Consider the following 144,179-nt stretch of genomic DNA (forward strand, 5'->3'; position numbering starts at 1 on the left):
TAAGAATACCAGTCACTAGGAACTGGGAGTTGGGCCTAGAGTGCTTGTACAATTCCTCTGTACCACATACATAGAAAAAGAAAGAATACCAATCACACAAGATAAACCTCTTGTTTCAAAATCCTTGAGTTCATTTCCTTTATTCTCATCCTATATGACCTTATGTACATAGGTTTTGAGCTGTTGTACTCCTCTGCTATGAGAGTCCCAGATCTGTACTAATTATTACCAATGAGGGAAATCATTGAGCCAATGTTCCTTTGGGTTTAGCTTACCTAATATAATTTTTTCCAAGTCTTTCCATTTCCTTATGAATGGGGTGATGTCATTCTTTCTGAAGGCAGCATAGAATTACATTCTGTATCAGTACCACATCTTGAGCCATTCATCTACTGAGGGGCATCTGGGTTAGTTCCATATCTTAGCCACGGTACATAATGCTGTAATGAACATTGTTGTACTAGTGGCTTTAGTTGTCCTTGTCTCAGGATATTTGGGTAGATGCCAAGGAGTGGGATTACTGAATCATAGGGGAGCTCTATGTTTAGTCTATTGGGGAACCATCATACTGCTTTTCCAGAGTAGTTGAACGGTGTAGTATCTATCCCTCCTGGCCAAATCTCCTCCAGCATCTGTTGTTATTAGATTTCTTGATAATGGCCATTCTAACTGGAGTAAGGTGGAATCTCAAAGTTGTTTTGATTTGCATTTCTTTTATGGCCAGAGATGTTGAGCATTTCTTCATGAGTCTATAGGCCATTCTTATTTCATCTTCAGAGAAGTCTCTTTTTAAGTCTTTAGCCCACCTTTCAATGAAACAGTTGCTTCTTTGAGGATTTGTTTTTGAGAGATTTAATTTTTTAAGCTGTAGGCATATTCTCGATGTATGGTCCTTGTCTGTTGTATGGCTAGTGATCATGTCCCAGTCTGTGGGCTTTCTATTTAACTTGCTAGCTATTTCCTTTGCCATACAGAAGCTCTGCAGTTTAATGCAGTCCCATTTGTCCAAACTTTCTTTATTTTGTTGTGTTTCTGGACCTTTTTAAGAAAGTTTTGACCTGTGCCAAGGAGACTTAGTGTATCTCCTATTCCTTCTTGTAAAGTTTTCAGAGTATCTTCTGTTACCTCAAGGTTTTTGATCCATTGGAAATAATTCTGGTGCAGGATAACATAGAAGGATCCAACTTTAGTTATCTACAGGTGCTTAACTTATTCTGCCTCTGTTAAAGAGGCTTTCTCCATGCTATTTTTTTGGCTCTCTTATCAAAGATTAGGTGGCCAGAGGTCTATGGGCTGATTTCTGGGTCTTCAGTTCTATTCCAGGCCTGTTCTTGTTCTGGTTTCAAGCTATTTTTGGTCACGATAGCCTTTAATAAAGTCTAAAATTTGGTATTGATATTCCTCCAGCATTGTTCTTTCTGCTAAGGATTGTTTTTGCTATATGAGGTCTTCTTTTATTCCATATGAAATTTTGTATTGCTTCCTCTATTTCCTTAAAGAATGACATTGGGATATTGATGGGTTTTGCATTGACTTTGTAGATAGCCCTTGGCAGGATTGCCATTTTCATGATGCTAATTCTTCCAATCCAGGAGCATGGGAAGTTTTTTCCATTTCTTCAGTTCTGCTTTAATTTCCTTCTTCAGGATTTTATAGTTTTCATCATAAAGGTTCTTTACATTCTTAGTTAATTTGTCAGTATTTTTATTTTCTTTGAGGCTATTGCAAAAGGAGTTGCTTTCCTGATTTTTACCTCTCTCATCTCATTGTTGGCATACAAGAAAGCAGTTGATTTTTTAGGGTTAATTTTATACCCTGATACTTTGTGAAAGTTTCAAATCAGGTGAAGCAACTTGGGAGTGGAGTCTATAGGGTTCTTTAAATACAGAATTATGTTATTTGCAAAGAGGGAAAGTTTCTTGATAGGAAAGTTTCTGATAGAGGTCTGGCCAGAATTTTTTGATCTTAAACTCAAACTCCTAATCATCATTACTATATTCCCAATCACCTACAATAAAGGTTGAGGAACATTTCTGTACAGTACTTTCAGCGAGATAATCAGCTGGCTATTGCACTAGCACTGGCCGGAATTTCAAAGTGCGATCTAAAAGGAACAAAGAAGAGAAAATATGGTTTTTGGACAAATGGAGGAGATGGAAGGATAGGCTTGAAACTAACTGGGTACAGGGAACAAATGCTGTTGAAAGGCTTTGAGGTAGGCGGTCATGGTGACTAGATTGGAAATGTGCCATTCACAGGCAGAGAGGATAATTAGACCTGGAAGTGTTCAGATGTAGGAAGTTTGGGGACATGTAGCACATGAGGAGTTTGATATATAGGATTAAAACCCAATAGAGTATTTGATCTAGAGGACAACTATCTGGAAAGTGGCCAAAGCATTCCAGGTGACTACAGCTAAGGGTTTAGTGTGGGACTTTTGGTACCTCCACATTTAATAGAAGGGAAAATTATCAACAGTGTCTGAAAAGAGAAGAGGACAAACAGTAAAAATTATGTGCAGATGATGAGGAAGATCGATCCCAAATGATAGCTTTCGGTAGTGCAAAATATCACAACAAGGACAAATAATATTAACACCAGAAATAAGGCATTTTGGGGGAATAATTACAGGGCCAGTGTTCAATTGCCCTTTAGAAGTCTATTTAGTGAGAAGGATGCTGGACTCACTTTGGCAGATAAGAGATGTAGGTCAGAAATGAGAGGTTAGAGTGGCCAAGGCAGAAGTGAAGGGAAATGACATAGAATGGTCTGAGCAGATAGAGCTTCTGGAAGAATTCGGGGGAGGAATCTATGAAAGTGATATGCAATGTGAAAAGGTAGTAGTAGGAATATTATACTTTTAAAATTATCTTTACATAGTTGTATAAAGGAATTTCAAGTCAAGCCAGTTTATAAGTGCAATAACTCTTGATCAATTTTGCCTCTCAAATAAGATTTTTTTTTTAGATACATTAGAGAGACTGTTTCAAACAGATGTGGCAGCTAAGGATGGAAAGATGCTAGTTATATCCTTTTGATCTTGCTCTGATTTGTTTGATTGTAACCCGGATAAGAACTATTATCTTTTTAAATTTAATTTTATGGTAAAGGTGTTGAAGAGAGGGGGTACAATACATAAGTAAGGTAATGAGTACATTTTTCATTAAACATTGCTATCCTCTCCCTTATTTTCTCCCTCTTCCCCTCCCCCACGTCCTCCCCTCACAAACTGTAAAGTTTATTTGAAACATATTGTCTTTTGAGTATTGTTGTTGCATTGGCTCATCCTTTGTCTCACCATTTTGTTGTTCCCCTTCCTTTTCCCAATTCTCATAAACATATATACAAAAAACAGAGTACCACAATAATAAACAGTAACAACAGGGGATAAACCAAAGAAAAAAATGAAAGAAAAAAGTAATAATTTCCATATCTTCAAGTTCACTTCAATTAGTATCAATCTATACATTAATTATTGCAAATAAGGAAAATCATGGAGCCTATGTTTCTTTGGGTCTGTCTTCACTTAATATAATTTCTTTCAAGGCTTTCTATTTCCTTATGAATGGGGGGATGTCATTCTTTCTAATGAAAACATAGAATTCCATAGTATATACATGCACCATACCTCTTTAAGTATAAAATAGGGCTTTAGTTTTTTCTTTCTTTCTTTCCTTCCATCCTTACTTCTATCTTTTCCTTTTTATTAACTAAAAGAAAGCTACCTTGGAAGACAGAAATACTGTTCTTAATTCCCCATCAGTATTTTTTTTCTCCACTGCAGTTAATTTCTTGTAAGTTAGTATTGACAGTCTTTGCCACAATGCTTCCAGGAAAAGATTTTGAGCTGGGTTAGGTTGCTCCTTTGATAGTGATGAATCCAGAGTTATCAACAGTGTCAAACTGACTTTTTATTTCCATAAGCCTTTGCTCAGAAAAAGGCTGAATGCTTTATTCTGACTTTAGTTCCTTTTGATTGAAAGACTAAACCAGTGTTGTGATACTTTAGCTGTTTCATCACAAAACAAGAAATTAGCTTTTTCCTTTCTTACCTAGAGCAGACGCAAAGCCATTTATAATCATTCTCTTTATTGTTCTATTCAAAAGCAAAATCCTCAAGTAAGTTGAAGCTCACTGATTTCAGAAACAATTGATTGCATTGAGGGCAGGCAGACAAAGGTGTAAAGACAGTGGAGAAGATGACCAGGAAACTTCTTTAGACTGAGTTACTTCTTTCTCTATCAGGGAGACTAAGAATACTGGAAGATGCAGAATCCCAGGTTGGTTCTTCAATTTGGATCTTATAGGTAGATTCTACCGTTTATTGAGTTTGAGAAAGTTCTGAATGCCAGTGATTTCATTCATCAGTAAATGGCCCAGGACCAACAGCATTTGTTCTGCTGGTGGATATGTGATGCCCCTCCCACAACACTCTGTGGTCATTATAAGGAGGATTTGGACCAGCTTCTTATGGGAAAAGACAGGCACAACAGAATCTCTGATGCTGTTGATGTGTCTTTAGTCACAAGTTGCTACCAACTCTGCTGTAATCTGTTGCCAGTCATTCAATAAGCAGTGTCTGGAGGCCTAGCTTGACTGGACAATTGTGGAAATGGCAATTGTTTATTGCCAGTTAGAATTAAGATTTTCCCAAGAAACCTAGGCATTGAAGTCATTAGTTATTTTCATAATTGTACCACCTTTAATAATTAATAACATAACAATTTATATTTACCTTCTGTGTATAAATTATTTCCCTATGTATTTTTAGAATCATGGGCATGATGGGAAAACAGGTCCTAGAATGCTGTAGCACCACAAGTAAAGTTACAGAGCCAGTTAAAAAAAAAGAAAACAATTGGAGTTTTTTTTCTTCCTCCTATGTCTCTGGATTAATATTCATGTTAGGGTACACACTCAGTGATGTGTTGATTAGGTTGCAGGGCACACAACAGTGTAGTGGGTTTAGCAATACAAAAAGAGTATTGAGGATTTCAACCAATGGTGTTAGAGAAACTTACCCCTCAAAGTAATAAAATTGAACCATTCCCTATTATATATCATGTACCCCAATCAACACCAAACATACCAAAAATTTGAATGAAAGACCTAAAACTATTAAGCTCTTGAAAGGAAACGCAGAAGAAGAGCTTAATGGAATTGCATCTGACAATGTCTTGGCTATAACTCCATCAATAAAGGTTACAAAGATAAAAACAGATAAATTGGGCTATATCCAAATTAAAATTTTATGCTCTGAAGTGCACATCAGCAGAATGAAAAGGCATCCTTGAAACGAGAGGGAATTTTTAAAACACATGTTTTATAAATGGCTAAAAGCCAATATATATTTTGTGTATAACACTAGGACAGAATATCAAACAAATCAAGCATAGGTAAATAACTTGAATAGATGTTCATCCAAAGAAGATAAACAAATGGCCAACAAGCATAGGAAAGCTGAGCAATGCTACTAATAAATAAATATAGAAATGAAAATCAGGAGCTAGCATCTCACATTCACTAGGATGTCTTCTATTTTAAAAAAATCAAATAATCAGTTGTCAGGATGAAGTGATATTGAGACCTGGATGCACCATGAATGATAATGTAAAATGGTAGAGTTATGATAGAAATCAGTGCAGCAAAATCTTAGAAGTTTAGAGGCAAAATTACTGTGTAATCAAAGACTGCTGGGTGTATATCCCACAGAACTGAAAATAGGGCCACAGAGAGATTTGTATACAGGTATTCATAGAATGCTAGGCATAATAACCCAAAGTTAGAAGCCAGTCAAATATCTGATGAAGGGATTTTCTTTGAATGTTCAACAAGGAATGTACTCACTACCTCACATATGTAACTGTAATCCCCCTGTGCATCACCTTGGCATTGAAATTAATTTTTTAAAACAGAAATTTTTAAAAATTAAAAAAACCTTTTTACTAAAGAAATTTTGATACATGCTAGCATATGGATAGATTTTTTAGTGCATTGATCTAAATGCATAAAAGGAAAAATATTTATGTTTTTTGCCTAAATATATGATGCTGTTTACATGACGCAGAGTAGTCAGATAACAAAGAAAGCATAACAGTAGCTTTCAGGAGCTGGAGAAGGAAACATAGAATTATTTAATAAATACTGAGTTTTAGTTGTATATAACTAAAAGGTTTTGGACATTGGTTGTGCAAATATGTGAATATATTTGCCTGAGGACAGAAGGGCAAATGTCTGCAATCCTAGCTACTTGTGAGTCTTACATCAGGAGGATTGCAGGTCAAGAATAGTCCAGTTAGGAAAGGACAAGACTACTCTCAACACAGAATGTGTTATCACATGTCTATCATGTTAGCTTCACCTGAGCTGAGATCTAGAGGAAGGCTGACTCTCCATCTCCATGGAAGAAGCTGGACGTGGTAGCATCCAATCTACAAAAGGAAGCCTAAAATATTGAGAGTACAGTCCAGATACATGTATGGACAGGAAGAAAGAAGCTATCTCAAAAACAACTGGTAGATAAAATAGATAGAAGCATGACTCTGCAATAGAGTCCCACACAAAAAATAAGTATGTGAATATGCTTAGCACATATTTTGGAATGTGTACTTGATCACCATATAAATATAAAAGATTATTGAGGAGTCATACACATAAAAGAAAATGGGAGGAAAAAGGATGGGGTACAGGAAATGAATAGACTGTGATTCTGACCTAATAGTACCTCCTAGGCCAATAGGTGCTTGAGAGCAGGCAGGCTGTTAGAAGCAGTTGAATTTGGCAGATGGGGTTTTGCATCATTTTGTTGACTTTGGCAGCATGTTCTTGCTCAGTGGCTGATGGGGAGTGGTTGTATATGAATAGGATGTCTGTCTGAAAGCTGAGGCAGATGCTGAATAGGTGAACAGCTGCAGACTTAATCAAGCATGTCTCTCGCAGCTAGGCAGCAGGTTTCCTTTGGAGAAGGAGCCGAATGATACACATCTTTGTCTGCCACATGGGAGTAAGAGGGAGTCTTATATTCCTTTGGTTGATTTTTTTCCTGTATATTCCACATCTCTGACATTACAGAAGAGTATCTTTTTAATTAAAAAAATCTGGAAAAAATATTATTATAACATATGGTAACCAGTAACTATTGAACAATTAGTTGTATATTAAATATCCTCTTGGGATTATTATGTGTAGACCTCTCCAAAGTAAACACATTCCATCAACATAAATCATGTCCTCTTATGAAGGTGATAGAAGATGATTGGCTTATAGTATCAATTGATACTGTCCATTTGATGACATATAAAATGGACATTGACTTTTGATTTTGATGATGTTAACTTTATCCTGTATTTATCTCTACCTGGGTGTAAAAAGCATTTAAATGGATCATTGCAAGATAATAACTTAAGTGCAACATATAAAATTAGAAAGCATCATTTATCACTTGTCTAAACAGACTTAGGGCTGTGGCAGATGCCTCCAAAGCAGGCTGGGGTGGAAGCAGGAAGACAGTTTTGTAGTATCATCCAACACTGAGTAAGAGAGCTATCCAAGCCCCCCATCAAAGCTACCACCTAAGACCAAGACACAAACAAAGGGATCTGAGTGGTAACTTTTCAAGTTGTAAATTCTTTTTTTTTTTTTTGTGGGTCATGGGGCTTGAAGTAGGACTGGACGCTGTCCCTGAGCTCTTCAGCTCAAGGTTGCCACTTACCCTCCCTCCCCTCGCCAACCTGGTAATGGTCCCTGAGCTTTTCAGCTCAAGGCTACTTCCTTATCCTTGAGCCAAGCCTCATTTCCCATTTTCTAGAGGTTAGAGATAAGAGTCTCATGTCCTTTTGTGCCAGGGCTGGCTTTGAACCTCGATCCTCAGATCTCAGCCTTCTGAGTATCTAGGATTACAGGCGTGAGTCACCATATCCAGCTACGCTATAAATTATTTATGGGTTCTATACCAGGATCTTGTTTATGTTGGTGCCAAGTGGGCTTCCTTTACAAAAGAGTTTCAACTTTCTAAATTTCAGCGAAGAAAAGAAAAACTAAAGGCGCAAGGAGGATGAGAGACTGAGTTGTAGACCCATAGGTTGAGAAATATATGGAGATATTGGCTTTTCTATATTAGTTAGGAATCATTGCACTGAAATATTGGGAATTCATCCATGCAAAATTACTAGTGGAAAAAAATGGCTTTCTCCTGCAGACTCACAAAATAGAGGATCAATAAACTGCCAGGAGATAGAAAACACTGAGTGATCCCATACATCAGACTGAAGCTGTTGGTGTTATGTTCTTTTGAGACCTGGCTCTGTACTTAATTAAGTGACTAAAATGATTTATGGACTGCCACACGTACTTTAAGAGTGGATTTGGAAGGGTTTTACCTGTTTTGATAGGAATCCAGAGTTCCAGGTAGTGAGAATAGTCTCTTGACTGACTCACCTGAGTTTGATCAAGACAAAATTAATCACAGAATCACTTATCAAAACTTGTAAGATCTTCAGACCCTTGAAGTGACTTGGGTGGGCTTTTGGGGGAGTATATTCCTTTTTTTGTATTAGTTAAAAAATCACTTATTCTGTGCTGACCTCCGGCAGCTAGGGAGTTTGGCTTGCAGTGGGGATAGACAAGTAATAAATCAAACATTTAGGTAAACATGGTTTTACTCTTTTTTTCTTTTTGGCTGATTTTGGGCTTGAACTCAGGGTCTGAGGACTTTACCTGAGCCTCTTTGTGCCTAAGGCTAGCAGTCTGTCGCCTGAGCCACAGCACCATTTCCTGCTTTTTCTGAATAGTTTATTGGAGATAAGCATCTCATAGACTTTTCTATCCAGGCTGGCTTCAAACCACAATTCTCAGATCTCAGCCTCTCAAGTAACTAGGATTACAGGCATGAGCCACTGGCACCTGGTTATTTTTTGGTTTTGTTTTTAAATAATGTTAGGTATTGAACTAGTTGGCAGTTGCTTTACAACTGGGCACATATACAAGGAAGCAGGAGAAAAGAAGTGAGATTTCTACTTGGTGAAAGAGTAAAGACCTCTGTGAGAAGGTGACATTTGAAAGAGGCAGAGAGTGCTACACAGTGGTTATAGTTAAGATGACTGGACTCTGAGGCAAAAAATGTACAAAATTCTGTCTGAAAAATAAAGCAAAAAAGAGCTGTTTGGTCCAAGTGGTAAAGCACTTGCCTAGCAAATGCAAGGCTCTGGGTACAAACACCAATGTCGTAAGTACATGTTTTTGAAGAGAGTTGAGAAGCATATCTTTAAAAAAAATATAGAGATGGTCCAAGAGTTTGATCAAGTAGTAGAGTACTAGCCTAGCATGCCTGAAGACCTGGGTTTGATTCCTCATACCACACATAGAAAGCCAGAAGTATGCTGTGGTTCAAGTCACAGGGCACTAGCCTTGAAGAAAATGCTCAAAGACAGTGCTCAGGCCCTGAATTCAAGTCCCAGGACTGGCAAAAGTAAATAAAGATGTGAACAGGTTGTAGGGAAATTATAAGAGCTAATACAGTTTTCAAAAGGCAGAAAAAGTGGGTTGTTATAGTCTCAGATCTTGAGTAAATGACAGCCAGCCCTAGCTGTGTTGAGAGCTTGCTGGCAGGAATGTGATTCTGCATAGATGGCTGAAGTACTAGCACAGACGCTGAAGAAGAAACACACTGGAGTGAAGGCTTCTATTTCTCCTAGGATCTCCAGGGGCAGAAACCACCAGATGCACACTGGCTGAGAGGCCAGTATCAGAGCTCATAGAGTTCATGTTTTCCAGGATACAGTAGAGTTGGGAAGGGAGGAGGGTTTAAGATTAGAGGAGCAAACAAACCATCTGGCACAGACTCTGGTGGGTGAAGAAATGGCCAGAATGTTACTGTGATTACTGCTGGGGAACAGAATCTCTGAAAGGTGAAGTCAGACAAATAGCAGACTAGAATTCAAGGGTCCTGTCAGGCATTGCCAAGTCCCGACTATGAGTGAAACAGGAGGTCACCTGTGTGAGAAGATGCTATCTGGGTTCGTGTATCTTAACAGCATCTCTAGCCATGAGGGTTGCAAAAACACCTGTAATCTCACCACTTGAAGGTATGAGGCTCTCAAGTTTGAAGCCACTCTGAGCTACATATCATGACCCTACCTCAATAACAAAAAACATAGCCCAAACAACTCTACCCCCAACAAAATAGCACAAGACAAGAAACACCTAATATCTTAATATCTTTCTGAATGGGACAAGAGTATGATTTTAAGACCAGTAACAATGTCATTGTCTAATTCAGAATTACGGCAAATGCAAATTCAGAGGAGGTTGGGAGAAATGGTGTGTTTCCGGGGTGAATTTTAAAAGTAGAGGTCTAGAATAAAGCTTAGAGATAGAATGATTGCCTAGGGTACATGTATCTCTGTTTTGGATCTTCAATACTGGATTAAATATGAAAATAGAACTGACAGGATCTTTTGACAGATTGAATTGAAGAGAGGTATGAGGAAAGAGAGGAGTAGAAGGTCTGAAGACAACTCCAAGTTGGGAGGAAGAGTTTGTGCTAATTGATTTGGGAGGATGAGGAAGGAGCATGTCTCTGCAGGGAGGCTCATCTATCAGGTTTTGAGTGAGAAGGTGGTGCCTCTTGGAACCATGTAAGTAGATTTCATGAGTCTTGAATGACAGGGTTTCCATTCTCCTCTTCCTCCCAACACTTTGATGTCATGAATCCAGATGTATTTTGTACAGCCTTGTTCTGTTATCTGTCCCCCTGTGAAACACCTAGACAAAGCATTCTCCACTCGACGTGTTGGGAAGCCACACTTGGCGTGAATGGTGTATGCATGCTTAAAGAACTACCTCTCTCATGATGAGATCCCATGTACCTCATGCTTATTTGCTATAAATCTACATTTAGAACTTGCCATAGGATACCAATGCCAGTAAAGGCTTTGGCTCCCATTTCATCTCACCCACAGATCCAGGATGTGTGTTCTCCAGGTGACACACTGGAGTGTGTCTGGTCTGCAGACATATTCTTCTTCTCTCTCTGAATCTTCATGTAGTGTCTGCACATTAAGGCGGATATACATTTTTTTTCTGTATGACCAGGAATGGTTTATGACAGTGGGAGTTTGCGAATGAGGAAGTGGTGAGATCAAGATTACAGAAGAGAGAAGTTTAATGGGGCTGAAAGTTCAAGGTGCTGGGAAAAATCACTTAGACGATTATTGAAACTAACATGGGAGAGAAAAAGTGATTTGGGAAGAGAAAGTCAGCTGAGTGGGTGATAAGAATTTTGAAAAGCAAAAGAAATTTAAAGTTGTTTCTGTGTTTGTTTGTGTTTGTATTTTTAGAACTGAGAGATCAGGAGTTTGGAATTGGGGTTTTAGAATTGGGCTCGAAGTGGAAATAAGAAACAGGAATGAATCTTCCATATCTTCCATCAGGTCTGGGGGTTATAAGAGAAGCCCTTTGGAAAGGATGATGAGTATTTTGTAGCTTGACTAAAGTCAGTCAAGCCCAAGAGTAAAGACTGGAATGGATGAATATTTTTAATTTTTGCTAATTCCAAAGGTCACAAAAGAAGGTTCCAGAAGTGAGGAGAAGGTGGGGATTGGGATAAAGCAGAAATATGGAGAATTGTGGAAAGTAGGGTAAACAAAGATCACTTGAAAATCAACTTTTCCTGACTTTAGCCATAGGGAAGGCCATAATTTGATGAATCCTAGTGGCTCCACAGCATAGAATGATGCTAAGGCTTTGAATAGTGATATGTGACAAGAAGTGGGGTTTAGGCACCACAACACCACTGGTTTTGAGTGGGTTTGTAGGCTGGGCTGAGAGGAGGATAAAACTACTCTGAGGACATGGATCTCTCTTTAGTCTCTAGGAGATGGGGAGAATTAGATGTCAGAGATGGAATGTCGAGCCTGGAGTGTACAGACAAAATTATTTTAATTAGAGGAAATGATCTTGCAAATGCTGGCAGACTGAGAAAAAAAGATTTTCAAACAAGTACATGTAAATGAATGGATGCAGTGTTTTGGAGAAAACTCAATATTTCTAATGTGTAAAGCATAAAATGCAAATGTAGAGGAATTCACATTGCTTAGATATCTCATAGTTGGCAAATTGTTTCCGTTTTATGTGTTTCTTATCCAGTTGCTAGTATAGTGGTTTTACCTTTATACCAATCTACAGATAGGTTCATTGGAAGTTTTCAGTGGCAGGATCCTGGTGTACAGGTAACACTAGACATTTTGATTTAGTGTTCCTTTATGGCCTACTTTCCCTGGATTTGGTGTATTAATTTGAATCTGATTTGTATTTATTTAATGATGTTCACATTAATTGATTATGCCCTCCAGAAGATGCAGAAGAACTGTAGAATGCTTGATAGTTCTAATGAAACAAAATTATTCTTAGCATTCGTTCCCAAATGAACATTTTCAGAGCACTTCAAACATGCATTCTGAGCTGAAATTTCCTTTTTTTTAAATTAAGGCCATTAAAAAAATTAACATTTGTAACACAAGTCCGCAAGTTTAAGAATTCTCATTTGGGAATATTGCATGTGTTTCTTTTTTCTCCCCAGTGTTCTCCATTTTAGTAAATGACATCGTCACTTGCCTGGTTGGTGGTTCCGTACTTCACACCCAAGTGACATTAATAAAAGATTTATCTCCACCTCTGAAGTATATCCCAAATTCTAAGTACCTTATCATTATTGCCCTTGTCAAAGCTGTCACCTAAACTGCCACAAAAGCCTTCCAGCTTGTCTTCTACCCTTGTTCTACAGTCTAATTTACATATAGAAAACAAAATGACCTTTTAAAAATGCCAATCAGATTATGTCCCTTCTTATCTCAGAAACTTCCAGATTTTCTTTCTCATTTACTATAAAATACCAAAAAAGGCCTAGGATTTCTAACTTATTGTCAATCATGCCTCTACCATTCCTTCCTCTCATCCCTCCACCATACTAACCTCCTTTGTGTTCCTTGCGCATGCTAAATATTGTGTTCCTACCTGCTCTTTGCTTTTTTCATGTCATTTGACTACCCCAATATACACAATTGTTTTCTAATTTTGTTTAGGATTTTTGGGAGCATCTTATTTAAACAGCAGCTCCCTGTCCTTTATCATTTACTCTCTACCCTGTCTTCCTGTTCTTCCATACTTTCTCATATTGTATTGTATACTTACATGTTTATATTTGAGTCTCTCAATGGAATAAGGCCAGGGACTCATAGAATTTTTCTGTTGCATCTGAGCATCTGGAATATCTAGAATCTAGGGTATCTAGGACTAGAAAACATTATTACTGGAGAAGTAAACCAAAGTTGCATCTCTCTCCAGGTAACATATTCATAATAGCATATATTGAATAACTAGCTTGAAGTTATTATTTTGTTTTAAGAGTTACTATGGTTTAGTCAGGCACTGATGAGATCCTAGCTGAGATCCAGAGTACTGAGCTTTGAAGCCAGTCCAAGCCAGCTGGAAAAGTCTTGTGGACTCATCTCCGAACTAACTAGAAAAAACCCAACAACCAGGACTTAATGTGAGGCTCAAGTGATAGAGCATCAGATCAGCAAGGAAGACTTCAGTTCAAATCCATTAAAATTATTATGGCCTAAATGAGTGTTTCTAAGTAAATAAAAAGGAAAATGTGAGATTTTATATTTATTTTTCAAACTTTATAGTATATGATAAGCCTGGTCTCATAAATTCTATATAAATTTTATTTTTTTAATGAATGAATTAATAAAACTACAAATACAAGTATGTCTCTACATGATATTAAGATTATTGGAACTTCTGATAATTCATTTTATCCCACAAACTGGGATTTTTCTTATTTCTTTTTTATACTGAGGTTTGAACTCAGGACTTTAGCTTGTTAGGCTGGCACTCTACCCCTTTAGCCACACATCCAGCTCTCTCTGCTTTAGTTATTTTTCTAATAAGGCCTTGCATTATTGTCTGGGCCCTCATGGACCATCGTCCTCCTATTTTTGATTCTTGAATAGCTGGGATAATAGATACATGACCTAAACTCAGCTTTATTTTATTGGTTGAGATGAGTGTCCTTAACTTTTTGCCAGATCTGCTCTTGACATATAATTCACCTAATTTCTACTTCCTGATAGCTAGGATTACAGACACAAGCCATTGTGCTTAGCATTCTAAAATGCCTTTTTTCTTTGGCAGTAGTGAGGTTTGAACTTAGGTCCTTGAACTTTCTGGGCACTACTCTGGCACTTTATCCACATCCTAGTTGCTTCCTCCTCCTCCTCCTCCTCCTCCTCCTCCTCCTCCTCCTCGTCGTCGTCTTCTTCTTCTTCTTCTTCTCCTTCTCCTTCTCCTTCTCCTTCTCCTTCTCCTTCTTCTTCCTCTCCTCTTCTTCCTCTTCTTCCTCTTCTTCCTCTTCTTCCTCTTCTTCCTCTTCTTCTTCTTCTTCTTCTTCTTCTTCTTCTTCTTCTTCTTCTTCTTCTTCTCCTTCTCCTTCTCCTTCTCCTTCTCCTTCATCTTCAGTCAGTCAGAAGAGCATGAGAGCTGTTCCTGAGCTCTTCAGCTCAAGGGTACTGAGCTACCACTTGAGCCAGAGTGCCTCTTCCCCTATTTGCTTTTGTTGTTAAACATGGATGTAAATGAGGCAAGTAAGATATATGTCACTTTTCCTTTGCCTACGTAAAAAAATCTGACATTTTTTTTACTAGGGAACCTCTAAACTCACAAGCAGGGATTTTTTAAAAAAAGTAATTCAAAGCAGAAATGATACATTTTAATTAACTAGAACTATGTATACTTACAGATGTTCTTCAGATTTGCTTTGAGAATTATTTTAAAACAAAAGTCATCTGTGCTTTTGAAGCTTTCACACAAGTGCATAAAACATAAGATTTTTGAAAAAAGGAGCTAACTCCAAATACAAGTGATAGAATTTACTTGGTTTTGAGGTAGTGTGTTATTCCAATTTTGCATGAAGAAATACACTTGACATTGCTGGATGTGAGATTCTGTCCTGCCTGTTTTCAAGTCTGCCTCTGTTCTCTGCATAACAAGAGGATATATAACAAGGGGAACTGAATGTGAAGGTGAGTAGCATCTTATGATATCATGGGCCGAGTTGTCAGGAAATGTGGCCCCATTTTATTCCTTTAGCCATGTGACTGGAACAAAGAATCTGACTTCTCCACCTCTCTGAAAAGATGCTTTTACTTGCTGGCCTTTAAGATGTTTTATTGCTCTACAAGTTGCTAGATTTATGAAGTTCCTAGCCATTCATCCAAGAAAAGATTTTTTTCTTTCTTTCCAGCATTGCACTTGTCTGATGAGGCCAAAGTAAAGTGGTTAGCAATAATGTGGAATCATAGATTGTGACTTCTCTTTTCATTACCTCATGGCAGTACATGATCTTAACTGTATTTACATTCTGATGTTACCAAAAAAGGAAGTTCTTAACAGGAAATTACTTGGCAACTTTTAGCTAGGGCTGGTTCATTCTATGCCTGACAATGGAAGGAACAAACAGTGTTGTTTTGTTGAATTTAATGTGCAGGACTTGATTGAATTAGGAAGCATACAGGGCAAAATAGTTTGTCTTTATAGCTCTTCTCAAAGAAGAGCATATTAAGTTCTATTTTTATATTACTACACATTGTACAGATGTTTAACTTTTCTAAAATGAACTTGAAGTTTAACTTATAAGCAATAAAACATAGATATAAGTATAGAGTTCTGTGAGTTGTGATAACTGTGTAATCAGATTTTATGGGTTGAATTATATGCTTCCAGGGAGGTATATTGGAGTTCAGAATGTGACCTTATTTGTAGATAAGGTCTTTACCATAGTAATCAACTTAAGAGGAAGTCACTAAAGTAGGCATTGATCTAATATGTATGTTGACCTCATAATAAGGTCTAGTTTAGAGGCAGAGATGTGCACACAGGAAGAATTTGAGGACCAGAGTTTTATGTTTCTACCAGGCAGTTACCAGCGCTAGGAGAGAAGGCTGAATCAGATCATTATCTAGAACTTTCAGAATCAGCATGGCTCTGAGAACATATCAATTTTGGACATGCAGCCCGAAAAGTGCGACACAATATATTTTTGTTCTTCAGCTTATTCTCTTCATGGAACTGTGTTGTATCGGTCTCAGTATGCTGACCTCATGGTGCTACCACTCTGTAAGTAAGAAATAGAATGTTTTTATCATCCCAGAATATTTTGGTTGCTTTCTAGTACCTTTGGGAAAGAAACATAACCTGACCTCTCAGATTGTGACCATTCTCATGTTTTATATAAATAAGTCCATGGAACTAATTAAGGGCATAATTCTTTAGACTCCAAATTCTTTTTTTCCCCCCTCACTGATTTTTCTTTTTTTACCAGAGAGTCTTTTTTCCTTAGCAGGAGGCATACCACATACAGGTGACCTGTGTTTTTAAAGTTAGATTCATCAGGTTAGTTGTTTGTTTTTTAAGATATTAATTTTCTCTAGAAAGATATACTGAGATCCATTATAGAGGAACAATAAGGAAAATTGCAGTGCATCTGTGTTAATTATTGATACGTGAATAATAATAGCATTACTCTTTCTATATTATGGGAGGAATATTCAATGATGTTTATTTCAACCTCTTGTCAGTGGGTTGGAGTGAAAAACAACTCATGAATTCTCGGAGCCAACCAACACTTCTTGACTCCTATGTCCCCACTGTAAATCTCTGAGATGGAAGCTTAGCTCTGGAGTCAGGCAATTTATGCCTTCCTACCTGTTGTCATTTTGGTTACTGACTAGGCTGTAAGTCACACTCAGGGCATGCATCCCTGTAGGAAGAAAAGAAATAAGATACTGCACAGTGACCAAAGCTTCGACCCTGAAAACTGTTAGAAGTGAATTCCATACTGCAGACTAAGTGAAAATGACAAATAACTCTTTAAGCTTCAAAGTTTAAAGGAACAGATCGATTTCCACTGGAGGGTCTGCTTGTCATTTTTCATTCCACATATTGTCAGGTCTGCGATGTCTAACAGGCCCACAGTAACTCCTGGGGGATTGTCTGCTGCCGAGAGTCACGAAAAGACGAATGTTTTCAACAAGTCTACAGACAAAACGTGTTCATATTTTAGTGCTACTTCTGGTCAGTAGTGAAAGAAAAATAACATTCCAGATTAGTCTCTCCTTAAAATTTATACTAGAGTACTATCCTTGAAGGAGTTCCTTGGTATTTCATCTGGATTCCTTTGGCATTGAAATGACAATGAATTTGATCTGGTTAAAAGTTAAGAATAATAAACATATATTTTAGAATCAGAACCTATAAAATCACCAAAAAATAGGCTAAAATTGTAAATGTTATAACCCATCATAAAACCTCACCTCTAATTTGTTTCCATTGGCTGATATTTTCACTTCGTACAATGCTTGGGCTATATAGGAGTTGAGTAGACATTCACCTTCACCAAGAACTTTCCTACTGTTTTTAGGATTGTTGTGGAGTTTTTTTAGAGTGGTGAAGGAAGAAAATGCTTGTCACCAGAAGCCAGAAACTACATAGCTGTAGGTAAAATATATTCTCATATTCTAGTGTCAAGTCACAGAAAGGAAATCTGATACTTGAAAATTAAGCTGTTTAACCCTACAATTCTGGGTTATATCTATCTATCTATCTATCTATCTATCTATCTATCTATCTATCTATCATCTATCTAAATATATATATATATATAAAGTGGAGAAATACACACACACACACACACACAGACACACACACACACACACGTATATCTGCTGCTTCCTTTGGTGTAGCAAATCTCTGGGAAATTCTAAAATAAATCTTGGAAATAAGCAGATATTTCTCATGGGGAATTTCTTTTTGAAAATATTTGGATACTTTCACTTCTATCATAATCTTATATAAGCATCAAGTTCCAAGTTATTTAAGTGGTAATAACTAAGAATCAGATTCGGTAAATAACAGGCTTATTATATTTGTTTTGGTTACTTAACAAGCTTAAAATAGTTACCCTATTTTTCTTTCTGGTATAAATAATCTTTCATGTACTTATTAAAGAAAATTAAAATTTGGCTTCAGGAAAAGATCACATTTAGACAGTTAATAAACTCACGTTGAGAACTAGGAGGCTGTTGTATATTTCCAGGCAGAGTAAGACTATAATATATGGTTTTCAATAAAGAATAAGTTCCTAAATTAACTACTCAAATATTCATTACAAAGGGAAAACCTAATAAAGTGTATCTTCTCAGATTAAGAGGCTTCAGCATCAGCCTTCAGAGAACAGAGTTGGGATGGGGGATAGGATACATGGATGGTCTTGTGCAGGGTCCTGTCTTCTAGAAACCTTATTTATGCTTTTTCTGTGGTACATGATAATCTTTTCTGTGAAAAACTGAAGGCACAGCAATGGTCCATTTTATGAAGTAGATAAATTGTACGATGGGTTTTTCTTCATGCTTTACTGAAGATTGCCTAATTTTGTCAATTCTTTAAATGGATCCAAGTCAAAATCTGTTTTGTAACTTCGAGCAGGCATGAATCCATATATAATAATTAAAACATAGGAAGTAACATATGAAAATATATCTCATGGTTTGATCACATGCAAATAAGCCTGTGGATACAATGGAGATTGAAAACCCTTCTTTCCTTGTATTGTTCCTGTATGACAGAAAAGAGTTATACTCGCCTTGTAGTCTATTTTCCTAAATGTAAATATGGAAAAACATGCTGTCAATAGTACTTTACAAGGATATTGAAAAGAAGTAAGAAAAATGTCCAGCACAGTATCGTATATTATATCAACGTTTTATATACAAGAAAATCCCTGCATGTTTGCATTGCACATCGAGAGTATGATGAAGAGAAAGTTCACTAACCAAATAGTTCACTAACTGAGCTATTTGAAATTTCATCAGTTAATCCTCCCAATAAAACAGACTTTTCATATCTCATGTTTGCTTTGTCGTCAATGAAGTGGGCTGCTACATGTGTAGCAGACTTAGTGAGCATATTGCATTTACATACTTTGCCTTTGGTTTGGTCTATATCCTAAATGACCAGAGCTCACCAATAGCCAAGAGATTGTGAAAAGACTAATCTAATCATGAGTCTGTGAAAACCCTGTTTTCTTCTGTCTGAAAGTAGAAGTGGGTGTCAGCAGAATGAGAAGCCTAATGGAGATTCGTGATATGATTGCTGCTTTGGAGAGTGAGAGCTCCATATGCAAAGATGGGAGAGATACCTGGAAGAGCAGAGAGTGATCTTTGGCCTGACAGTCAAGGCAATGACACCTTATCCTATGGTTACCATGGATAAGTATGTTTTTCAATCATGTGGATAAAGCTATTTTTTTCCCCCAAAGCCTCTAGCTAAGGGTCAATCCCAGTTTTTAGTCATGCAATTGAGTCCATCAGTGAGCTAATGAACAGATATGGTATTAAGCTGGTATATTTGTGATAATTTATTAACACAATGAGGACAGTTCTAATTTGAGCAATATTGTGTTGAACAAAACACTGGAATGAAAGCTCTGCTTTTAGGAGAATTTTGGAAAGTTGCCTTGTGTCTCCTAGATAAAATAATCTTTTTGCAATTCCAAGACTGATGGGATGGTTGTTTTGAATCATTGTTGCAATAGCAGCTGAGCAGTACTGACCTTCATTCTTAAGCATGGACTGTGTATGACAACGAATGAATAATCTAGCTAGTCTTGTTGGAACAGGTCTCTAAATTTCCTGTCAAGGTCATCTGTAGTGACTGACATGTGCTCTTTATTTCATTTGATTTTAGGGGACCATTACAATTCTGGTAAATTTCCTATCTGCAAACTGCTAATATTCAAAAAGAAGAAAAATTACACTCAAAACATAATTCCACACAGTACAAATTCTAATAACAGCTGACTAAATGAGAATATTATAGTCAAAATTTGATATGGTGCTAGAAGCATAGTGAGGGTGTGGTGTGCATTTTTGAAATCTAGCCAAATCCATAAATAGTTTTTCTGCTCTGATCACACAAATCTACCTGTCCTACCTAAATAAGCTTTGAGACTAAGGGTTATGCTTACAATCTCATAGTAAAATAAAATGCCTTTGTCAATCAGTTTGGTAAGTTGGTATATGCTATACATTTCCTACTAATTTAGGTAAATAATCAACCCGAGGGCATTACAAATAGCTTATAATCAGTAGTTCCATATTCTGACACTTATAATGTATAATATCTAAAATGTAACCTTTTATGGGTAGATAATCTCTGTGTGACAAGCTTGACTTTCTTAGGTATTTTCTTAAAGTGACAAACGTGTCATATCTAACTTAATTTTCCCCCTTAATATATATGAGTATAATCAGTCTGAATATTTACGTTTTCTCAAATCAAATATAAAAAGCTCTCATTTAATTCTTGACAGTTTTGTTTCTTGTTCTAATTTTACTTATCCTAAAAGATAAATTTATCTTAAAAGGTTATTATCTTTATTTCTCTTAAGAGATAAATAAAAGACAAGCAATATATTCACATAGTTTAAAGTTTATTCTTCCAGTTTAATTTAAGTTTAACTTCCCAGAAAACACTTGTGTGCTTTGAATATCCTTCCAGTGTTATTCTATGCCCTGAATGCAAGAAGGCACAATGCTCACTGTGGAAGAAAACATGGCACACATTTTCAACTTTTGCTTTACTTTTTTCTCTATATAGATCTCAATGCATAAAAATCATAGTAGATGGAGGATAATTGGATGATGCATTAGCATAGCTGTTCTTGAATGAGCTCTTTATGATGGGCTACACCAGCTTCAGATTGTATTGATCCTAGACTGGCAGGGATAACCTGTGTCTTTTGATTATCAGAGGCTTAGAAACAGAGATGCCTTTTTACCTTTAATGAGTATACATTGGCTGGTGCAGACACTTTTTTTTCTTTTAAACTCACAGTTTCTTAAAATATTCAAGGAAGACACCAAGACAGTTTCCAATAATAGCTATTTCTTATGACATGTATACTGAATACCAGAAAATGAAATCCGAAGACTGGAAAGACATTGCCCCCTCAGGAACTGTTACATCCTTCCTCTGTTTAGGACAGATGGAAGCATTTTTCTGTGCACATTTTCACAGTGCACATTTGCAAGCTCATACTCCAGCAACAACAAATCTGTGATTGTCATGTATATATGCATGCATACATATTTACACATTCACTTCCTTCTTCCATCCCCACTCACCAGAATTTTACATATGACATACATTTCCATTCACACATTTACGTTAGTAGTCTACCTCTGGAGAAATTAATATCTGCCTTGTTTTGTGAACATGAAATGTTTTTTCTTTGTTTGGTGGTGCTGGGGTTTGAACTCAAGGCATTGCATTTGTTGGGCTGGAGCTCTTATTACTGGAGCTTGAAGTCTTCGTTAGCAAATACCTATGTGCCATTTTTTATTTTGTAAATGGAATATAACTGTTATTGCTTAATCTCTCTGGCATGTGTGTGTTAATCTCAAGTTATTAAGTCTGAACTTTCCTGTGTTTTAAACAAAGAACCAGAGAAATACAATTATGATGAACACATACTAGCTCTAGCTTACAAGCTTACAAGTTATTTCTTCTGTACGGTGTCCTATTAGATTAGAATCATTATTTTGCTCATTGAAATATCAGTTAATTCAGACAAGGAAAAATGTAAAAGAACTTACATAATCTATATACAATGTTAAAGGCAGTGTTTCTCAATTTTGCCCTACTGAGAATATGGCCCAGGTAGTTGATATGTGAGCCTTAGGACTTTAAGCAGGATTCTAGTATGAGTAGTAACACTGGCCTGAGCCATGGCAAGTAAAAACATCTTCCAGATATTGCTACATGTCCTTTGTGAGGCAAAGCACAATTATTCTCAAACTTGTGGCCTAAGAGAAAAACACTGATAAGGGTGTGAATCTCAGAACTACCTACACAATTCAAAGGTATTCTGTGGGTATGTGGAACTCTACTATAATTAAAATATGAAAATAATTTTACATCATCTGCTAAATTTTAGCTATTCTAAATCTTCCACATTCTTCTTTCATTCTGTTCTGGTTCTTTTCCAAGATGTATTACCACCTCCTAATCCCACAGACATGCCAGAACTAAAGGTTTCCAGGATCTGACTTATCCTCTGCCAAATTCTGCTATCTTAATATATATCACATGTATATGTAATTTAATCACCTTTTTCTTTTATCATAACTGCTTTACATAACCCAGAAGGAATTATACTCATACTTTTTCTTCACAGCTGGGTTCTTGATCATCGTCTCTCTTCTAAAATTCCTCAGCTGTCTTCACCACTGAACGCATGACAAAACATATCTAGACTGACTCTCGTTTGTAGAAGGACCTGTTTTGAAAATCAATGAAAACATATTCAGAGAGAAAATGCTACATAGACTTCCAAGATGAAAAATAGCTCAAGCTGCAATGTTAACAAAAGTTTTGTCCAACTGCATCCATGGAGTTAATGGCACCCCATGTTCCGCCTCAGTCCTCCCCGTGGGTAAATGGCTCATTGGTAAACTGCTCGTGTGCCTGCACAGATTTAGAGACAGGGACAAACACAGTGGTAGTTTGGGAGATTTCATCCTATATGTTATAGGCAGAATTATTTGAATATTTTCTTGTGGGCTCTCTAGATTGCAGAGAATTCTGTTTTGTTTGAATGAAAAGAAACGGCACCCCTGTGTATAACTTCCATTAAGAATTATAAATCACTTTTCTGAAACTCTGAAAATGAAATTTCCCCTTAAAACACATGACAATAAATGGTTGTCACTGGTTTAGAGTTCGAATTTTACATATCAATTGTTTCCTGGTTAGAAAAAATACCAATGATTTATCCAATATTAATTTATATAGAGTTAGGTTTTAAATACCTATAGTTTCCTTACTGTGAAAAAAATAAATGGATTATTTATACAGAAAAGAATACCCATTTAAAAAATAGATAATAAAAACTTTTATCTACTACCATACAGAAAAATCCACTCTTTTGTAAATATTTTTCTGGACTTTCTATATGTTTGTGTATAGTTTTCTAGATTCTATACATTTGTTATAAACAAAATGGATAGACATTATGCATTTTTTTCTCTGCTCCACATAATATGAAGATAAAATAGTTTTGTGTGATTCACTTGTGATACTAGAGTATTTTGTTGTATGCTCAATTGTTTTGCATAATTACATTGATTATATGTTATATGCAACATTGTAAATTTGGTTCACATGCATATATCTTGGCATATTTATTGGATTTTTTTGTATTTTCCTTAATGTGGAATCATGGAGTTAAAAGACGATGTGTATTTTGTCCCTTAACTTTGTTTTTCAAGTCTGGTTGTCTACCAGTTGTACATAAGAGTCTCATAGACTTTCCTGCCCAGATTGGCTTTGAACTATGTTTGTCAGATCTCAGCCTCCTTAATAGTGAAAAATTGTAAGTGTGAGCCACTAGTACTTGGTTTAAAAGCTGCTTTTTTCTAAGTAAATCCTGAGTGGAATAGCTTCCTATTCTTTCATTATATGCATTTTTTTAAATAATAGGTTTTCTGTACATTAAGAGGGCCATTAAAAGTGTGAAGTTTTGAATTGGTTTACTTTGACTGTGGAAATTTGAGATAAAATTTGGTATTTCCTGTTTAACCTACAACAGAAGGTTGTTTGAGTGTGAAGAGAGAGATGAATGAATTAAATTCTAGTTATTGAGAGTGAATATTGCATCAATTTGTCTTGTGAGGAAAATGTCAGCTTTTTAACTGAACAGGCTTTGCTTTAAGTATCTTCTTTGGAAATTCTGATGGAATGTAAGTCATTATCTTTTTTTATTTCTTAGCACATGCAGTAACAAAGGAAAACCTTATCTTTGCTTTGTCATGTTTCTTTTGGAATCCTACCCTACTTTTCAGATGTGACAGCCCAGGGGAGGCACAGTTTGGTCCCGAGTTTGATGTGTGAGGTTTTCCAGAAACTGGGCCAATAACTCTCACTTAAAATAGAATGATTGCCACCAGACATATGGGCCTGCCTTCTAGTGGTATGAGAGACCCTGTATAGAGTCGCATCTGTTCCAAATACAGCCAATGACACACTGGATTTCCATTTCTTTTCATTCATTGACAGCTACTGTGAATAAATTGTGCTGAGGGATAGATCAACAGCCACAGTTATTTCCTCATGGGAGACTCTAATCCTGATGACTTTCTCTGCCTGTACATCTTTCCTTGATTATCTTGCAAAGACAATGTGCTAGTAAAATTCTGTGTAATATTTTTTCATGTGGGGGGTATTGTAATACCTTTTGGTATTCTTGAATCATACAGAACATCATTCCAAACAACCTGATAATAGTGTATTCTAGAAAAAAATCGTGAGTATTTTTGTGCACACATGTCTGTGTGTACTTCACAAAATTTGCCTCTATCTTTTGGGAGGTGATGTGTAGAAGGTCTATAATTTGTAATGTAAGGAAGCTAAAAAACTCATGCAGTATTTCTATGTTGAAAACTGAATTAGAATTATTTCTTCCTTGGTCTTTGCTCTTAAGCATCATATAGCCAGGCATGATAACTCATGCCTATAATCCCAGCACTCTAGAGTTGAGGGAGGAGAAATATGAGTTCAAGACAAGCCTGAAACTTTTCTTGTCTTTAAAATATATCACATCTCTTTAAAGTATAGGTACAGCAATAGCTCATACAAAGTGTTTAAAACATACAGGTGAAGAAACCCTGTAAGTTCATCATGGTCCTATAGATTGTAAACCATGGGACCAGAATTCAAGTCCATCTCTGACCAATGCCAAACTCTACAGTGAATTAAAGTTGTCCACAAAAAGACTTGCATGTACCTACATGTCTGCACAAATCAACCTCCTTTATCAGCTCCTAGAAAATCTATGTCAGAGTAGGGGGGGAAATGATCCCAGACCACCTTTGATCAGCACTGGAAGGTGAAGATGCATCATAGCATGTAGGAAAACTAAGTGTGGGAAATGTAGCCAAAATTCAATGCATGGCCTACAAAATTAAGAAGAGTGAGGGGAAGAGGGAGCTGGAAGTGATGGGTGAGAATATTAAAGAGGAGGGCATGGATCAAGAGGCATTGTATTCACAAGTTGTTGAATGGCAACTGCTGTATAAAGATACATAAAGATAATGAAAAGATAATAAAACACCTTTTACTTAAGATAATAAAAGTACCTTTTAATAAAGGAAGGAAAATTGTTATCATGGGTACCAAATCTAACCTCTACATTTTGTTTGGACCATAGATACATTTTCCACCCCTGGCAATGCTGAGTTTGAACTCAAGGCCTCACCTTTGGTAGATGGTGCACTACCACTTGAATCACTGCTCTATCTCTGTTTGTGGACCATTATTTCTTGAATAGGGCCATGTGTTCTGTCTACATGCATGTCTAAAACTATGATCCAACCACTTTGGGGCTTTTTGTCATTGCTGAAGTCACAGGCTCACACTATTGTACTCAGTTTCCCTCTGTGGAGACAGAGGCTCAAGAACTTTTCTAACAGGGCTGACCTGGAACTGTCATCCTCTCCACCTCAGCCTATCATATCCCTGGGATGATTAGTATATAACACGATGCCAAACGATGGATTGGGAAAGGGGTCTTGTGAAGTATTTCACTCAGGCTGACATGGAATTAAAATCTTTCCAATCTTAGCCTCCTAAATAGTCAGAATCGTACAGATGAGCTATTGGTGCCCAATTGTCATATCTGCAAAAATATGACCCACTGAGTTTAGAAAAAAATAAAGATTATTTAGAGGGTCTGTTGCTGAGACTGAATCTTACATGCACAGTCTTTCAGAGAAAAATTATGAACCATGTCAACTTGCCCCGACTCTTCAAAAATATATATGTAGCTATGGATTTTATAGTTGCATAAACTTCTTTTTCTTCCCTGCATTCTTTTTAGAGAAATTGGAATATTTTATTTTCCATGGGCTTGGATGGCTTGATAATTAGGTTCAGTAAATTCTCATCCTGTATATGTACTAGAGTTTTGTGTTCCTGTCATTCAGAGTTGTGAAATAAAAAAGTTAAGTTAGAAAATCCTGGCATTGCTTGATTAGAATATATTCAACCCAGAACTCTACGATTCAATGTTAGAAACTTTATTATTCCAGACAAAAGTCTAAATGTAAATAAAGTTTGCTTTAAAATGCCTATCTTCATCTTATTTCCTTTGATGGATCATTAGAGAGAAAGTTTGCAGAGAGAGCTGAAAACACCATGAACTACTGACTGAAGAAAAATGCTAATTTTACAATGAAAACACTAGTAAGTTTCAAATTTAAAGTTCTCTTTACAGTCTTCTGGGCATGAGGGATTAAAATCTGGGAAAACATTTAATTGGCTTGTAAATTTTACTTTGTAATTGACAATTTGGGAAGGAACAATCATGCTTGTTCATACTCCATGGCAGAGTATCTAGATTGTTTCAACTCTTCCAGAACCATCTTTTATGCAGGCCTGGACGAGAATTGGATACACACAGTAAATTACTCATCCTTAAAAATGCAGACAGCATTGGAAATTCATGGAGATGAACTAAAATTTTCTGCATTTTTGGAAGTGAAGGCATTCCTGAAATTCTTTTATGAGGAAGTTGATGGGATGGGGGACCATTGGCTGGGTGGCCTTGGCATGACACAGCTCTTCCCCTTTCTCACTTGTAGTTCTTAATAATCTTGTAAATGTGCTGGGAAACAACATCTTGAGATAAAGAGAAACTGGCTAGGTGAGACCAGCCTCATTGCCCCAACAAAACAGGATGCTTTAGCTTGGTGAGTCACATAACCCAGAGGCATAAAAATCAACCCAGTCACAGTGCAAATGGGGCACACCCAGTCCAGTCTCCCTCTGCCCCTGGAAGCTTTCCTAACCCCAAGGAGACAGAATTAGGAAATCCTAGCCTTTGGTTTTCCTTTGCAGCCTGTTTGTATGGAATAAGTCCACTTCCTGTAACTTGTTGTGTAGGAGTGACTTTTGCCTCCCTGGACTCAGAACAACTGGTAACAAGTGCCCAGTGAACCTGTTTCACATGGTGAAACAGAATTTATCATTTTTATTTTGCACCTGCCCAAGGGTATACAGAAAGGATATAAAATAGCTCACAAATCACAATACCTGTAGGAAACCAAGAGGTCTGTGTCACACATCACTGCCAGTATAGAAGTGGTGGAAGGATTCCACAAAAGTAGTCATAAAACCCAAGAAATTACCTGTCCTCACTTTTATGGTACCTGACACAAACTTTATTATTGCTCTCTAGTGTCCATAAAATGAGTGGAATCAGCTGTGTCCCTTTGTGTAGCATTATGTAGATCATAAACATTCAGAAGACTGGATGGATCCAGTCTACTTCATCCACTATCAGTGGTGCAGCCTTTGAGAAGCTTCTTAGCCTCTTTGTGAAATAGTTTCCTGACCCATAATTATATAGGAGTACACATGTGGAATATATATATATATACGTATATGCATAATATATGTAAGGAACATTTGTAAAGAATTTAATATAGTGCTGGGTACACATTAAGAGCTGTGTATGTGCTAATTACAAAGAAAATGAGTGAAGTCGGAAGAAGAGTCAAGGCACTGAGCCCTATATAGTAATATAAATGTTAGAAATATATAAAATACTGGAGTAACAATTATGTAACTATAGTATCTCTGTCATTTTCATATGGTTTTATATAAGGGAAGCATTTTACATCTTGTCTTTGGCACATCCAAATACCAATACTCCTGTGCTTGACCCCAGCACAAGTACCTCAGTGTTGCAACAGTCAATGGTACATTTGCTAAAAAAAATTTTTTCTATACAATGCCTAATGGGGGAATGAGGGAAGCAGAGTATGGATATTCTGCCTAGTGGCGTGACTCACAGCCACGAAGGGTGGCGCAGGGGAGGCGAATTCAGCCTGTTTCTCACAATGTTATGAGGTTGAAACCTCATGAGCTATTTATGTCTAAAATGCTCTAGTTCACATTTTTAGACCATGGTTGACTGTAGGTCAACTGTCATCTGTGGAAAGAAAACCACACATACAGGGGATTCTCAATGAGAGGCAACATGGAGAATCCTGGGAAATTCATAGTGGTTTCTAATGGCTAGATGTAAGCTGGCCTGTGAGATAGTCCGGTGATTGTCTGAGAGGGCAGGTGCTGCTGTAAGAGTCTTCCTCCGGTAGCTTGTTCATCCTGAATGTATAGATTGGAGCTGATGGGGACTAAGTTCTATGATGACTCCTCAGATTGCCATGAAAGTGATTTTACAAGTGGACATCTATTTCTCGGCAGCCTTTCATTTATCCTTTCCTAGTGATATACTTTTTTTTGGGGGGAATAGCAAATGAAATATTTATAGCTTTTGACTGAGGAAAATGAAGATAATGATGGTAACTAAGACACCAAGTTGGGAAGGTATCAAGCACAAATTGAATGTAAAGTGCCTTAGACAGGTAGGGCACACACACACACACACACACACACACACACACACATGCACACACACATATACATACACACACAGAATTCTTATTATTTAAGACAACATACTTCTAGGACTGATTTTTACTTATAGTTAATGTTTTTTATATAAACTTTTTTTTTACTAGCTGCTTTTCTCAATTTGGATAAATGCATGCTAATGGTTCACTCCATATTTAATAAAAATAACCTAAAAGCAACTTGCTAATTTTTTACAATTTATTTTTATTTGCTTTTGTTTCTTTTAAAAAATCTATTTTCTAATAGCTTTCATTCAGGACATCTTGAAAAATGTAAAAACTATAGTGTAAAAACTATGGTACCTATTTGTGCTTATTTGTTCATTGCTTCTTTAAGCCCTGGGCCTGTGCTTGTTACGTTGGCATCCTACCTCTTGAGCTATACCTGCAGCCCTATGTTTTACTGGGAAGTTTTGAAATAGGGCCTAGCTTCCTGTCTCTGTTTATACTGTTCACGTACTTTAGGCTTCCTTCCATTGTTAGGAGAGTGGGACAATAAACACACCTGGCTTCCTGCCGGGACATGGAGTCACACAAACCTTTAGGCTCAGGGACCTCAGTCTCCCACACAGTGACAGATGACAGGTGAATTCTACACCCAGCCAAAGGTTAAGAAGGGGCCTTGTCAACTTTTCTCCCCAGGCTGGGTCCGCACGATAGTCTTCCTGTTTTCTACCTCCAAAGTAGTTATGATGACAGGTGTGGCTCCAGTACCTCACTGGCCTCTTCTTTTTGAATGTAAAAGTGCTTTTAGTTAGTGCTTTGTACCTTATTTCTGGAGGCTAAATTACCGTAGAATCCATCCTGTGGAAAAGTGACTTATGAAACCATTCTTATGTAAGAAACGACTCAATTGTAATATGGAGAACTGTAAAAGTGCCCTTCCCAAACTGATGTGTTGTTTAATTCCTACTAGATGAGTCAGTAAGAAAGAGCACATTCACTTACATGAACCAACAGGTATCAACACTGTGCCAACATAACAATCCACCCATTCCATAGTAACTCACATTATCACTTACAAAATCCCTTCTCTCATCCTGTTCCTTGGATCATTGTCCATAGCTCGGATCCCAGACCGCTTTCACTAAAGATTCAATCTCTGTAAATCTTTGCATTTTTCAATGTGAAGTATAATTTTGTGAATTAATATGTTCAGCCTTGTATTTCATGATCCAGAATTTAGATTTCTAAGAGACAGTTCTTACTGTCAAAGAGCTTGCAGACCTAGGGGAAGAGGGTGAAGCCAAATCTGACTAATGGAGGATACTCAACAGGTGCAGAAAGGGGCAGAGGGGGGAAAGCTATGATCGCAGAATGAACTGAAATGTGTTCTTCAGAGAATGAGCCATTTGCTGGAAAGATGAAGAGGTTTCTGGAGATGATGTTACAGATATCCCCCAGATGATCAGGGGAGGGCATAATATTCTGTGTTCAGGTGGTGATAGTGAATGCTTATAGAAGAGAGGGTATGAATGAGTTTTCATTTAGAAAGCAAGAGCTGAACACTGTATATTTAATCCTTTGGATCTGCTTTTGAGTCACTTTCTCCTCACCAGGATGATACATAAGCTGTGTGGTAATCAAGACATTGACACAAAGCTACAGAGAGAGAATCAGATCAATTGTTATCTTTGAATTTTGTCAAAAAAAATCCACTTTTAGGGCCAGAGAGATGGGGCTAGTTCTCAATCATTTATCAACTATGGACTAATATGACTCAGGAAACACACACATACACACACACACACACACACACACACACACACACACACACACACACACGAAGTTTGTGCCTGGGTGAGAGAATGAGAAGCAGAGTGGAGGGAGCAGAGACTGTGGACAATTTCTTAACTAGTTATTCCTCCTGTGCTCAGAGAAGGAAAATCTTCCTAACACAGTTGTCTGCACTTCTGCACATCATCTTGGATTTACTGTCTTTCCTTTTTTGGCAAAGGTATTCAGGACTTGGTGAGGTAGCAACTTGATCCATTGAGCACTCATCTGGAAAGCTGTCTTAGAATTCTTTTCTTAATAGAGATGAACTATCTTGGAACAAAGTTGAAACAAAGGTTAGCACTGGGACTCTTTTGGAACTTGTGTATAGAGGCCTGGGCTCTATGTGCTCTCCTCTCTTTCCTGCCAAGTACAAAGTACAGCTCATAAATAAAGTCTGCGAGAAACCCTGCCCCTCTGTGTTAGCTGCCAGTGTTCCTTAGTAATGCAGACTTACCAATTTCTCATGGCCTTTGAATGTGGCCAACTTGTCCCTAGTTCTGTCAGCTCAATAAAAGCAGTTTGATTCACAGCTAGGCCTCTCAGCCTTGGGATCTCTTTAGCTGTTGAGTTGGTTTGTTCTTGTTAGAGAGGGATCATTATTTTCTCTAAGTAATGACCCTAGGAGAATGAGAGATTTTAAGACATATCCTTGCTGTGGTATGCTGATGGCTAAGATGATTCTTCCTGAATCCTCCAGCTTTTGGTTTCTGGGCCCTTGACAGACCTCTTGTTTTGGTTTGGGTGGTACTAGGGCTTGAACTGAAGCCTTTGTACGCACTCCACAAGTGCTTTGCCAATTGTTCCATTGCCCCAACTCTATATTTCTAGCTATTTTTCAGATAGAGCCTGGTATTATTGTCTGGGGTCAGCCTTGGATCTTGATCTCGTCCCACCTCTGACTCCTGCTGCTGGGATTGCTGGAGTATACCACTATGCCCACGCTGTTCTGTGAGGTCAGATCAGATCTTTTGCTTGGCTGGCTCTTGAACCATAGACTTCTTGTCTCTCTCTGCCTGCTGATTGGAAATGTGACCAACTATTCCCAATCTCCTCCCTTGTTTTGCATGGACTGAACCTGGTACCTACGTTCTAAGCAAGAGATGCAGTAAGAGTGACAATGATGACAGTTAAAGTGACAGGATGTTAATTTCAAGATTAAATCTCAAATGTCTGTGACTCTCATTTTGCAAGTGCTCTGTGTTTTCACATTTCTCTCTGAGTCTCTGGCTCTGCTCTCTTGCTTGCTCTGGAGAAGCACATTGTCATGGTCTGAGTTCCTTATGGACAGTCCATAGGGTAAGAAACCGAAGGTGGCCTCTGGCCGATAGTCAGCAAGCAAATAAGTTTCTTAGTCCAAACACCTTCAAGGAATTGAGTCCTGACAAGGAGAATGTGTCGGGGAGAGCTGGGAACAGCTTTCCTCAAATTATACACTGAGATGACTGCTTCCTGAGGGTGAACCCAGCTAAGTTATGCCTATAGAGAATCCCAGATAATTAATATTATTTTAAGCCACAAAATTTTGAGGCATTTTGGTGTACAATCATGGACAGTTATTACCTGTGGTAAAGGATGGAGGAAGGATTAGGGGTAAAGGACAAAGCCTGGAAATAGAATATGAATGTGTATATGTGTATCTGAACCACTAACTTTAATAAGGTCTTTATGACAGATGATCTACTTGCATTTTTCACAGTCATTGAAGCCAATTGGCCAGGGTGGAATTCCTCTCCTATGTGGAAGCATGGGCTATTAGAGAAATGTTGTTATTTGGTCCAGAAAAGGTTCTAAGATGACTAAAGTGCACTGGGTCCTTTCTTGGGCTTTAGAATGGAAAATGGTTTCCTTGTCACCTTTCCTTCTCCAAAGGTTCTGACTGTCTGGACTGAAGCACACTACACCCTGGGCCTGTACCACAAAAGCACTGAACTCACACAGCTCAGCCTGCCTTGTTGCAGCCTGGGTTTGTAGTGAAATAATAAACATTGCTTATTCCCAGCAGTTCTGATTGAGAATCTGACCATCCTGAAAAGCCTGCATGGTGATTAGCAAAGTGTGGCTTTAGTATGTGCGTATTAGGTTATGACCATAAAATTAAAATGACAGCATTCATAGCTCCATTATTTGCTAAGCTTGATATCTCATCTGATGGGAATCCGATCGATCTTACCTCCCCTACAACAAAGAGTTGGCAAAATAGGTTTGGTTAGGTGAAGGCAAGGTGGTAGTTGAGAGGATGTGTGGTGGATCCTGATCCCTTCGGTGTTGGCTCAGGGTAATGAAGAACAGTTAGGTACATTCAGCACTGCTCCTCAGGAAGCTGGGGGAGCTCCTGCATGCTCCTGTGGTGGCTTCTAGAGCAGAGCTGGGAGCTGTGGGATTGGTCAAATCTTAAGAACAGGCCCAGGCTGTCTGTCCATCTCAATCACCAGATCCAAGGTTTGACTTGTACCATTTTGCAGCAATGTCCTTAGCCCAGCTGTGGTAGGAGGTGAGATGCACCTCTGGCTGGTCATGGCTGCTCCTGAAGGGTGAGGTATATGATCACAGCAATGGCTTCCTCATACTTAACTGGCAAAGCCCATAGAGTGATGGTGATGATAACTGGTGTGATTTCTGCTAGTTCATAATTTATAGAGAGTTTTATAGAGCAACACTCTCTGGTCGGGCTGTCACCAGCCACACCAGACTGTCCATTTCTTGAAATAGGGTTAGTGTGACAGAAGAACGTAAATGCTCATTTAATTTCATTTCAATTATGGTAAACTAAAATGATCATCTATAAGCAGTCTTGGATAGCACCATTCTAGAAGCAATTTTCATCATAGTGCTCTTTTGTTGAATCTTTGCCTCATACCCGCAGAACATTTTTCCTTGTTAGACTTTATATTTAAACTTTTGCATCTACCCATCCAATTGTCTTTCAAATCTCATGATCCCATTACATTGTTTACACTTTTAAGAGTGGAAAGTTAAGTCTTAGAGAAACTTCAGTACCCTCCCTCAAATAATACAGACAGGAAGCAAAATTCAAAGTAAAGATTATGAGTGTTGAAAGGTATTCCAGTTTCCTGTATGGAAAATAAAGCTACGTGAACTGGATTGGGGGTAGAATAAGAATGGATACAGACTAATTATAATAAAAATATATGAAAAAAGCCATAAAAAAGAATGGATACAGACTATTAAAACATAACCCTTCTTCTAAGGGTTTATTTTATTTTCTTGCTTAATGTAAGTAGTTTGGCTACAACAAATATGTTAGTTTAAAAATAATCATAATTCAAGCTTTCATATATATTATTTCCCCTCCCTCACCAAGGCATCACTTATAAAAAAAACAGAGGAATTAAAAAATATCCCTTATGTGCACATTTGTGTAACTCTAACAGTAAATAGTAGCAATATGTGGTATGCCTGTTGGGAGGCTACAAACAACTAAGAGAAATGATAGGGACCAAAATGGCTCCTCTGTGTGTATAAGATTTAAGAACTCAGGAGGAACAGTATTCATGGGTGGCGAACATACTGGTAATTCTCTCCATTTTTCTTAAGTAATACGTGGTATTTTGCCAGTCAATAGTCTCAAAACCACAGTGCTCTGGGTACTTTGAATGCCTGAATCTGGTCGCATATGCAGAAAAGCATTATATTATGACACATAAACTCTGAACACTTTGCTAAAAACTTTCTGTAACTTGGGGAGACACACTTACTAGAATAGACTGAAAGTCGTCAATGCTCTTTATCTTAATAAGTAAGAAAGTTATTCGTGCCTGAATAAGGAGCAAGTCATACAAAACAATTTTTAGCCTTTAGATCTCAGGGTAAAAAAAATCTGTGGTAAATCAGATCATTGTATTTCTAGTGTAGACATTTGACAGCAAAGGAAACCACTTAAATTAACTAGCTTTCTACCTCTGAGTAAATATTAAAAATAAAACTCACCACCTCACTATTGTTTCCTAACTTTAATTAAAATATTATCTAACTATAGACACTACTATAATTTGACCTTAGGAAATCCTATTGCTTTGTTAAGCAAAATACTTGGTCTTATTCTGGAATTTAATTGAATTATAGTGATTGAATGCTCTTGGTTTAATTGTAAAATGACAAAAAATTATGTTGTTAAGTATGTAAGGTTTAAACAAATAAAGGGAGCCACATAAAAAGACAAATGTTAAGGTCACTTGCAACAAAATAGACATTCAAGTTACATGTAAAATGTTTTTACATCTAAAAAGAGGCACTTCATCATATTTTCATTTTAGCAAAAGGCAACAATGATTCTTATGCCATCCTGTATCTTTAACAATATAACTTTGCAAAAGAAGAAATTATTAAGGTTTTAAAAAATATAAAATTGTCTCAGTTACATTTGAATAGAATTCCATAGAAGGGAATCCATATTTTATTTTCCTTATCATTTTATAGTTTGTTATATCTCATCTTCATTTTCTGAGATTTCACTACGTAGCATAAAATCCATGGGAATAACTGGTTACTTAATATTCTGCTTTAAAGTGAAGTATTTGTTGCCTCTGGCACCTGGAATTATTTTCCTCCACAGTTAGAATAACCTTTGTCATAATCCACTGAATAAATCCAGAGGAATTGTAGGAAGCAGATGGTAGCATGGTAGAATCTTGGTTTCCAGGGTCTGTGGAGTTCCTTTGATCCTATTTTTAATTTTCAATTTCAGTAAATAAGATTCAACTGTTATTTTTAGTCTCTGAGATATAAAATTCACTTCACATGTACTTAAACTATGAGCAGAACTATCTAGCATTGGATTTAGATACCCTTCTAGACCAATTCTTTACTAGATACTCAGATACTGTTTTGAAGTTTTGATAACAGAGAACCTCACAAAACAATTTATTCAATAAGAAAACTCCACTTGCTTTTTGTTCAAATGTAGCTATAGCTGGGATATACTGCAGATTCATTTCTAGACCGCTGCCATAAAGCAAATAATGCAATAAATCGAATCACACAAACGATTTTCCATCCAGTGCCCATTAAAGTCATGTTTACATTATACTGTGGTCTATTAAGCTTGAACTAGCATTATGTCTATAAAACTATGTACATCCCTTAATTAAAAAACAGTTTATTGCTAAAATATGTTAATGCCCAATGGGTCATAATCCTTTTTTTTGGTACTGGAGGGTATGCATTCAGTGCTACTGACTGACAGCCACTAAGAGATTCAGGGCAGTGGTTGCTGAAGGTTGAGGGGGTCATGGCAATTTCTTAAAATAAGCCAGCCATGATGCATATGTCAACCCTTCTGCTCATGAAAGCTCTCTCCAGAGCCTGAGGGGCTGTTGCAGAGATTTTCATCCACAGTGGAATGAACATCTTTCAAGATTGTGATCCATCTTCTCAGGCCCTGATGCTGTTTTCTCTGATAGTCAAAACCTTTGTTGATCATTTATACAATATCCACAACATTATCCTGAGGAATGGATTTCATCTCTAAACACAACTTTTCTCATTAGTAAGAAATAACGTTTTATCCCCTCCATTTATGCTGTGCCAGCAGAATATTTTCAAGCCCCACTTCTAATTTGCGTTCTTTTGCCATTTCTAATCCATCTGTAGCTACTTCCTCCACTGAAGTCTTAAACCATGTAGGAAGCCTGGGATCAATGTCTCTTGCATGATCAACCACAGAAGAGCTGGAACCAATCTGATCCAAATCCCTGTTAATTTGACACTTTGGCCTCCTCTCATAAATCACGACTGATCTAAACAGCAATCTAGAATTTTGAATACTTTTCAAGAAGTTTTCCATTTACCTTTTCTAGATCCACGAGAAGAGTCAATTTCTATGGTAACAATGGCCCTACAAAACGTCTCTTGAATAATAAGACTTGAAGGTAAAAGTCACTCTACCTGCGGGCCCCAGCAGGAATGCTGGATTAGCATCCATGACGTAGCCTTCATGTTCTTATGCATCTCCCATGGCACTCTAGGTGATCATTTGCATTATTCATCAACACTAATAGTTTGAAAACATTATTTTGCTGTCTGGCGAGTAGATTTACAACAATTCTTGAAGACATTAGGAGTTTTGAATGGTAAATAACATTGAGCATTGGCTTCAGTGTAAAGTTACTGTATGTATTAGTTTCAAACAAGACAGCCAGTCTGTTCTCTGAGGCTTTGAGGCCAGGAAGATGTCTCTCTAACTGTGAAAGTCCTAGCTGGCATAATCTTCTCATAGAGTGCTGTTTTATCTACATTGAAAGTCTGCCATGCAGCACAGCCACCTCCACCAGTGATATTAGCTAGATCTGAAACATTTGCTGCAGCTTCTCACCAGAGGCCTCTGCTTCATTTTGCACTTTTATGTGACAGAGAGGACTTATTTCCTTAAAGCTCACAATCCAGGCTCTGCTGCCTTCTCTTTGCTGTGTCCCCAACTCTTCATGTTGTTGACGATGGTTAGAGCTTCCACTGGATTAGGTTTTGGAGTACAGAGATGTGGCTGGTTTGAGCTTCTATCCAGATTAAAGCTTTCTTCATAGAGGCAATGATACTGATTCTCTTTCTTATCATTTGGGTGTTCCCTGGAGAGACTTTTCTCCATTTTCTGTAAGAACTGTCCTTTTGTGTTCACAACTTGGATTATTATTTGATATAGGAGGTATGTATTTTAGTCTACCTTGGTTGCTGGCAGGTCAGCCTCACTGAGATGAATCTTGTCTAGCTTTTGACTTGAAGGAGAGCTGTGTGATTCTTCCTCTCACTTGAACAACATAGAGTTATGAGCTGGCCAAATATCCATATTGTTGCATGACAGGTAATAAGGAGACCCAAGAAGAAGGGAGGGAGATTGGAGACATCTCGTCAGTGGAGCAGTGAGAATGCACACATTTATCAAATCTATTAAGCTTATTGTAGTCTATGGACATGACTCATGGCAACCCAACTCAAATGCAAAAGTGACATTAAGAACACCACACCCCTAGCAGGTCAGTGTAACAGATGCAATAACTAGGCTTAAGTCTGAAAAATCATGAGTATTCCTACATTGTGAAACAAGGACATGAAGTGAGCATGTGCTTTTGCAAAAATGGCACAGATAGACTCACTCCACAAAGGATTACCACAAACATCCAGTTGGTTAAAACAAAAAGCAATATCTGAAAAGTGCAATAATGCAAAGTGCAATAAAGGAGGTATGCCTATACTAAAACCCAAATTCCCCAGTAACTACACCCAGAGAGCCTAAAGCTGTGCCAGGCACACAGCAGACTATGAGGTACTCAGGATTCACTTCTTGGTGAATGAAATAATGAACAAGTTTAGGTTTGACGTTTAAAGCTACAGAAAATAAAGCTGCTTCTTTATATGGGACACGCAATGCTCCATGCCCCATTTCTGTCTTCTCTGTTCCAGAATCAAGACTGAAACGTCCTTCAGCTCCTCCTTAAACAACAGGCTGATCAGATGGTCTGTCAATTTCATGATCCTTCCCCTGGATGTACTTAAGTAGATCAATAGATCTCTCAATATGTAATCCCATAGAACCAGGCACAGGTGCTGCAAGCGGTGTCAGCTCTGAGTAGGATGGAAACGCAGTGTTTTATAACGTGGCATTCCATCAGAGCTGTGCTCTGACCTCTTGAAGTATTCCAATGGCAATCATTTTCTGCATGATTCCGAGGTGAGGTGTTTTATTCCAGGCAAGACCACCGATTAATCCGAGGGGGATTATTTTCTTGAACTTCCAGGATAAGGAGGGGGTGGAGAACGCTGTACTGAAGCCTGTGGCGTTGGGGAGTATGGAGGAGGCAAGTCCATACAGTATTCCATCTCACGGTCATAAGTGTAGGGGGGTGGAGCCCCTAAAAAGCGACGGAGAAAATGATTAACCATTTAGCAAATATCTGCACAACTGTTTCGTTTAGACCATTGATCTGTCTGAACACTTTAGCAGGATGCATAATATTTTTCTGCAAAACAAAATGAACCCTAGGATATGGAAACAAGAGGTTTGTCTTTGTGATTGTGGTTCTTAATGTACTATGTTATTTCTTTTCTTTTTTTACCCCCTATGGTTAATCTCGTATTGTTCCTGTATCTGACTTTGTGACCTGGTATATTGTATATATCTTTATTTGTTTATTTGAAATAAGGAAGGGAAGAGGGGATAACAAGATGATTGGGAGGGGTAGGGGGTAGGAAACAGGAACAAAAACCAGAGAAGGGATATCAAGGTGAGATTAGTAATGCGCCCACTACTTTAATGAATGTAACTATAATCCCTCTATGCATTACTCCGACAATAAAATAAGAAAAAATATTACTTTCAGTAGATGAATAGATCAAGAAAATGTAGTATATATACACTATAGAATTCTATGCTTCCATCAGAAAGAATGGCATCACCCCATTCATAAGGAAATAGAGAGACTTAGAAAAAAATCATATTAAATGTTGTAAGTCAGACCCAAAGAAACATAGACTTCATGGTTTCCTTTGTTTGTAATAATTGGTATATGTCTAGGAGAGTCCTAGAAGAGGAATACACTAGCTCAACAGCTATGTACATATGACCATGTAAGATGATGCTAAGCAAAATGAACTTCTGAGTCTTTCAGACACATCTACCTCAAGAGAAAGTTTATTCTACTTTCTAATTCTTGTTATACCTGTGGTCTTTCTTGCCTATGTAAGGCTAAAACTTCCTGAAGTAGAGTCTGAAGAAAGTGAAATGATTTCACTTCTAAACCACAGACTTTGTAATAGGCTGGACTAAATCCAGAAGTCACATTTCTCACAAAATAGTTGAGCTATGATTTGGGATCTTTTCCCAGACAATTAATTATTTTGGAAAACAACTTCCTCTGGAATCCCGCCCCCCCCTGCACCAATCAAAATGAACAAACAAGAAAAGGAAACTTCTGCCATAGAAGAGTAAGGGTTGCCTTTAACTCAATGTCCGGAATTGTGATCCTTTGTTTTCCCCAAATTACTATTCTTTTTAATGTCTACATCCATCACATTCCTCAGTTAATAAGAACATTCTTCACCTAGGATATTTTTTCTATATTGGGATTTAGGCTCTAAGCTACTAGACTGAATATTTCATATCTGAAGTTATCTTAACTTCAGAGTAACATACTCACAAGTATATGATATCCATTTGTCCCTTTTGAGTATTATTCATTTGATCCTTGGGCTGAGACTTTATCTGGTTTCTCCAAAGTATTATTACTCAATTTTCCCTCCTATTACTGATGAGTCTTTTTAAAAATTGAAGTGCATAGAGGGGTTACAGTTACATTTACCAAATAGTAGGTGCATTACTTCTCACATATTGATTACCCTTTCAACACTTTACAACTTGAAAATATTAGGTCACCATCCATCCTTTCTCTTTTTAATAATTTAATTGACATTTTCTAGGGGTATTAAATTGATGATTTTCCTAACTCTTCATTTCCCTTCTAATATATCCTTTAGCATTCTAACAATCTTCCACGACCAAATCTCCCATTCCGTTTCTGACTATCATTTCTCATTGAGGACCTCAAAAATACCCATCAGATCTCAATTTTCTTGATGGTATTGAAACTCCTTATTTTCTTTTGTTAGTCTTTGCCAAGACTTCTGTCATTGATTTAGTATACGATTCCTTTAGCTTTAGAAATGTCAGCCTGCCCTGTTTTCAAATCAGGGTTAATTTATTTCATTTGTTTACCTAGAAGTTCTGGAAAATGCTGGAGATGTGCAACTTGACATATAATTCTTTTTATACTGGCCATTTTCCTAATAGTCATAATTGAAAAGGACACCTGTTCATTCTAACCAACACCACAGGAAAAGGAGGTTAATTTTGAAAGGTTACAGCCTCAAAAGGGGTGGACTGCAAAGCACAATGACATTCAGTCCTCTGCAGAGCACAGCAATAATTTCTGCAGGCTCCACTGAGCACTTCTACTTCACGAGAAGATAGCCTAAGCTATGCTCTCCTTTCTGCAGCTTTAGACTGTGGAGCTTCATAATGCAGTGAGTTGGGTTGTCATCTCAATTTTCACAAGGTCAATTAATTAGTGCCAGTAAAAGTCTTTGTATTTCCACAGAAGAAGGGTGCTCAACAGCAGTCAATACTATTATGTGTCATTTCCTGATCTTTCAAGTGAAAGCTTAATTACTGACTTTGAGCAGAAAATGAGAAGTAATCAAGGACATTATCTTATTCTAGATTTCATTTAAAAATTTTATTTTTGCAGCAAAAATGTTTCCAGCATAGAGTTCCTAATGTTTACTGCAGTATTCCCTTTCCAGTATAGTCCATTTACTGCAAAAATGTCACATTGTGTGTTCTCTCTCTATAAGCAGTGGCATTATGAAGTCTGAAAACAATGTTTGTGGGCATGAAAAAGCAACCTCAAATATCAGGAAACATATGACTTCACATGAAATTAGAAATAAATGTATTCTCTTTCTCTATTGATTTCCTTATATCTTCATCTTAATATCTTTATGCCAACTATAACAATATTCTTGGCAAATTATGAATATTTAAAACTCAAATACATTTTATTTTTGGCAGTTCTGATATTTGAAGATAGGAGTTTGGACCTTTACGACAAAGGTCTTTCATTTAAAGCATGCTTCTAGCCCTTTTTGTTCTAACTTATTTTTAGTGAAGGTCTTGCCTTGGCTCCCATGCCCTCTTGAAATTTGTTCTCCCAAGTTAAAGCAACTAGAGAAAAAACTCAAAGTGGAGGGAATACTTAGGGAATTTTTAAAAATAGGGCACATTGTATGCAGAAGACACATTCCTCTATTTTTATAGGGACTGAGAGGACATGTATATGGATGAGAAATTGCTTACTAAGATGTTCATATCTAAAACTTGCTTTTTTGTATGTCACATCAGACATCTATACATAGTTTGACATAGCCCTATGGAAATCACAGAAGCAAAATATAGTAGTTTGCTTATGAAATCTGATGTGTTCAATACATTTACTCAGCAAATGATTAATATGCTATCTGCTTTTTGTCTAGTATTTTGTATTATGTGAAAGCATTCTATTTTTTTTTGTTTAATGAGGACATACAAAAACTTTCTTCAATACTTTTTCCCAGATATGTACATCCATTGCCTCAGATGCTAGTTTATTGAGGTATATTTTCTCTATTCTTGCTGTCAGAGAGATCACTGGTAGATAGGGTTAGAGGGTATAAATTGTTTATGATAACTCTGGATCACTGGCAAGTCAGTGTGACAACCATTGAGAATATGACTGTGCTCAATACAAGATAGATTTTCTGACTTGGATCCTTACTTTATTCAAAGTAACAGTGCAATGTACATTTTCTTTGAAATGCCCTGGAAAATTAGAGAGTGTCTCCATGTGAGTCCTTAATGTTTCCTCCTGTCTCTAAGGAGTAGTGCCTGACTAATGAGCCTGGCCATTTTTCAGGAATAGGAAGCGTAGCTCACCAGGACAGGAGGAGATGGCATTGATGTGAGTGGTTCTGATGACGCCTACCCGGGGCCCCCTGTTGTTCTTCATGCACATGCAGATACAGATGGCAATTCCTGCAATGACTCCCAGAATGAACACGATTCCAAAGACGATGCCTGCGATTGCTGTGCCCCTAAAGGGTAAAAAGTACACATACACATACATACATATATAAATATGTATATATACATATATAAAATATATACATGGAGATATGAAGAATATATAAACATTTTTCAATATTTCAATTATAGCTCTAAGACTTCACCTCAAGTATCTCATTATAAATGTTCTTAAGGATACAAGGAGAAAAAAAATTAAAGGAGATTCATTTGAATCAGCCAAGCAAATGGCCATTTGTGGTTTAAAAGCTAAAAAAGGAAAAGTTGGAATCACTGAGGTTGTCCTTTCCTAACATGGATGAACAATCTGTCATTCAGGTTATTGTTTAAGAAACCTGTGTGCATTTATACAAGGAACAATCCTGAAATTATGATAATAATTTTAAAACCTAACAACAAAAATCCACTAATCATTAAAAATACATTAGATAAATTAAAATAATTACCATAAATTAAAATAATGTACCATCTTGATGCATAATGAGCAGCACTGATTTATCTATTTAACATAGAGTACATGTTTAAATAAAAACATGATAAATGACAAGATATTCAACATAGTTTTGCAGTTTTTGATTAAAACGCTATGTAATAATACATTTTTCCCTACAAAACAAAAGAAACCAAATCAAACATCATATTAATTTTATCCACAAGCAATATAATAAGGAAATATTCTATTAAGTTCCAGAGCAATGTCAACAAAATCTCATTTGTACTCATGTTAATAGTTTCCTCCAGAAAACTTTAGCTTATGCAACAGAACCATAAATAGAAAAAAAAACAGTCTGAGTTTATAAGCTCCCCAAATGACTTCCTATTATACTTGCTTGATTTCTAATTTAGTTATCATGTTCTTCAGCTTTCTGTTTTTATTAAAAACCATATTGGAAGTAATTCAAATTCTAAGGAGGGATGTTTTATTTTGGCTATGGCTTTAGAGACCTCAGTCAAGTGTGCTTCAGTCATCTGTTACCTTCCAGCCTATGGTAGGCAGCATGAAAAAGTAGGACTGCATAGTTGACCTGCTCACCTCATGGCAACCAGGAAGCCAAGCCAGAGGAGAAGGAAGATCAACATCCTCTTCAAGGACTTGCTCCCTGTGACTTGATGGCCTTCCACTAAGTTCCACCTTGTAACTGCTCTTCCACTTTCCAGTAGTGACAGTAGTGACAGACTAGAGGCTTAGCTCTCCATACATGGGCTTTGGGGATGTGCTAATCCCCATGGTAGCAGCTGTGGATGGAGTTCTGAGGCAGAGTACACTATTTCTGAGGAATCTGAATATATTGCTCACTGTCATCTGGAATCTGGCACTGCTGCACAGGAATTTCATGGTGTTTTAATTACTTGTCTCTGTGTGATGTCAGTTCTTTCTTTCCTTTCTTCCTAAAAAGCCTTGGTATTTTCTTTTTATCCCTAGTATTCAGAAGTTTCTTAATACCCCTACATTTTATGGAACATTATTTTGCCAGACCTAGAGGGTTCTTCATTTCTGGTGACTTGTGTTTTGTTTTCAAGACTGTTACACAGATTAATAATTTCCTCTCCATCATTTAACTGAGCATCTCTTCCTTCTAAACTTCCTTACTTGCCTCTCTAACCCTTTTGTCTTATGTATGTGACTACTTTCTTAGGTATTTCATTGAATTAAGAGTCTGACACTCTACTGAACTTGTACAATTCACACACACACACACACACACACACACACACACACACACAGTAATGATTTTTAACTACTTGAACTATACTTCCAGTGGCACCCTTCCCCACCACTGCCTTTTCTTTTGTCTGGGTATTGTAAGCTTTCTTGTAGCTTCCATATAGCTGGAATTCTAGGCACTTCACTACAGTCTGCTTGTTTTCTGATATTGGGGTCTAGTTAACTTCCCGTCAGTCTGGCTTTGAACCGTGACTCTCCTGAGCAGTGGAAACCAGGCATGCACCACTATGTTCAGGTCAGCCATCTTATTTTTAATTTTCAGCTTCTCTAATTTGCCCTGCTTCTCTGATTTGCTTTTGCTTCTCTAATTTGCCCTCCACTTGCCCACTCTTCACTTAAAAAATAGTGTCCTGTTTTAATTTGGGGGATACAGTCTCTTTTCTTAAACTTTAAAGGAACTAGTGATCTATTCTTTAAACTCATTTCATTCTGTGGATTTCCTTTAGCCTGTCTAGGTTGTTTTATTATCGACTGTTTCAATCTCTTTCATGTTTGTTTTTTCCTGAAAATGTCTAGAAACCCTTGCTTGATCCCCAGTGTGGCTTAGAGATGGTTTAAGTGTATTCTCAGAATTTCATTATTTCAAAGCTTGGTCACAAGCAAGGCAAAATGAAGAGGTAGTGAGTATGACCTTTCAGAGGTAGAGCCCAATAGGTGGTGGTAGGTTCTTGGAGAAATGTCCTTGAAAGGAATTAACATAGTTCTCTGAACTGTGTTTGCTCTCTGGATTCCTGTCTTGTTACAGGACTTCTCACACAAGCTCCTGTGGTGTGATCATGCTATGATGCAGTGAGGTGGCTCTTACCCAAGGTGATGCTATGCTATTTGGACTTTTAGATGCTAAATCTATGATATAAACAAACTTGTTTCCTTTATAAACTGCATAGTATTTTCCAGTATTTTCTTACAGTAATGCAAAACCAGAATAATGTAGCCTATTTTTTAAAAAGACATTTTAAATAGCTCTCTTTGAAAGCCCAGTTTATGTGAAAATTCCATAGGGTTGGATTTTTCTCCCCAAAAAGTTTCTCTTATTTCATACTTGGGAAATGTGAGCCTGACTGTTGGTATATTGAACCACAGACTTTTTGATGGAAAAGATGACTTTTCCTCAATCCTCAAGCTTTCGCCTCTGAGACATAGCTGTTTGCATTGCCTGCCACAGTGCTCCTCCAGGTTCAAAAGCATTATCCCAGAAGCCAAATCATCATCCCAGCTGCAGCTGGAGAGCCTGACAAAAGCTGCTCAGCCTCTCTGTGCCCGTGTTTCTCCACTTGTTAAATGACAGCTTGGTGTTTATGGGACTGTCTCACCAAATTTCTGGTCAAAAGTTTTACATTCAGAGACTTGCTTGCAAGATAAGCAAGTTGTTATGCTTGGTGCTCTCTGAACATCTGTCTGCTTTCTTCTAGGGCAGAACCATGACCTCTCTTCTCAAACTAATGTGTCTTACATCACAGGCATTGTCAGATCATTTGGAAAAAGACTGGGTGTAGTACATACTATGATACTACCAAAGGCAGCTGGCAGCCTCCTGATATATTTATATTTCTATCCAAATATTTGGAATATTAATACTCTTGGGTTGCAGACCATCTTATGAGAAGCTCCAGGTTCTCTCAAGTCTAGCCTTGCCACCAAATGACTCCTCTCTGTACTTCAATTTTGAAATTCTGAAGTCTCAAAAAAAATTCTGTAAAGTTGAAAGCACAGATAAAGGCGTTTGAATCAGTATTTGTATTTCCCAAGGGCATTTTCTCTCTCAGGTTTTTTCTCACTCCCTAAAAAAAATGTATGTCATCAAGAATTATAATAAACTTCTTTATGATATTTCCACTGGAAATTTTTACTTTGCTACTAAATTATGAGGGCAGAATGTGTGTAAGACATTTGTGTGTGCTGCTATCAGTAACTGAGGCGTCTAGTAGTTCAATAAATAAATCTCTTTGATGGAGAGATTTTTTAAAGGAGATAATTTGAAGTTTGAAAATGAAAAGTTACAGAAAAACCTTTATATTGCAATTTTCAGGCCAAAATAAATTGGAAGGCTTAATCAATGACCTAATCATTTAGTCATAGAGTTTCCAAGATATGTGTGCAGGAAGCTGTTAAGAAATAAAATTGAGGCATATTTATATTAGTTAGTTATTTTTAACAAAGCAAGGTAGAAAATTAGTCACATTTTGTTTCCTTGTTAGCAAATCCAACAAGTGTCAGATTTTAAGGTCAGTAATAAGTTTCAACTAATGTTTAAACCTAGCATTTCCTACAAGTGATTTTTTTCTCCAGTTATACAACACAGTCCATACAATTTTGCAGACGTGAGCAAGATGAGTGAAGTGATCGTAGACTAGATTTAAGTAGATGCAGCCACTGTATACACACTTCCTACCTTCAATATCTACAGGCTTCCTAGTTGTTTCTAGGTATAGGATTCTCATTTATATTGCACAGAACAACATTTGCAGTAACCTTGCTAAAACTTCCCAGTGAGTTCATAACTTTAACTTGATATGGCATTACCTGATATGGTATTTTCTATATTCTATTATCATGTCTGTATATCAAAAAATGAAAGTATTAACAGAGACTACAATAATTTCTATTGAAAGTATGCTTTTTTTTTTGAAAAAATTTGATTTTGGAGCCTTTCTTTCTTTATTTTTCCTATACCTGGGGCTTGAACCCAGAGTCTGGGTACTGTCCTTGGGCTTTTGCAAGGCTTCAGCTCTACCACTTGAGCAACAGCGCCATTTCTGGCTTTTTTTCTGTGTGTGTGGTACTGAGGTCTCGAACACAGGGTTCTGTGCATGCTAGGTGAGCACTCTACTGTGAGGCCCTGAAAGTATGCATTTTTCCCTTTTAGCTCTGATTCCTGAGAGCATATGAGACTTAAGTGATTGTCTCTGATTATGAAAATACAAAGCTAATCTGATTTTTCCTTCCACTGGCTTCGGGATTAAGAGGTGTTTTTTTGTTGTTGTTGTTTTGTTTTTGGCAGTCCTGGGACTTGGACCCTAGGCTTGGGTGCTGTCCCTGAGAAATTCAGCTCCAGGTTACTGCCCTACCCCTTAAGCTACAGCGCCACCTGTTTTCTAGTGATTAATTGTAGATAAGAGTCTCTTGGGCTTTAGTGCCTGAGTTGGCTTTGAAACAGAATCCTCAGATCTCAGCCTCCTGAGTAGCTAAGATGACAGGCATAAACTACCATGCCCAGCTAGGATGAAGAGTTTTGAACGACCAGGCAGAGGAGCATATGCCATTCAATGCTTAGAATTTAACTCTTTAATAAGACTCCCACTGGATGGGTTGATGGAGGATGCAAATCTTTCTCAGCTAATTGTGGCAACAGGTAATAAACCTCCATGGAATAAGTGACTTATGTTGCTTTAGGAAGCCCTGCTGACTATGAGACTAAACATGATTTACCAACCAAACAACCCTGATCCTCTTCTAGGACCCTGGAAATCCCCCACCCCCTTCCAAGGTAAGCTTGTGATCAATCACTGTCTATTGGGAAAGTCTCTTTCTCCTAGTGCTCCCAACCATTTGCCCAGTCCTGACATTTATTATCTGCATGTGACTTTCATGAGTCAGGAGTTTACCAGCAGCTGCTTGGTCAAGTCTCTCTGGAGATCTTGCTCACAACCTCACAGTTATGAGTGTATCAGTCTACTGTGATTGATTAGAGCTGTCCCTTGTTAGTTTCTCTTAGGATCTAGTGTCATGCGCATTTAAGTCATTCACTAACATTCTGCTCATTGGATCCATACATAGTGCACCCAAGAAAGGAAAGAACAAAATAAACCGCACTGAAAGTTCTTGAATAATAAGGATAGTAGGGATGGGCAAAGTGATCATGAATGCAGGGGTCTATGTGATTAGAATACTGTATATGCATATATGAGATCTCAGGGTAGAATCATTCAACAATCCACATAGGCTAAAACAAAAGAATGTCAGGAATGTAAAACAGATTTTGTGTAGCATCACCTTACTAGTAGGAGGTAAAAAGGGTGTACAGAGGTCACAAAGAAGAATGAATGTGGTCAAAATACTAGATGCGGATGTGTGAAAATAAAACAATGGTATTTATTGAGAATAGCTGGGAAAAGGCATGGGAGGGAGGAGGGAGAGGAATAGAGGAATGGGATGAGATTAACCAAGGCGCATCATGTACATGAATGGACAAGTTGAAAAGCAACCTTTTTGTACAACCAATTGATAATAATGAAATTGTACACAAAAGGATGTTCTGTCTTACTATGGATTACTGCTGCTACAGAGAGCCAAAGAGTTCCTAAACATTGTCTTTTGTCATTATCTACAAGAAAAATGCTAGTTCAAATCTTGCCTCATTCCAGTAGACACAACCCCAGAAAAGGTTCTGCTGGTGATAGGATTTCCTTATCCAGGCAGTCTTTTAAAATATCATTTGGGACAGTGAAAATGTGGAGAGGAGGGAATTCAAGAACACAGAACTTAAATTTACTAGTAATTAAGTTAGAACTTTGAAAGGATTATTATAACTAAGTTATCCTCAGTTGCTTAAAGCTTTTAAATAACCCTAGAAGATAAACTTGGATGTAGGTTATATTTCACTATAGAAAAAGGAGAATCAGAATATTATATATATTTACATTTTTTTAGAGATACTGGGATTTGAACTCAAGGTCTTACACTTGCTAGGGTGGTACTCTATCACCTTAGGCACATATCCAGCCAACTTTTGGCTATTCTTTGAGAGATGGATTCTAGTAAAGTTTTCTTCCCAGGAAGGCCCTTAACTATATCCTCTGGCTCTCAGGCTCTTGAGTAACAAGGATTACAAGTATGAACCACTTCTGCAAAACTTGTTTTTGACCTTTCTAGATGATTTTAAAAAGTCAGATTTCTTATCACTCCCCCCAAAAAGAGAATTCTACCAATCAATTCCTTAACAACTTAACAGGCAAATAAAAAGAATGGTTGAACATAGAATGGTGTTAGAAGGAGGGCAGGAATAAGCTTTGCTTATTCTTTTCACTTAATGGTCTAATTTTAACCAAGTGTGTTTTCAAAGGGTGAACATATTTAAAAAGCATATCTGCTTTTAAGTTCTGCATTCAACAAACTTTTAGGATAATGAGTTAACTTTTCAGTTTATTTTGTTTAATCAGTGAACTCTTAATTGTTCTCCAAAGCTGATGTCCTTAAACTTTTGCCCAATGTACATTTGAAACAATAGTTTTTGTTAACTGTTATAGTCTTCATGTAGTCTGATCTTCCCATCCCCATCTTTTTGCAGTTAAAAACTAATTGGATTATTTGATGCTTGAGGTTTCCTCTAGATCCCAAGTATCACAACTAATTAATCAAACTCCTACTTTAATAATACAGAGGCTGCAGGTCAGCAAAAGAAAGCAAAGTGGCTGTGGAAATTTTAACCTAATGAACATGGAAAAGAAGATTAGAAGTGAGTTACATTTCAGTGGGATGATTAATTACAATCCAGTAAGAACAGGATTCTAAAGATATTGATTAGTTGCAATTTAGACTCTATTATTCACACAATTCTCCTCTGCAATAACATCTCCAGTTCTAAGAAAGAAAAGGAATATCTCTTTCCCATCATTTTCATCTCACTTATTGCCAATATAAACACCAATCTTCTCTGTTGAACTATAATAATCATCACAGTAGTAATAAATATTCTATAGAAGCAAATAGAACTGCATATCTGCATGTAGTCATATTTTCTGACCAACTTAATAAAATATTTTAATTATCTTTTCTTTACCATCCCCTTTTGCTCTTTCTCTATCTTCTTTTTTTTAGACAAGATCTTGGCAAAAAGAAGGAGGAGGAAGAGGAGGAGGAGGCAGAAGACAAAGACTCTATCATGATGCCAGACTAGATAATATAAAAGGAACACAAATCATTATGTGCAAGGTACTTGGCTAATTTTAATCCTTTGAGAAAATTTTATATAGAAATTTCTAAAGTATCAGCCAGGCATGGTGGCTCACACCTGTAATCCTAGCTACTCAGCAGGCTGAGATCTGAGGATCATGGTTAAAAGCGAGCCTGGGCACTAAAGTCTATGAGACTCTTATTTCCAAGTAACCACTAGAAAACTGGAAATGAAGCTGTGACTCAAGGGGCAGGGCTGGTAGCCTTGAGCTGAAGAGCTCAAGGACAATGTCCAGGCTCAGAGCTCAAGCCCTACAATTGACAAGAAAAGAAAAAAAAAAGAAAAAAAAGAAGAAATTTCTGAATACATTTGATTTACCAATCCAAGAAAAAGATTTATAACTAGGAAAATATAGGAGATTTAAAATTGAGAGCTGCAGTGAAAAACGCTTCAGCACTCTGTGCACATGGGCTCTATCTTTCTCTGTTTTACTGTTTAATCTTACAGTCTCATTTTCTTCATCTGTACAGTAGAGATAATGGGTCCCAATTCTGTCTTCTGTTATCTCAATGGAAGAATTCCCACTGATAGGCTGAATGAAAATTTGACCAGTAATACCCACTTATCAGTCTCTCTGAAGTGTTGTGAAAATTAATGACAGCATGCCAAGTATACTAAAGATAAAAATCACAGTAAGAGAGAGGACCTGATGAGTGTTATTAAAAGTGTCAAAGGATAAGTGTATTTTAATGCATGTAGAACAAAATCCCATACAGCAAAGGATCTCGGTGTGCTTGCCCAGGCCCCTCAATGCTTCAGAGTGGAAAGGAATGGATATGATGTTGAAGTACAAATATAAAATTGACCACGAAGATCTGCCTGTAGGTGACAATAGTGAATTCTTCTTTGGTATCCTTAAAATTTCAACCCTTAATTAAAAAAAAATAACTCATGGAAGTCAGTACCCAGATTCTGGTACTATGTCTTAGAAATGTAGAATCTATAAGGATGCAAGGAACTAAAGACAGCGATGTTCAGGAGTAGAATTTAAGACAAAAGACAAAATCCTTTTACTGCTGCCAATTCAATATGCAGAATGCAGTTTCCATGTAGCACTTGAGAGCAGTATTGGGATCGGGTGTAAAGAAGATGAAATGAGGATATGAATGTTGCTTATTTGAAGAAGTAGGTAAAATGTACAGCAAATTTGACAGGAAGGATAACTGTATAGTCACTTTGATTAGTTATACTATAGAGTAATAAATGTACAAAGACTGTATGAGGAGATTATGGATTAAAGCAATGTTAAAGAAAAAGTCACTGTGTCCTTTGTATAATTTATTATTTCAGGCTATTTGGGTTGCCAGGAAATAGAGAATTTATTATATTTTCCCTTGCAATTTATTATTATTTTCATTGTATTTTATTGTTGGGATAATATATAGAGGGGTAACAGTTATATTCATCAGGTAATGGGTACTTTATTTTTTATAGTCTTCACACACACACACAAGGCAAAGGGAGGAAAATGTTCCTTCTTTTTCTAAGATTATTATTATTTCTTCTATTGATAAACTGGTGTAATGAGCTTCTCCAACTACTTACTTAAGTCTAGGAATGTTTTATATTTTGTATTCACTATTCTGTGTTACAGTCAGTTACAGATAATGCACAGGCAAAGCGTGCGTGTGCACACACGCGCGCACACACACATACACCCTTACTTGTGCTGGAGCTTGAACTCGGGGCATCATGCTCTCACTTGGCTTTTAAAATTTTTTTTGTTACACTACTTGAGCCACACCTCTATTTCTGGCTTTTTGCTGATTACTTGGAGATAAGAATTTTCCTCCCACCCGTAAACTGGCATTAAATAGTAATGGTCAGATCTTACCCACATGAGTAGCTAAGACAGGAACTGCTGGCACCTAGCTTCTGTCAGTTCTTTTTACCGTATAGGTGCTCTGCCTGAAAATGTTCTTTTATTCTCCATTCATGTTAATTTTGTTCAGATGTTTGCTTTCTACCCTACACATGGGTTCTGAATGAATGTTCTGTTGTCCCACGAATTTTATATTTAATCCTGCAGTTAACTGAGATAACTAAAATGGATGCAACTTGTGGTAAGCTTAATGTTGTTCTTCCTTTTCCTCCCCACAAGGTTAGCTGCTAAAATGTCACTGGAATTCACCAAAATCAGTCTCTATAGCTAATCCTAATTTTGTATCTTACCACTATTAAAAGTGTCTAGATATACAATTATGATAGTATGATACTATTAAGAATAGATATGGGGGACATCATTTATCTAAGGCATAAGTGAGTGGATTTGGAACCTGTTCTTGAGTGGGAATCTATTTTCACATATTTAGGATCTGTGGCAACATACTACTGTATTTATCTTTTATTCTTTAGGAAACAAAGACAGTAATTCGAGACATATGACCAAAATTTAATGGTGTTTAAAAAGAAAGTTTTTGAGTACTACTTTTACAGTAAAAGTTAAAATATTGCTAAATAAATTGCTGGAAATTATTTTTAGAAAATAACTTCAGACCAAAATTTATCCTTTTTTGTCCCAAAATTTATCTTTTAACTTTTCTCTCTGAGTAATACACACACACACACACACACACACACACACACACACACACACACACACACACAGAGTTTTTTGTTCTCTATCTTATTTCTGTCCATTTTTGTTCCTAGTGGTATCTTTGTATAGGACCATTTTAAAGGACATACTGTGACCTCTTAGAAGGAGCTGGAAGAAATCACATTTGCTTTTAAGCAAGTAATAGTTTTTAAAGTACTTATTTAGATCTTACCTGTTCAACTGATCATATCTAAAGTACAGGATACAAAGGAGAACTATACCTTTGGGAAATCTGATTGTATAAATCAATGAACATAGGAGCTAGGACAAAATGATATCTGTACTTTATTGAACTTTATTTTATTTTATTGAAGAACTTTTGTGATCCTCCCATAATTCTAACTTATTCCAACTTTTTAAAATACAGCACAGAAAGCTCTATTGTCTGTATTTTTAGCTCAGTTATTTATCTATTCTTATTCTTTCTAGCCTAAAGGAATTTTGAACCAGCAAATTCTATGAGTTGGAGCAAGGACAAATGAAGAAAAAAATCAATGATAAAGAAAATAAAAATCAGTTATAAGAATTCCACATCAAAAAATTCTGAGTCTGAAGCACTAGCCTTTTCTAATGGTGTCCAGGTAAGTCACTGTATTATGAAAAATGCGATAAAAAAAATAGCAAGAATAGCTATGTACTTGGGAAAGATGTGTTCTATTTGAGGTGACAGATGAATTCAGGGTGTATTTATTGTTGGGGTGATGTATAGAGGGGTTTCAGCTACATTAATCAGGAAGTGGTTGCATTACTTCTCGAACATTGATATCCCTTCTCATGTTTTTTTCCCCTTTCCCTCCCCTCACCCTCTCCTAATCTGAGTTTTTGAAAAATGATTAGGATTTTTTTTTCTAGTCAGTCATGGGGCTTGAACTCTGGGCCTGATCAGTGTCCCTGAGCTCTTCATGTCAGTGCTAGTGTTCTACTACTTGAGAGACAGCACCACTTGCAGTTTTCTCATCATTAATTGGAGATAAGAGTCTCACTGATTTTTGTGCCCTGGGCTGGCTTTGAACCACAATCCTTAGAACTCAGCCTCCTGAGTAGCTAGGATTACAGGCATGAGCCACTGGCGCCTGGCTTTAATATACTGGTACTTAGGAAAGAATTTGGGGTCTCTGGAATGTTAGGCAAGTGTAACTAGTGCAACCGCTGGTACCACTCCTACAGCCTTTCAATTTCCCTTTTGGTTTTGGTTTTGAGAGGATCTTACTGACATTTCTTACGCTGACCTAGAAATTTTTGTCTTTCTGCTTCTATATCCTGATTAGCTTGGATTAAGGGCATGTACCATCATTGATGGTTTTGAAACATTGATAGTTTTGAAACTATTTATGCTTTTTAATGGTCACTAAGTTATGATGAAGTATTTAAAATTGGTATGTCCTTCAACACCCAATAAAAAATTAAAAGACACAAGTTACAAGCAAAGATGGATTTCTAAATAAGAACTTCCCAGAGAGCTTTGATAACTTAAGATTTCCACCGTGTTTTACATTCTGATTTATATCCAGGGGCTGCTTCATCTCACTAGGCTTCAACATTTTTAAAAAGAAATATATGTGAATACTTAATGTACTTTGTAAGGTTATTATGAGAATTAAATGAGAGTATGTAGGTAACCAGAATGCCTGGAAAAGCTAATGTGCCTGATACACATAAGCGATCGCCATTATCATTATCATTACCATTATTATCAAGTTAAATGAAGTCACTGTGACCATAAAGTTCTGAGTCAGGGTGCTGAAGGCAGCCACAGAGCCACATGGAGTGTTGTGGAGAAAATGTCTACAGAACACCATCCAGAGAGGATTTTTTTCTGGAGAAAGTAGGTTAATAACATGAAAACAAGCAAACAAACAAAAAGGGTTTCATTGTTTTTCATGGCATAAATATGAGAGAAATAATTGATCTAAAACTGCATAAAAGATCCAATTTCTTTTGGGAATTTTAGAAGATGAAGTTCCTGCCCCATTTTTAAACTCTCTCCACTTTCTTCTTTCTTGAGACATAGTTTAAGTGAGAAAATTAGGCAAATATTAATCTTAATTGCTTGGTGATATTTATGACTTATTATATGCCTAGTAATGTACCACCAGAGCAATGTATAGAAAGCAACAATAAAATTTGACAAACAATGTATCAATTCATACCCTACTAAGAAAATTAAGGGACAGGGTGGGTTTGCAAGAGATGAGGGCAACGAAAAGTAAAGTGACACTGATCAAGATACTTGATATTCATAAACTGCGCGATGGAATAGAAACTCCTTTGTACAATGACTCAAAGAAAATAAAAAGAAAATTTTAAAATAACCAAACACCAACCAACTGTGTCACTCGCTTGGTGCAATGTGTAATTATATCCACAGCCCACCACCCAAGAAGCTTTCCTGATCTGGACAAAAGAATCTTGAGAATCAGTTCCTCCTCCTTTGCCCTAGCTGGAATAGAACCCTCATCCGCTCATTTCACTGTAGCTATGGTCTAGATCACTTTGGTTCTAGGCCTGAGTCATCTTATCAGTCAGCTTGCTCCTCAACATAACTTATCTCTGTGACATCTTTCTGACCTGGGGCTTTGTCTTAACTACTATGTAACTGAGGTTTCGCTGTATTTTTTTGATTCATAAACTCTGTAAGTATTAGTTGAACATCATCATTGTGCTATATTGTGTTGCTAAAGCATCTTGGGCTAAGGCTAGGGAAGGAGACTGAAGAAATGGACTCTCAGAAGCCACGAATAAATTTTTCTGGCTCCAGTTTGGGAGCTAAATCTCTACTCCAAGTACAATGTGCTTCAATATTCTTTGTATCAGGCAGCTGTCCACATGGTTCCATGCCCAGGTCTCTTGTGCCCTTAAATCTCAAGCTGGAAATCTGATGCTAGAGCACTTGGAAGCCTTCCATTCCAAGAAAGAGGACAAGGATCAGAAGGCATTTTCTCTGTTGTTTTCTTATAGAACACAGGAAAATGACCACGTGCTAAAAGGATCCTGGCCCTTTATTCTGTCACTTGACCACCATATATTCTTAAAAAAAGCCAATGAAGCCATTAGTGACACAAGGATCGAGCTTTATAGGTTACTACAGAGAATTTAGAATTAATTCAAAGATCATTCTTTTCTTTACAGTATGGTTCAAGCTTAGACATTTTCTTTCTTTCTTTCTTTTTATTTTTTGCTTAGCCACTTTTCATTCCCTTCATGAACATATGAGTGAGAATACAACTTGAGGAAGCAACCCAAATACTAGCTATGAAAACCCCTTTGGCCCATAGATTGCTATGGCTTCCAATTTAATATGTTCAAGGGTTCATTTTATTTTCAAGTTAAAATGCATGCCCAATTCCTACACATGAAGCATATGTCTCATTTTTTTACTTTACCAATCCTGTGAAAACAGATGAGTCAACCACCAGTTATAAAAGCGTATTATTGTAGCATTCAACCAAACACTCCTTATGCTGACTAGAGAGAGGTTTCAAGTTGATGAAGCCAGAGCAGCAATGCCCCATCTGAGAACATATGCTACCCTGTAATGAGAAAAAGAGCCAAATATAAATACTAAACAATGTTGTATTGCTGAAATATAATAGCTTCTAATGAAAATTAGGAAGCTTAGTATTTATCATTATACAATTACGAGCTTTAGAATAACTGCTCTCTCACACAAAATCTACCTGACAAAATTTTCAGAACTCAAATCTCCACATGGACCAAGAAATTAAGAGCTTATTTTTTTCAACAGGTCTATCTTGTATCCATACAAAGATGAGATCAGAGCATTGAAAAATAGTAACAATTTAATAATCATGGCTGCAAGTTAAAGAATTACAAAGATAACCAATCTTGGGCACTAAAATTCCCAGACAAATAAGATCTCCTAAAAATTTGACACTTACCCCTCAGTAAGAACACAATTCTTATTATGATACTGTTTATTTTCACTATCCAATAGACTACTAAAATAAATGACTATATTTTCCCCTAAAGAAGAGCTCACTAAGCTGGCCAAGGAAGGTGTTGAGATATAGCTATAACCTTCTCTTAGATATGTGGACAACAATTTGATGGCACAAGGGTAATTAGAATTCAACATGAGTGGAAAAAAACTATTGTCTCCCTCAGTTTTAGTGGTTTGCAGTACAATGTTCTCTCTTGGGGCTGATAGATGTAAGCCTGAAGTCACCTCTGAATTGAAATTATTTATGGGGTCTCTGAAGATGAGGTCAGAACAGACAAGTCAAATGAAATGACTTATAAATAGAGACTGAAAGCAATGGGAACTCAGCAGTTAGACAAGGTGAGAAAATATTCCAGTAGAGGGCACAGAGTTAAACAAAATTACAAATGTGCAAATCAGCTTCTGATAACTGGGAAACAAGCAAGTGTGTTCTGCAGCAGTGCATGTTGCAATCTAGATGTGGTAAGAGATATGACTGAAAATTCAGGAAAGAACATGAGGGAATCTTTATATGAAAGAGACAGAGGGAAAAGAAGCTGCCAGGTCTTCATTAATTATTTTTTGCCAGTCCTGGGCTTGAGCTCAGGGCCTGAGCACTGTTCTTGGACTTTCTCAAGGCTAGAGCTCTACCACTTGATCTTCAGCACCACTTGCAGTTTTTTTCTGTATATGTGATACCAAAGAATCAGGTCTGGGTCTTTGTGCATGCTAGGCAAGCACTCTACCACTAGATCAAACGCCCAGCCTCCCCATTTTTTTCATTTACTATCATGGTCACTGGAGCATTATTTACCATAGCCAAGATATGGAATCAGCCTAGATGCCAAGCAATGGATGAATGGATCAAGAAAATGTGGCATATATATACAATGGAATTCTACTCACCCATCAGAAAAAATGATACTCTACCATTTGTACAGAAATGGAAAGAATTGGGAAAAATTAAATTAAGTGAAGTAAGCCATATCCGGAGAAGCACAGATTGTATGATTTCTTTCATTTGTGGTATCTAAAATGCACTGACTTATCTATAAGTAAATACACTGGATGGTAAGCAAGTGGTCAAGTGAGTTAACTGAAATGTAATGGACTTTGTAGAAACAGAAAATATAATTCTTTAAAGAAAAGACTCAATTCTAAGGTTTCTCTGTTGAGGTTTTGCCTTGTTGATCTGTTCATAGGTGAGAGTGGTGTGTTAAAGTCACCAACAATCACTGTGTTTTGATCTATGTATGGTTTCAGTGAAAGTAAAGTTGGCTTGATGAAGTTTGGAGCTCCGGGATTGGGTGTGTAGATATTTAGGATCGTTATGTCTTCCTGGAGGTAAGATCCCTTTACTAGTATGTAGTAACTTTCTTTGTCTTTTCTCACTAATTTTAGTTTGAAGTCTATTTTATCTGATATGAGAATGGCAACTCCAGCCTGATTATGGGGGCCGTTACTTGATAGAGTTTCTTCCAACCTCTCATTTTCAAAAAATGTTTGTTTTTTTTTGGTAAGATGTGTCTCTTGAAGACAGCAGAATGATGGATCTTGCTTTTTGATCCAACTAGACAGACTATGCCTTTTAATTGGAGAGTTAAGTCCATTGATATTGACAGTTAGGATTGAGAGATATTTATTAGTTCCTACCATTTTTAAAAGCTTTCATTAAGGCCTGTGTCTTGACAGTTCTTGTGGTACTTAGATGGTATGATGTTTAGGTGCCATTTCTTTCTCTGTATTGCAATTATGTTGGTTTTCTATGTGTAGAATATCTTTGAGAACTTTTTGTAATGTTGGTTTGGTTGCTACATAATGTTGCAGCTTTTCCCTGGAATGGAATGTTTTTATTGTTCCCTCAGTTATGAAGGAGAGCTGAGCTGGGTAGAGTATTCTTGGTTGGTAGTTATTTGACTTAAGGGCATGACATATATGCTTCCAGTCACTTCTTGCTTGCATGGTCTCTGCTGTGAAATCTGGGGTTATTCTTACTGGTTTGCCTTTATAGGTGATTGATCCCTTTTCCCTGGCTGCCTTTAGGATCCTTTCTTTGGTCTCTATTGATCCAGTTTGGATTATAATGTGGTGGTGGGATGTTCTTTTCTGGTCAGGTCTGTATCTGGATGGGCCTGCCCTTCTGGATATTTGGGAAATTTTCTGAGATGATTCCCTGAAATATATTTCCAATACCATTGACTTCTTTCTCCAGACCCTCCTCAATACCAATTAGCCTTAAATTAGGCTTCCTAATTGTATCTTGGACCTCCTGAAGCGCTCTCTCATATTTCCTAGATTTGGATTGACTCATAGACCAACTAGATCTAACAGAAATCTGCAGATTATTCCACCCAGTAACAACACAATATACGTTTTTTTCAGCAGCACGTGGAACATTTTCCAAAATAGACCACATCTAAGGCCGTAAAACAAACCTGGACAGATTCAGAAACACTGAAATTATTCCCTGCACGCTCTCAGACCACAAAGGCATCAAATTGGAACTGAACACATACATCTCCACCAACGAAAACCCTGTAACTCATGGAGATTGAACAACACATTGTTGAATCACCAATGGGTCATTGAAGAAATCAGAACAGAAATCCAACAGTTTATGAAATTTAACAGTAAGGAGCACACAAAATACCAGCTCCTTTGGGACACGGCAAAGGCTCTGAGTGCCTACAACAACAAGTTGGAAAAATCGCAAACCAACAAGTTAATGTGTCACCTGAAGCTCCTGGAAAAAGAGCAACAAACCAACCCTAATCCCAGTAGAAGGAAGCACATTATTAAAATCAAAGCAGAATTAAATGATTTGGAATCCAAAAAAACTATAGAAAGAATCAACAAAACAAGGAGTTGGTTCTTTGAAAAAATTAACAAAATTGACAAACCCTTAGCAAATCTTACCAACAAGAAGAGAGCATACCGAAATAAACAAAATCGCAGACGAAAACGGTAATATCACAACAGAAATTACCAAGATCCAGAGTATCATGAGGGAATACTTCTCAAACCTTTATGCCAACAAATTTGAGAATCTAGAAGAAATGGATGAATTCCTAGCCAATATTAATATACCCACATTGAACCAAGAAGAAATAACCCAACTAAACAGGCCTATTTCAAGCACTGAAATAGAAATGGCAATAAGAGACCTTCCACCTAAGAAAAGCCCAGGGCCAGATGGATTCACAGCTGAATTTTTTTTTATTTTTATTTTTTTTTATTGTAACTAGTAAAAGGGTTACATGATATTTGCCAGATAGAAGGTGCATTAATTCACATACATTGATACCCTTTCACATGTCTTGGTACCCGTTTCCCTCCCCCCCCACACCCCCCACCCATCTTGGTTTTCCCCCCTTCCCTATCAAATTTCAAATATCCAAATACAAATAAATTCAATGTCCTTACGTATCTAGGTTTTGTTCTATTGTAAATCTCTGCTAGTAGAGCCCAAGGTTTCTACTGATTATGATGAATGAGGGAAACCATTGAGCCTAAGTTCCTTTGAGTCTGGCTTACTTCACTTAATATGATTTTTTCTAAGTCTTTCCATTTCCTAACAAATGGGGCGATGTCATTCTTTCTGACAGCAGCATAGAATTGCATTGTGTACAAATACCACAACTTGTTGATCCACTCATCAACTGAGGGACATCTAGGTTGGTTCCATATCTTTGCTATGGTGAATAGTTCACAGCTGAATTTTATAAGGTCTTCAAAGCAGAGCTCACACCAATACTCCTCAAGTTCTTCAATGAAATTGAAAATGATGGTTCTTTTCCAAACTCATTCTATGAAGCCAGTATAACCCTCATCCCCAAACTAGACACAGATTCATCAAAGAAAGAGAACTATAGACCTATTTCTTTGATGAACATCGATGAAAAACTTCTCAACAAAATACTGGCCAAATGTCTACAACAACTCATCAAAAAAATTATACACTATGATCAAACAGGTTTCATCACAGGGAGGCAAAGCTGGTTCAGCATACACAAATCAATCAATATAATTCAACACATCAACAGGAGCAAGGACAAAAATCACATGATTGTCTCGATAGATGCGGAAAAGGCATTTGACAAGATCCAACACCCCTTTATGTTAAAAGCTCTGGAGAAACTAGGTATCCATGGAACATTCCTCAATATAATAAGGCCATATATATGAAGCTAATTGAAAGGACCTCCAGGATATTGAAACAAAAGCCATATAATGAATGATTGGTGTCCTTTATGTACTATGTTATCTCTCATCTCTTTTGCTGTCCCTTGGTTATATCATATTGTCACAGTATCTCACTTTGTTATCTGATATATTGGACATATTTGTATTTGGTTATTTGAAATCAGATAGGGAAGGGGGGAAAACCAAGATGGAGAGATGGGGGGGGAGGGTAATGGGGACCAAGACATGTGAAAGGGTATCAATGTATGTGAATTAATGCACCTTCTATCTGGCAAATAACATGTAACCCTTTTATTAATTACAATAAAAATATTGAAAAAATAAAAAAGACTAAGTCCAGCATATAAGTTTCAGGAAATGGATACTTGCAAGAAAGTAGGGTGGGCCAAGGTAGAAAGGTAGAAGAATGTCGGGAAAAACAGGAAGGATTCAGCAAGAATTCATTGTATATACCACAGAACTGAGAATATAAGGGAAATATAAGGCTGGGCATAAGGGGGCGTGGTGAAGATGTTGAAGTGATGACACAGATCAAGAAGCATTATACACATAAACTGCTTTGTTAAATGGCAAACAAAAAATTCAACACATAACCTACAGCTTAAGAAAAGTAAGGGAAGGTGTGGGTTGAGAGGGGATAAAAATGTTGAAAGGAGAGGCACTGATCAGGGTGTGATGCTTTGGAGAATGGTAACTTCTTTGTATACTTAGAGATAATAAAAATATTCAAAAAATAATGTGAAATCAGGGAACGGGGCTGGAGAGAGCCATTAGTATGGTTCTAGCCATTTACTTGAGAGGAAAAGAAAAATTTCAAGGATCTGATTTTCTCAGCGCAACAAGGAAGCTGGTAGGGCGGAAATTCTCTGGCTAAGAGGGAGAAGAGTCAAAGCAGCTGGTGGGTGTGCTAGTCTGGGCTTTGAACTCAAGGCCTGGGCACTGTCCCTGAGCTTTTTTGCTCAAGGACAGTGTTTTACTACTTGAGTCGCAGTGGGCAATTAGTTTGGTTGTGTATCCAGAATATTGTCAATAATACTACAATAAACCTATTTACTTGATGCATTGACTTCATTTCCCTTCAACATATATCCAGTGGCATAATTTATAGATCATATGAAAGCTACATTTTATTTTTTTGAGGAACTTCTATATTGTTTTCCATATGTTTACATTCCTTTCACAATGTGTATGAGAAGTTTCCTTTCTCTGCATCTTTGCCAATATTCTCTCTCTTTTTTTTTCTGTCCCTTTTTAAAATCTTTTTAAATAAGAGCCTAACTGGGTTGATTTAGATTTGTATCAGAATAACCATTTTTGTTTTTGTTTTGTTCATGGGACTTAAATTCTGGGCCTGGGTACTGTCCCAGAGGTTTTCAGCTCAAGACTACCTCCTCACCCTTGAGCCACAGCACCACTTCCAGTTTTCTGGTGGTTAACTGGAGATAGAGTCTCATGGACTTTAGTGCCTGGGGTGCTTTTGAACCACTATCCTCAGATTTCAGCCTCCTGAATAGCTAGGATTACTCATGTGAGTGACCGTGCCCAGCTTAGAATAATCTTAAACTGCACTATGATACCCACAGAAAGCACAGATATGCCAAGTTTAGCAGAACTTGGCATAAGATCTGGCTGAGCCAGTAACAGCTCAAATGGTATAATGAAATGGTATAATCAAAACCATGCATCTATTCTGGAGTTCTCTTTTCAAATTTATGAAGTTGTGAAACAGCATGTTATCTTGCCTTCTACCAGAGATGTTGCAAATGACAAGCATAAAAGTTGGTAAACAGAATTTCCAAACATAAGCTACTTTTCAAATGCTAGTATATGAATAATGCTGCATCTAAAATGCATCCAGATAAGATAAAAACAATTATGCTCCTACTTTACAGCAAGATTTATATATAAAAAAACAATCCATTGTTACAGTTGCAGAGACTTCTCCCCTCTCCAGACCTGCTGGCTTAACAGTTGTGATACCAAAACAATATAGTAACAAGCTATTTATTTATCAGCATTGCCTTATTTTGTATGGAAGGACCCTGAAAAAATACTAAGCTTAATTGTTATATTACAAACATTAAAGATGACGAAAAGCATGAGTCTGCAGACTTTAGGGATATTTTTCCTCACAGAATGAATGTATTCTACAACCAGTGGGTTCAGTATTGGCAGAATGTTGTACTCTGTTGCTGGGATACATGTTCCCAGTAGCTATGGGCTGCTGTGCATTATAGCCAAACACCATGGCAAAAGTTTCTGTGTATTTAGCACAAAGTGTGATACTGAACAAACACCAGCTATTTGAAGAGTCTCGTTAGAATATTTTTTCAAGATACATCAATATCTTTTAATAGTAGTTTCTAGATCAATTTGGATAATCAATAAATACATTTCTTCTCAACTCTCAGAAAAGATACTGAATTTATCTACAATATTTTTGTTAGTCACCTCCAAGCTGTACATGAGAAATTGTGATATGGGAATAACAACAGCATGATATCCTGGTTATCATTTTTGTTATTTAAAATGAGTCTTGTAAACCACAGACCTAATCTTTTAAGTAAATTTAATGGCAAAACTGCTACCATTTGGAATTAACATTAAAATAAAATTTTGATGCTCCAGAAAACTCAGTGCTATTCAGCAACATCAGGCCAGAAAGTATTGAAGGTACTCCCTTTAATTACTTATGAAAATGAACAAGGCATTTTGCTCTTGTTATTATAGGGGTGACAAACAGAGGGATTACAGTTACATAGGTCAGGTAAAGAATACATTTCTGTTTGGACAATGTCACCCCTTCCTTCACTCTCTCGCTCTCAGTTTTTCCCTCCCATCTCCACCCTCAAATTGTGTAGTTCATTTTCAACATAGTGTCTAGTGTGTACCACTGTTTCGTTTGCTCACCCTTTGTTCCTCCATTTCTGTGCCTTTCCCTTATGGTCTCAAAGACAGATAAATGAGCAAACAAGATAAAAAGAAAATAAAAGAAAAAAAAAGAGATGAAGAAAAAAAACATGTTTCCATTTCCTGGAGTTTGATAAATATTATTTTTATGGTCAGATAGCATTTTCTTTTTAAAGTCAGTTCATGGTAGCCTACTATCCTTTTAATCTGGAAAAGTCCATTTCATTTGTGTATATATCCATCTGAAAGACACTATTTCATAGTAAGCAGATATTTGCCTCTGTGTGGATGCCACCTGTTACTAGATTAGAAGACACTCCCCACTGGTAGTGATTGCATCTATCTCTCTCTCTCTCTCTCTCTCTCTCTCTCTCTCTCTCTCTCTCTCTCTCTCTCTCTCACACACACACACACACACACACACAGCATTCAGAATATCTTTACAGTCATTCAATGGCCACATTGAAGAGCTTTAAATATTAGAGTGCATAAACCAAATAGTACTAGGCAAGTAACACACCACATTCCAGAGAAGAGTATTGTCATTTGATACTGTCGTGGGTTTTCCTGCCCTACATTGCGCTTCTTTGATGAACAAAAGAAGATGGATGTGGTCAGGCCAGACAATAATAGTTACCACGTGATGAAAGGCAGATAATACAATATATCCACAGTGGGATTAAACCTTTGACAACAAAATTTCATTGAAGCAGCATTCTGAAACATGCCCTAGCGCTCACTTTTAAGGCAGGGTGAATTTTATTAGGTGTTCTAGATGATGTTGTGATAAAAATAGGACCAGGTTATTGCAAAGTGACTGCTTTTTGTTTTATTTTGCAGACAGCTTGTACTACCACTATTGTTACTCAGGCGTTTAAATTACTTTTCCCTCAAAAAGATTATAAACTTGGGAATAATTGCTTTTTTTTTCTTTTGTTCTCTTTGGACACTTTTACCATTCTCTTTTATAAAAGACTCTCTAAGAGTGGGTCACAGTCTTGGGTACATTGTGTAGATTACTCAGAAAATAAAAAACTGTTGAAAAACAGCTGCACTACAGTGTGACTTTCTGTTTGACACTTCAGAAATATATCAAAAGCAATGTTCAAACACACATACATATAGATATGTACACATAGATAATGTTAAAGTAACAGACTCATTCTTAGATTTATATCCTAGATTAAATGTTATTGTGTTTTCCTCATATTATCTTTACCAATGATTTTCCAAGGTGGTCTTTGTGTCTTACAATTTCAAACCCATCATGCCTACCAAGCGTACCTCAAAAGTCAGTAAATCACAACATGAGACCTGTTGCCTATTTGTAAGTGGCCTATTAGCTAAGAACATTTTATTTTATTCATTTTTCCCATATTTTTGAGTGATTAAAAATGTCACAAACATATTTTTTTATTAAATTCACATCTCAGTGATCATAAATAAAATTTTACTTAGACACATGTGATCACATACTATTTTCCATTATTTGGAGTTCAAATAGCAGAGTGGAAGGGTCTGGAGGCATGGCCGACGTGGTAGAACATCCGTCTCATAAGCACAAGGCCATGAGTTCAGTCTTGAGGGGTTTTACTATAGACTACAAGGCTTCTAAACCTGAAATATGTGCTATTTGACTAGAGAAACCAAATTTGCCAATCCCTAGTCTACATGAATGGATGGTGTTCTCTAAGCTGACAGTAGACCCCTTTGTAGCTGCAATCCACAGTCTTTCTCTCTAGTATCTGTCATATCAAGAGCTTTTCTCTTAAGCAGTCAGGATTTTCCATAATCCGGACCCAGCCTATCTTCTTCATATCACCAAGTGTTTTTTTTACCCCTGTTACAACATAGCCACCTCTGTGTCTTTGCTCATGTTTCCACCCTATTCTAGTTGTGTTTTTGATAGCTCTCTGCTGGTATTTTAACCAACATTGAAAGCCAGACTGAAATGTCACTTTTAACATGGTAGTTCAGGAATGGGATATCAAACTAATAAAATTTAATTTCCTTCTGCTAGGAACTGACATGCTGCATTTTCCTTTTCTGACATATTTTCTATATTCTGCCTTGCATAGCCCTTAGGCATGCACTTTGCTAATATTTCTTGCTATGTTACAGGATTCAGAAATGGTACGACTGAGCTTGGTCACCTTTGTATCTTTAGGTATGAATAGACCGAGTATAGATCTCTGTACACCAAGTGAGATCAGGGCTAGGGCCAGGCTAATCTTTGAACATGCGTAATCCAAACTCCCTAAATTGCAGGGTTCGGAGATTCTAACAACATGACAAGACCTAAGTCAGTGGTTTAAAGCACTATAGCACCATTTTGTTCATTCGAAGGCAGGTAAGAATTTTAAAAGTCACGAGCCTAGGACATAGCCCCAAAGAGGTACAAATCTGGAGACGAGTCAAGCCCCAAATATCAGTGATATTCAAGATTCCATTAACCAGACCAGGGTCCATGGCAACAGAAAGGAGGTTATATAGGACCTGTGCTTTTTGACAAGAACAATGGAGTTACTTAATGCTAGAAAGCCTGGGAGCCTGAGGAGCTGGTAAGGCTTAAGATCTGGACTTAAGGTCAGCTTCTCATTTTACTGCTTAATATCACCTCCTTGTAGTCAGTAGGTCCGGAAATGATACGATTGTGCATTGTTCTAATAAGGACATAACTATATTATCGGGATTAGATAGTATAAGAAATTTAACAACATCTGCTCAGGCTTTCTATGTATCATATGTCATTACTTCTGTATTCATTTGAACAATATCCTGTGGTTGTAAATTTAGCTCACAAACTTTTATATTTATAATGTGTAAACCCCTCTGATAGAAGAGAACATACATTGAATCTTCTGCTTTAAGAGCTTGTAAACCTAATACCAAAGCACATGGGTAGCAGTGATTGGTTTAGCCTAATCTTACATCCATCATTTTTATTCCCAAGATGAGAACAACACATCCATAACCAGAGGAGCCAATACAGAGTGGGTGATCCATAATGAGTTCTCAATTTTGAATGGGTTTCCTGAAATTTCTCTTGAATAGGCTTGGTCATAACTCATGGTCTTGTGAAGTAAACAGACTGATAAAAAAAGGAAAAGTAGATGTAGCTATGCAGGAAGGCAAGAGACCAGGCAGAACACAAGAAAGACAGGAGTAGCATGAACTGGACTAATGCTTGAAGGATAAGCATTCTTGAGATCTTGGTGTCAGTTTCTCATCTAACATATATAGGTGTTATGCAAGGAATTTTGTCCTTATATTGCTTACAAGAAAGATTTTTCTTTCTCTGAATGGTTAAACTGAGTCAAAAGAACACCTTTCACTTTTAATAGTGTATGCAGACAGTATAATCTGATATTCAGAGTCTTTCAGTAAACAAAGCACTGATTCACATCTTAGGATTATGCATGATTTGAAGTTCTATTCAAATCATGTACTACATGTTTTTCTTTTTTCATATATTTTTAATTGTAATTAATAGAAGGGTTACATTATATTCACCAGATAGAAGGTGCATGACTTCACATACATTAATACCCTTTCTCAGGTCTTGGTCCCCGTTTCCCTCCCCCATCCCCACCCCCCATCTTGTTTTCCCCCTTCCCTATCCTATTTCAAATAACCAAATAAACATATGTACAATATATCAGATAACAAGTTAAAATACTGTAACAAATGAGATAACCAAGGGAGATGAGAGATGCTACATGTTTTTCTTTTACTGTAGATTCCACATGGCTGTGGAAGTCTGAGAGTTTACAAAGGCCCTTTGAAAACCCTTTGCAATCTGTACTGGAAGATAAAATATATTTAGGATATTTGAAATATTTTACAAATATTTATGCTTTTATTAATGGATGGCCAGTGGGTGCTAAGTTAGGGGAAAAAATCTTGGGTTTTCTGTGATTAGAAGAATGTTCACTGTTATCAAAACCAGAAATCTGTATACATTCTTTTAAAAATTACTCCTCATAAACATTGGTTTTAGCCAGTGAGTTTGGTAGTTTTCATAGCTTTACAGAGGCTTCTCATAATGTAATCAATTCTTAATTATCTGCCTAGCAAGGCAATAGTATCTTTATATATTATACATAATAATGTTCAAATTTCAAGTTTATGTAGTTGCCCTTTAGAATATATTATACACTTAAAGCAATATATGCTACAATTTTTCCTTAATATTAAATTTTCTCTATAACTGAGCAAATAATGAAGAGATACTGAAGAATAATAAAGGCAATATTCACTCAGATAACCTCTTCAATGATAACTTTGGCTATAATCAAAGTTAAAAATTCATGTACCTACCAGTAAAATGAATTTTCATGGAACAAACAACAGCCTTGTATTAATAATATCCCTGACCACCTCTCTCAGAATCCAGTTTAACTTTATATTATTATACACAGTTTTAATATCATAACACTTCTAATCTTTCAAACACTATCAGATAAACCTACTTGTTTCCCAGTGGCATGCAACTGAAAGAAAAATACAAACAGAATGTACTCTGTTATCTAGGTATATTTTGTTCTTGCAAAATATTCTTCTATTTAAAAGGGAAAGCTTGCAATAGAAAATCACACATATTAAACCTTCTTAAAAGGGAAGGAGAATCTCAAATTGGGATTTTTTAAAATTAAATGTCTCAAGACTCTAGAAGATTTGCACACGGACATGGGCAAGCATTTCTTGGGACTCCAGCATGTACTTGTGACCTGACGTGATAATTCTGTTGTGTTTACATTATTGATATTGTCTGTGTCATCAATAAATTTTACATCCTATCGGTTTTTAACTGTATGATATCCTAGGGCTAAATAGAATATCCAAGGAAAGAAGAGATTGGGAAACAGATTGTGCTGACACAGGTATGATTCAGACACGGCATGTTATAGAGGAAGTTTGCTGGTTCACCATGGGAAAGCCAGAGACAATTCTTTGGAGAGTGGGCAGAGTGAGGAATCTGGAATGAATGACTCCACCTTGACATAAGCAACTGGAGCCTGCAGAGGAAATCTGGGGACTGCCTGTAGGTTGCCTTCCTCCTTATCAACATACGTCACTCCTCCCCTGTCTTTGTCACTTGATTGGGCTTTCATATGTTTTCAGTGGGCTTCTTCCCCTGAGGATTCTAAACATCAGCCATTCTATCAATTTTTTTTTCTTGCATCTCTGACTTCAACTCTGGAATAGTTCCCAGGCTCTAGCAGTAGACCTAAGTTCAGTTCCTGCCCTGTGCATCACCACCATGAGTCCAGGACTTAGGCAAGGTGAACGCTTGGCTATTTCTGCCTTCCTCTTTTTAGTGTCTTCAACACTGAGTAATGTTTGTATATTTTACTTCTTGGTTTTTTTTTTTTTTGTCCATGGAGATATTTACGCCATTATTAAGCATCGCAACATTTTAATTAAAAAGGTTATATTTTTATGTGTGTAGGGGATAGTTAATGAGTGAATTTATAGTAGTATGCTAACTAGAATCTTATATGCATTCTGAAGGGATTTATGTCTTAATTAAAGATACAATCAAATATTTGACCTCCCCATATGCAATTGCTATAATCATTGTTCTATATAAATGGTTTGGGTAATTCTTATTAAAGAGTTATTTTCCCTAAGCCTTCCTATAGGCAATTTACAAAAACTATTTAGTTTACAAGCAATATTTTGAAAAATTTACATTTTAAAACTCTTATTTATAAGATGGAAACAACTTCCATATTAAGCTTTTGACAGTCCTTTGAATAACTCAATAAATTTGGCAAAATAGCTATACTACTACTACTACTAATTTCCAATGTTTCAAAGGAAAAAGTTCATTCCAACAACAAATTTTCCTCCTTATATCCCGGCTTTAACAGCTCAAGATATAATCTCAGATCAACTATTTATTGGCCAAATGACTGTGATCCTTTATAAATCTCTTCACCTTTTCAATTATCTTTAAAAGTTTAAAGTTTTTATTTTTATTGTTATATAATCATTCCTGTTCCTGATTCATAGTCCTAGGTATCAAAGGAGACAAAAATAATGCCAGGCGCAGTGGCTCACACTTGTAATCCTAGCTACTCAGGAGTTTTGAGATCTGAGGATCTCAGTACAAAGCCAGCCCAGGCACTGAAGTCCTGAGACTCTTATCTGCAATTAACCACCAGAAAACCGGAAGTGATACTGTGGCTCAAGGGGTAGGGCAGGAGCCTTGAGCTGAAGAGCTCAGGGACAGCCCCACAATGGACCAAAAAAAAAAAAAAACACCAAAAAAATCCTAAAAGCATGGCAGTTTCACTTGGGAATATAGCATTTGGACTCAGCCCCATGGCCTTGTTAGTTCTCATCTGTTTGAGAGAACATATACCTTTCCCTATACAAGAAAAACTAAGAGTTGATGCTAATTATTTACAGTGAATTGAAAAATAAAGGAAGGGGTTCTGTATTCGCATGCCCTTCCAATTATACAAATGCATTTATAACAGGAGAGCTTGAAAGTCAGGAAATGACAGACCTTATGTAATTGTAAACATGTTGCACAGAAAACACATAAAATAGGTGTTTGAGTATTTGCAAGGTATTATAACCAGAGAAAAGGCCAGAAGCAATGCCTCTTCCCATCCTTTACCTATCTATGGGCCCAAATATCATTTTTTTTAGTAAACAAAGGCTTACAATTGAGGTCTAACCGACCATAATTTTTACAGTATTGTTGTCTCTCCCTCTACTTCTTCATCTTGGCAGACATGAAGCTATGTAATTTCATGTATTTTAATTATGTAACATAACCCATCATAACCACATAAATGAGATCATTTTTATTTGTACTCAATGAACTCCATATAAGCCACAAAGATTAGAAAGCCAACGAGAAAAGAATATGTAATAGGTAGCTTTTTATATTCTTTGTGAATTTAGACATCTTTCACTATATGAACAATTACTGATAGTCAAATAGATGGGTATTCATCATCCAGTAAAAATGGCTTCTGCTGGCATGGATGTACTCTCTTTCCCTGTTGTTTTTTGTACATTTTTAAAATTTTGCATGAAAATGGCCAGATGAATTGCACAAAAAAGCACAACTCCTCCAGAGAAGTTGCTATTTTATAGGACTGCTGCCAAATTCACAGCTAACTTCAGATTTGAAGTATGAGAATCTTCTATCAAGGGAAATTTTTTATTCAAATAATATAAAAGCTCATTGATCACCAGATCTTTTCACTTGTTGGGTCTCTAAAAATATAATTTTCCACAGACTCTGAGATAATGATAACTAAGGTAGTAACCTCATCGTGTTTTTTGTTTAAAGTACAAAAAGTGAGAGGCTGGGAGTTTGGTCTTGTGGAAAAGTGCTTGCCTAGCATGCACAAAGGCCTGGGTTCGATTCCTTGGCACCACATATATAGAAAAGCCAGAATTCGTGCTGTGGCTCAAGTGGTAGAGCACTAACCTTGAGGAAAGCCCAAGGACAGTGCTCAGGCACTGAGTTCAGTCCCCAGGACTGGCAAAAAAAAATAAGGTGCAAAAAGTGGTGATCTCAAATGTCTGTGGTTTATTTAAACATAGTCATTCTATGAAAAAAGTAGCATCTCTTGGGAAGAAAAAAAATCTTTTGAAAATAAAAGGGAAAAATCTAGATATTCTGGCTGAAACTCTGTCAATTACCAATCACAAGAATAAACTAGAAGTAGAAATTATTGTACCAAAATATTATCACTTTCTAGTATTCAAATTTCTATTCTATTAGCTCAAAAGATTTATTCTTTCAAGATTGTGATTTTTCTTTGAAAACCTCTTAAATAGCATTTACGGAAATTTGTTAATGTAACTTTGGAAGTTGTTTTAAAATGGGGGGAAGTATAAGTAATATCTAAGATTCAGTTCAAACTATTGGGATGCTATCATTACTTACAAGAACCTCAAACTCATTTCCTCATCAGAAATTAATGAGCATGTGTTTCCAAGTAGCTATGTAACAATTATACATGACCATCAGAGGATATAATGTATGAAAGATCAAGGAACTTCCAAATAAACTCTCTTGCCTTTTTGACAACTTTATTCTTCTAGGTCAGGTAGCCTGTCAGTATAAAGTCTTCCATCCTTTAATAACTATTTCACTAAGACAAATTAATCTATTATTAACAATAAATAAAATACCATACATAACAGGGTCATAATCACTGAATCTTTCTCAGTAATTATAAATAGTTCTTCATGGCTCTTATCTAGATATGTTGATATAGTGATTAATTCCTAGAGCAATGTAAATGTCCATTGCTATTACATATGAAGTAAAATTCAGATTATAAGTCACTGGTACCTGGAAAAACTATAGGCTATATATTTAAAAAAAGTTTGTGAGCTGGGATATAGCTCAGATAGAATACTTGGCTAGCATGAGGCCTGGTTTCTATCTCTAGTATTAGAAAAAAGAGAAAGGAAAAGTTCCCTCCCCCCCCCTCTCTGTCTCTCTCTGTCTCTCTTTCTCTCTCTCTTTTCCCCCTAACACACACAATGAACTAGTGTATTATCCTGAGTTCTGAGAACAAATGCTATGTAAATTAAGAGCTTAAAGTCTATAAATTAGTGATGAGATTCAGATTGAGTCAGGCCTGGGATTTTAGGGGTGAGGGATGGATCAGAGGTAGTATAAATTCCAGAGTCCAAAAGCCAAAGAACTGGCAGTACCAAAGTCCAAATGCAATCCACAACTCCTATGGCTCTTTTCATACAACCACTTTCTCTTGAATTTGGTAACTTCCAGCTCTCCTTTCTCTTTCAGACTTAGGAATAGTAAAGACTCCTCATTGCTGACAGTCCACAGTAATTGCACCATAATTTTTTTTGTTGGTTTATCCTATTCCCTCTAGCACCTTTACAAAACATCCTTTGATGAAACTCTCTTCAAGTTCCCCTCTGAATGAGCTGTTTGTTTCCTGCTGAGACTAGCAGAGTAAGGTACCTTGTTAATGGCTTGCACAGATTTTATGTAATTACATTTACTCCTTATACCTGCAAAGCAAATATAATTGTTTTCATTTCACAGGATAGCTGTGATAGAAATATAGCCCCTCTAGATGCCTATTTTATCTTATTATTTTACTTTACTTAACTAAGCCATTTTTATTTCCCATCAGTCACTAGAAATTACTCTTAGGGCAATACAACTATGAGAACATACTGGTACAGAGCCAGTCTGGCCTGGTGAGAAGAAATGTTTCTACTGGTTCAAAAAATAACCTAGTGTAAAGGTTCTTTGTTGAATGAGTGCAAAGAAAAGGTAGTAAGCCCGTTGATATAAAGAAAAATAAAAGTAGCTCTGCTCAGAATCATTTCATTATGAATAAGAATTTCACCATTGAAGAAAGGGTATCGATGTATGTGAAGTAATGCACCTTCTATCCGGTGAATATAATGTAACCCTTCCATTAGCTACAATAAAAATATATGAAAAAAAGAATTTTAACATTGAAATTTTGCTCATTTTATTCATTGGGAAAAAAGGATGGAAAGTGTGTAAGGTTTTCACAGTTCCTAGCTCGATGGTTCTGAGTTCAGTTCATGATTTTTAGGTTGAGGCTCTTGATAGCACCTTCTTCAAACCAGAGGTCTGTAAAATGTCATTGGTTTAATACAAGGTGTCTATGTGCTGGGTTCTTGGCTGTGCTCTCCTAACGCATCTGGAACACACTCAGATACCCCATCCTCCAAGATTCTCCCTGCATGCCTCCAAGTGGCAGACACAGAGGCCAACATGGGACTTCATTCCAAACTTCCCTCTTCAGCAGAGATCAGTGCCTTTCTACTGTGCCATTTGTCACAGAAGTGTTAAGTTACCAGAACTGTATGAAAAAGAGGCAGATACAACACATTGCTAAAAGCTACACACAGGTATTAAGCTCTGCTTCTCCATGACATTCATTAGTATGCTTTTAATAAAATTATGTATATATATTATGAATGAGGCAAAATGCACATTATCAAAGGAAGGCACTGTCAAATTATGAAATTTCAGAGTCAGATATGACAGTGTGACAGGGAGTCAAGACTTTTTTAGAATGTGCAAGTCATATTGCCCGTTATAACACCATTCCATCCAAACTTCAGAGGTTTGCTTCTTAGAAAAGTGTAGCAAGAGTTACTATAATGTGATTGAACAGGGCCTGAAGCTTTGCTTTTAAAATTCAATACTAAGGAAGAAAGAGAAGGAGAACTTTTCCCTTTGATCTTCACTCACTATTTGTATAGCATCAGTAACCCTGAGACACAGAGATGGGAATATATATGCCTCATTAACCTGATCTGTTTTCACCTGTACGTTATGTCTGCGTATCCGCTCTCTGTGTCTTCTAGAGCTGTGCTTATTCTCGGCTTTACTGATGCTGCATTTTTTTGCTCATTAATTCCATAAGTAGCCACTGAGGACTGAACTGTCTTACCAAGCCTGAAACAGAGATGACAGTCAAACAAAAGAGCCAAGAATGTGTAAGGGTAACTAATGATGAAGGCTTTGAAAGCAAAACTATCATAGGGAACCAATTGCAAGGAACCTTCTCTTGTGTGTGGATTCAGAAAAGTTTCCCAGTGAAGCAATGCAGGAAGAGAGTTGCAGCACATATGTATACGTTAATTTAATAATGGAAGAGCATAAGAGAGTGGGTGGGAAGAAGTTAATCACAGTGACAGGAAGACATCTGTAGTGTGTGAGGCTGAAATCCACCTAACTCATGAAGAAGGTCGTTTCAGCCATTAAGAAACGCTAGTCTATTTCTCTGTCTTATTCTTTGGTTTAGCAATTTTCTTTGGTTCATGTCCCAGCCCATAGAAAGTACCTAATGCCATATCATTCTAAAGAATAGAAATTTATTATGCTCAGGGCTCTGGTGGCTGGGAAGTCCAAAATTATGACACTGGTGTTTTCTCAGGCTCTAGTGAGGGCTTTATGCTGCTCTCACATCGTCCTATCTAATAGAACCACTGGGATAGTTTGTGTCTCTTCCTTTTCTTACAAAGCTGTAAGGCTAAAATGAATCCTGCCTGTGAATCACCATTGCAGCTACAACATTTCATCTCTAAATACCAATAACATATGGATTTTAAGATGAAGATCTTAAAATTTCAGAGAGAACACATTCAGCATAGCAGTTATAACTTAAATCACAAAAAGAGCAGTGGTGGGAAGGTAGATGGGAGAAACTCTGGTTCTCATGGCAACACAGAAAACTTCAAGTTTGCACTGCTTGGTGGCAGTAACAAGCTTTTTGTTCAACTTGACTTGGAGAAGAGAAGTTTTCTGGATGGCATATTTCTTTTTTTTCCTCTTAGGATATTAATTGCAATATTTTGTGTTTATATTTCTATTACTTTGTGTCTTTCTCCTTTTTATTATTGAATTTTGTTTTTTATTTTGCTCTAGTTCTACATCTTGTGAATAGATTTCCTTAAATATCAGATCTTTCTTAGATGTCAAGTAATATGTCAAGATGAGATCCAAAATGCCACATAATGGAATTTATCAATTTGTGACCCTTCCCGTGGAATTGTTCCCCTGAGTTCATTATTTGACTTGGGAAAACCTCCAGATTCTGTGTGCATAGATCAGAGGCTCTAGAACTTTTTGAGTTCCATGGCTGTTAGATTGTTCTAATTCTGAAATGATGAGTATAGCCAATACAATAAAGTAACTGTGATCCTGTCAGTAACAGAATCATAGATGCAATCATCAGTTGATGGTTTGCTACTACATTCAGAGATGACAGAAATACTTTCAGAGGTGTGTAAGAATTATTGTGATGAGTTAATTCTCATTGAAGTTCAATGATACACTGGTTTAAAATCCTAGTTGTCAATATTTACTTCTGGGTAGGTATAATTTTATTTTTTCGGAAAGCACTTTACCAATCTCTAAATTTCAGTTTGTAAGCTTGGCAGCCAGCCTTTTTTTCCTTCCGTTCACCATTCAGACTACAGATCTCTTTTCAATGGAAAGTTTTCACCCTCCCACCCCAAACTCTCATATTTCATTTACTCCTTCAATTTCATGTACTCAAATCCAGGGACTATTTGATGAAACTTCTCCAGAAAATAGACTGTCTCCATGTAGCAGCATTGGTGAAGGGTAATAGGAACTCGTATGGGGGATGGAAGGATAAGAGAAAACTTTAACTTATCTTCTAAAGATGCTCTCATCATCCTCTAGCTTTCAGTCCTGTTTTTGCAAACCTGCCTTTGGAGTGTCTGCCATCTCCTATCCCTGAGGATTTATGTAGTTTCATGTGAAAATGACTGGCTTTTTTTGGCTTTCTGACTCATAGCAGTCAGCTTTCTGCATCTGTAGTCTGAAGCATTTAGCAGGAGATAAACTATATTGAGATATTCAAATATTAGTTGTGCTTCCTGCTTGCTTCTTTTTGTCCTGGTGAGTTCTTAGAAGTTCTCGGTCTTCATTTTGTGCAGATGTGGCAGGAGAAGCAGGTGGATTTGCAATTAATCTACAAATACTTAACCAGAAGCTCTGGCACTATGTAAATAAAATGCTATGTATTCATAAATAGCATTTTATTACATTTGGATCTAAACCTTTTCTCCCTTACTGAGTGTCTTCTTTTCTCTGATTTACTACGGAAGTAAGTGCAAAAAACCCCACTGATTTACAATATTAGTGTAAGAAAGAATTTTCATAGAGTCTTTTTTGATATTTTGAACATCTCTGTCTAGGATGTTAGACTGAGATAGTCAGACACAATGATGCGTGATAGGGCAGATTCTTCCTCTAATAGAATGGTGGATGTAGACTATTTCCTGTTATGTTATTTCTGCTTTAGATGAGATCTAGAAACTCTCTTCAAAATACAAAACCAAATCTGTGAGGTCATTGGAGAGAAACTAAACGCAGGTATAAAAGGAACGTAAGTCAAAACTGGGAAGGAATAAGTGGAACTCAATGAGGCTTGTTGCCCAAGAACAGGAACAATCAGAAGAAAAAAAGGATTTTAGCTACATCATGGGATGAAATCCCTTTGGTGTGCAATTTTTAAGAACCAGAGAATGGAGTTTAGGATTACCAAAGCAGATGGAAATTTACATGGGAAATCAGGAAAGAAACTATAAAGTGGGCAAGACCACATTTTGCACATAATTTTGGGGAATATTTCAGGATGACCTCAAAACTGTGCTTGAATGGAAGTAACCTCCTCCCCTGCCACATACACACAAAAGCTCTTTTAAAGCTGAAAGAACCAAACATTAAATTTAAATTTTACTCACTTCAAGGAATGACAAGAACTGGGCTTGAGTCCTGACAAATAAACTCTAAAATACACAAACAAAGGCAATCAACACTAGGAGAAAGAATAAAACCCATGCATTAAAAAACATTGAGGCTGTAGCTCCAAATTACTAGGCATATGATGAAAAGAAAAGCAATTAAAGACACCAACTCTGGATGATCTAGATGATGTAGAAGATTGAATCAGCTAATAAAGATTTTAATGGACCTATTACACTTATGTCTGAAGGAAAACAACAGATCAGCTACCATTTCAGGCAGGCTCCTGGCCCAGCTGGTGGCTATCTTTCAGAGAAGGGTCTTGTCTAGATCAAACAAAATGCCTAAAATGAGGAGGAAAAGTTAGGAAGGGGAGAAAAAACCAGCCAGTCCTTGACCATGCAAAGGACCACAAGAGTTTGTTTCCAAGTTCTGCTATTCACTCTTTTGAATGGCCTTTACTTTCCTTGTTAAATAAAGTCCTAGTTACCTTACTATAGATAGCTCACTGTTCTTGGCTTTATTTCTCTGCTTCTGGAGAATAAGAACCTACTGCACTCAAATGTCAGGAGCTACATGGAAAATCTGAACAGAAATGTAAATGATAAAAAAGAACAAAATAAGACTTAGAAATAAGACATAAATTATCCAGAAAAAAATCATTCATTGAATGGGCTTTAAAAAATATTGGAGCTGAAAGAAAAATTAGTGACTTAAATGTATTTCCATCAAAATTGTCAAACTTGGAGAGCAAAGTAAATAAAAAGAAGATGAACTCAGTGATTTGTGAGATTTTATCAAAATGTCAAATGCATGAGATGTTTTACAGAAAAACAAGACAGGATTTGGGTAGGATCCAAATATCACAACATCAGATCTCTCTCTCTCTCTCTCTCTCTTTCTCTCTCTCTCTCTCTGTCTCTCTCTCTGTCTCTCTCTTTCTCTCTCTCTTTGTATATATATAATTTTTGTTGAAATATATTCACACATATATATCATCATGTACATGTATATGCATATATACATATAAACATATATATATATCTCAAGAACAAATATTTGCCAAAATACAAGAAAAATAGATACAGAGAGAATGGGTATATATATATGAAAAAATGGCTGCCAAAAGTACAGAGAATATATAGAGAGATAGAAAGAGAATGTATATATACACATAGAAAAATACATATACATATATATTGGTAGCAGTTCAAGATAATGTAGAAACAATATCACATATATAACCAGTAAAAACTAATTGTGTTTTTAATGCTTGGACAGGAAAGTCTCTTTAAAAGCTTAAAACAAATATACCCCATTTACATGAACCATTTCTAAGTGTTTATGTATCAACTACATTTTAAATTCAAATTTACACAAGCCATATTACCATGTAGTGTAAAGTTAAGAAAGGCAAGGACTAAATCATATTTACCTTTATTTCTATAAGACACAGTATGCCTTGACAAGGAATGTGTTTACTAGATTGTACTGAAAAGTCAAAGAAAGTTACTTGAGTATAAAAGATTTTCTTCCTTCTGGGCAATAGGAGTCACATTATGGGCATTCACCTTAGAGGACTACATTCCTCCCTTTCTATAATTGGATCCAAACCAAGACTTCATTTCAGAGGGAATATGTAGGGTGAGGTATGTATTCACCTTTCCTCTCCCCACTGGCTGAAAGCTGATTGAATGTCCACACAATTCTTAAGGGAGGCTGGGTCTGCTTGTGCTTTATTAAAGTTTAATTGCGTTTAAAGAAAAGAGATAGGACGTTAGCAGATAACCAGTCACCTCTTGCCTACCAGTCCTAAATAACTGACAGAGGATGGAAGAATGTTAGTTGTAGAATTTTATTATTATTATTATTATCATTATTATTATTGGTGATACTCTCATTTGAACTCAGGGCCTTGTGCTTATGCTTCAGTACTTGAGTCGTCTGAGTTGCCACACAGCCTCTTTTATGTGTTTTAGTTATTTTTCCTCATTTTTGTCTAAGATCAGCTTTGGAACACTGTCCTCCTCTCAGCTATACCTCCCATGAAGCTGAGATGACAGATATGAGTCACTATGACTGGCTTGTTTGTGGAGATGAGAGCTTGGTCTAGCTTTAAAATAACATCATACTGTTCTTAAAGCTAAAATATGTTGAGATCATTAATGGGTTTACAGTGTACCTCTGATAATACATCCTGGTGTAGTTCCAGAATGCAAAGGATTTCTATGCATCTCTTGTCTTATTTAGGTAAATAATACCTTATTAACACCTTATCATCTGAACACTAAAATATGAACCTCTAAGGCTCTGCTAGATGCACAGCACTTAGAAAAATAGTCATACCCTGACTGGGATTTATGAAATATATGCTAAACCCTAAATTGTGCAATAAGGTGTATGCCTGATCAAATTATAGATTTTAGCTTCTCGACTCATATTTCGACCATCTGAATCCCACAGGAAAAAGAAAAGGATTTATAAACCAAAGATTTATTAGCTGAATGTCTGTCATTAAGAATGCCATGTTTACACATCTCTTTCCTGATTCACAAAACTGAGTTTTATAAACTCTTGGCAGTCAGGATCAACATGTGAAGTTGTCTTTTTGTTGTTGTTGTTGGTGGGGGGGGGGGCTTGAACTCAGTGACTGGGCACTGTCCCTGGGGTTTTTTTTGAGTTTTTTTTTTAGAGAATTTATTAACATTGATTTTTACATCATATTTCAAATGACATGTTTAACTAACAAGTATTCAAGAAGGGACTCTCTATGTATAATAACTGGCACTTAGATTTTAGAACATATACACACACACGCACACACACACATACACACACACACAGTCTAATTCTACATAGCCAACAGACAAGATAAAATAATGGCATTTGCAGGGAAGTGGATGAATCTAGAGCGAATCATGTTGTGTGAGACAAGTCAAGACCAAAGGAACAAAAGGCGTATGGTATCCTTAATATGTGGATATTCTTAATATTTGGATATAATAGATCCAAACAGTACAAGAGTGATGACTCAATATTTGTGTACCCAATGCTATGGATATGGTATTGGAAATATAAACACAACTACACAGACAAAAATTTATGACTCTATAGACATAATGTTCTATTGCATAGATTAATCTGTATCTATGACATATAAACCCTCAGCCTAATTTTAATTATGTTCTAATTGTGACATTGGGATACAGACATTAATGGGAATGCCAGAAAGAAAGATAATTTTATTCAACTTACTTAGCATTATTTAACTTAAATGTAAAGAATAATTAACATTTGAAGTCAGATATCAACACCTCTTGCCTGAAATACTAGTTACTCAACATACTGAAATCTAGAGGTTTCTGATTCAAATACAGCCCTGGCTGAAAAGTTCACTAAATTTCATCTCTGAAATAGCCATCAAAAAGCCAGGACGTGTGGCTCAGTTCATAGAGTGTCAACTGACTGAGCAAGCTAAGAGTGTGTGGTTCCAATGTCACTTCATGGTATCCGCAAAGCACAAAATGATTGAGAGCCAGAATATATTAAATGATAAAGTCTCTTAATAGTACCTCCTGGTCTGTGTTTAATTCTTAATGTGGCAATTGTGTTTAAGAATACAATGATATGTTTTGTTATAAATATAAGATTTTTATGTTATTTTGAACTGCTTTCTTTTGGATGCTCAGTTTTCCCAGTTTTCACACCTTCTTTTTTTTATCATGGTTTGCCTCCTGTCGCAGGCAACTGGTATTTTTCAAAATCTTTAAATGGATGACCTCATCATGGTCTCTTGTCTGCTCCATTGTCACCTGCTAAACAGCTCCTAGGAGGACATTCCTGTCAACCAGCAGGGAGGAAAGGTGGCCCTAAAATCCTCTTTATTTTAGGCAACTTTATTTTGATTTTCATACAAAGATAATAATAAACAATGGGAAATTTTAATTACAAGATGGCGGTGTTTGTGACACTGCAGACAAACATCTGCACTGTGTAAGAGTTTCTGTTTTCTGGTTATTCCTAATAAAACTAAGCATGGCTTATATAATCCATTTTATCAGTAAAAGACTAAAGAGGTCATTTGAATTAATTTAAATTAGCACACAATTTAGACATTATTTTAGGTAAGACGTAGTTCTTGCTAGCTAGGCTAAATGACAAAGATACCATTATAAGAAGAATCAGGAAGCAGTCAAGTACTGGTGGCTCATACCTGTAATCCTAGCTATGCAGGAGGCTGAGTTCTGAGGATCATGGTTCAAAACCAGCCTGGGCACCAAAGTCTGCGAGAGTCTTTTCTCCTATAACCACCAGAATACCAGAAATGGCGCTGTGGCTCAAGTGGTAGAACAATAGCCTTGTGTGGAAGAGCTTAGGGACAGTGCCCAAGCCCAGAGTTGAAGCCCCACGACTGACCAAAAAAAAAAAATCAGGAAGAAATGTTGGAAAGAAAACAATGATATGCTTAAGTTTTCATTTTCAAAAGAAGACATTGGAAGATATTTCTGCGGACATTAATTCACTATATTTTTTAAAACTTAATTTTAAAAATAAAGTAAGAATAAGAGGGGAAAAGGGGAAAGAATGAGGGGGGCATTTGACCAAGAAGCATTGAACTCATTTATGGAATTGTAACTGCTTTGAACAACTATTTAATAATAATTTAAAAATTCTCAAAAAATCAGTAAGGCATAAAATTTGCCCCTATTATAGGAAATCTTCCTACTATTGAACTAACTGGATCACTTTTAGTTTCTTTTCCTCATCGAAAGAATCATTAGTCATAATGACAATAATGGCTGAATCTGTTAAAACATGGTCTGTGTTCCTGTGAAAATACAAAACAGCAAAATTAAAGAAAAAAGAATTTATGGGGAAATAGACAAAGTAGAGAAGTTAAAAGCCTACGCAACCTGGAGGGCAAAGCCAGTGGTGGATCTTTCTTCTTCAAATATAAATCTTGCAAGAATTTAAGGACTATCAATGGGAGATGGTAGCTCCTACTTATAATCTTAGTTATTTGAGAGGCTGAGAGTTGAAGGACCATAGTTCAAGTCCTGCATGGGCAGGAAAGCTGGTGAGACCTTTTCTCAACATAGGTGATCATAGTTTGATACACTGGTCATTTTCAGTTACTCGAAAGGTTGAGGTGGAGAGAATCATGGTTCTAGAACATCCCAGGGGAAAAAAAAATCTGAGAAACTTCATCTCCCCAAAGGGAAACTGGACACACTGGCATGCACCTGTGTTCCTAGAAAGGATGGGAAATCTGGAAGTAGGCTAGCGTTGGCTCACGAGTATACTTGGGTGGCTAGCTATAAGTAATCAGTAAGAAAGAGGGCTGCATGTGGATCAGGTCTAGCAATATCAGACCAGCCTTGTAAGTACAAGCTCTAAGGTCCAACCTCCTGGATTGCTAAAGCAACAACTTCTTGAAGAAAAAGAATATGTTAGACTAATTGCCTGTCATAGGTCAATAACACAAGTTCCTACCTGTTTGCATTCTGCTTTTCAGTGATCAATATTTGGACCTGTTTTCTTATACCAACAATTTTTCAATATCTTTTTCCCAGACCAAGAAGAGGGAAACTAGTACAATATTCCGCAAGCATGATGGATGGCTGCTTGCTTTTAGCTACTCTTGGTTTAGGCATCACAGCTCGGTAGTAGCAGCAGGTAAATATGTGGAATGGCTTTCAACTCTGAGAAAACATTGATTAAGATTTGCTCATGGACAAGTGGTAATGATCTATTTTGAAGAATTTGCTGCAGACTCTATTCTAGCCATGTATGCTCAAATATTTTCCTAACACTATTCATAAAGCTCTATTCTGCATAATTATTGACACACTTAGATGATCATACATACATTCAAGGCTTCCTTCTCATCAGAAAGTTGGATGAGTTGGGGCAGTGAGATATTTGGTTGCTTTTGGAAGCAATTGCTTTATTGGAATGCTTAGCAACAACTAACTTAAAAGTGGAACTGACTGCTCCCACATGAATATATTAAATTCAATTTAGACTAACACTATCCACAATTTTCCTTCTATTGGAAGGACCCCCCAAATGGTGCAGCCCATTCTAAGTGATTGGATGGAGAGGAAATTGAAGTAGAAAAAAACCCCAAAATGAAAACACTGGTCTTGAATGGGTTAGTTAAAACATCTAACTTTCTCAAGTGCTTTTAAATCCATAACTACATGAATGCCAGGGGAAAGCCTCTCATAGGTCAAATATGGTTTGTTCCCCCAAAGTTAATGTTAGTAAGTGTGGTCTTCAATGAAACAGTATGGAGGAGATGGCACTCTTTATGAGATTATGTCTTTAGGAAAGGTATCAGACCCAGAAAGACATTTTTTTCATTTTTTTTCTCGTATGTGGATCTTAGGCCCAAAATACAACCTCACATGCAAACATAATCAATATATACACACATATATGTATATGCATATGTATATATATATATATATATATATACTCTATCATTAAGTCAACTAAAGTGTAGTATATGCTGAAGTGAAACTCCATGGAATAAGTCCTTTGAGCAGTAAACAGACAGTATAGCAGAAATGAATGCCAGGAATCTGAAGTAAGTTGGGATGAGGGAAGGGGATTTGTGCGAGGGGAGGGTGGATGAACAAAAACAAAGGACAATGGACAAACCAGCCAGAATATGTATCATACACATGTGGGGAAAGTGAGATGAGCCTGGGAATTAGGGAAGGAACTGGTGAGATATGGAAGAACATGAAAGGGCGGCCTCTGATTGAGCCCAGGACATTCTTAAATGTTCATGTTAAATGTTAACCCCTTTCGCAACCTCGGCATTTAAAAACAAATGCTTTTTTTAAAAAAAATAAATTCTACTCTCACTCGGTATGGATTAAGAACTGTTTTCTTTTTTTTTCATGTATTTTTTAGTGTAATTAATAGAAGAGTTACATTATATTCACCAGATAGAAGGTGCATTACTTCACATACATTGATACCCTTTCTCATGTCTTGGTCCACATTTCCTTCCCCCCACCTCCGCCACTCTTCTTGTTTTCCTCCCTTCCCTATCTGACTTCAAATAACCAAATACCCATACATACAATATATCAGATAACAAGGTGAAATACTGTAACAATATGAGATAACCAAGGGACAGAAAAAGAGATGAGAGATAACATAGTACATTGAGGACAACAGTCACTCATTATATGGCTTTTGTTTCTATATCCTGGAGGTCTTTTCATTTAGTCATACTATGTGGCCTTATGTATCTAAGTTTTGTATTATTGTAAATCTCTGCTAGGAGAGCCCAAGGTTTCTACAGATTATGACAAATGAGGGAAACCATTGAGTCTGGCTTACTTCACTTAATATGATTTTTTTCTAAGTCTTTCCATTTCCTTAAAAATGGGGCGATGTCATTCTTGAACTCCCCTATGACCCAGAAATTCCACTACTTGGCATTTACCCAATTGTCCAGAAACAAGGGCATACTAAATCCACGAGCACAATGATGTTCATTGCAGCACTATTTACCATAGCAAAGATATTGAACCAACCCAGATGCCCCCCAGTCGATGAGTGGATCAACAAGATGTCATATTTATACACAATGGAATTCTATGCTGCTGCAAGAACTGTTTTCTTAATCATGGTTTTGATTGTTAAAATTTTATTGTCGATTATAACTAGGTCCACAGATGGCAGGTGAACTGAAGAGAAAGTATCACCAAAATCACCATGGATTGTACCCTGCTTAGTGTACTTCAGGCAAAATACTAGCTATCTCAAGAACTAACTCACCCAGCTCAAGGAGGAGGCTTACTGTGCCCTAGGCCTCAGAAGACATCAGAAAAACACAATCACAATAAAAAGTGAAGTGGAAATGTGTGTTTCCTGTCAGGAAGACACTGAAGATGAAGTGTCCCTTAAACATAGGTGGAAGAACCAGTCTCACAAGTCAAAGCTGAGCCTGCAGGAGGCTGCACTTTCCTAATTAGGAAGCCCTGAGATTAGCATGTAGTTTGTTTCTTAAAATAGGGGAAAAAAGAATCCAGTTTTTGCAACGTTCAGCCTAGGGATGTTGTCTTTTCTTCCTGAAAGCATAATCTTTTGGGGCAGGGAGTTTTGAACTTAGGGTTTTGCAATTGCCCAGGAAGAGCTCTGTCTACCACTTGTGCCATGCTTGTGTTTACTTCTACCTCACACCTACCTCAGATTAGAGATGTGCATTGCTATACTAAACTGAAGATTAATGTTTAATTGTGTATCTTAATTTGATAATTAAAGAGATAATAAGATTCCAAATATGAAATGTATCTTGGTATAAATTATATAGGCCATGTGTTCTCAGGACCATTGGTTCCAGAATTTTCTAGTGTGTGTATGGAGGTGGTTGGGGTGAATAGAAACAAGTTTTCTATCTAATGATTATGGATTTCTAGATCAGGGCCTGGGCAAATATATTTTTAGTAAGCACTTCAGACAATGTGCACTAAACTTTACAGAAGTCTAATATGAATTAATTTAATGCTGTGAAATGTCTGGTTCCTATGAATACACACAATTAAGTCCTGGTATTTACAAATGGAGGACATTTGAAAGCTTGAGTGTGATGGCGATTTAAAATGGATAAATGTGATAAGCATGTTTTGGTTCTTGTATGCAAATACAAGCTTAAAAGTGTTGTTTGAAATAATGATGCTCTACCAGAAAAAACTAGCTACTAGGTTTTGCACATCTTTAAATCAAACCATTGATTAACAGAACAGATTCTACTGATGTTGGAGAAATCATTTTAGGATATACTCTTCTCCTTGTGAAATACTTCATAACTACATCGAGAAAGGATTGAATTTTAGTGTCTCTTCAGTTCTGTGTGAGTTCTCCCTGCTTATAAATATTTAGATTGGAAGAATAAAAAGAAAAAGGATAAAACCAAATCATTATTTTTAAAAGTTTAATGAATCTTTAAAATTGTATGTACATAGTTGGGGAACTATGCCAATGATTAAAGCTTTGATTTTTTAATAGTACCTTTTGCTTGCTTCCAGAATTCTTACACAGTTCACAAGACAGTATATTTCTTTTAATAAAACTGTTGAAGTGCATTCTTGAAGTCATTTTAATCAGAAATTTAGTTACAGACACCCTTAGTTTTTTACTTTTCCTATCTTTCCATGTTACATATGGGACCTACTCACTGTACAACATGTGAAATTAATATTTCAATGCTGTTGTATGGATCTTTAATATATTGTAAAAAGTAGACAGAATGGACCATCTTCTCAAAGATCACAATTCCTAAATGGTGTGTTATCACTCACAAAACAACAGGGCTTGCCAAGTTTTAGACTGTTTTAGAATAGCATTGGCATATCCAATCTTCCATCATATTATTTGCGAATCACTAACATGACTCTCAAAATTTGAAGAAAGCAAAGAAAATGAAATGAAAGTAACTTCATTTGGACTTACAAGCAAGTCAGTATACCTTTGGTTTTTTTTTTCAATAAGTTGTTTTCTTCATTTTACTCTTTACACAATCAAATAACAAAACTTCAATTTCTCTTTTTGTTTTATTTTTTGTCTGAACAAGTTAGTTATGTTTTTATTATTGAACATTCTCCCCATTGCTAATGCACAGTTGGAAGTTAAATATTCTATAAATAGTGGTTAGCTCAGCCGTTCCTGCTGGGGTTTTTTTGAAAGATATAAGTTTTTTTCTTTTTTTTTTGGACATGCCTGGGGCTTGAACTCAGGGCATGGGCACTGTCCTTGGATATTTTTTGCTCAAGGCTAGTGCTCTGCCATTTGAACCACAGCCATTTCTGGCTTTTTCTGTGTATGTGGTACCAAGGAATACAACCCAGGTCTTCATGTATGCTAGACAAGCACTCCACCACTAGGCCATGCTCCTGGCAAAAAAGATTTAAGGTTTTTTTTTTTTTTTTTTTTTTTTTTTTGCCAGTCTGGGCTTGAGTTCAGGGTTTGAGCACTTTCCTTGGACTTTCTCAAGGCTAGAGTTCTACCACTTGAGCCTCAGCACAACTTCCAGCTTTTTTTGTATGTATGTGGTACCAAGGAATCAAACCAGGGCTTATGGCATGCCAGGCAAGCACTCTACCACTAGGCTTAACTCCTGGCCTTTAAGGTATTTTTTGTGTATGTGTGTGCCACTCCTGGGGCTTGAACTCAGGGCCTGAGCACTGTCTTTGGGCTTTTTCCTCAAAGCTGGCACTGTGCCACTTGAGCCACAGCACCATTTCCAGCTTTTTTTTTTCTCTATGTATGTGGTACCAAGGAATTGAACCTAGGTCTTGCATGCTAAGCAAGTACTCTACCACCAGGCCAAACTCCTGGCCCCGATTTAAGGTATTTTTTAACTGGTGTGCTAATGAAATAGTACACTACTCATTATTATATTGACTTCCTTTATCTTTACTATACCAATCTAGGATGATCTATGCCTGATGGTTGAATAGAGCATAAAATAAGCTTATCAGAGCCACCAAAAGTGACATTTTGGTGAAGTAAAGAGTGAGTAATTTGGCAAAGTCTTTGTGGGTTGGCTAAAATATCTACAAAAGAATTTGTCCAAAAATCTCTAGATAGCAGAGCTAGTTTCAGCCTTACTCACAATCCTTTTCTATGACAACGGTTTTCAATCTTGCCCCTATTAACATTTTTTTTTTTGGTGGGTCATAGGGCTTGAACTGGGCCTGCGTGCTGTCCCTGAGCTCTTCAGCTCAAGACTACCACCCTACCCTTGAGTCAAGGCCCATTCCCCATATTTTAGAGGTTAACTGGAGATAAGTGTCTCTGGTCCCTTTGTTCCCCGGGCTGGCTTTGAACCTTGATCCTCAGATCTCAGCCTCCTGAATAGGTAGGATTACAGATGTGAGCCACCACACCGGACTGCCACTATTAACATTCTGAGCCAAATTATTCTGTGATATGGATGACTATCTGTGTGTTATAAAAGATTGCTCAGACCCCTGGACCCAAGTGGCATCCCTCTCCTCAGATATAAAAAATAAATCATGATACCTTCACATGTCCACTACAGGGCAAAAGCACTTTTTGGCTGGGAGGGTGGGGAGCACAGCGTGGTGGTAGAGGTCTTGCCTAGCATGAACAAAGCCCTGGGTTCAATTCCTCTATACCACATACACAAAAAAAGCTGGAAGTGGTGCTGTGGCTCAAGTGGTAAAGCTCTATCCTTGAGAAAGTCCAAGGACAGGGTTCATGCCCTGAGCTCAGGACTGGCCAAAAAAAAAAAAAAGCACATTTACCTTCTATCTAGTGAATATAATGTAACCCTTTTATTAATTGTAATAAAAATATATGAAAAAAACACATTTTTCTGAGAAACTCTATCATCTATCTATCTATCTATCTATCTATCTATCTATCTATCTATCTATCTATCTATCTACCTAATTCTCTTTCATCCATGGTCACCAATGAAATATTTATTGTGTTTGTTGAAAAGGTAATAAGAGCTCCTTATTCTTATGTCCTATTGTCTTAAACAAAGTGCATTGATGGACCATTTAATCTCTTCTTTTAGTGTATGTAATCTTCTGTAACCACTCATGACATCTAGAAAAACATTTTTATAGACAACTTCAAAATACACATATTTATATGTAAATCTTCAGTATATATATGTACTTTATTCCACGTGTACAATATAATGCAGAGATAGCAGATTTGCATATGATGAGAAGATAATTCCCTTATTTCTTACTGACACTCCAATGGGTTATCTATTTTTCAGATAAACAGTTTGGACATTGCTTTTGTGAGATGCAGTTCTGTTATTCTCAGCAATAGAGAAACAGCATAGTGGGAGAAGTCCAGCAATTTGCATGTGTTCTAACAAAGATATGCAATTCTTAATAAGAATTCTGCAAGTTGATAATGTATTTTTTCTTCTTCTTATTTTATAAGATGTGGGGATTGAACTCAGGGCTTGGGTTCTGTTCCTAAGGCCTTCAAAGCTAGTGTTCTATCATTTTGAGCCACAGTGCCACTTCTGGATTTCTGGTGGGTAATTCATGCCTGGGCTGAGATCAACTTGTGATCCACACATGTCAGCCTCCTGAGTAGCTAGGATTGCAGGTGTAAGCCATCAGTGCCCGGCTTATGATTTCTTCAAAAATTAAGAGTCAACATTTGTAATAATGAGGATATAGCAAGGATTTTCCTAGCAGAGGAACACAATAGCTCAAAAGCTATGCACATATGACCATATAGGATGATGCGGAGTGAAATAAACTCTAGGATATGGAAACAAGAGGTTTATCTTTGTGGTTGTTGTTTTTAATGCACTATGTGAAGTTACTTCTTTCTCTTTTATTTCCCCCTTTTTGGTTTATCTCCTGATTTTTTTTATTGGATCTGGCTTTGGCACCTCATGTATTGTGTATACATTTATTTGTTGAATTGGGGAAGGGAAAGGGAAAAACAAGAAGACGAGGATGAAGGGTGAACCAAAGAAACCGTGATATTCACAAGACAATACATTGGAAATGAACTTTACAACTTGGGAGAGGGTAGGGGGAGGAAAAGTGGGGGGGAAATGCAGGAAGGGGTAATAATGTTTAAGAAGTAATGTACTCATTACCTTATGAATGTAACTGTAATCCCTTTATAACATCACTCTGGTAATAAATTTAAAAAATTAAGAGTCAAGGAAGTTTAGTGAATTTGTCTAAATTTATCCACTAAAAGGCAAATGTGGTTTTGCTAGTTTCCTTAGCTCTTTATTTTTAGGTTCAACAACTGGCAGGCAACTGACTTAAAAGTTTGTAAATGCCTGTCATAGACGGTATTTTGTCAGCTTTTGATCTTTCAGGAGACTAGGTGACATACACAGAAGAAAAAGGACAGAAACAAAAAGGAATATAACATGCAATTTCATTTTAGAAACTTATAAGAAATGATATACACATAAATATGTTATAAAAATTGTATTGTAGAAGAAATTGCTATAAGAATCTAGAAAAATGAGATAAATGATTATTTATTAGCTGCACGGGCTAAATTGATAAGTAAGGAAAGATCCCTATAGGCATTTCTGAATTTTGAATTCTACGTGCAACCTTATATTTCTCCATGTTTTATGCCTATCTGTCATATTGTCGTGACAATATATTATGATAGATTTGATAGTTTGGTAATTTTGTAGTTTATGGCTCTTCTTTATTTTTTCCCCTCTTTTTTTGGTCTTGCCAGAGATTTATTAATTTTATTCATACTTTCATAGAGTAAGTTATTAGATTTGTTTTTTCCCCTAATTTATGTTTTTACATTCATTGATTTCTGCATAGGGTTTACTCTAACTCTTCTTTTTTTAGTTTCTAAAGATAGAAACACTATTGATTTGAAAAGTTCTTTTGATGTGATAAGTTCCTTTTTAGACTCTGTTCTAGTTTTATTTGATTTGTCATGGTAGGATTTTTTTCAATATAAGGTAATTTTTAACTTGCCTTAAGATATTCTTTTGGCCCATGGATTACTTTTATATCTTGCTTAATTTTCAAGTGTATTGCTTTCTGATACTTCTAGCATCATTTTATTAATGTTACATAACACCTTTCATGACTTTTAACTTTGTTAAGTGTGTGTTGCCACCCAGGATGTGGTCTATCTTACTTAATGTTGAATGCTGGCCTTCAAAGGGACAATAATTGTTTTTAGTGTTCTGAAAATGTATTAATTAGATCCATTGGGTTGATGGACTTGTTCCAGTTTATCTTCTGTGAAAGAAGCTTACCATAATTATAGACTTGTCCATTAATTTAGGAAGCAGTGGATAAGCTTCTGTTCCATGAATGTTTGTTTTCAGGTAAACACACATGTAGTGCTGTTAGGACCTCTTAGTAACTTGACTCTGCTTCATCATTAGGTAATATCATTCTTCATAATATTCTCTGTTCACAATTTCATTTTACCATTACGAAAGGCAGGCAAGTCCTTTTCACTCTTTCTCTTTACCCACCAACAAACTGAGGTTTAATCCCATTAAGAAAATTAAGGTCATACAGCACAGAGAAATCTAAACCCAGTTTTTTTATCCTTACTCTCACTACTCATGATCTTCCTTTTATAACTTCCAACACATAAACTACCGGCAGTGAATTATAGAACCACACAACAAAGTGCTTTTCGTGTTTTATTCTACCTAGCAAAGGAGGGGAGGATGGGTGTTACTTAATAACTTCAAAGTAGAATTGTCAGCATTTATTTGATAAATACAAATGCTATTAGCAATAGCTAAGATAATATGAAAGCTACCTACATGCCTATTTATGAAGAAAATGAACAATTCATCCATAAAAAAAAAAGAATGAGATCTTGTCTTTGAGCTCAAGTGTGTTACTATGGGTTAAATAGCTCAGGCTTTCATCCGTGGCTTTTTATAAATGGAATCATGTTATATTTTATGATATTATCATTGCCCTATGAAATTTTCATTAGTTATGGGTGTGTTCTTCCTAAGTCTTCAGAATTAAGAGCTAATTTGGAGACACAGTTCTAGGTTGAGCTGCCACCAGAATTCTTCCAATACAATATATATGTAACCCATGCATATCTATGCTCTGTGCCACTAAAACATTTTATATGCAAAATTATGAAAGAGAATAGTGTGGAAGAGAAGCCTGTTGCCTTAACCAATCTTAGGCTGGCAGACCCCACTCTCACTGATGAAACACATTCACTGCAAACCATGACAAGAAAGTAAATCACTAGAATCTCATTAGTTTTTCAATTCTAGTCCCTCTCATCTGATTATAATTTATCACAAACCGTGCTATTAGAAAATGATAACTGACTCAATTATACCTTTTGCTCTGAGAGGATACTTAATCTGTATTCCATGCAAAGACAAGTCTTGAAACCAATAACGTATTCAAATTATGATTTGCTTTATCTAAACAAATATTTATCCAGATGATGTGCATTAATAATTTAGAGCCTGCAAAATCTCAGGCTTTTCATGTTTAAACAGAAGCTTGACATGCATCTCAATGATGGGTTATTGGATCTTTCAGTCTGACAAGCCCTGTGGCTTCCATAGAGAATTGACATGCTGGCTTCTTTACTTTCAGGTCTATGGTATGGAAGGGCATGCAGATATCTGAAAAACTTCAATAAGATGATAAATAACAGAGAAGCAAAAGCATAATGGTATGACATGATATAGGAGAGAATTTAAGCCAGGCCTTTAGGACAAGAAAAGAATCTCCTCAAATACATCATTTTAGGATCATGTAAGGAGAGCAATGAGCTTTGCCCATTCATCCTGTCTTGTGACCTTCATCTAATGTTTTGGAGCCATTGGGAAGCAACAGGAAAAGACGAAGACCATATAGCTTTAAGTACCAGCTGGTACACAGCGGCTGTGCAGAACTGGGCAAATTACATCCTTAACCTTTTCATTTGGACAAATAGAATAATAATGTCTTAGAGCACTTAGGATATCTAAATTGAACTTGTGGAGTAATCAATTAGTCTTGTTATATTTTATTAAATAATTATGAATAATAAATCTATCAATTTTTAAGATCTGGAATGGAAGAAGCATTAAAAATAAATAGAAGCTGGGCACCACGGCTCATGCGTCTAATCCTAGCTACTCTGGAGGCTGAGATATGAGATCACAGTTTGAAGTCAGCCTTCAGACATGAAAGTTGGTGAGACTCTTATTTCCAATTAACCGGAAGAAAAAAAATGGAAGTAGACTTGTGACTCAAGTGGTTGTTCAAAAAGCCCAGGGATAGCACTCCGGCTCTGAGTTCAAGCCCCAGAACAGGCAAAGACACATACACACACACACACACACACACACACACACACACACACACACACACACTTGGTTATCCTCCCACTTACTCTAACAACCTCTTTCACTACCAAACACTTTTTTTTTCTGCTATTATCCAACTTAGATTTCTCTCTACTTAAAGTAGCTCCTAAATCTAAAATACAGGAGTAGATATCACCGAATCTTCTGGGAGTAAAACTTAGAACAAATAAACATGAAAAGCCTCCTAAAATGATTGTTATGGCAACATATACAATTCAAAATGAACTAATTTTACAAGCTCCTGTATATTTTATGTAACACACACACACCACACACACACACACACACACACACACACACACAAACACACACACACACACACACACACACACTTCAAAAGAAACCAAAGTCATTCATTGCCTCTATTACCATAAGTAGTGTATTCAGGGAAGATCATTGTTGATAGAACTGAAAGAGAAAGAGAATGACAGGGACTTTCTAGACAGTCCAGGCTGATCTTGAATCACATTCCTCTTGCTTTGGCCTCTCAAACGCTGAGATGAGTGGCTGTACCCCAGGCACCTTTTCATTTGTTTGTTATCACAAGTCGATATGTGATACCCTGCATTTTCCACTTGAATTTGACATTGGTACATTAGAATCTAGCATATTAAAAATGGAGGTCATTCCCTTTTTGGAACCTTCTTGAATATTTCCCAATTCATTTCAAGGACACCATGCAAATCAATCATGTAAAGGAGAGAGTTTAGGGATTATTTGGGCCTGCTTCTGTCCCATCAGTGTAGAAGCCCTAATCTCTTCTCTTTTTGTAGCACAAGATGTTGTGAAATAATATCTTATTCTGAGTTTCTTACTCTCCCCCCATTAATTTTAAGTCTATGCTTTCAAATTCAATTACAGTAAGGTCTTACAGCTTTTTATTGGAATTATATAGAGCTCAGAGATAGTACAAGAAAACTAACATCTCCTAATAATGATGTTACTGTAGTATTTCAATCCATTATTTGGATCTATCTCTTAATTTCTCTAGATCTTTTCGTAAATAGAATTTTTTGTTTATATGTTACTCAATAAATGACACACTCTTTCTTATAAGGTACTTGCAGGGTCGTGTGTGTGTGTGTGTGTGTGTGTGTGTGTGTGTATGCTTGTGTGTGTGTGATATTGTGGATGAAACTCTGGGCTTCTGTGCTATAGACAGTAAAGACATATTAATCAAATCTACTCCAATGACTGGGTTATGAACTAAACAAATTAACACATGTGAACCGTTGAGAATGGTGCTTGGCACAAAGGAATTGCTAGGCAAGTGCTCTGATCTGTGCCCCAGATCTCTTACAGTACTTAATATTGCATTGTGAATGTGTTTATGTACAAACAAGCTATATTTTGTAATTAGTATTGCTGGTGTCTAACATAGAACTAATTTGGGTACCCTGATTATGTATTCTGCAATTATGGTGAGTTCTATTATTAGTTTTTCTACTCTGAATATTGATACTTACACCATTTGTAAGTAACAGCAATTTAGTTTCTTCCATTCCAACTCTTTTACTCCATTCTATATTTGATTGAACAGGATTTTCTGTGCAAGTCTGGATGTAGAAGTGGTGACAGTCACTGGCTTGTCTGTTGCTGCCTTCAAGGGAAAGGTTTTTAACATCCCACCACCGAGTCTGGGATTTGAGATAAGAGGCTATATATATTTTTTTTATTGCTGTCTATTAGATTAATTTTTGGCCACTATTCTTAGTTTGCTTGATGTTTGAACTGTAAAGTATGTGTTTTCTGAATTTCTAGTCCTTCTGAATTTAATATTAGAATCACTCGTGTTAAAATGTCTTCACAGCATCCTGCCTTTGGGATGAAAATTCCCCTGTTGGTATCCTCTGTGCTTTGTGTTTTCCACAGTGGGTAGTATATGGCCCCCTAAGCAACCTGAGAGCAGGATCCTGTGTGGTTCATGGCTGGAACTCCAGCCACTGGTGTAGATCATGAAACATGTCTGTGTATGTTTGTAACAATAAAGTGTAGGAAGTGTGTCCTAGAAACTTCATTCATTCCTTTCGGTAAACAAATTGTATTTCTCCTAATTAGGCTTAATTTATGAAGACAATTATGAGAGAATACAGTTTGACAGATTACAATTTTAAATATCTACATATTTATATTTTCTCTTAATTAAGTATGACATGGAATCACATGTCTTCAGAGACACACTGCCTTCCTTTCAAACGTAAATTGTTGCTAGTTTTAAATCCAGTACACATTTGTGTTTAACATAGTTAATTTCTCTTTGTGGCATTAGTAAAAACAAAAAATAAGAGACAAAATTTCGTTTGTTTAGCATGTGCTTTTCTGAGGTTTTGGTACATATCTAACTCTAAATTCTAATTTCATTAATTTATGTAACATTTTAAACCAACATCCAAGCTGATGAAATGGCTTTGTTTCTGCCAGTGTTTGAATCGCCTCAGTGTACAGCTCAGAACACTCAGCTACTTAATGATCATAAGGCTCTGAAATGCCATCTGGAAATATGAAACCTTTATCTTTGAGCTCAGTTTTGCTTTCGTACACAGCACGGCTATAAAATCATAGTTGTAATATTTATTAACTGTCTTTGCAAAACTGTGGGCATATATATCTTTCACATTTCATTGAGAGAAAAAGAAACTTAATCCCCAAAGCATCTTAATTGCAAATTCTTCTATTAGATATTTTTCACCATTGGGGATTTTGTGTTGCCAGATGGTTCTCTGAGGAATCTTACATAGGTCAGCATTCTATAATGAAAAACAAAAGTCTATTTTTGAGTTAGGGGATTAAGTCCCCTTAATATTATGCAATTAGTCTCTTATATCCAGTACACTCATTTCCTGTATTGTCTTGTTTCTTAGTTGGTTCCAAAAGATAAACATTAATTGTCCACTGAACTGTATCTTGTATTCCCCTGAATTCTACCAGTTCTACCCAGTTCTTTAAATTGCAGTCCCTTGCGAGGGCATGTTTCTTTTAACTTCATTAGCAGGGAAATATAAGTACCCTTGTTCTTATTTATTACAGAGAAGTTCATCTTTTATGGAGAAGAGCTGCTGATGGGAAATTATTTCTCACATCATCCCAAATTCTCATTATTAAACACAGGGAGGCTTACGGTCTTGTAGTAGTTGCTGTCATGATCATAAATCTCTTAAACAGTATCACATAATCTATCAGAATGTTTCAAATAATGTCACATAGTAACAGGTGCTAATAATCTTCCATATAATGGAATCAATAAAAACAGTCTGTGTTTGGAGTCTTCTCACCTTCATACATTGTTTGAGTAGCATCTGAAAATCTGTTTTTGTTTGTTTGTCTGTTTGCTTTCTAAAACTGATAGATGTCTATGTTCCCTGAAAAGTATGTAATGATTTCATTTTAGTTTTAGCAGGCCTAGCCAATAAGACGATGTTGGTAAAAATCTACCTCTTATCTGACCTACATATCCTTATTGTTTTAATCCAGTTTAATCTTGCCAATCTAGCTACACTGAACAGGATGACCTTTGCCAAATGGATCATTTCCTTTCTTCTAGTCTGGCTTTGCACTCCAGAGTCACCCTGTATAGAGTTCGTTTCCCTTTCTTCACTGTCCATTTTTGTAAATATCTTCTCTTCCTGGAGAGCTCTGATCAAATGCCAGTTATGATTCTTTCCCTAAACATCTCATTCTAAACCGTAGACTCACATGCACACCAACTTAGATGTACTCTCTGGTCCTCTAGAATACACTAAATGAGAATTGTCTCTATTCTCTCTCAGATCAGATTTTTCAAGGTCTTAAAAGTCAGAGTGCATCGTCATTTATCTTTAGATACCACAGTAGAGACCACTCTATGTGCATTTATAAATAACTAATTGATTGAATAGCATATCAGCACAAAATTTCTTCAATTCTGAAAGAAAACACTGTGAATCTCCTATATGGAAATTACTATATATTTCTGTAGTGGTTCAAAAGTAGATATGATATGTTACTTTCTTAAGTTTAATTTAGAAAGTTCTTCTTAAAATAGAACCTTAATATCCCTAAATAAAATAAGAAAAAAAGGGGGAGGGTGATGGGAGGATGGAGAAAGCATAAGTTTATTTTGTCAAGTTAACTCATTTAGAATATCTAGGAAAAGAGGAATATCTACAAAGGAAAGGAGGATGGAAATAAAAGATTTTCCAACAAACAGAAAAATGGAAATTTAGCTCTTATTATCCCATCAAAACAAATATTAACAGTGTGCAAAACAGAGTAGAGGCAAGTGTAGAATCAGAAAAAAAAAAGGTTAAACATATCTTCAGAACTCTGAATACTGTATTGGCATATAGCAGGAAGCTTCAGGAAATGAGGTTGTTAAGAGTCAACTTCACAAAAAAATAAAAATAAAAATAAAAGACTTCCAATTGTGCTCTGGCCTCATTTTACTTAATTTAAAACGGATAATTCATCAAAACCTCAAACAAATTGCTACAATATGTAATATTTTATTGTGTTGATTGCCTTCTTCCTTTTTTCTGCTCACTACAAAAATTTAACTTTCTGTTAAGGAGATTAAAATGATTGTATCAAGAATGTGTTTGGATGGTTGAAAGAGAGGAAACATAGTTTATAAATCCCATAATAAAGTCATTTTGGAAAACATGTGCATGAAAGACCTCTTGGAAGCTTTCTTAGAACTTACTTCTTTTTTCTACCTACTCCTTCTGGCCACAACTTAAAAAAAAAAAAAAAAAGAGGGTGGGGGATTGGGTGGAGTTAAGAACTCTTTTCAAATGTTAAACAATAACTGGAAATCCTGAAAAACCATTCTTCTTCATCCAGTGGGGGAATAGACTTTCAAAGTTTTTTTTTTTTTTTATCCCCATAAGAATTGTTTAGCAAGGAATTTACTCAGTAGTTTCTATTTTAAACAGCAAATTCAGTTTTGTCTGCCTGAAATATGCCATCTGTTTTTATTTTCCCAAAACACATTTTCCCCCTAAACATAACAAATCCATGGTCCTTATAACTCTGATAAATTTATCAGTGAAACTAATGATTTGTTTTAAATGGTAAAATTAGGTATAGATGTTGAGTGTGTATCTTATAAGTATACATTTGATGGTGAACGCCAATCATATAAAGCTTATCTTCAAATTTAAAATGTTCACCTAGTCTGATGAGTCAGTAATCATGTGCTCTATATCTATTTACCAAGATAGTGATAGCCATGGAAGGGAGAAATTGGGACAACAGTACATCACAACTCAGTGGAGAGACTGAGAAAAATAGTTCAAGAGTCAACAGACCCAAGAGTCACAGAGTCACTCTGACTCCTGCTGGCTCCACTCACCTGCATCTAGCATGGAGAGATTGTTTGAAAATACAACTTCAGTTTACCAATGACGCAATATATATTAAATTACATTAAAGACTGTGACATCACATGTTTTGAACATGGTTGTATATTTAGATTTGAGTGGGTATATTTCTGTAAAAAGAGTCATTCTGTAAGAAAAAAAATCCTTTTGAGGGAAGATTCAAACATGTAGAATTTATTTCCATTTCAAGCAATACAGAAGTTCCATTTACAATTTAGAAAATATTCATTTTGAATTTCAGTCTGACACTTCCTATGTGGCTGTAAGAGTCTTTAAGAGTATCTCCAAAGTGTGGCTGTTTTGGGGTACTGACTTCAGACAGCCTTGACTTTGTATTACCAGGCTGAAGGAACCCCTAGATGATTTCTGTAGTGCCAAGTTGTGTGTTTCAAGAAAAAGAGAATGTGTTATAAGTGATCTCAGCAGAAAATAGTCGGGTACTCACAACTTAATGTCTAATGTTTCTTATTTCTACTCAGCTTGCAGAGGGCACAGTTAAGGAGAACAGAAGTCTGGGAACAGAAATGATTCCACCTTACCATAATGCACACATGAAAAGAGAAAAGCAGAAAAAGATAAAGGCTAAACCATTCCTTCTGGCCAAGAACCATAGGCTATCCCTTCAACTGCGTGGACAGAGAACTGATCATGTGTTCACTTTTCTGGACTTTCAGTCCTCAAGGCAAGTCCTTTGTCCTTTGTCTGGAAGTGATATGAAAGTAAATTGTATTTTGTTATGGAGAAATGCTAAGATCCTTCTTATGTGTATAATATATTCTCTCTTGCATGGTGGTTTATTTATTACTTTACATTATTCATGCCTACTACTTCTTGGACTTAAACTCATTTCCCAAAGTTCCTTTACTAAAATTATGTAAAAAAACTGTTATTCAATTTTGCGTGTTTTATTCATAACCTCTCATTTCCTGTATACCTGCTGGATGCATTAGATGTATTAATGGGTGGCAAATTAAACTATATATTGATATCTGTTAACAACTAATGTTGTTAGAAATTCTTCAACACAGAAGGCAAAAATATACCATGGGCAATATCGAAATGATCAGTTCTATTTCTAATGAAAACTTTACTGAAGTACACAGCATTGAACAAAGAATAATCTTTAATCTCCCCCTATTCCTGCAATTTATATTATTTTGCATATTAAATAATAAAACATACCAGATAGTAAGGTACATTTAAAACCTCCAGTAAAAAAAAATGAAATCAATAATCTTAAACTCTCTTGCACACACTGATAAATCAGTGTTCCTTGAAAAGAAAGCAAAGAACATCAATCCTTTCCCATTTGACCAGGACTCACGAGAGAATGTTCCCAATATAGGCGTAGTAGGAGCAGCAGTAGGGCGTATGTCCATCACAGCAATAAGACTGACAGTCTTTGCCACACTGAGCAAGGCAATCATCTTCAAGAAAACACAAGAGCAGACAGAGTTGTGATTACACCTTCTGAAAATAGTCCAGTGAATACACACCAATCCTCAGTACACTTGTTTCTTCAAAATATGTAATATATAGATATATATATCTATATATTAGAATTCTGAACAAGAATATATTAATTACCACTCATGGGGCTTGAACTCAGGGCCTGGGCACTGACCCTGAGCTTTATTGCTCAAGGTTTGTGCTCTACCACTTTGAGCTATGGCTCCATTTCTGATTTTTGGTGGTAAATTGGAGATAAGAATCTCATGGACTTTCCTGCTGCTTTGAACAGTGATTCCCAGATCCGAGTAGCTAGGATTACAGGTGTAAGCTACCAGTGCCTGGCTCTACAATATTTTTGGAAGGGTCTAAATTATCTGCTCTCCCCTGCTATACTCCAATCTGATGGAGGCAAAGACAATTCTTCTTGAGTCTTTTGCGCTGAGCAATGTCATGATTAAGCAGCATTGCTTGAATAAGATGGATTCCCTCATTCCTCCTTTCTTCGTCAAATAATCAATCAGCCTTTCAGTTCATCAATACAATCTTTTTATATTTTATGTTAATCTTTAGTATAGTTCTTATAATAGTTTTAAAAATAATAAAGTCTTCTGCCTTTTAAGTGTTATATTCTCAATTAACACAGTTGTCAGAAAATGATGTTGACACAGGTACTACCAAACAGTAATTAAAATTGGTGTGCATATTTACAATGCTAATACATTTTGATTTTCCCTTTAAACAATTTTTAATCTTCATAATTACTGTTTACATACATACAGTATAGCACAAATGAGTCTGTATTCTGTAAGTCCATTGGGCTTTGAAGATGATCAGTTTATTACAGAAAGAAGTTCCTATAATTAGTTTGTGAATGATTAAGAGTTTTCCTAATGTAATATTTAAGAACCACAAAGTTACAAAACTGTAAAAAGTGTAGAAGGAAAGGGTATTTTTTGAATTGAAAAGATGTTGGAGCTGATAAAAAAAATTTCTGTGTTTCTGCCTTAAACAAAAAATTGTACCAAAAATGTTAAGTAAAAATTACATTAGCCAAAAATTGGTTAACTAAAAGTTTATTCTAGCACTCAGTTACAATCAGAAGTGTAAGTTATGAAGAATCTGAGCTGCAGTATAGGGTTAGGAAAACTAAGCACAGATTAGTCATTTAAGCTGCATATTCAACCATTTCCAACTTAATTCCTAAAAGCAAAATTATCTATTATATAATTATGTGAAGCATCTGATTTCTCAAAAGGATATGCCATTCAAAATACACAATATTGTATTAACACCTACATGCCTAGGATCATGTATTGACTTACCTAGAAAAGAAAATTGAGATTGCTTAAATCTACGCTTTGGGTTTTTTTTTTTTTTTTTTTTTTTTTTTTTGAGAGTAAGAAGTAATGGAGTTTGAGTGGGATCTGTGGATCACTAGTCAAGTGCTCCACTGCTGAGCCATGCCTCCAGCCTTTATTACATTGGTTATTTGTGAGATGAGATCTTGGCTTTTGCTCACATGGGTATGGACTTTGCCAACTGTGTGCTTCCTGTTGTAGAGCAGACAAGGGATATCCTTGAGACCATCACCATACCCAAGGCCTTCCATTTACATGGAGTCCCTGGAACTTCTCTGTTTTGCCCAGGGTATCCTAGAACAATGATTTACTCCTTCTCAACCTCTGGGGTAGCTGGGATGACTCTGCACCCAGCTGCAGGTGGAGAAGAGGTCTCAAAAACTGGATTTGCTTAGACTAGCATAGAATCACATTCCTTCCTATTGCTATCTCCAGAATAACTACCAGATGTGAGTCACTGGCACCCAGCCCACTTTAAAGAGAAAAATACAATTGAATTATTTAGGAGGAAAAAGCTAATGTTTTTCCAAGAAGAATGGTGTACTTTTAAGGCTACTTAATTTACAGATTTCTCAGTGAATTTTTGCAGCTGTCATTTTCAGGACTATTGATTTAAATATTTAGATGGATCGATTATCTCTGGAGTTTAGCACAGAGCTGTTGCTTCATGTTCTTGAAAAGTCATGAAGATCACGAGAGAAGTCATATGTGTATTATTATGTTACAGTAAGACTTTCAATGTATAAGGGACACTATGACTGCCTTTTGAACAATAGCTTACACAATGACATTCTATTTAACTTAACACAAATTTGAAAGGTTCAATAATCACTATTGCCATCCAGAATTTAATGTCCTAATGACATGGTGTAATCAAAATATTGTAAACAAACATTACAGGAAACCAAACCCTAAATCTTCTAGCCAAGTAGTGGGTCATACCTTCAGCAAACATTTGCCCCAAGTCACTAATTGTTCATTATTTTTGTGGCATTTTCCACTGCTAGTGTCTATTTTCCCAGAAGTCAACTGCTAGCAATTTCACATGCATTCACAACTGCAGCAGCCTTTCCAACTATAATGTATGTGGTGTGTGTGTGTGTGTGTGTGTGTGTGTGTGTGTGTGTTAAGTTTTATTTTGTTCTAAACCTTATCCCAAAGCTTACAATTTTGTTAGTTGCTTTCTTTGGCTTATTTGAAAATAATTTTATGCTGATTTTTCCAAAGAGGAAATTTCACTACAGAATTTTCTCTTTTGTGAAAGAATGAAACATTCCAATTGCTCTCAGAAGACAAATCATATTACTTTATTATGCCTAACTGCCAAGTCAATATCCCTGAAAATTAGCCAGTTCAAACTTTCTGCAACTGCTTTATAATTAAAGACATGGTCTATAAAGAACATTTCCCAGTGTATCCTCCTGCCCCACCTTAAAGAATGTATAGAACAGGAAAAGCAGTTATCTGCATTTAGAATTGAATCTTGCAAGCTATAGCTAAGGATAAGACAGGAAGGAAAGGGTGGGGATGGAAAGCCTACTGCTGAGGCCAGGAAGGTTAAAACCTTGACTGATTCCTGTCTTTGTAGCTACAGTGAGTGCTGGAAAATAGTATAAATACTTCATTAATTTTGGCTCTAAAAATGACTTCATAGAAAATATTATATATCAAAATAGAAAAAAATATTATTTTCCTAATGAAGGAGAGCAAGAATTTAATGCACTTGTTTTGTGGAAAATAACCCGTGTTATGAACAATGCCATTGACTTAGATTTTACATTATGAAGCCAATAATTCACTAACTACAATATTGGAAGTATTTTTATTTCTGTGATATTCTGGGATTTAGCCCCAATGCATACTACCAATGGAATCTCTTAATATTGAACAAATTGATTGATCTGTTGTGGGTACATAACCTTCTCCTGACTTTGCCCATGTTCATAATATATCTTTTCTTATCCATACCTTATGTCTTCTCCTTTATTTCGAGGCTTCTCAGTTCTTCAAAGGTCTTGTTCTCTTCAATTTTCTCAAGCACATATTATTGTATTACTCTGTGGGCCAGCTGTTTTGCTAGTCTGTGATATCACTTCGCCAAGTAAAATAGGACCTCATTCATATAAAATCATCTTCCGTGTAAAACCACAGACCTTGACTGTGACTGTCCCGAGTGACAGAAACCTGTTCATGTTCAATTACTCTATGAACACACATCATCTCCCAGAGAAAACTCAAAGCCCATCTCTGATCAACCTTAGATGAAACTGGTCACCCTAAAAGCCTTCTGAAATAAGCCCATGAATTAACACCAAAAATATATTAGCTAAATACATCTTACAAAAGTCAATCTAAGGTTGGTTTATAATTATTCAATAGTTCACTAGGGCAAGATTCAGGAAAGAAAGGGATGGAGTGAGAAGTTTGTGTAGAAATCAAGCCCACAGCCGGGAGTTTGGCTTAGTGGTTGAGTGCTTGCCCAGCATGCATGAAGACCCGGGTTCGATTCCTTGTTACCACATACATAGAAAAAAGCCAGAAGTGGTGCTGAGGCTCAAGTGGTAAAGCTCTAGCCTTGAGAAAGTCCCAGGACAGTGCTCAGGCCCTGAGCTCAAGCCCAGGACTGGCAAAAAAAAAAAAAAAAGAAATCAAGCCCACAGCTGGCCAGTTGTACTGCTTTCCAGAATCCTGGGCAATGTGTATTAGCAATGAAAGGTCTAGAGGAAATGGAGGATAGGTATGCAAACCAGAAGCCTTCGGTCCACCACATGGTATAGACACAAAGAAAGCTTATGGTTAGTGGTATGGATGTGTAAAGGCAGGTGAGATTATTAAAACTTCTTCGCCTTTTGATAATTGTTTAGTTTTGTTTGCTGTTGATAAGCAAAGGGTGCAGAAGGAACCATCATTGTCCCAAATCAACTAAGAACAATTGTTTTCTAAACAATCTGAATATCGACACAATTGCTACTTTGTCCTTCAAACTTGGAATATCTCAGAGGATTTTAGTAAAAGAAATGCTCTAGCCAGATCAATATGTGTATTATCTCCATCTTAAATATATCCCCTCCTTGCATTTATGTGTGTATAAGACAGTTAAAGACAGTTAGCATTTCCTTTCCACAGGGTTTTACTTTCTTAATGAAAGAATTTAGATAGTATCAATTTGTATTTTAATAAGCATAAATATTTGTTGTAGGCATTATTGTAATTCCTTTCTGTCAAAGTTGGATGGGGAATTCAATCTTTTAGATGCAATGATACATTTTAATACTTTTGAGGGAACAGCATAGAAAAACATCTGCAGTATTTTCAAGCACTGAAGAGGGTAGATTGTGTTCTAGTCACATACACAGCACTGTGGAGTCATAGGAAAGCTCTGAGTTTTGGTGAGACTTTGCTTTTAGCTCACAGTGGTTTGGGAACATCTGTAAATTAACTTTATACTTGAATAAACCGTGAAAGGCCATTAAGGGCTCCATATCAATCACAAAACAAGACAACCTACTTTGTGTTATTAATTATTAGCAACTCCTAGTAAGAATAATTACAAGGAGGAGATGAGCTACCCTGTACAAATGAGCGCTTAACTACATCACACAACAAAGATTAGACCTGATGCTCTCATATTTTAATTCAGCCATGCAACTATCTGCTCAGCCTTTAATACCTGAGAATCTCTTATAGGGAAAAACTGTCATCCTTAGAAAGTGGAGGCAAAGAGTTGGCTGAATAGCCTGTAGTCAAATGCAAAAGTCCCCAGACTGCCTTCTTTGAAAACTTTAGTAATGTTTCAGGTGCTTTTCAAAGGTATGCTGGCTTAGCTCCAGAGTTCCCCAACCTCAGAGTCTTCTTTAATGCTGGATATTTTGCTCACAAATCTGGGATGAAAATCAGAGAGACGAGAGAGAGAGAGAGAGAGAGAGAGAGAGAGAGAGAGAGAGAGAGAGAGAGAGAGAGAGAGAGAGAGAGAGAGAGAGAGAGAGAGGGGGAGGGGAGGGAGGGAGGGAGGGAGGGAGGGAGGGAGGGAGGGAGGGAGGGAGGGAGAGAGAGAGAGAGGGAGAGAGAGAGAGAGAGAGGGAGGGAGGGGAGAGAAACATGCGTTTCCAAGTTACTTCGCAAAGGGAAAGGAAGGAAGCACACAGGAAAGTTAAAGCAAAGAACAAATAAGGGCGAAGGTGCAGATGAGAGATTGAGGAATGTAGGCGCTGCTGTCTGCTGTCTTCTTGAGGGAGGGATCCCCCCCCCCCCCCCAAATCTCTGCCCTTCTCCAGAGGTCCTAGCCAATCCTGCCCTGCTAGTTTAGGCCAGGATGGTGACCCTGATGGAGCCTCAAACCCCTGACCCTCCCGCCGTCCTCTGTCACTGACCTGCGTAGACAAAGAGCAGGACTAACTTTGGAAGCAAAACCCCTGGACGCCGGGGCGGCCGCTGCGTGTCCATCCAAGCCGCTGGCCCGACGTGGCGCATCCGAACCGACAGACTGGAGCCAAAGGAGAGCCAGGAACCAGGAGGGAACGATGGGGCGGAGGTGGAAGGGTCAGAAGGAGAGAGTGGGGCGGACCAGAGATCTGGCCATGGTCCAGAGAGTCCTGGATGGAAGTCCTGCCGGTGCGGGGAGTCCGGGTCCTGGTAGGGGCCTGGTGGGGCGCGCAGGGCCGAGAGAGAGAGAGGCGAGGCTTAACTCTGGCACCCGCAGCCTCCAGGCTCACATTTCATCCCAGCGGAAAAAGCTGGGTAGAGGCTGGGGACAGGGGTGTTCCGACTCCTCCCACCTAAGCGTCCACAAACGACAGGGGGGTGGGGGGCATGGCCAGACTCTGAAGCAACTTCTTCTAACCCTGGGGCTTTGCAAACGCATTTCCTTTTGTCTGCCCTCCTCTGCATCGCCCCCCACTTGCCACCCCACAACCTCTTCAAGCACTGGAAGAAGAGAGAATTTGGGGATTTAAAGATAGCTTGCACAAAGAATGAGTGTGAAGAAAGCCCGAGCAGAATTAAAACCCCAGCAACCATATGGAACCTAGGCTGGAAGGAAAAGATTAAAAAAAAAAAAAATGGATGAATTTTGAGTTCAGAGGAAACAAAGAAAAAAAATGCGCCCATCAGCATTGTGCTGGAGTGATTGCCTATGCAATTAGATAAGAGAAAGAATCATGCACTTTTACGGAGTTGGAAACAAAACTAGCAATAGCAAATGGGATGCTTGTGGTATGTGGAAAGAGAAGCAACACTAAAAAATAAAATGAAATAATTAAATAAAAATGTAGTTGTCCTTCACAGGGAATGTTGCTTGAATGATTAGAACCATGAGGCTTTTAAGATGGGACGATAAAAATTGAATTAAGGACTCTGTCTGTGAACAGATTTGCAAGGATTTCCAAATGTACCCTTTAGTAATGCAGAAGAACACATACATTTTGATGATTTTTGTACAAGAAAGGAAAAAAAAATGAAGTTTGTACCAATAGCTCCAATTCCAATTTCCTAAATTTCCCTTTTGTTATTCTAGATTTCACAACCCCATTACACATGAAAGATAGTTTCATAATAGTTTTGTTTCTACCAACTCGCTAAAAATAGAAACCGGTTAATTTTTATTGAAACAAATGAAATAAATATCTGGGGAGTGCAAATAGAAAATTATGAAGCTGGTTGTGTTCAAGAGGTGATTGCAAAAGGATCTGGATATAACTTTTGAAGGGTTTCTTTTAGAAGCTAATATTTGCATATTCAACTAAATTAAAATGAAATCAGCAAGAATGGGATGGGAAAGACGCCAACAAATGAAATAAATGAACTCAATTGCATTTAATGGAATTAGAATTGTTGTAAAACAAATTTAAGTAAACTATGAACTCAGTAATTGACTATATATACTTTCAATCTTGGGCAGGTTAAAATAGGAATACAAAAACAGGACAGTACTAGTGAGTTTTTGTTACTTATAGCTGTGGACAAAACAGTTCTGAACTATTTTAGCCATATGATGGGGATGAATAAGTAAATGTCAAGAGTTATAGATATGGATTGGGAGATATTAAAGAAGAGTTCGATGGTGATAGATGAAAATTAATGTATCTGCATAGGCTTATGATTTGCAAGTTACAATTGTATAAAAACTGTGTGTGTACACAAACATGTTGAACATATAAATATTGGTTACATAATTGATTTTTTGATTTCTTAAACATATATTAATTATATATTTAATGGTTTTCACTTGTTTGAATTAACACACATTAAGAACATGAGAGGATTCACTGTGAAAATTCCCTGTATGTGTAGCATGCACTTTGACTAAGTTCACCCCCCCATTTCATGTTTTTAATTCCTTATCTGCCTCTTTCCCCTTTTGTCAAACAGAGTGCAATGGGTTTCCTGTACACACACACACACACACACACACACACACACACACTACTCTAAACTTCTTTATCCTTCAGTATCCTTTCCTTTCCCTTTTCTACCAAACATATTTATTTCCTCTGTCTACTAAAAGATACTACTAAGTAGTGTTTGGGGGTAGTTCTGTTGTACAAATAGTTTGTCTTTTTACTTATTTTATAATGTATTATTTAATTTATTTTTTCTTCTGGTGGTCCTGGGGCTTAAACTTAGGAATGTGGTGCTATATCTAGGTTATTTTTTGTTCAAGTCTAATCCCCTTTGGCCATGTGAGCCATAGCTTTATTAGTGGTTAATTGGAGATAAGAATCTCATGGGCTTTACTGTCCAGGCTGGCTTTGAACTATACTTTCAAGTCTCATACTTCTGAATAGATAGGATTATTACAGACATGGGCCACAGATACCTAGCAGTTTCAATTTTTTGAGAGAAAAATATTAATTTTCTATGTGGGATGCCTTGATTTTGATGCTTAATATAACACAAAAATGTGTTAATTTTAAATTGTTTTATTTATTTGGGTTTTTAGAAATTGGTTCCTAGATGAAAAAGTAATAGTTTATTTTCTTTTTCCTGGTTAGAGAAAAAGTAAAAGTAGTAGTTTATTTTCTTTTTGTCCTGGTTAGAGAAAAATATATCATCAGTAAAAATGTTTATACATTTTTATTTTTTGCATAAAATCTGTTGTTAATGCATACTTTAATACAGTAGCAATAGATAAAATTGCCATGTAACAAGCAATAGAATGTAATTTTACAAATCATAAATTACTAAGTTTGCTTTGTTAGTGGGTCTATGGAGATATTTAATCAGATAGGCACTATTGTTTCTAGAGGCCTAATTTAAATTTACTAGTAAATTCTTTAAATTACCTTTACCTGTAGCACAGGGAACTTCATTTAAAACAAGCAAACAAACAAAAACCACTAATGGCCTACATCCTTGTACTAAAAAATAAACTGAAACTAACTCTTCAGTTAGAAACACAAACTATGTGTTGCTCATACTATGAAATATTTATCTTGTTGGTCAATAAAAATAAATATTTCACTCTATTGAGGTACTGGGGAAAGAAATGAATTACAACAAAACTTTCAATCTGTGTTATAAAATGATACTATAGTAATTCAAATTTTGAAAAGGGAAAAGTACCACCCATATTCCCAGCTATTTTTTCTTTTTGGAAGTGGTAGATGCTGTTCTAAGGTAGTCTTTTATTGCATGTACTTACCAGTCCAAGTAATTAAAGCAAAAGGTTTGTATGGTTTTTATGTTCTTTCCTCAGTAAACATTTTGTTCTAAATATTTCTCTCATTTGTGAAGTTTTCATTCTTTCCCATCTCAAATAGCTGCCTGACCCACCACCAGATTGGTTCAGCCTATTTTACTTACTAATAATTCCCTTTTTATTGGTCTTTTAATTTCCATTTGGCTCTGATATAAGGAGATTTTTGGATATAGCCATGTAATCATTTATATGCTTATTTTTACCTTTTATGCTGGTATTTGCTCTTGAACTTAGAGCCTCAAGATATTGCTTGGCTTTGTCTGCTTAAGGTTGGAGCTCTACCACTTGAGCCACGTTTCCACATTCAACTTTTGGGCAGTAAATTGGAGATGAGTCCCAAGGATATTTCTGCCTGGGCTGGCCTTGAACCTTGATGCGTGGGTCTCAGCCTCCTGAGTTACTAGGATTACAGGCATAAACTACCAGCGTCATGCTGCATGTATCCATTTAAAAATAAAATTATGTCTCCATCCTTCAATGACCCTTCTTTTATGTATTCTTTTTTAACTTTGATTACAACTCAAGCTCTTTCATGAGACATGAAAAGTCCTGCATAAGTTAATTTCCACTTGTCTTCCCAGATCTGGCTACAAAGCTTTGTGAGGAATTCCAGCAAGTACTTATTATTGCCACACAATTTTCCAATTTTTGTGGCAGTGTTCTCCCATCATCTCCTTCATGTCATACCTAAGTTATCATTTTCTCAGAGTTCTACTCCTTGTTTACTCTCTATTACTCTTAACTAGCTCATCATATTGGTTTAAAATAACTTTTAGGTAATTTCTGGGTGCATGTTATTTGAGGACTGCTGGTTTAGAAAATTGCTGTCCAGTGAAAATGTGTGAGCCACATATGTAATTAAAATTTTTCCATATCCATATTAAAAAAGAAAATTTAAATAAGTGAAATTAATTTCATAGTTTTTAATCTAATTAATCCAAAGTATTATTTCAACCTGTGAATAATATTCAAAATTATTAGTGAGACCTTTTATAATGATTTCTAATATAAAGTTTTTGAAAATCAGTGTCAATGGCACTTTCACAATCCATCTCAGCTGAAGTGCTGAATTTTTATCAGAGCTACCTGGTCTTCATTTAGATTTCATGTACAGCTACAAAGGCAGATTTACTTACTGCAATTCCTAGCATGCTTCAGTGTTCTAATAACTGAAGAAAGTATTCTAAATTATTAGTGTATAGTAATTGCATAAAATTGTTATACAGCACATTACACACAGCATATGTTGTTCACTAGTTATATTAATCTCTGTTGCTCCTATTGTATCCACCCTTATTTTTAGTAGCTTTTAAATGAGTTTCCTGGTGCTTTCATCATATGTAGACAGACTATGTCTTGTTATCATTTATGTCTCATCATTAATACAATAAAATTGTTACTATTTAATTCTTAATTGTGATCACTTATACTCAAATTAATTTAAATAGTCAATTCAATTGCTTTGTTAGTAGGCAATTTAATTGAATTATTATAACTAAATTTTAAATTAATGACAACAGAATAAAATAGAAAATTTAAGTCCTCATTGACACTCGCCCCATCTGGAGTATCCAGCAGAGGTAACCAACAGCACACTTTGAGGAAATTACACCAAGATGCTGCTGAGCTGGTTCACATCTTGAGGACCAAATGCTATTACTGCTCTCTAGCTGCCTCTGATGTGTTTTTACAGTGCCACCTCTCCTTGTAAAAAGAGTTGTTTGGACTTCCACCTTCATAACATGTCCTTCAATATTGTGTCAGGCATCGTCCAGTGCCCTGCAAGAAACAACCAGATCATCTCATGGAACTGTAGCTGTGAGAGATGCAGAGCAATCACATTTCTGGGAAAATGGTTCTCTGGAGGTAGCATATTGGCCATATGATACTGAGGAGTACTGGTTGACTAGAGATGGGTGGCAGTTACAGGTTGAGTGTGATTATTACCATGAAAGTTTCCAAAGTCAGGTTTGCACAGCTGATTTTTAAAATGATGATTATTACTTTCTTCAGGTAGTTGTACAAAGGAGTTGCCATATAACAAAGTTGATTATGAATATGCGGCATCTTGATTAATGTCAGCCCTGTCAATCATTTTTTTTCTTTATTTTGTATTGTTGGGGTGATGTACAGAGGGCTTACAGTTATACTCATCAGGTAGTGGGTACATTATTTCTTGAACATTGTTACCCCTTCCCATGTTTTTCTCCAATTTCTCCCTCTCCCCCACCCCTCCCAATCATCTTGTTTTCCCCTTCCCTTCCCTTTTTCAAATAATCAAATTAATGTATATACAATATATCAGGTACCAAAATCAGATACAGTAACAACATGAGATAAACCTTAAGGGGAAAAGAAATAGCTTCCCATAATACATTAAGAACAATATTGTCATGCATCCTTTCCCTACTTACCTTTACTCTCATTCTTCTTAATTTTGTAGTATCTATATTACACTCTTGATTATATTTTCCCCTCTTTATTCCTCTACCCATTTCCTCTTAGCTATACCCTACCCCTTTCAAGTACGTGATTCCTGGTGTTTGTTTTGTTTTCTGTTGCACTTTAACTTTGTTTTCTTTTTTTTGTTGTTTGTTTTTTGGTCATGGGACTTGAACTCTGGACCTGGGTACTGTCCCTGGGCTCTTCAAATCAAAGCTCTACCACCTGAGCCACAGCACCACTTCCTAACTTTACCTTTCTAAGAATCTTTAAGCATGACTTGGCTCTGCCAGGTAGGTGTACCCAAATAAGTGGGAAGCATAGGTAGGTGGATTGTGCCCAGATCAGCTAAAACAAGTGAAACTTAACTAAAAAAAGGACTTAAGACTGTAAAGACTAGAGATGTGACTTAAATGATAGATAGCTGGCTTAGCAAGTGCAATCTAACCTTAAGCCTCAGTATCAAAAGACAACAACAACAAAACAAACAAAACTAAAGACAAAACAGACCAAAAAGACCAGGATCTAGCTCATAGATACGTTTTTGGTTTAATAAGTGACTTTATGATTCATTCCATGGATAGCGTACTATGAAATCTAAAACTTTTGGTCTTTTCACTGTCTGGGGAAAATCAATTTCAATCTCATACTGCTGTGAGAAAGACCTATACTTATCTGTTTGCTTTCAACCTCTGCTTCTGTCAGGACTCTTTCTTCTGATGTCTTCCAGGGGTTTCTCAGGGAAGATAAGTTTAAAATGGAACCTGATGTTAGCAGAGATGAAGGATAGTATGACCTTGTGTTCCTAGCCAAGGATAATTCAGCTAATGATTTTCAGAGATAGGGAGCACTAGACATACAGGGGTGTAGAATTAGGAGAGAAGGCTCAGCTATCAGGTGCCACTTATGGTTGCATTTACTAAAGGAGCACAAATTCAAATAAGAACAAAAACAAAAACCAGGAACAAAGGAGCAAAAAAAATCATTTAGAAGAACATGTGAATGAATGAGTACCCATACACATACCCAAGCATACACATAACACACAGCAGTGATGTTTTCTTCACCTGGACACTTTTTTTCCAGATTTGCATATGGGAAAATGAGGCTTTCTACTGATCTGTTTCATTTCAATTCAAATGTTACCTTTTAGTAAACTCCCTGCCCCCCAGTTTTCAAACCAATCCTGCCTTCTATACTTCTTTCCCATTATCTTTGATTTCGAACAAACAACATTCTTATTTTCTATGTATCACTGAACATTCTATGCTCTAGACTATATACTAGTGGTTTGGATTTAACACATGAAATGTTATACAATCTTATGTATACAGTGCCCCAGTAATGCCAGGGTGCTATGATGGGAAATAATATTTGAAAAATTTTGTGGCAAACTGAAATTTATGCATGGCATATGTAATGTAAGAATGTTACATTGGTGATCATAGCGCTGCAGAGACACTGAGTGCTGTAAATCAGAAAGCAAGTAGAATGAAAGTCAAAGGATCTCATTGCTGAGTTTCTAACATCTTCCTAGGCCATTTCCACTTCCTGCTTGTTCTACAATATTTCTTTCAAAGATTGAGAAAAGACACCTCTACCTAAGTTATTGATTTAAATAATGAGATAATTTGGGTTTAAAATACTAGGCTATATCTTTCTTGAATGTTCTCCAAGTTTTGTTCTTGATTGAATGAAGGAGTAAAGTATCTATCTAGAATGTGCAACTCACTCTTCCTAACTCTGCAACCACTTCTCTTTCAATAACAATTCTTAAACAGACACATTCTCTGATGGAGGTATTTAATAAGGACTAGAGCCATTTTGTGGGCCAGAAGAGGAGAGATAGTGACTGGAGATGCTGATAACTATCCTTTAATAACATCTGTACAAAAAGAATTTTGTATTCCCAAATATCAATAGAAATGATGTTGACAAGCCCTACTGTAGGTTATCATATGATCTCAATTGCCTAAATTATCATTGTTTCTATAAATATGACATAATGGAAAGATACAGGGTTTTATATAAGGTTTTACCCAGATTCAAGGACGTTCTGTAGCTTAGAAGAGTTGGAAGACGTCAAGGTGATATTAGGATCTGCTACGAGTCAAAAACTTGTGTTTCTTCAAAAATTCATATGAGACTTCATTACTTATCCCATGGTATTTGTGGTGGAGTTTTTAAGTGAGAATAGTGTCTTATTGAAGATGTGAGTATAACCACCTGTGCCCTTTATCCTTATCTAATGCTATTGTATCCTTCTGTCATATAACAAAGTGTAGTGTTTTCCCCCTTTGGTGGGAGTGGTTCCTCTCACAGACAAACTCACAACATACTACCTAGATTTTTCTGACATTTAGATAAAGGCTTCCCTTAGCTTTGTCCTTGTGCTTGTCTGTTTCACTCCTTCCCTCCCCTGGCTTCCTCCTTCCTTCATTTTCTACCTCCTTCTTTTCTCTTCTTTGTTTATATTTGAGGGGGTGAGGGAGTGAAGGGTGACAGGGTCTTGATATGTAGGTTGAACTGGGTTCAACCTCACTGTATAGTTCAGGCTGGCCTTGAAATAACCATTCTTCTTCAACTTCCTTTGTGCTAGAACCACCACATCCTGCTTTGTTTTCAGAGGAGAGATGGAAAAAACAGAAAACTTGGGAGGCATTGCTTTCATTTTCACCTTGCTATGGAGTTCACAGACTTGTGTGATCATTGCCTAGGAAGCCAGAATATTAAACATAATCAGAGGATTTTAAAATTCATCCTATTTTGACTGCCTCCTGCTGTGTGATTCTCTATACTCAAATCTGGAAATAAGGAGATGACACAACAATATTCTGTTCCAGTGGGCAAATATCTTATTCTTCATAACTTCTGATTTGATGCCTGGTTTGTAGCTTACATGGAATGATGAGCTGACCTTCAGAATGGGACTGTCAAAGTTAGGGGAAGAAATTTCGTCTTCCATCCACTGCTATGAAGGCCTTTGCTTCATAATCAACTAGTAAATAAACATAAAAAATTCTTTATTGTGTATAAGTACCACATCTTCTTGATCCAACCATCAACTGAGGGACATCTGGGTTGGTTCCGTATCTTTGCTATGGTAAATAATGCTGCAATGAACATTGCTGTTCTAGTGGCTTTAGTATGCCCTTGTTTCTGGACAATTGGGTAAATGTCAAGTAGTGGGATTGCTGGGTCATAGGGAAGCTCTAGGTTTAGTCTTTTGAGGAACCACCACACTGCTTTCCAGAGTGGTTGAAGTAGTTTACACTCCCACCAACAGTGTAGTAGTGATCCCTCCTAGCCACATCCCCTCCAGCATCTGTTGTTATTAGATTTCTTTATCATGGCCATTCTAACTGGAGTGAGGTGGAATCTTAGAGTTGTTTTGATTTGCATTTCTTTTATGACCAGAGATGTCCAGCTTTCTTCATGTGACTGTAGGCCATTCTTATTTCTTCTTCAGAGAAGTCTCTTTTTATGTGTTTAGTCCACCTTTCAATGGGATGGTTGTTTGAGGATTTGTTTTTTAGAGATTTAATTTTTTGAGCTGTTGATATATTTTAGATATGAGGCCCTTGTCTGTTGTATGGCTAGTGAAGATCTTCTCCCTCTCTGTAGGCTTTCTATTTAACTTGCTAGCTATGTCTTTTGCCTTACAGAAGCTCTGCAATTTAATGCAGTCCCACTTATCCAGACTTCCTCTGATTTTTGTGTTTCTTGTTCCGTATTAAGAAAGTTTTGACCTATGCCAAGGAGATCTAGTGTATCTCCTATTCCTTCCTGTTAAGTTTTGAGGGTATCTGCTTTTACCTCAAATTCTTTGATCCATTTGGAATTAATTCTGATGCAGGTTGACATATAAGGATCCAGGTTTAGTTTTTTATAGGTGCTTATACACAATGGAATTCTATACTGGAATTCTATTCTATTCTTTCATCAGAAAGAATGAATTGATCCATTCATAAGGAAATGGAAAGACTTGGAAAAAATCATATTAAGTGAAAGAAGCCAGAGCCAAAGGAACATAGGCTCCACAGTTTCCCTCATTTGTAATAGTACACATCTAGGACTCTCCTAGCAGAGGATCACAATTGCTATGTACAACATATCGAATTGTTGTAGCAGAGGATTTCAATAGCACAAAACCTAGGTACATAAGGTCATATAGGTTAAGACTAAATGAAAGGATCTCTAGGATATGGAGACAAGGTTTATGTTTGTGATTGTTGTTCTTTATGTACTATGTAAAGTTATTTCTTCTTCTTTCCACTTATGATCTCATATGATTACTGTACATCCACTTATTTTTTTATTTGAGATAGGAAAGGGAGAAAGCAAGATGATTGGGAGGGGTGGGGAGAGGGTAAGGGGGACAAAAACATGAGAAGGGGTATCAAGTTTTGAGAAGTAACGTACCTACTATCTGACAAATGTAATTATAATGCCTCTGTACACTATCCCCCAAATAAAATACAATAAAAATAAAATGTTTTTAAATACAAAATTCTCCAATAAATCCCCCTTATTAAGAACAAGCTATTATATACTTAATGCAGTTTTGCTAGCTTCTTTTATATACTCACACATTTTTATGTTTGTATCCTAAAGCAAGAAGTACATGGAGTATGGAGTATGATAATACCTCATTTTATACAGCGAACCCATTTAGAAAATGTTAGAGGCATATTTATGTTAATTGTAAAATGGAAAACAATTTGATGTTGTATCCTATCTATTCCCCACATTTGAGAATGGTTATAATTCTAGTTTAGTATCTTTTCCAGATCTGTGTGCCAAACCCAAATTTGTTTTCCCTCTTATCTAAGATTAAGCCATCTAAACATGTTTTAACTTTTATTTCCTTATTATCACTTTCCTAGGAGACCTCTATTCTGTATGACCCTTTCCCAGTACATGTTGGCATACCTTTCGTTCTTCTCTGCATCTTTTGTTCAGTATGTAAACATGTCAGCTGATACTATAAACTGAGAAGCTATGTCATCCCTTTGGTAATTTTAACTGTTGTGAATATTTTTTTGGCAAAGCTATATTTCTACAGATTTTGTTGCTGTATTTCTCTTTTATGAATACATTTATAATGTAGTCTGTTGTATACTGTAATTTATTCTTAGAGTTTGCATGTATTTCTTGCTTTGAACAGCTGTTTCCTAGAGTGAGGATCGGAAATGAAGAGGACTTCAAGGAAAAGAAAGAGGCAGCATTTTAAACTCACATTAAAAAGAAACCGGAGAAGAAAGGACTGAATTTCATGGGGTATAAACATCATTGAAGACTGTTGAGATTTCTTAGTTTTAAAATCAAATAACCTAAACACAGGGAGGTTACTTTATCCAAAGGTTCTGTGGTCAGAGATGGTTCTCCTGCTGGGCCAGAATGAAAGGTTACAATTCAGTGAAGGTGAGGACTGGCTCTCACTTATCACCTAAAAGAAAGGAAAATGCTTGCAAGTAAGGCAAAGCTTGTACCAGGGTGAAAGACAGATTTCTTTTAGCCAAGACCTTGGCCCTCCACTCACCGACTGTGAGCGTAGTCAGGGCACTTGTAGAGACATGGGCTTGGCATTTCTGAATGCCGTATTGAAGGATTACTAATTACTAGGATGTTGATATGGAAAGTGGATTGGATCAAATCTGAAGGAAAGGCTCTATGTCCAGGCATTCCATGATCCCTTGATGACATTCTCTATGAACACTGAAAATAGGCTTGACTTTGGGGACTAATAGCAGAGGTGAATAGTTACCCTCTGTGATGTAAGCTCATGGGATCTATGTAAGGCAATAAGAGATTGGTCTTGGTCCTATGGCTTGAGATGTAGGAAAGAAAGTTAAGCACAGTGCCAAGCAATATAATTGGGCTTGGTACAGTGGCAATATGACCAATACCAGTGGCCAAATATGTGTGAGGGCCATGTGAGAAAGGCTCAGGAGAACTCCTGGATCTAATTGGATGATAGGTAAGTCTCCAGGTGTGTGGATATGGACTCGGGATCATACCACTGTGAAGTATCCAGCAACACACAATCTTCAAGGCTGGTGAGCATAGCAGTGCCTCCAGTTATCTTCTGGTTTCAGAAACTTAAAAAAAAGTGTTTCTTTTTTATTTACCCAAGAGAAAATATAGTTCATATATTCAGATAGCTATTATATTCTTTGTAGCTCATTATGGATATGACATTTGCTACAAGGAGAGAACAAAAACTATGGAATATTTGATTAAAAACTAAATCCACAAAGTATAACTGGAAATCTTTTTTGGAAATGAAATATATGTATTTCTTTTATATATATATATATATACACACACACAAACTGGGGAGGTGGGGAGAGGAATTATGATAGATAAGCAGGAGAAAATGAGGGAGGGAGTAACAGTGTTTAAAAAAATGTCTTCATTACCTTACTTATATAACTGTAACTACCCTGTCCATTACAATAAACATATTAAAAAATAAATAAACAACACTTTACCATACACTGCAGTTTCGATATCTAACCAGGAGTAGTAAAAGTTGGTCACATGGTAATTTTCAATAATTTTTAGAAGAGCATCCATACTGATTTCCATATTGGTTTTATTAATTTATAACCCACTACAATGCATATGATTACCTTTTCCTTTGCATTTTTTTTCAGTCCTGGGTCTTGAACTCAGGGCCTAAGCACTGTACTTGGGCTTTCTCAAGGCTAGCACTCTACCACTTGAGCCATAGCACCTCTTCTGTTTTTTTTTTCCATATATTTTTATTGTAATTAATAGGAGGTGCATTAATTCACATACATTGATACCCTTTCTCATGTCCTGGTCCCCATTTCCCTCTGTTTTCCCCTCTAGCCTATCTGATTTCAAATAACCAAATACTCATACATACAATATATCAGATAACAAGATAAATTACTGTACCAATATGAGATAACCAAGAGACAGCAAAAGAGATGAGAGATAACATAGTATATTATGGACAACAATCACTCATCATATGGTTTTTGTTTATATCCTGGAGATCCTTTCCTTTAGCATCATCCTAAATGGCCTTATGTATCTAGGTTTTGCTCTATTGTAAATCTCTGTTAGGAGAGCCCAAGGTTTCTACTGATTATAACAAATGAGGGAAACCATTGAGCCTATGTTCTTTTGAGTCTGGCTTACTTCACTTAATATGATTTTTTCCTAAGTCTTTCCATTTCCTAACAAATGGGGTGATGTCGTTCTTTCTGACAGCAGCATGGAATTCCATTGTGTATAAATACCACATCTTGTTGATCCACTCATCAACTGAGGGGCACCTACGTTGGTTCTGAATCTTTGCTATGGTAAATAGTGCTTCAATGAACATAGTAGTGCTAGTGTATTTAGTCTGTCCTTGTTGCTGGATGACTGAGTAAATGCCAAGTAGTGGAATTGCTGGGTCATAGGGGAGCTCTATGTTTAGTCTTTTGAGGAACTGCCATACTGCTTTCCATAGTAGTTGAACGAGTTTGCACTCCCACCAACAGTGTAGTAGTGATCCCTCCTGGCCACATCCCCTGCAGCATCTGTTGTTATTAGATTCCTTGCTCCTGGCCATTCTAACTGGAGTGAGGTCTAATCTTAGAGTTGTTTTGATTTGCATTTCTTTTATAGCCAGAGATGATGAGCATTTCTTCATATGTCCAAAGGGCATTCTTATTTCTTCTTCAGAGAAGACTCTCTTTGGCCCATCTTTTAATGGGATGGTTGTTTCCTTGGAGATTAGTTTTGGAGTGATTCAATTTTTTGAGATGTTGATATATTTTAGATATAAGACCTTTGTCTGTTGTATGGTTAGTGAAAATCTTCTCTCACTCTGTATGCTTTCTAGTTAATTTGCTAGCTATGTCCTTTGCCTTACTGAAGCTCTGCAGTTTAATGCAGTCCCACTTATCCAGACTTTCTCTGATCTGTTGTGCTTTTTGGTCCTTATTAAGAAAGTTTTGACCTGTGCCAAGGAGATCTAGTGTATTTCCCATTCCTTCTTGTAAAGTTTTCTGTGTATGTGCTTTTACCTCGATGTCTTTGATCCATTTGGAGTTAATCCTGGTGCAGGATGACAAAGAAGGATCCAACTTTAGTTCTCTGCAGGTGCTTAGCCAGTTCTGCCAGCACCACTTGTTGAAGAGGCTGTCTTTATTCCATTCTATTTTTTTGGCTCCCTTATCAAAGATTAGTTGGCCATAAGTCTGTGGGTTAATATCTGACTCCTCAGTTTTATTCCATTTGTCCTCAGGCCTGTTCTTGTTTCAGTACCAAGCTGTTTCGATCACTATAGCTCTGTAATAGAGTCTAAAGTTTGGTATTGAAATTCCTTCCACACTCTTCTTTCTGCTAAGAATTGTTTTTGCTGTATGGGATCTTTTATTATTCCATGTGAAATTTTGGATTGCCTCTTCCATTTCTTTAAAGAATGCAATTGGGATGTTGATGAGTATTGCGTTGAATTTGTAGATATCCCTTGGCAAGATTGCCATTTTCACAATGTATAACTGGACATCTGAATGCTACTACTTTATCAGAAGAGACAAAAAAGAAACAAAAAATTTCAGGTGATCTTTTCCTGGGGGAGAAGAGGTAATGGGATTTGAACTCAGTCCTTATAGTTGTTTATAAGTACTCTATTACCTTAGTCATACCTGATCCCTCTCTGCTTTAACTTTAAATAACTTAATTATTTTCTGAATTTACAGAGATTGTACAAAGGAGTTACAATTTAGCTTGTCCATCTAAGTGTACAGGCCTCTATTCTATCCCATCTATTCCTTCCTACCAGACTCCTTTCACATTTCCTACTTGCTAGACAAGCACTCTACCAGTCGGCCCCATGTTTAATCACTTTCATGGGTACCTTATTTTTAAACTCATATTATATATTTAGACTGTATTTCCCATCTATCTGTCAAAATGATAGAGGAGCCAAAATTCATTTTAATAATATAGGAAACAAAACAATATAAAAAGTATGCAAAAAATTAAAAAGCAGAAATTTTCATAAGGCATTTCAAAGCTAATTAGCAAATGATGTTTTAATTATAGGCTCATTTGAGTTATATGCCATGGTTCCCCAAGAGTCACCCTCATTTAAACCCAAATCTTGTCCTTAGAACTCCATTATTACCCATGGGGATAAAATAAAAAGAGGTAAGGTCACTCTTCCTCCACCCCATCTTCTGTTCCCATCTGGGATTGGTGATGGTATATGATGGGCAAAGGGCTTCTGTTATTCTTTATACAACATGGGCGCTTCTTCTCGTAGTTTCATTCTGCTGCAGACATTGGGTTAAGGAAGGATTCATTGCTGAGCTGTGTTTTATAAAGAATCCCAATCATTTCCCCTGTTTTGAACCATATCTACCAACTACATACACACCATTGCTCAGCCTCTTCTAATTCTTTCTGTCCAATAGCTTTGCTTCCTGGAGAGACAAGTTAGGTAGCTGTCAGCATTCTCTTGGCAGCTAAACCCATTATCACTCATCTCTTTGTTTTCTAACTTCTAAACATTTATTGTTCTGTCAGCTCTTGTCTCATCTGCATTTCCCTTCATCCTTTTGGGATTATGACATTTACCTTTTGCTTTTTTTTTGCTGTCACTTTGGTAATATTCCTAAAGGCATCATGGGAAAATATATCTGTGTAATCTGTCATTCTTAAACAGATGTTCCTGCTCATTTTTAAGTAAGGGGAGAGCCTGTAGAGCTGTATATGGTGATTATATTGTCCATCCAAGGAGTCAGGAAGCAGAGGAAGGAGGATTGTGAGTTTCAGGCCTGCCTGGGCCTGAATATACAACTATTCCCCATCTACAAAAACCAAAACCCAAACCTCACTAAAACAAAATACCTTTTGTTTTTTCGCGTTCACTCTAGTTTTCTTCTTTTATTACCATGACATCTATACTTTGAAAGGACCTATAAGATTCTAAACTAGCTTATCAGTTCATGTCTAATAAGGCCCTATTTGATAGCAACTTAAAGAATTAGCTATGTAGGAAGAATGTGGCATATATATATATATATATATATATTTCAAATTCCAAGTGGAATAAACTCTCTTTGCAGCTAGGAAAATGATATGGAAGAATATTTTCCTTTGTTTCTTTCAAGCATTCTGGAACAGCAAAGGGATTTCAAGTTTACTGCATGCTTCAAGTTTATTTTAAGTTTACTTGAGTGAAATTTTAGGGTGATTATTGCTTAGGGATGGAAGATCATTTTCATGTACCCAGATTCATCTGAAGAATTTTAAGCAACATATCTCCATCTGAGGTGCAAGCTTCTGAGAGGAGACTTATTTCCTATCTTCTTGAACCACTGAGTTTGAATAAAGAGAAAACAGAAGGGAACAGAAGTATGAGTAGTTACATTAGGTCTAACTTTTACATGAGTAACATTTCTGAATGGTGTTTATACTGTGAAAAGTTTAGGGGAAACATTTTTTACAAGTTTCCAAGGGGACAAGTTTCCCTTTTTATGAAATACAATATTTAGAAAGCACTTCAGCAGAAGGCATGAAGACAGGGAAAGAAAACACTCTGATGGCTAAGTGTTCGAGATTTCTGAGAACATGTACCTCAGTACAATCTTGAAGTAGTGGATGGTTGTTCAAGTGCCTCTTTAGTTTCAAAAGTCTTGACAACTGAAAAGACCCTGGAAGCAATATGAGAAGGCAGTGTTCATAAACTTTTGAAAAAAAATCCTCCAGTATATTAGTTCTTCATAAAGAAGACAAAATGAAAGAAATTCCCAAATCCCAAGGAAAAAATACAGAGTAATTAAAAATCTATTATTAAACAGCAAGAACAGTAAAACTTATTCTTATGGTTGTGGGGCTATAGTGGAAGTGTGCTTCAAAGCAAATATGAATAGTATTTATTACTAAGCTGCTCAGTCAACAGAAGCTTCCCAAGTGAACATTTTAGAAACATTATCTAATTTTAAATCTTTAACTTAAAGCTGGCATACTCATATTCTCATAGCCTATACCCTTGGAAAAAAATCACATCCTTTAGGCTTTTGCCCTTTTTTAATTTCAAAAGGTGTTTTTCTGGGTGAGATTTTCTTTTGAGGTTGATGGAAGTGTCAAGGCAAAGATCACAGACTATCACCCCCTCCGCCTTTGTCTTTTTCCTTTTGCTCGTTGTCAAGCTTTTGTCCAACTTCATCCCCTGTCAGCCTTGTGATGAAGATATATTTGTGGTGACTTTAAAGAGTGTCCAAACCATCTGTGGCTATCGACAGACCATGCTGGAAGATTTAGGGATGGGTGCTGAGGGGGATATGATGACCAACACAGCCATGGATTAAAGGTATTTCCATGGTGCAGCAGCCACATGATCCTCCTTCTTCTCCCTGGGGAGAAGGACAAAGAAAATGAACAGACAATTTTCTTGTGTGGCACCAAGAACTCCTGGAAGAAAAAAGGAAAAAAAATTAAAACAAATTCTCACTGAAAACTACTTAGACATCAAAGGTTTCCTAATGTTATCCATAAAACTGTGACAAATAGACGCATAGGAAAGACTGTGAGGAGATTTGCCAGGCTTCACTACTGAAACTGACTTGGAAGAGAAGGAAGCCCAGAGACACAAAGAGGGCCAGAGATGTGCAGAGAAAAGGAATGCTGTGAAGAAGATACCAACCAGCCTCATTCCCCTGGGTTTAATCGTTAACAATAGGCAAATTCAGCAGCAAATCCACTATCATTGTAATGTCTCCTCATTGCACATGGGATGTATTTCTTTACCTACCATTGAAAATTTCTTTTGTCTTTTCCCTGAATAATACCAAACATGAGTTGTCTATAGAAAATGTCATTTGAGGCCACCTTCTTGTTCTTCTTCTTGTTCTTCTTGTTCTTGTTCTTCTTCTTGTTCTTCTTGTTCTTCTTCTTGTTCTTCTTGTTCTTGTTCTTCTTGTTCTTGTTCTTCTTGTTCTTGTTCTTGTTCTTGTTCTTCTTGTTCTTGTTCTTCTTGTTCTTGTTCTTCTTCTTGTTCTTGTTGTTCTTGTTCTTCTTGTTCTTGTTCTTCTTGTTCTTGTTCTTCTTCTTGTTCTTCTTGTTCTTGTTCTTCTTCTTCTTCTTCTTCTTCTTCTTCTTCTTCTTCTTCTTCTTCTTCTTCTTCTTCTTCTTCTCCTTCTTCTTCTTCTTCCTCTTGTTCTTCTTCCTCTTCCTCTCCTCTTCTTCCTCTCCTCCTCCTCCTCCTCCTCCTTCTTCTTCTTCCTTGTCCTCCTTCTCATCCCTCTTTCTTATCCTCCTCCTCAATCTTTTTCCTTGTCCTCCTTTCTCCTTCTCCTCCATCCTCCTCCTCCTCCTTTCCTCCTTCTTTTTCTCTCTCCTCCTCCTCCTTCTTCCTCCTCCTCCCATCTTTCTCTTCCTCCTCTCCTGTTTCTCTTTCCCCTCCCTCTCCTCTACTCACTCCTCCCCCCATTTTTCTCCTTTCTCTCTCTCTCTCCCTCTTCCTCTCTCTCTCTCCCTCTTCCTCTCTCTCTCTTCCTCTCTCTCTCTCCCTCTTCCTCTCTCTCTCTTCCTCTCTCGTCCTCTCTCTCTTCCTCTCTCTTCCTCTCTCTCTTCCTCTCTCTCTCCCTCTTCCTCTCTCTCTCTTCCTCTCTCTCTCTCCCTCCCTCCCTCCCTCCCTCCCTCCCTCCCTCCCTCCCTCCCTCCCTCTCTCTCTCTCTCTCTCTCTCTCTCTCTCTCTCTCTCTCTCTCTCTCTCTCTCTCTCTCTCTCTCTCTCTCTCTCTCTCTCTGCCAGTTTGGTGAACCTCTGTAAGTTTCTTCAACTTGATATTATTAGTGAAACAAATTGGAAAAAAAATTTCTGAGATAGAATTAACAAGCTATTACTTTTACTCATGAATTGAAATAGGAAAAAAAAAGCTGTAGCCCTCCCAAACCCCATCTGTTTGTCTCTTTTATTTTTTCCTAGTCCCTGCCCCCTATTTCAGGAATCCTGGTTCCTGGCCCCAACACTACTGCTACTAATTAGTATGCAGGTATCCAGACTCACTCAATTAGACCTGAAGAAGTTTTGTGTTTTTTTAAAATAAACTTTAAACTTCTCAGTTTGAATATATTCCTTCTAGGCACAGTTATTATTCAATATATGTTCTTTAAGTCAGAAGATAGAAAGACAATTCATATCTTTTCAGTTAAAACAGGGTCTTTAATGTTTCCATATTCAGCACCATTATTTTGTGACTGTAGAGGGCTGATATGTTGAGCTGGAGGTAATGAGACAGAAAACAAAAATTCTAATTTGATACCAGAGTTTCCAATGCTATTTGAGATTACAATCTTATCACAAAGTGTTTCTTAATCTCCTCTAGAATAAAACACAATCAGGTTTGGCTACTGAATGAGTTTAGGGAAGAGTTTGCAATATTCATCTCTGCAGTCAAGAAACACTAGGAAATAGAAATAGGAAATAATGATGCATATTCTGCACATAGGCCTGTGAGTAGCTGTAACAATAGCTAGTGGTAAGAGTGCTTGCCTAACATGCACAAAGACCTGGGTTCAATTCCTTGGCACCACCTACACAGAAAAACCCAGAAGTGGTATTGTGGCTCAAGTGGTAGAGCTCTAGCTTTGAGAAATCACAAGGACAGTGCTCAGGCCCTGATTTCAAGCCCCAGAACTGGCAAAAAAAAGACATAAGCCTAAAGAAAGGTAAAGAGCAGGGGTATCACAGTTCAAGGCTAGCCCAGGCAGATAGTTAGCTAGATCCCATTTCAATCAATAAACTGAATGCATGGCATGGGCTTGCGATCCTAGCTATACAGGAGATATAAGCCAGAGGATTTCTGTCTGAGGTCAGCATAGGATAACATATGGGGTTAAAAATGTGAAAAATTACTAAAGTACAACAGGGTTGAAGTGGTATAGTAACAACCTATAGGCACAATGTCCTTAACTCAAACAACAACAATACGTACAATGGTGCTGGGTGTAGGGCAACAGAAAGGAGAGGAGATGATAAACACTGCAAATAAAATGCACAGGAATCTTCTCTTATCTGGTTGCATTCAGCTTCCCAGCAGATAGTCATCCTCGCACCTTGCTGGAAATGACCCAGCTTCTTCCTAATGTCTTTATATAGAGATGCCCTTTGCTATCACTCTAGTTCTTTCAGTGGCATCCTCTGATGTTTTCTTCCTGATATCTCCCCATGTCATTAGAAGAGCATCTTAACCACTGGTTTTGAATATGCAAGGCCTTTGGAGAGTGTTATTAAAAATAGATCCTCTTTCCTAAAATGCCAAGGCTTAACTTGTGTAATTCAGGAAAGAGCTATAAACTCATACTCTAAAAGTGAATGAGGGACCCCATGAAGACTCTGCTTTTTTCTCCTTTCCCTGGAGTGTTATTTGAAATGCTTTGCATGAATTTGATCATTGGGAAAACCCCGTGACTTTGTGGGGCATCTGTATCTTTCTTTGTCCCACCCCTCTGGTCTCTAGGGAGGTCTCTTTGATCTGTTACAGTTAAAGTGCTGAACTAGTTCATGCCAGACAACTCTGTGCCTCTCTTCTTAGGCTGACATTTACCAAAGGCAAATTCTACCAATTTGGGAGAGTTTATGCCAATGGAGTATTTGTGTCCTTAAATATTTATGAGGTCATATATTCTAATGTATTCAAATGTTATGTGATAGCATCAGTTGTGTAAAAAGATCCAAAGATCTTTTTATAGCCACAATTTTCTGGGCCTGGAAATTCTCTTGGTCACATTCTCTTCAAGGTGGGTTCCCTAAATATCCTAACTTCAGCAACTTTTACTCTAACATACTTTTTAAAAGTGTGTGGTGCGTGGTGTGTGTGTGCGTGTGTGTGTGTGTGGTTGGTGGTACAACAAAGGTTTGACTAATATGATGGAAGTGAAATGGAAGAAGTGGTTCTAAATGAAAACAGAGTAGACCACTGTAACACTAAACACAATGGAGGAGGAGAAATCTCACATGTACCTCAACAGAAATGCTAGTAAACAAAAGCTACTACATCATACAATAGAATACTACTCAGTAAGACTAAGGAATACAGTCCTAATAAGTGGGGAATATATTCATTAATTACAAAATGGTGACAGAAATTATGACACTGTTGAGCTTTTTGAATTTTGAGGAACTTCCTGAGAGTATGACAAAAGAGCATTTATGCTTGACAGAACCACTTGTACAATTTGAATGTTAAATGTTGGTTATAAAGGTATATATGTAGGTCAAAAGTCATCAAACTGAACATTTTCAGACCGGTATACTTTATAGAGTATACATTATACATTTTTAGAGAGTAAAAGATTCGGAAGTAAATGAAGTTGATTGGGTCAAGGAAAAAAATACATTGGTCAATTATCCATCTCCTTTCTCTAAATCCGCTTGCACAACTGCTAGGTTTACATTTTTATTGATGATGATGATGAGTTGAATGTGTTAACTGGCACAATAAGAGCAGCTACAAAGACTTAGGGGGAAGGATTTGAGAATATTGAGTAGAGAGTGCAATGAGATGGGGAATAACTAGCTTGCCAGCCATGTAAGTTTTTGAAAGAGTATCAGATGAAGAGATTTGAACACATTTTATCAATGTAACAATTATAGCAACTCTCTAATAATTTCCAAAATTAGCTGCACAAATTTAAATGTCCATGTAGGCTATTTTGGAAACTGTTCTAATATTTTACCTAAAATGTGTTTTGTCTGTATCTCCTGAGCAATACTGATATTGTGCACTAAATCATAATCTATTTTATTCCAGACAGACTTCAGCAATTTTTCCAGTCATAATTCACATCAAGTGGTTAGTTTATTTTAAATGAATTCCCCATGATAATCATGATTTAAACTAAATCAATAAATTAAAGTAGCTCATTTTACGAAGGAGTTCAACATATATACAATAGTGAGTTCCATGCTATTAAGCCATTTGTGCTCTTCATCACTTTTGTGATCTTCATCACTTTTGTGTTTAGATTGCATAAGTAGAGAGGTCAGAGGAGGTGTTAGTTCATTCATGGTTTGTACCCATAGATTGAGAGTTTAGGTGGTCCTGATTTCTGAGGAGACAAAAACTGAGGTAAAATTATCCCATCACCATCTATTGTCTTTCACATTCCTTTTTAAACTCATCTCAAAGACTCATGTAACATGTAATTAAGGAAGTTGGAAATGTGAGCTAAGTCTGGAGAGGGACAAACAGGATGGGCGAGGGATGGAAGGACTGACTTTTTACAGGAAGCACTAGACGCTTGTATGAACTCGTTCAATTGGAACCCCCTTGCACAATATTGTGAAGTTCTGAAAAAAAAAACTAATTCAATTAAAAGAATTTGAAGGCAATAGCAAAAAAGAAAGATTTTCTTTTCCTATCAGCTGGAGCTAATAGAAATTTCCTTGAAATAGAATTTCAGACTTTTTTCCTTTGTGTGTCTCTCATTTTCCTGAGCTCAACATCATTATTCCTTTTGCTTCCTGCTGCTAATAGAGGGTTTGATGCCGACATATTTTTATGCAGGATGTGACTAAAATGAAAAGTAGTTACAAAGTAAAACTTCATGTCCCTCAGAACTCCCATAGTGTCCAACCATGTGCAGCTGAGTCATGAGTCCCCAAACGACAGCCAGGGGTCATGGCATAGCTCTATCAGCTACGCCACATTCAGCCACAAAAAGGAAACGTGCTGGTTTTGTACATTGTGAATGTATTCACAATGGAGAAGCAGAAATAGCTGTCACAAGCCTTCTGGAATGCCTTGATACAATGGGGGTTATTTACAAATCCCTGGTGTGAACAACTCGTCTAGCTCCTGTTTTAAATCTTGGACAAGATAATAAAATCACCTCTGTAAATAAAATGTCCCCATCCCAATTCCATTTCACACACACACACACACACACACACACACACACACCACACACACATACCACCAGCAGCAGCATTATTTCGAAGATTATGACATGGTAGATATAATCCAAATAAATATACTTGCATTTTTTCCAGTTGATGAACAGGGATACTAAATCATGCCTATAAAATTTATATATATTGCAATGAACATCGTTGTGCTAGTGGCTTTAGTTTGTTCTTGTTTCTGGACAATTGGGTAAATACCAAGTAGTGGGATTGCTGGGTCATAGGGGAGTTCTATGTTTAGCCTTTTGAGGCACTGCCATACTGCTTTCCATAGTGGTTGAACGAGTTTGCACTCCCACCAACAGTGTAGTAGTGATCCCTCCTGGCCACATCCCCTGCCAGCATCTGTTGTTTTTAAATTTCTTGATAATGACCACTCTAACTGGAATGAGGTGGAATCCCACAGTTTTGATTTGCATTTCTTTTATGGCCAGAGATGTCGAGCATTTCTTCATGTGTGTATAGGCCATATTTCTTCTTCAGAGAAGTCTTTCTTTAAGCCTTTGGCCCATCTTTTAATGGGATGGTTGTTTCCTTGAAGATTAGTTTTGAAGTGGTTCAATTTTTTTAGCTGTTGATACGTTTTAGAATTTCTTATTATTCTTGAAATAAATGTCATTTCACGTAATCTATTATACTTGTGTAAATTTCAATCTTTAAAACTGTGACTAAATGTTTGCTACTGCTATTTTAATTTTCTTTTTTCCCTGATGTACATTTTACTGCTGCATCACAGCCTCTAACTGGAAAAAAGAACTTTACCCTCTAATCTTCTCTTGGAGGTCATAATGACAGTTATGCATCCTTCTTGCTCATACATATACATGAGTTATGCCGAAGTAGGCTTCTGAAGCATTTTGCCTAGCTCCTCCATCACCTTTTCAGCTGATGTGCAGCGAAGAGAGATGTAATATACAGATGTTTTCTCCCATTTTTATGCCCTAGTTGTAAATCTAGGTTGTATATACATGAAAGGGAATTTAATGAAGTTAGAGAAGTTTTAGAATAAACAGTGTACTAGACCTGGATATCAGTCTTTTCCCTCTTAAGTTTGTATGGGAGGCTGTAGAGTTTTCTATCTGCCAGTTTCATTGTTTTAGGTTGCACAATTTATAATGACACCTTCTGGGAAACTGTGACTCCTTTTAAGACTGGCTTCTGAACCCCATTTCATTGTCTGCTGAAGATAATTTCAGTTTTCTTTCCATTCACAACATTCCATTTTTAAAAAGAAAGCAAATCTTTCCTTTCCTTTTACCTTACAGCTCAATATAAAATGGTCTCCCTTCATTTGTAAGAAATATATTCTACCACCCTGCTAAATGCCTAAAACTGTAGATACTGCTGAACTCTAGACATGAAATGAGTAAATTTTTTTTGCCTTGGCTTGGGCTCAGGGTCTGTGCACTGTCCTTGGACTTTCACAAGGATAGCACTCTACCACTTGAACCTCATCACCACTTTCAGCTTTTTTCTATGTATGTGGTACCGAGGAATTGAACCCCGGTCTTTGTGCATTCCAGGCAAGCGCTCTACCACTAGGCCAAACTCCCAGCCATGAAATGTATTTTTATATAGACCCTCGAGTTTTGCCCATCTTATCAGAATTCACCTGCCCTTCTATGTTTTTATGCCTCAGTAACTTTTGGAATCATTACTCTTTCACTTTGTAATCATTCCTAAAGGGTTACCTTAACTGAATCAATGAGACACCATGACAGTTGGTCTGATTAATGAGATAGCTAACTACTTCAGGAGAAGGGTAGTGAATTCAGTGTGTATGCACTGGGGAAAGGAGCAGAGCAGGATGGGATGACAGGAGATTTCATCATGCTATTCAGAATGAAGAGTGATTAAAATTTTGGAGTGGTTTACTTCTGAAATTTGCCATTTTGAAATTTCCATACTAGGGTTTCATTGCAGGTTAACTACAACTAGAAAATGAGAGTGTAGAAAAAGGTGAGGAAGGGTATAGTACCCACATAATTTTAGTACTGAAATGAAATATTATGCTTACTTGATTTTATAAACTTAATTCCATTTCAGAAGTATATGGAATTTTATTTGTCCATTAGAATCATGATAGTGTATCATTTGTAAAGAAATGAAAAGACTTGGAAAAAACATGAAGTGAAGTAAGTAAGGACCAGAGAAACAAAGGATTCGTGTTTTTTCTTATCCATGGAAGCTAGATTTAGCTTACAAACTCATCAGTACATATGTTGAGTTGTATGCAAATGTATACAAGTTTGTTAACTGAAATATGGTAGATTCAAGGGAGACCTAAGTAATGTAATTCTTTTTTATTAATTGTATTTTATTGTGGGGATATTGTGTAGAGGGATTAGTGTTACATTGGTCAGGTAGTGGGTATATTACTTCTCGAACATTGATACCCCTTCTCATCTTTTGCCCCCTTTCCCTCCCCCCTCTCCCTCCCAGTCATCTTGTTTTCCACTTCCCTTCCCTATTTCAAATAAACAAATAAGTATATATACAGTATACCAGTATACAAATTCAGATATAGTAAAGGGGAAAAGAAATATCTTCACATAGTACATTAAGAACAGCAATCACAAAGATAAACCTTTTGTTTCATTAACCTAGAGTTCATTTTGTTTAGACTCATCCTGTAGGATATTATGTATAAAGCTTTTGAGCTATTGTGATGCTCTGTTAGGAGAATCCTAAATGTGTATTAGTTATTACAAATGAGGGAAACTATGTCTTATTTCTGGATATTTGGGTAAATGCCAAGGAGTGGGATTGCTGGGTCATAGGGAAGCTCTAATGTAATTCTTTAGATAGCCAAAATAAAACACTATGAAGGGGGCACTCAAAAGAGTTGGGGTGGGGTCAAAAGACAAAAGAAGAGGAGGGAAATGCAGACAAGAGCCCAAAGCATATCCTACAAAATGAAGAATGAGGGAAGGGTGGGTAGATAAGTGAGGGATAGGAGAGAATGTTCAAAAGGGCGCCATTGATCAAGAAGCATTGTATTTACTAACTGCTTTGTTAAATAGTAAGTGCTGTGCACAACCACTGAAAGATGATTTAAAAAAATAACAGGGCCGGTTACATATTACATATAATTTGAATTAAAATTATTGTATTGTTTTCCATACTTCATCAAAAATTCTTAACAAGTTTTTCTTTTTTTTCTTTTTTTCTTTTTTTATTTTTTTTTTTGTAATTAGTAAAAGGGTTACATGATATTTGCCAGATAGAAGGTGCATTAATTCACATACATTGATACCCTTTCACATGTCTTGGTACCCATTTCCCTCCCCCCCCAAACCCCCCACCTGTCTTGGTTTTCCCCCCTTCTTAACAAGTTTTTCTTACCATTGAATGCAAGAAAAATTCCACTCCATTTCTTGTCTATTTGTTGGTTTCTGTCCTATTACCAAAAAGGAAGATACTTCTCATAATGCTCTAGGGATAATGAGAGGAGCTCAGATCCATGCATAAATTGTGCATTCTCAGGACTCTTGAGAATCATGAGGTTCATCTAGCAGACTGTAGGAATTGATACTTAGTGGGGCATATCTAGCTTTGTCATTTCATGGTGTACATTTTCCCAAATAGAACTCTGGGCACTGGTGAACTTTCCTCTTGGGCTCCATCATTTAGATGTAAATCCTATGCTTTTCTCAGAGCTATAACATCTTTTTTTTGAAAAGGATTATAGTTATTTATATATAATTTTACATTTTTATTGTAAAGTTGATGTACAGAGGGTTACAGTTACATAAGTCAACTAATGAGCACAATTCTTTTTTATTGTAATTAATAGAAGGGTTACATTATATTCACTAGATAGAAGGTACATTTCTTAACAATCTTTGCTACCCCTTCTCATGTTTTTGTCCCCATTTCCCTCCCCCATCCCTCCCCTCATCTTGTTTTCCCCCTTCCCTATCATATTTCAAATAAACAAATAAACATATATACAATATATCAGATAATAAGGTAAGACGAGAAATAACAAAGTACATTAAGAACAACAGTTGAGTACAATTTTTTTGAACAGTGTCATCTCTTCTCTCATTTTCTCCCAGATTTTCCCTCCTGACTTGCCCCCCCACACACAAATTGTATAGCACAATTTAAGCATAGTGCATTAGTCCGCGCCTTTAAAACTATAGCTTCTGAAACTGGATGCTGTTTTCCTGTGAGATTTGTTGTCTTTTGGTACTACCAGACAGTGCCAGCACACATTTCTTCCACAGCTTCCTAGAACAAATGAGTCAATATAATCTTAATTTCTATTTCTGCCTAGATTATTCTATGAACCAAATCCTAGTGTTCAGACTTTCCTTAATTTATCTAGCTATTTTTAAAATAGATTTACTCCACAGAGTATAAATTGAAACATGGAGTTCCCCAAATTGATCTAGAAAATGTCTTACTTTTGCCACTGGTAGGGATTTTTCTTTCAGTGTCAATAATATTCTCCACTTTTCCAAAAAGGAATTCATCTTCTCTTTTCTCTGGAGGCCTGTTGGTTATCAATAATAAATATACCCTGAGTAACATCTGAAACATATTTTTACCACTTAATAACATATACTGTTGGTCTCCTCAAAAATGAAAGCCAAGTCACTACTGTATTGTATGTGAATGAGAAGGAAAAGTGTGTGCAGCTACTTTAAATCTGCTTACTATGTAGAATGTGTTAAGGGTTGCAGCTCTGACCCATCCTTTGGGGGACTCTATGTGCTGCTAGGATGCAGCCTGGCTCAGAGGAGTTTCTTCAGCAGCCTCTCTGTAAGGCAGACAGCCAGCATTACTATTTGGGCCTTTCCAAATAGTAACAGTGGAATCGATTTCTCTTGAACTTTCTATAGCTGATTGGATTGTTCTGTGTGATTCCTTCAGCAAAAACCCAGTAGGAGAATTACTCTGTGGCCTCCAGGGCAGCATGTTTCAAACTATGTGTTGTGACCCTTTTGTGAGTTGTGAAATCCATTTAACAGGACTGGGGCTGCCTTTTGAAAATATGAAAAGAATATAATAGAAAGAAAAATATCAGTGTACGCAGCCTGGAGTCAGGCCCATTTCTACTAAAAATTGTTTTTTTGTTTGCATATGATCTTATGAGTATTTTGTATAGAATTACACATCAAAATGCATTTGTTACAGAGGCTGGAGGCTGCACATTCTGACAATTAACTCTCTTAACATGCTTGAGTTCGACTCATCTTGCTGGGTTAAGTAGTATATCTCCTCTGTTGGAGCTTGGCTTGGTATTTAGAGCTGGACAATAGACTTCCTAAGTTTCTGATGATACCACTTAGAAGGTCATAAACTGGTATCTGATCTGCCCAACTGATATGAGTAGGTATCACTGGATTGCTGCATGGAAGTGGCACATGTGAAATTATCTGTGGATAAGACTTCTCTTGAACCATCTTTAGGATCAGTGCCTATTTGAATGCATCTACCCACTGCACACAAGCAAGTAATGAAACTGGATCAATGTACATCTTGTTGTAAAGAGGACAACTACCGCACTACACACAGTGAGAGTCACCTGGGGAGCTGTATTCGATCTGCTGACCCACAAAAAATCAATCATTAAATCTGTTTTATCCAAGATCTAACGTGGACTGTAAGTAGCCTGAATGTACGTGGGCTGTATGTAAATTCATATGAGGCCCACCGACATATTAGGAACATTTCTGAGGGCAGTGGACAGAGTTTTCCCTTAGTAGGCCCATTTTTTCCTGGAGGTGGAAATGATCTGAATGAAGGTGAATATCAATTTCTTTTGTTGTGATTTTTTATTGGCCAGAGACTTGTGGATTCAGGACAAAGGTGTAGAATATTTATGTTTCTAGTAAATGCTTCCATCTGAAAAGATGACTTGGTTGATGGATGTCAATCAGCTTTCCTTTCCCAAAACGCCAACACTCGCTCAGTAGTGTTTAAAAAACAGCCAACAAGATGTGGGATTTATACACAATGGAATTCTTTGCTGCTGTGAGAAATAATGGCATCGCCCGATTTGTAAAGAAATGGAAAGACTTAGAAAAAATCATATTAAGTGAAATAAGCCAGACTCAAAGGAACATAGGCTCAATGGTTACCCTCATTTGTCATAATCAGTAGAAACCTTGGGCTCTCCTAGCAGAGATTTACATTAGAACAAAACCTAGGTACATAAGGCCAAATAGTATGACGCTAAATGAAAAGACCTCCAGGATATAGAAACAAAAGCCATGTAATGAGTGATTGTTGTCCTTAATGTACTATGTTATCTCTCATCTCTTTTGCTGTCCCTTAGATATCTCATATTTTTACAGTATTTCACCTTGTAATCTGATATATTGGATATATGTATAATTGGTTATTTGAAATCAGATAGGAAAGTAGGGAAAACAAGATGAGCAAGGGGAAGGGGGAGGGAAATGGGGACCATGACATGAGAAAGGGTATCAATGTTTGTGAAGTAATGCACCCTCAATCTGGTGAATATAATGTAACCCTAGCATAAATGCCAGGTTCAACAGTTGCCTTATGAAAACTGATCTCAACATTGGAGGCTTAGTTTGCTGTCAGTAGACCTAAATCTGCATCTCTCTGATTGACAGCATTGTGTGCTTTCTCTGCAGCTATAACCAAGAGAAGAGATAGTTAAGAAATAAAGATCTGGATCTTCACTAACCATACAACAGACAAAGGCCTCATATCTAAAATATATCAACAGCTCAAAAAGTTGAATCACTCCAAAACTAATCTCCAAAGAAACAACCATCCCATTAAAAGGTGGGCCAAAGACTTAGAGAGTCTTCTCTGAAGAAGAAATAAAAAAGGCCAATAGACCCATGAAGAAATGCTCAACATCTCTGGTCATAAAAGAAATGCAAATCAAAACACCTCTAAGATTCCACTTCACTCCAGTTAGAATGGCCAGGATCAAAAAATCTAATAACAACAGATGCTGGAGGGAATGTGGCCAGGAGGGATCACTACTACACTGTTGGTGGGAGTGCAAACTCGTTCAACCACTATGGAAAGCAGTATGGCAGTTCCTCAAAAGACTAAACATAGAGCTCCCCTATGACCTAGCAATTCCACTACTTGGCATTTACCCAACCATCCAGAAACAAGGACATACTAAATCCACTAGCACAACGATGTTCATTGCAGCACTATTTACCATAGCAAAGAAATGGAACCAACCCAGATGTCCCTCAGTTGATGAGTGGATCAACAAGATGTGGTATTTATACACAATGGAATTCTATGCTGCTGTCAGAAAGAATGGCATCGCCCCATTTTTAAGGAAATGGAAAGGCTTAGAAAAAATCATATTAAGTGAAGTAAGCCAGACTCAAAGGAACATAGGCTAAGTGGTTTCCCTCATTTGTCATAATCACTAGAAATCTTGGTGTCTCCTAGCAGAGATTTACAATAGAACAAAATCTAGATACATAAGGTCATGTAGTATTGATGCTAAATGAAAAGACCTCCAGGATATAGAAACAAAATCCATATAATGAGTGATTGTTGTCCCTAATGTAGTATGTTATCTCTCATCTCTTTTGCTGTCCCTTTGTTATCTCATATTGTTACAATATTTCACCTTTTTATCTGATATATTTCATATATACTTAATTGGTTATTTGAAATTGGATAGGGAAGGGGGAAAATCAAGGTGAGCGGGGGGAGGGGTGAGAGAAATAGGGACCATGACATGAGAAAGTGTATCAATGTTTGTGAAGTAATGCACCTTCTATCTGGTGAATATAATGTAACCCTTCTATTAATTGCAATAAAAATATATGAAAAAAAGAAATAAAGATCTGCCCTTGGTCCCTCCTTTGCATCCATGTACCATCCATTTAGTCCCTAGAATTGAGAGCCAAGAGAGTCACAGGAAAATTAAGCCCAGAGTTCTGCCTTTCTGAGAGTGCTAAGGAAGCCATAGATTATGATATCAGAAGGCAACTTCATTGGTTAAGTCACTTTTTATTGAGTGTATGAGTTTCAAACTGTCATAAATTTGATGGTGTAAGCAAATCACAGCTATTACTTCATAGTTCTGGAGGCCAGAGTTCCAAACTCAAGTTTTGCTGTGTTGAAATCAAGGTATCAGAAGATGTCTACTAGAGAAGAGAATCTAATTTCTTTCCTTGTGTAGATTCTAGAGAACTTTTCTTAGATTCCTTAGATTTTTTTCTCTTTCTCCTTCTTTAAAACAAGTAGTTTCTCTTTAATCTCCCTTTGCTTAATCTCATTGACTTCTGTCTCTACAGCTACATTTTTCTCTCTCTTTATAAGGACACTCAGTAATTATAGTTTGGGATAAGTTGGACAATCTATAATAATTATAATTGCTTATGTCAAACTGCTATACTTAATCATTTCCTTCATGTCTCTTTTGCCAAGTAAATTAATATTTCACATGAGAAAAGATGAGGACTTGGAATTCTTTGGGGATAAGCATTAAGCCGACTTACTAATCTAGGTTTTCATTACATGATAAAATATTTGAGGCAAGGAGAAGACTTACTTTGAAGGATGAAAGTGGAAGCAGCATCTCACTTCCCCTTGTCAGGGCTCATTTCACTGTACCATCTCATGGCAAATACCCCACAAACGTGGAAGCCCATACTAGAGACAGAAATCATCTTTTGTGGCAGGAGATGTTGTCAGAATCAGGCTCAGGCATTTTATAATGACTGAATTTCTTGAGATCTAGGAGGACTATCTCAAGCCTTTCCCAGAGACACCCTCCCATGACCTTCCTCTACATGCCAGTTCTTAGTAGTCTATCATCTCAACATCCACAAAGGGAGAATCTAGCTTCCTACGCCCAGGCCCTGGGTGGGGAAGAGGGGGTCAGCAAACCACTTTCAATCCATAACATCCCCATTCTGTTAGTGAAAATTCTGTAACTCATACTACTTCTAATTTGCAGCCATACAGAAGAGGGGACCTAGGGCTTTCTGGGTAGTAGGTTAATTGTTGAGTTCTTCAAACAGTGATGGCCACTTGTCTTTTCCTTCCTTGCCTTCACCTCCTGAATTGAGATTTTCTTTTTCTTTTTAAAAAAATCCATGAAACTCATACACTCTCATCCTCAATTTATTGGAAAATTTTATCTTTGTACCACATGCAACAAAGAACTAATTTTATAGTTAAAATAAAGAAAGGTAGAGTCTCAACAGACTCACTAGTCTTTTTCTGTCTCCTGGAGCTTGAAAGCTCCTGTTGTCTCTAAATTAAAGAAAAGCATTCTTGTGGTCTAGTTATAGCCTGGTTGGTAGACTATTTTTTTGCAGTGTTCTTTATGAAATAGAAAATGTACTGCAGTTGTTCCCAGAGTCAACATATATTGATTCTGATAGCAGGAGGTAGACATAACTATGACAGTTCTTGTATTTACACACAGAAGAACATCATTTCTAGTCTTCATCTGAGATGGTTTGGATTAAGAGATATTAGACACTAAGGAATAAATCATGAAGCAAATTTACACTGGCCATTTTCAGAATCTTCAGCAATATGATACAGAGAGAGAGAGGGAGAGAGAGAGAGAGGGAGAGAGAGAGAGAGAGAGAGAGAGAGAGAGAGAGAGAGAGAGAGAGAGAGAGAGAGAGAGAGAGAGAGAGAGAGAGAGAGGGAGAGAGAGAGGGAGGGAGAGAGAGAATCATTAATGGAGCAGATTATTCTCAGACATAGTCCTTTTTGAGAAATGGTGCCTTGAACCTGCTTGCTAGAACCCTGTCAGGTGGCTTCACATAGTCACATAGCTTCACATCCACATTGGACTTGGCTAGTGAATGAGCTGCCTCAGGTCAGGACTTTTGGCAACCTAGCAGGTCTTTATCAAATCACATGAAACATGGAGCCAGATCTTTCCCGGTGAAGATGGGGGAATACGCAGGAGCCAATAATCACTGAGGATTCTGTTATCTACTGTTATGCTTTGCTGTATATCTGGGTATCTGTCATTTGAATTTATCAGCCCAAGTGATTTCTACAAAATTTGTTAGAGTTATACAGATGTAGACGTCTGAGAGATCATGGGGTGTCGTGTTTTCTTTCTTCTTTCATTGTTCACTTTTAGTCTTCCCTGCGCAAATTTTAACTATAAAGGGGTTGAGCTTGAAATGGAGATATATACATATATTGAAAGTAAAAGTAAAAATGAATACTATCACCCTTTTTTAAATTAATTAATTAATTAATTTTGTGCCAGTCCTGGGCTTGAGCTCAGGGCCTGAGCACTGTCCTTGGACTTTCTCAAGGCTAGAGCTCTACCACTTGAGTCTCACCACCACTTCTGGCTTTTTTCTATGTATGTGGTACTTAGGAATCGAACCCGTGTCTTCGTGCATCCTAGGCAAGCACTCTACCACTAGGCCAAACTCCCAGCCCCCTTTTTATTTTTTTGATAGGATAAATCACTTCAGCAGACACGCTCACGGTCTGGCTGTCTTCCTCTTCTTTTTGCTGTCTTTCTCTCTCAAGATCTGCGACAGATATATGGCCTGCCAAACACCTTCAGCTTCACACAGCAAAGTGTTGTAAGCCTCTTACTGTTCCATGTTCATGAAGTTTCAGGCTCCTTTCACCTGAAACATCCATCACCTAAATTGTACCAAGCTGACTTTTGAAAGAATATAAATAAGTAACAGCTCCTAAACATTGGCCTGTGCTGTGGAACTATGTGTGTTCTTGAATACAGACATTGACATGTTGCAGAATTTTTACAGGATCCTGAACTGCTTAGACTCTCCAATAAAAACAGTGGTCCCTGGCTCAGTATGATGATTCTGAATCCACAAAACAGCCACAGGATCCTAAAAGAAATGAATAACACTGATTCAAATTTTTGAAATAGTGGTAATAGGGCCAGGAGTGTGGCCTAGTGGTAAGAGTGCTTGCCTGGCATGCACAAAGCCCTGGGTTCAATTCCTTGGTATCATATACACAGAAAAAAAGACAGAAGTGGTGCTGTGGCTCAAGTGGTAGAGTACTAGCCTTGAGAATGCCCAAGGAACAAGGACGTGCTTAGGTTGTGAATTCAAGCGCCAGGTCCTGAGTTCAAGCCCCAGAACTCACAAAAATAAATTTTAAAAAATACTCACTAGTGGCAAGCTAAAGTCTGTTGTAATGTCAAGGTTGTTATAAATGATTATGCAATCAATGATACTTTGCAAATAGAACTGCTCTGAAACTTCTTGGTGACACAAACAGATATTGCTTTTAGTGCTGTATTTTGTCACAAACACTTTTAATTGAAAGAAATGCTGACATAGTCAATTAGATGTTAATAAAGGTAAAAGTACATATTTTCTTCATCCACATTTAAAGAATATTCTCGATTCTATATAGAAGTTCTCTGGTTATGGAATACATTTTAATGCTGTGTTTGGCATTTGGAAGTTACTTTTTCATAACAAGACTACTACGGGGCAGGTATTAATTCTTTTGTGCATTATTATCATTCATTTGAGGGATGTATTTTTATATTTCTTTTAAAGATCTGTATCTAATCTATTTACGACTGTTTCATCCAACTGCATTTCTGAATTTTCTTGAAATTTTCTGCTCCCAAAGTATATTTTTCAAGTACAGAGAAGAGTTATCCTTTCTTCTTTACTTTTCACCATCTCCAGGAAGGATATTGTTTTTTTCTTGTACAAGGAAAAATGATGAGACCATTGGTCTATAGATTGTACACAACCTAATAAGTAAAAGGAAAATCAAATTTTTCTTTCCATGTTCTCTTCAACTATATAAACTTATAAAAACATAGATGAGCATATATAATATACAAAGCCACATATAAGTATATTCATATATATCTATCTCTATCTGCAACAGATATATGCATATATACATATTTATATATAAACATACATATACATATATGCACATATACATAATATACATATTTATTTGAACAACTCACAAAATCTATTGCTCTAAACATGATCCTCAAAGAAACTGGAAAAAAAACAGAAAAGGGCCACATATTTCTTTAAATTCTTTAAATGATGCCACTGTTGTTTTAGTTTGACCCTTAAAGGATTTCCTTTGTTGAATTTCCAGTCATGTTTAAATAAATAGCTTTCAATTGCTCAGAATGAGGGTCACGTAAAATGCTTGATTAAAAAAAAACACTTAAAAGAATTTATCCTAAGTCCCCTAATACTTAATATTTCTAGGAGAAACTCAGCAAAAAGTATTATTCTACTTAAATACTGAGCAATCATTTATGCCAGTAAAGATCTTCTTGAATGTCTGAAGATAGAGGATTAGTGGTATGTGAGAGGAAAGAATAATCTGACCCTCATTCCCCATTTAAAAAACAAAACAAAATGTGGCATTTCCATGCCTTGTGAAGATGATGTTGCTATGGCAACTACCATTGTGCATCCCAATGAAACTGATGTTAGCAACATTCTGCTGATATTTACTGCTTGTGTATAATGCCTGTTCTGTCTCCAAGCTTTTTACTCATTGTTGAGTATGTATCTCCAGGGCAGCAAAGGAAGGCAATGGGTACAAAGTCATCATTTTCCATAACAACACAGAAAGTAGACAGAGAAGATATTGTCATCTTTTTTTGAATAAAAACAAAGATGTATCGTATGTAGAACAGTCATTAAAATATTTATACTTACTCTGCAAAATAAAACAGATAAGTTAGAAATTTATTTTGTGGTTTTGAAAATTGATTTCTTTGTGAAAAATAGTGCATAAATAATAGCTGAACAGGTTAATTTGATCTCTATTGACTTATAAGAAACAGAATATGCCAAATGAAACAATAATATTTCTAAAGATAAATTTACATTAACAGATGCCCTGCTCTTTATTGCCGTAGCTCTGCGATGTCTTTTTCTAAATGTTATTGAAATCTCAGTTGTATTACTTAGGAAGTAGAAAGCAAAACTCAAACCTCCAAAAACAAATAAAAAAGAACACTTGTTCTCAAATGTAAAGATATTAATTGCCAACCCAAAGAACCACAAAATATTTTACCTTGATTGGGAGTTTTACTATTTTTATTTGGTTCAGTTTCTGAAGAGTCTGTTGGTGTCTTTGACTGTGATGGTTTGATAAATATGACAGTATTCCCAGAGCCAGGCATGGGTGGCTCATGCCTGTAATCCTTGCTAGTGAGGAAGCTGAGATTTGAGGATCACAGTTGCAAGCCAGCTCAGGCAGGAAAGTCTGTAAGACTTCTTATCTTTGATTAACCAGCAGAAACACAGTGGAGCTGTGTCTCAAGTAATAAAGAGCTTGCCTCAAGTAATAAAGCTCAAGGACAGTGCCCAGGCCTTGAGGTCAAGCTCCAAGACCAGCACACATACTCACAAAGAATCCCTGGAGAATTTTATCGCCTAGTAAGATGCCTTAGAATGGTGGCTCACTGTAGGAGCCATCTTCTTCTCTGCCTGAACTTTTCCAAACTTGTGAGAGTTTGCGATGTCCCACAATGTCATTGTGCTTGGCAAAGGGGAAATTCTCTGTGCATACTGAACAAACACAAATCACATTCTGGGAAATACTCCCCATTCTTCTTTTGAAAAGATTTTTTAAAATGCTTATTCTGATGTTACTGAGTGCATGACAATTATCCAAATCAAATTGTATAACCCATGATAATTATCCATGCCCAAATGAAGCTCTCAGGTTCTTTCCTTTATATAAAACGGATTTGTTATCTACCAAATGAAGACAAGATTAGAATAATATCCCACTAAAGTTTGATTTGAATAAGAAATTTAAAAATAGTTGAAAAGACTATATAGAAAATATCCTTGATTTTTAAAATGGGATAATAAATATATCTCTTTGGGGACATGAATGTTAGTGAGTAGGTAAATACTGTTTGTCTTCTGATAAGTTGAACTGATATTGGAATATCATTATTCTAATAAAATAAAAAAATACTATTTTAGAGTGAAACTGCATTGGGTGCTGATTGCACAGCATTCCTCTTCGCTGGATTTAGAAAAGGTTCTTTCCCTGCTTCAGTTTTATTCTTCATCCACTTTAAAAGCTATTTCTCAGAATAAGCTCTTTTCCCCCTTTCTCTGTTATCTATGGAATCTCTTTGTTAAATTAGGCTGCCCGTTTTTCTCTGGCTTTTTTTCTGAATATATGTTGAGGACCTAAAATCTGTCTTTTGATGTTTTCCTATAGCCCTCTAAAATTAACCCACTGTGTGTGTGTGTGTGTGTGTGTGTGTGTGTGTGTGTGTGTGTGTGTGTGTCCATTCCTTTAGGAAATCTTTTCGGTCACCCAAGAATGAAAACGGAATGTATTAGACAGCCTCCTCCTCTTACCATACATATTTAGATACCTAAATTTTTTGGTCACTCCTGTATTAGCCATCCCTCTTCCTGAAGAATCTTCAATTGTGTCTTCATGAAATTTTATAAAAATTCTTTAATTACCCTTCCATTTTCCAGGCTTGACCTTTTTGAAATCCATCTACCAATCAGAAGAAAAAATAAGCTATCTAAAATAAATTTGACCTTTAGAAAAAATTGTACCAAAGATTGTTCAGGTTCTACCCATGTCAGGGCCCCTATGATCCAGCCTTTTACTATCCTTAAGAGCTTTATTTTCCTAATCTAGGTCTGACATTTTCTTCCTCACACATGTTACCCTACGAAAGAATTTATGTTTTCGGACTTACATGATTACACTACTCTCTCTCTGTCTGGAAGAACTGTCTCAATTAAAAGATTTTATTTCACTTGCTCTTATTTAGGTAACTCAACACTCATCAAAAGCCTTTTCCATGTTGTGGCCTTAAATTTATCCTCATCTTGGTATGTCTATACTTCATCACTCATTATGTGATTATTGTATCACAATTATATTAGCTATTTTCCTCCTGAATTTCTTTGAGGGCACAAACTATTTCTTACTCAGTGAGAATAATGCTCAGTATACAGAAAGAGTCAGTTAATTGAAGGACTACATGTGTGATTAGTATTTATCATTGTAAGTAAGGGTTTTGTGCAAGCCCTAGTCCCTCCCTCCACAAAAAGATAGCCACATTCCACATTTTCATCATGAAATGGTGCTTGCCACATATAAAATATTAACATTAAATTCTTCCATAATCCTAGAGGAAGAAGTCATCTCATCTAGTATTTTAATGAGAGGAAAAACATATGCCTTTCAAATAGTTAGGGACAGTCTTGATTTATTTACCAAGATAATTTTTTTGCCAATCATGCCTCAAATTTGATATGATGGTTTTATGGTTAAGTCTTAAACTGAAGTGGGCATCTTTTAGTGTGTGTGTGTGTGTGTGTGTGTGTGTATGTGTGTGCAAGCATGTGCGTGTATGCACATGTGTTGAGTTGGTGGTACTTCTTTCTCTGTTTGCTTATCAGACTTGGAAAATTAAAATGCCTTGCCTTTCTTCTAAAAGTTAGTTTTCTCAAGTATTTCTATAATACACAAGTAAGAATCAAATGAGGTCTCATAATACACCAGGGTACTTTGTTATGTGCTACTGTGATCACTTAAACAAGTTTGTACATGAAGTTGTTTATGCTTCTCCTCCTGGGGAGATTTGTGATGAACTGGATCCCTGACTTTCTATGTTTATTAAAGCCCTAGGCTAAAAAAATGGTTCTCATAGTGTTGGAATCTATAAAGCTGGAGAAAGGAGAAGACCCTTTGTCAATTGCCCTGCTCTTTCTATGGTAAAAAATATTTTACATCAATCTGCTGGATAACAAAAAACCCCCAAAATTACTATTTTATTTTTACACACTTTGAAAAACATGTCAAAATTATTATTATTATTATTATTGGAAATAAAAGTTATTTGTAGTGAATCTTTGTTCTTGTCAACTATGTGTTTATATTCTATACAACTGTGCTACTAGAAAGAAGGAAGATCCTGCAAAAATCATTATGGAAGCAAACAGGATGTGAATGGCATGGAAGTGATTCTGGTCATGGCTGGGAGGTTAGCTGTCTGTGTTTAACTGAACTCCTACTTTGGTTATGCTCTGTGAAACCACAGTCTCATTCATTTGCTGGTGAAATGTTTTTGTTTTTGTTTGCTGGTTAGAAATAAAGGTATAATAAGGAATCTTGTAATACCTTATTTCTTTATACATAAATATCATAGTTACTCAAAATAATATACCTACAATTAGAATTGCCTGTTCGTGGCATAGGATACATTCATGCATAATATTACAATATTGATCTCCCTGTCACAATGGATAACTGTTCCAATTACTCTTCAGTTTTGTTTACGACCATAATGGTCAGACTTGTCTTTTCTTTGTAATTTTGCTTATTTGTTCAGATAAATATGTTTTGCTCAAATACATATTTTTCAATCTTGATCAGGCTTTCACATGCATAGTTTATGATGACATTATTCAGAATCGCCCTTGCCAGCAGTTTTTCTTTTATTGCACTGTTTGCACATTTCTTATTTACTTAATTT

General features: G+C 36.7%; 1 protein-coding gene across 1 annotated transcript; it reads right to left on the reverse strand.

The window, feature by feature from the left end:
* Positions 1-33,556: 33,556 nt before the first annotated feature.
* Cyyr1 (cysteine and tyrosine rich 1) lies at positions 33,557-105,212 on the reverse strand. Its single transcript, XM_090348336.1, has 4 exons — positions 105,013-105,212; positions 99,157-99,259; positions 41,848-42,005; positions 33,557-38,233 (listed from the first exon to the last, which is right to left on the reverse strand). The coding sequence occupies exons 1-4, from the start codon at positions 105,110-105,112 to the stop codon at positions 38,100-38,102; spliced, it is 495 nt and encodes a 164-aa protein (XP_090204462.1). The 5' UTR covers positions 105,113-105,212; the 3' UTR covers positions 33,557-38,099.
* Between the last annotated feature and the right edge of the window lie 38,967 nt (positions 105,213-144,179).

Source organism: Megascapheus bottae, chromosome 1, assembly GCF_031878675.1.
Source record: "Megascapheus bottae isolate mThoBot1 chromosome 1, mThoBot2.hap1, whole genome shotgun sequence".
NCBI lineage: Eukaryota > Metazoa > Chordata > Mammalia > Rodentia > Geomyidae > Megascapheus > Megascapheus bottae.

What these genes read in the sequence shown, in the direction of transcription:
- Cyyr1 (XM_090348336.1), bottom strand. Translation starts at nt 105,112, where the DNA reads ATGCGCCACGTCGGGCCAGCGGCTTGGATGGACACGCAGCGGCCGCCC. An exon ending in TATATTGGGAACATTCTCTC is followed by an intron (nt 42,006 to 99,156) that starts GTGAGTCCTGGT and finishes TTTACCCTTTAG; the next exon opens with GGGCACAGCAATCGCAGGCA. An exon ending in TGCCATCTCCTCCTGTCCTG is followed by an intron (nt 38,234 to 41,847) that starts GTGAGCTACGCT and finishes GTCGCTTTTTAG; the next exon opens with GGGCTCCACCCCCCTACACT.